This window comes from Argopecten irradians, chromosome 4 (genome assembly GCF_041381155.1).
Source record: "Argopecten irradians isolate NY chromosome 4, Ai_NY, whole genome shotgun sequence".
Classification (NCBI taxonomy): Eukaryota; Metazoa; Mollusca; class Bivalvia; order Pectinida; family Pectinidae; genus Argopecten; species Argopecten irradians.
Genome location: NC_091137.1, coordinates 28,890,720 through 29,034,898, shown reverse-complemented (window position 1 = coordinate 29,034,898; position 144,179 = coordinate 28,890,720). Strand labels below are relative to the sequence as shown.

At 35.0% G+C, this 144,179-nt stretch overlaps 7 protein-coding genes across 18 annotated transcripts in view; 4 read left to right on the top strand and 3 right to left on the bottom strand.

The window, feature by feature from the left end:
* The window catches only part of LOC138321207 (kinesin-associated protein 3-like), a 24,936-nt gene extending 10,610 nt beyond the window's left edge, over positions 1–14,326 (bottom strand). Inside the window, exons 1-12 of one of the 2 annotated variants that reach the window (XM_069264717.1) lie at positions 14,182–14,326; positions 13,011–13,142; positions 12,504–12,658; positions 11,981–12,181; positions 10,417–10,641; positions 9,832–9,927; positions 8,248–8,426; positions 7,800–7,962; positions 6,211–6,311; positions 5,120–5,338; positions 4,581–4,746; positions 4,293–4,301 (exon numbers count right to left, since the gene is read on the bottom strand). In XM_069264717.1, coding sequence (XP_069120818.1) covers positions 4,293–4,301; positions 4,581–4,746; positions 5,120–5,338; positions 6,211–6,311; positions 7,800–7,962; positions 8,248–8,426; positions 9,832–9,927; positions 10,417–10,641; positions 11,981–12,181; positions 12,504–12,658; positions 13,011–13,142; positions 14,182–14,213 — 1,678 coding nt within the window. In that variant the 5' untranslated portion in view covers positions 14,214–14,326. The remainder of the gene's footprint in view (positions 1–4,292; positions 4,302–4,580; positions 4,747–5,119; positions 5,339–6,210; positions 6,312–7,799; positions 7,963–8,247; positions 8,427–9,831; positions 9,928–10,416; positions 10,642–11,980; positions 12,182–12,503; positions 12,659–13,010; positions 13,143–14,181) is intronic. The other variant, XM_069264718.1, reaches the window with a different exon arrangement.
* A 1,785-nt stretch (positions 14,327–16,111) lies between these two features.
* LOC138321208 (N-terminal Xaa-Pro-Lys N-methyltransferase 1-like) lies at positions 16,112–19,851 on the top strand. Its single transcript, XM_069264719.1, has 2 exons — positions 16,112–16,332; positions 19,075–19,851. The coding sequence occupies exons 1-2, from the start codon at positions 16,174–16,176 to the stop codon at positions 19,579–19,581; spliced, it is 666 nt and encodes a 221-aa protein (XP_069120820.1). The 5' UTR covers positions 16,112–16,173; the 3' UTR covers positions 19,582–19,851.
* Positions 19,852–26,543: 6,692 nt separating this feature from the next.
* On the top strand, positions 26,544–41,056 carry LOC138321206 (uncharacterized). Of its 3 annotated transcripts, none has more exons than XM_069264716.1 (7): positions 26,544–26,725; positions 35,977–36,097; positions 36,800–36,973; positions 37,783–37,875; positions 38,609–38,734; positions 39,686–39,817; positions 40,894–41,056. In XM_069264716.1, exons 1-7 carry the CDS (start codon positions 26,640–26,642, stop codon positions 40,936–40,938), a joined length of 777 nt encoding a protein of 258 aa, XP_069120817.1. In that variant the 5' UTR covers positions 26,544–26,639; the 3' UTR covers positions 40,939–41,056. The 3 variants fall into 3 exon arrangements, with proteins under 3 accessions (XP_069120817.1, XP_069120816.1, XP_069120815.1); XM_069264715.1 differs by lacking the exon at positions 26,544–26,725 and adding an exon at positions 31,155–31,549 and having other exon boundaries at positions 37,786–37,875; XM_069264714.1 differs by lacking the exon at positions 26,544–26,725 and adding an exon at positions 31,158–31,549.
* Positions 41,057–65,328: 24,272 nt separating this feature from the next.
* On the bottom strand, positions 65,329–65,925 carry LOC138322215 (uncharacterized). The gene has a single exon (XM_069266262.1). The coding sequence runs from the start codon at positions 65,923–65,925 to the stop codon at positions 65,329–65,331; it is 597 nt and encodes a 198-aa protein (XP_069122363.1).
* Positions 65,926–72,047: 6,122 nt separating this feature from the next.
* On the top strand, positions 72,048–98,632 carry LOC138321204 (U4/U6 small nuclear ribonucleoprotein Prp4-like). The gene is made up of 16 exons (XM_069264711.1): positions 72,048–72,183; positions 73,488–73,747; positions 82,554–82,624; positions 83,162–83,234; positions 88,679–88,803; positions 89,163–89,242; positions 89,872–89,965; positions 90,160–90,254; positions 90,642–90,700; positions 92,175–92,298; positions 92,976–93,068; positions 93,981–94,103; positions 94,302–94,409; positions 96,977–97,095; positions 97,562–97,611; positions 97,862–98,632. The coding sequence occupies exons 2-16, from the start codon at positions 73,573–73,575 to the stop codon at positions 98,018–98,020; spliced, it is 1,548 nt and encodes a 515-aa protein (XP_069120812.1). The 5' UTR covers positions 72,048–72,183; positions 73,488–73,572; the 3' UTR covers positions 98,021–98,632.
* Positions 98,633–99,213: 581 nt separating this feature from the next.
* On the bottom strand, positions 99,214–116,340 carry LOC138321205 (ciliary microtubule inner protein 2B-like). The gene is made up of 7 exons (XM_069264712.1): positions 116,138–116,340; positions 115,406–115,481; positions 104,387–104,507; positions 103,723–103,950; positions 102,243–102,432; positions 101,869–101,966; positions 99,214–101,554 (listed from the first exon to the last, which is right to left on the bottom strand). Exons 1-7 carry the CDS (start codon positions 116,221–116,223, stop codon positions 101,442–101,444), a joined length of 912 nt encoding a protein of 303 aa, XP_069120813.1. The 5' UTR covers positions 116,224–116,340; the 3' UTR covers positions 99,214–101,441.
* A 263-nt stretch (positions 116,341–116,603) lies between these two features.
* Positions 116,604–143,810, top strand: LOC138321202 (transient receptor potential cation channel subfamily V member 5-like). Of its 9 annotated transcripts, none has more exons than XM_069264708.1 (18): positions 116,615–117,133; positions 118,764–118,781; positions 119,882–120,055; positions 120,487–120,676; positions 121,161–121,314; positions 123,730–123,768; positions 127,600–127,614; positions 130,906–131,007; positions 131,254–131,403; positions 132,207–132,289; positions 132,821–133,001; positions 133,517–133,624; positions 133,880–134,031; positions 134,439–134,548; positions 134,818–134,963; positions 139,548–139,664; positions 140,007–140,129; positions 141,012–143,810. In XM_069264708.1, exons 1-18 carry the CDS (start codon positions 116,770–116,772, stop codon positions 141,168–141,170), a joined length of 2,385 nt encoding a protein of 794 aa, XP_069120809.1. In that variant the 5' UTR covers positions 116,615–116,769; the 3' UTR covers positions 141,171–143,810. The 9 variants fall into 9 exon arrangements, 8 of the variants coding, with proteins under 8 accessions (XP_069120809.1, XP_069120808.1, XP_069120805.1 ...); XM_069264704.1 differs by lacking the exons at positions 123,730–123,768; positions 134,818–134,963 and adding exons at positions 124,373–124,405; positions 137,604–137,767 and having other exon boundaries at positions 116,623–117,133; XM_069264703.1 differs by lacking the exon at positions 134,818–134,963 and adding an exon at positions 137,604–137,767 and having other exon boundaries at positions 116,623–117,133.
* The last annotated feature ends 369 nt before the right edge of the window (positions 143,811–144,179 follow it).

Sequence of the window (144,179 nt, the reverse complement as noted above, 5' to 3'; positions counted from 1 at the left end):
TAGTAGGATGTTAAGTCCAACTAACATAGTAGGATGTTAAGTCCAACTAACATAGTAGGATGTTAAGTCCAACTAACATAGTAGGATGTTAAGTCCAACTAACATAGTAGGATGTTAAGTCCAACTAACATAGTAGGATGTTAAGTCCAACTAACATAGTAGGATGTTAAGTCCAACTAACATAGTAGGATGTTAAGTCCAACTAACATAGTAGGATGTTAAGTCCAACTAACATAGTAGGATGTTAAGTCCAACTAACATAGTAGGATGTTAAGTCCAACTAACAGTCCAACTAACATAGTAGGATGTTAAGTCCAACTAACACAGTAGGATGTTAAGTCCAACTAACATAGTAGGATGTTAAGTCCAACTAACATAGTAGGATGTTAAGTCCAACTAACATAGTAGGATGTTAAGTCCAACTAACATAGTAGGATGTTAAGTCCAACTAACACAGTAGGATGTTAAGTCCAACTAACATAGTAGGATGTTAAGTCCAACTAACATAGTAGGATGTTAAGTCCAACTAACATAGTAGGATGTTAAAGTCCAACTAACATAGTAGGATGTTAAGTCCAACTAACATAGTAGGATGTTAAGTCCAACTAACATAGTAGGATGTTAAGTCCAACTAACACAGTAGGATGTTAAGTCCAACTAACATAGTAGGATGTTAAGTCCAACTAACATAGTAGGATGTTAAGTCCAACTAACATAGTAGGATGTTAAGTCCAACTAACAAAGTAGGATGTTAAGTCCAACTAACACAGTAGGATGTTAAGTCCAACTAACATAGTAGGATGTTAAGTCCAACTAACATAGTAGGATGTTAAGTCCAACTAACACAGTAGGATGTTAAGTCCAACTAACACAGTAGGATGTTAAGTCCAACTAACATAGTAGGATGTTAAGTCCAACTAACATAGTAGGATGTTAAGTCCAACTAACAAGTAGGATGTTAAGTCCAACTAACACAGTAGGATGTTAAGTCCAACTAACATAGTAGGATGTTAAGTCCAACTAACATAGTAGGATGTTAAGTCCAACTAACAGTCCAACTAACATAGTAGGATGTTAAGTCCAACTAACATAGTAGGATGTTAAGTCCAACTAACATAGTAGGATGTTAAGTCCAACTAACATAGTAGGATGTTAAGTCCAACTAACATAGTAGGATGTTAAGTCCAACTAACAGTCCAACTAACATAGTAGGATGTTAAGTCCAACTAACATAGTAGGATGTTAAGTCCAACTAACATAGTAGGATGTTAAGTCCAACTAACATAGTAGGATGTTAAGTCCAACTAACACAGTAGGATGTTAAGTCCAACTAACACAGTAGGATGTTAAGTCCAACTAACATAGTAGGATGTTAAGTCCAACTAACATAGTAGGATGTTAAGTCCAACTAACACAGTAGGATGTTAAGTCCAACTAACACAGTAGGATGTTAAGTCCAACTAACATAGTAGGATGTTAAGTCCAACTAACATAGTAGGATGTTAAGTCCAACTAACACAGTAGGATGTTAAGTCCAACTAACAAGTAGGATGTTAAGTCCAACTAACAAGTAGGATGTTAAGTCCAACTAACACAGTAGGATGTTAAGTCCAACTAACACAGTAGGATGTTAAGTCCAACTAACACAGTAGGATGTTAAGTCCAACTAACACAGTAGGATGTTAAGTCCAACTAACATAGTAGGATGTTAAGTCCAACTAACAAGTAGGATGTTAAGTCCAACTAACAAGTAGGATGTTAAGTCCAACTAACATAGTAGGATGTTAAGTCCAACTAACATAGTAGGATGTTAAGTCCAACTAACATAGTAGGATGTTAAGTCCAACTAACATAGTAGGATGTTAAGTCCAACTAACATAGTAGGATGTTAAGTCCAACTAACATAGTAGGATGTTAAGTCCAACTAACATAGTAGGATGTTAAGTCCAACTAACACAGTAGGATGTTATGTCCAACTAACATAGTAGGATGTTAAGTCCAACTAACATAGTAGGATGTTAAGTCCAACTAACATAGTGGGAGCTTAGAAAGCTTTTAACCTTTTACTGCATCTGATTTCTTATCTTTAATTTTTTATTTTTTTTCCCTGTAATAGGAGATGAGAAAATGAAGCGACTAGACTGAGATTTAAACCTGTGACCTCCAAACACTAGCTGGATGCTCTACCGAATGAGCTACCTGGTCACCGATTATTGACCCAGTCCAATTCCGCTACATTTCTATCTTTTTTTTTCTGTTTTGAAATTCAATTATATAACTCTAAAGAAAAAAGAAAATCCAAGGGAATTTTAATTTGTTTAGAAAGTAAACTGTAAAAATCACTTTTTTTTTATTAATGACCTAAATTATAAACAAGAGGCCCATGGGCCTTAGCGGTCACCTGAATTCAGACACAGAATGAAACAAAGACATGCATATAAACACTATAAATATATATTGGCCCATCAGGCCCTTGAAGTCAGTCAGTGATTTTATAAATTTTTAATCTATGAAGATTATTTGGTTCCATCAAATCAGTGAATTCAGGAGAAAGATTTTTGAAATGTTATCCATTTTGACCCCTTTTGGCCCCACCCCTCTTGCCACTGGGGGTCGGCCAGGACCAATATGGATATGATGTTAAATGCTATCTCAGGTTCTACCAGTTCCAGAATTTCAGAAGAAGATTTTTGAAGTTTTAGCCTATTTGACCGGTTTTGGGACCGCCCCTAAGGCCCCTGGGGATCAGTCATGGAAAATTTGGTAATAAGATTCAATGGCCATCACATAGAGATAATTCTGACTACAATTGACGAATTTCCTATTATAATGACTAAATAATGCTCAAAAATGTGTTTTCCATATAAAAACTTATATGTAGTAAACTTAACCCCCTCCCTAGGGGGAAACCTGAGACCCAAGGGTCATATAATTCACAATTTTCATAAAACACCTTAAGACCTGTCCATCTATGAAGAGTATTTGATTCTACCATTTCCAGTATTTAAGAAGAAGATTTTTAAAGTTTTAGCCTATTTGCCCCTTTCGGCCCCGCCCCTCTGCCCCGAGGGGGTTGACCAGGATATTAAAATGTTATCTCATGCTTATAATTCTAAACAAGTTTGACTCATTTCGTATTAAAATTGAGCAAAAAATGCTCATAAATGTGTTTTCACTATATAAACTATAGTAAACTTGACCCCTTCCCCAGGGGGAAACGTGAGACCCCAGGGTCATATAATTCACAATTTTGGTAAAGGACCTCAAGACCTTTTAATCTATGAAGAGTATGTGATTCTACCATTTCCAGAATTTCAGAAGAAGATTTTTGAAGATATAGCCTATTTGACCCCTTTTGACCCCGCCCCTAAGGCCCCTGGGGGTCAGTCATGGAAAATTGGTTAATAGGATTCAATGGCAATCTCATACTGATAATTCTGACAATATTTGACTCATTTCCTATTACAAATGATCAAATAATACTCAAAAATGTGTTTTCCCTATATAAACTATAGTAAACTTAACCCCCTCCCCAGGGGGAAACCCGAGACCCCAGGGTCATATAATTCACAATTTTTGTAAATGACCTTATGACCTTTCTTTCTATGAAGAGTATTTAATTCCATCACATCTGTGAGTGGAGAAGAAGATTTTTGAAATTATAGTCAATTTAACCTCTTTTGGCCCCTCCCATAGCTCCCTGGGGGGTGGGGACCGTATAATTCACAATTTTGATTGGCCTTATGCCTTAGAAGGTTTGTGCAAAATTTCATTGAAATTGCTTCAACAGTTTTTGAGAAGAAGTCGAAAATGTAAATTGTTTACGGACATACGACGCACGACGGACGACGCACGACGCACGACGACGCACGACGGACGACGGACGACGACGGACAAAAGGCGATTAGAATAGGTCACTTGAGACTTCGTCTCAGGTGACCTAAAAAGCAGAAAATGCTAATTACGAAATGGAATAAGTATTGGATATACTCTACATGACATAATATATACATTGTATATCAAAGCATAGCAGAAATTATTACATGCTGACAAGTTATTTTACAGGTATGAAAACTAGTCCAACTTTTAAATATAATCAATCTCTAACCCTCAGATAGATACTGAAACGTGTGGTAGAGAGATTTCCACAGGATATATGTATTAGATAAATACTAAATCTACCATGATAGATATATACATATATATTTAACTAAGATAGGATAGAATAGTAGCTTTCATAACTAACAGAAAATCTACCAGTACTAGTAAACTAAGTTTAGAAATTGACCTACTTGAGCTATCTGTAAGACAAAAATAATTGACATTTTTAATACATCAGTTGCAGTGAAGATCTTGTTCAACATTATTAAAATTATATTGAATTAAAATATCCTTTCTGTTGAAACACTTTTATTTTTATTTAAGAATTGTACTTGATACTTTTAATCAACATTACAAATAACGTTTATACTTCCATCATAAAATCCTACATTTTGTTGAGATATAGATTTCAAATATTTCTATTAGTAACTACAATGCATTCATTATTAAAACAAAACTTGTACAGTTACTAGTTTTACCTGGCATGAGTTTTTCTTTGATCCATGGAACAAGGTTATATTCACGCAGAATTAACTCGTAATCCAGGTCAGGGATGGTCAAGTTCCCCAAGATTCCGAGAGCTTCCAGAGCAAAATCATCATCATCACTGTTCAGGGTAGCTTCAGCAAGATCGCTGATATAGTCCTGTAAATCATGTACAGAAACTTCTTCAACCATTTAAAATCATGACAAGAGGCATGAAATTAATGATGTATTTCCATGTAAATTCTCCTCAGACTACCAAAATAAATCACTTTTATCTATGGTTGGATTTGATTCCTACCAGTATTTATAACTCCTACATAATAGAAGTATGAATGAGTATGAATGTTACCCTCAAACAAGCATCAAGTCTACTTACATCTGATAGGACACTAAGAGGATAGCTTTAATTAAGAACACCAATAGTAGTATCAGACTAATGGTTGACGCCATCGACAGCGAGTTAGCAGTGAATTTATGTTTACTCAAACATCATTTTCTTTGGTAAGTGTGGATAATGTATCAATAAACTTACAATAAATAAATTTTTTGTTGGTCCATCATGCTGGGATATATTCCTGATCATTTTCATTAACAATGGGTCTTTAAACTTGAAAGCTCGTTTCATTAGCATCTTTAGGCCATGGCCCTCACAGATGATCTGGGCAGTACGCTTGTTGGCGGCCAGGTTTATACACAGTGCTAATAACTCCAGATCAGGGTTCTCTGGACTCTCAAGGAACATCTTCATAACCTGTAACATATACAATCCTAATCACGGCCAACTCAATACTCTCACCGAATACAAAAATATCTTCATGATCAATATCAATATATGCATCACCAAGAACCATTATGATTAAAATCATTTGTTTAGGTTTATATTTCTTCTTTGCTAGGTACATCCAGCCTATCGAAAGTGATTTGTATAAGCTAATATAACATATTTTGCAACTGATGTAAAATAAATTTTACAGGTTATAGGTACCGCATGTAATTAGAGTTATGTCAGATCATCCCAAAAATCATGAACAATCTTTTGATAGTGACCAATTAGCAGTGGGCTTCTGGAGAGAAAGGGGGGGAAATTTAGCAGAAAAAAGCCACATATATCAAGAGCAAAAATTTTCTGTAGTCTCGTTCAACTATATGCTTGATACTGCGCACTCAAGAATCAATAGTTACACTAGATGATGTATTCTACTTTGTTTTGCATCATTTACCTGCCTGGGAGACCGAATAAATTTCATCCAACCAAAAGATGTCTGGTTTAATATACTTTCTTAGCTTCATTAGATCATTTTTAAACCAAAAGAAAAGTTGAAGCATAGCAACAGAGGCTGTATGGGAGCAGTCGTATTGAAAAGGCTGTATGCACCGTTTACAAATCAAATGCTCTACCAGAATCTCAGTTAGCTTCATTCTGGCTTTACAAAACAAAATGAAGAGTATGGCTGGACTCTAACTGGCATAGCATGCGTAGTCAACAAGAGTCCGGTTGAACAAAAGTACAGCAACTGTCTCATGTTTGATTACCGGTCAGATCGCTCCAGTTAAAATACCTTTATTTTATATCTTGTGCATATATCAACAATAAATCTTGATGACTAGACATTTCTTACTTACCATGGGTATACAGTCAGTGAAAGTAAACATAGATTTTGACTTGTCATCCATACTGATGTGGTACAGGATACAAAGCACTATCAGACGATGATTCTCATTGTCTGTAACACAAAATTTATATCAAGTGATATTTACATTACCACTGCACAGTATCTATATGGTGCTACTAAGCCCAATGTATGTTATTTCCCAATATTAACATTGGCAGTTAGACGCAGGCGTACTAACAATATAATCAGAGTTGAAGAGGTAACGAAAAACGCTGGGTTTAAATCAGTGTAAGAATTCACTGCAAAAAAATGTTGAAATACTCTTTCAAATTGATCGATATGGAAATATATTCAAATTAAAATATTTGAAATGGATTGAGGTGTTGTATTTATCTTTGTATATCTGGTTTATCAATACTATTTCATCTAAAGCTATTGTTTAGTCGGTTGTCCACAACAACATAGCGGAAGGGCATTGTCACACAGTATTTCCCACCAAATCATAGGCTGTTCTATCGACTGATATTTTTCTCTATGCAGACGTATAAGTTTTATTTTCATGCTTTATTTTTTACCTATTTTCTTTTTTAAACCGATAATGACTACTTTAAATGTAAATATAAGCATTGGTTGTCATATTTTTGAGATGCATTGGTGTGTAATATACATAAGGTGTTCTAGAATATCTACGATAGATATGTTAGAACATCCAATGTATGTTACACACCAATGCATGTCAAAAATATGACAACCAATGCTTAAATGGTTCTCATTTTCTCTACCTTCTTGTGTCATATTGACATGTCCATGTCATTACAGTTAACTGTAAATCACTTCATTTTTGCATGTGAATCTGTAATATTTCACATCTTTGTTATTTTCAAAATGTTCATAATACATAAATTCACCATCAAGGGTTTTTATCGACTGTTAGGCGTGCATATATCTTATAATTTCTTTTGCAAAATATTTTAATTTGCTTTGCTTACAAAATATCTCACGAAAATGAAGTGGTTTACAGTAAACCAGTGCATTAAAGGATTTATATGCTGTGTATGAAGAACAGGGATACTGTTAACTTGAAATCACTAGGCTAAGTAAGATCAATTTTAATACTCTTTGGGAGGAATATCCCTATCCTTCCTACTATCGCAAAAAATGGTCTTATGATATGTGACAGAGAATTTTTACAATAGTTGAATCCTATGTATAATGTTTTAGTTACTTTTACCAACACAATGTGTAGATTATCCATTTAACTTCACTTTAGAAATCCTATGCATAGAAAGATTAAATCAGTATTAACCACAAGTAACAATACAATACATTACAAAAGATGTTCAATTATGTAAATACTGTTAGTACATTCTACAGATATGCCCCAGTGGACCAGTATTAAATTAAGACAAGGGGGCACATAGACTCATGCTAAATATGACCAGGTTGTGTACCAATATCATTACATTAACCATATACTTGTCACCCTGAAGAAATTGGAAAATGTTTATAAACATTCTTCAGAGCTGATGGTTTTTCATGTTGATTATCAATGTGTTTATAAGGCAAAGTCACCAGATCAGAAATCCTGGTTCTACTTACTTAGTAGGCCTACAAGTTTAGGGAGAAGCCCAAACTTGATCATTTTGCTGCGTAGATCGGCATCAAAGGAAAGATTAAGGAGCAGGCGGAGTGTGATGTTGAGTAGATCTTCATGTTCACAAGGAACTATTTTTACAAACTTCTCAATGATGTTCATCTGGGCCTACAACAGGTTATACATCATAAAGTCATGTATATCCAGTTCTATGACAGGTCACAACATTAGATACATAAATTATACAAACTCAAACTAATAGGCTTACAACAAGTACTGGGTGATGGTATTATCATTGATATATACTTAGAGCACTAGTTCTGTTAACAGAACATCATGACTGTCAGACATCAACATTAATAATGCTTTTATGCATATAAATAAAAATTAGCTAAATTTTCTGGAAAGGCTTCCGATATTGTTTGTTTGCTAAATATAAAAAGAAATAAGTACCATTTCTTGTTTGTTCTCTATGAAGATGCTAAGTTTCTTGAGGAAGGATACCACAAGGATAAGAAGTTCAAAGTTGTCACGCTCCATTGATCTCACCAGCATCTTCACAATATTTTTGTTTCTCATCTTCATTTCCACCTTCAAGTCCTCAGACAGATTCAGCAACAGATAAAATGCCACTAAAACATTTCAAGGATGTTGTTTACAATTATAAATTAAGATAATCACATAGACTATTAGCATCCTAGGCTTGTCCCAATTATTACTCTTAAGTTATGCATTCTTGAATAAACCTTGTAATGATTTACTGAAATAAGTTTAGTTTTTGGGTACCAAGTATTTACTTAATAAATTCATAGAAGAAACAAGCAAATTCGTGGGAATTCCATCCCCCGCTTTCAGGACATATTGTAGGTAAACATTATTGAGGTTAGGTTTAACCTTGGTTGAAACATGAAAAAATATACTGAAGTCTTTTTAAGAAGTAAGTTGTGTAAAATGATATCCGCTGAAAGTGACTATTAAACTTGGCTGAGCTCTTAAGGCACTTCGAGACTAACTTTTCAGAAAATTGGTTTAAATTTGTTCGATACTAACTTTTAAGAAAATTGGTTTACATTTGTTACAATTATTGCACAGGGAATGGCAGAAAATGACGTTGTTAGTACATCAAAGGGCCATAACTCTACTACATAATGTTGACCAAAAGTGGCAATCGAACTTGGCCAAGCCCTTAAGGCATTTGACCTTGTAACCAAGTTTGAAGAAAATCAGTTAATATTTATTAGAATTATTGAGAAATGGCAGAAAATGACTTTTTTTTATTAAATCAAAGGGCAATAACTCTGTTTATTAAGATCTGCCAAAAGTGGCAATCAAACTTGGCTAAGTCCTGAAGGCATTTAACTTTGCTACCAAGTCTTAACAATATTAGTTTTAACATTTGTTAGTTATTACACAGAAACTGCAGAAAAATGACATTTGTAGTAAATTAAAGGACCATAACTCTGATAAATAACATCTGCTGAAAGAGTTGATCAAACCTGGCCAGACACTTAAGGCATTCAACTTTGTTACCAAGTTCAAAGGAAATTGGTTAATATTTGTTACAGTTATTGTACGGATGTGGAACAAACTGACTTTTTTAATTTAAGCAAAGGGCCATAACTCCGCTAAATCAGATCCGTTGAAAGTTGCAATTGAACTTGGCCTAGTCCTTAAGTCATTTAACCTTGTTACTAAGTTTGAAGAAAATCAGTTTACATTTGTTACACTTATTGCACGGTAATGGCAAAAAATGATGTTTTTAGTAATTCAAAGGGCCAGAACTCCGCTAAATAAGGTCCATCGACAGTCGCGATCGAACATGGCCGAGCCCATAAAGCATTTAAGCTTGTCACAAAGTTTGAAGAAAAACATTTTACATTTTTTACAGTTATTGCACGGAAACAAAGTGTTACAGACAGACAGACTAGTCTAGCATAAAAAGAGTTTGTCTAGGACGTGTAATATCATAAAATCGTCCTAGCTACAAAATAGCTTCACAGTAACTTCATGTACATATAATAATAAAAATTTCCTCACCTCGAAGGAGCTGTTCTTGTTTCTTCACTAATCCATCATATTTTTGTAAACTCTTTTCAAAGTCCTCCTTTGTCTTTTTATCCTTCTCTCCCTCAGGTACAAATAGTTAAAGATCAATTTCATGAAAGCAAACAAAACTTTTACATCAAGAATTATCTAGCTAAAAAATAAATATGATATTAAAGTGGCTTCATCTATCAAAATGAAATAAAATCTAAAGCCTTCAGATTGATCTGTCATCTCTATGCAGTAGTTGATGTATGCAAAACTTATTTATTGGATATGGTAATTTATTGTTATTATTTATAATTGATCCTCCCTCAAGATTCTGTCAGAATTGACCCTTACAATACTTCTGTCTATCTGATTTCCCATCATAACATAATCCTTGTAAATTATTAACAGAGAGTTCTAAAATCTCAGCCAAAAAAAAAATCACAAATATCTGTACAACATTAATGCCCCTATCTTTAGATATCAAAGACCAAGATGGAACAGGGCAGAGTGGAATGGGACAGGATGGATGTAAATTACACTATATGTCCCCATTTCATGGTGGGGACAAAGAAAACAGTTAAAGGATATCAGCTTTCCTTTTTCTCTGTAGCTCCTCATTCCACATATCATATTTTTTTAGCTCGTGCTCCACAACATTCATACATAAGGCTCCGATTTTGAAGTGCAGAATGACGCCATGGAATTGTGTAAAACTTGAGAAGCAGAAGAAAATGTAAACAATATTTGTAGCCAGTTCTGTGTTTTTCTTCCAGTCTTCTCTAAGCACTCGAGCTAATGCCCCAACAACAGTTTCTGAAATGGACATTGACATGAAATGTACGTGTGGCTACAACCTAAATTGAGGAAACTACTGATTGGAAATTGTCATCATTGACATAATAAGTTAAAATTAAATGACATAGATATTTTGTTGTTTTATACATGCCAGTTGCTATGAAACCATGAAAACCGTAAAAACTTGTATCATTTATGCACCAGTGTAATTTGTGCAGGTACTTTTTGTATCTGCTACAATGTATCTACTATCAGTATATTTTGCACATCATTTTTTTTTATCCAGGGAGTCCCAAAATTTATGTATAAAAGTGACAATTTCAATAGAAAATATTCCAAATAAATGATTGACAACTTGCACAATGAAGTGTTGTATTTTAAGAACTAATATATTAAAGTGGTATATAAAAACAAATTGAATTTACAAGTCATTGAAATGAAATAAAAACTCCAAACCACGAAAGAAGGTACCTAAGAATATATCTTTTTATACAGCTGCGCAGTAAGTGAAACTAGAAACTACAAGGATGAAAAACTGGATTATTTATAATCATTTACAGAAAGAAATCTGAAAAATAAATCTATTTTCATTTTTTCCCTTTTTAATAGAGAAACTCAACTTCGCTAGCAAAGGGTATTTAGTCTGATGCTCTCCATTATACCCTTGGCAGATTTTGCTTCAAAACTAACGTTTTTGCTTTCAAATTCTGATTGGATGCAGCTAGGTTTAGGCGACCAATGATAATGCGGATTCAATATGTCTACAAAACTGAACTGAAGCGATATTAATGACCTACATTTGTATATTGAGGCATGTCATGTCTACCAACATCAGCTTCTGTCGAAGTCATATGACTGACTATTTAATCAATTATTAAATGTTTAAGACCAGCTAAATAAACTTTTTGGATACGTTGCTCTCCAAACAGATTGGAAAGTAAATATGTGCATGATTCTGTTTCACACAGTTTAAACAATTCAAAGATATACGGTGATCTTGTGACAAAATTGGACACTGAAGCATGAAACACAAAAACTGGTGTCCGAACTTACTTATAAACAAATGACTCACAAACATGTTAATCTGTGGTATTTTGAATCTGTCGCAAACAATATGCATGTTTCAAAGAGCGCAGCGATTTTTTCACCCATACAACAATAATATGAGCTTTTCGATTGGTTGTTTACTGCAGTGATCCAGCAGGTGGCGCAGTGCCAGAACTTAAATTTTGAAGCAAAATCACCCCAAGGGTTGTAGGGAGAGTACCGAACTAAATACCTTTGGATAGCGAAATTGAGAGAAACCATGCAATACGGTTATTATAATGGCCATTATATGATTTATCAAGTATCTTACCATTCTGGAATAATTCCTCTAAATTATCTGGGTTCCTTGCTAACTGTAAAATAAGAGCAGAGCCTCTGATTTTTTCTGGGACATCTTCATACAGAAGTTCCATGTAATCATCAACATCATTAATATTTGCCACTTCATCTATTTCTGTTGCATCGTAGGTTGGGACTTCTGGCATTTCCTGTAGCTGAGTTTTTCCTGAAGCTGTAAGAAAAACATATATATATATATAAAAAATTGCTTTAATTTTTGTCAAAACATAATTGATAATTAAGATATAGAAACATAATGATAATGGCAACTACTGCAGCAATGGATGCCACTTCCTCGCCTTATTCCTTATACTTACATATTATATTTGTTGACAATTATCACAAATGAGGAAGTTGTAACAAATACATGTGACTGATAGTTTACCTTTTGAAGTTTGTTGGGTAGGACAAATGGAGACATTTTATCTTGGTGTGAAAAATACAGATATTTCATGGGTGATAAGGTAAGACAAATATAATTAAAGAACACTTACCTTTCGTTGGTGCACTTTCCTTGCGGTTTTGTAGGTAATAGAGCAGTTGCTCCACTTCAGGCAGCTTACTGGGATGGATGAGTTTACATTTGTCAATAATCTCTTTGGCCAGTGATGACAGATCACTGTTAGGATTCAGGCTCTTCACTCTAATACTGTTTGGGAGGAAGAAAAAAAATGCTAAACATCATAGCTTCTTCAATTTTTGGGATATGTCATACAAGGTCAATATGTTTCTTTCAGAGTAAATTTATGATTCTTTCAAAGAATTTCAGCATTTGTCAATTCAAAACGTTTCAGTAGCAGATTTTCAGGAAATATTCTTACCTTTATTGCAGATGAATAAAACAAATACACTTGATGTTGGTTGCAAAATAAAACATCTGTAACATTACCCATGAATTATGAACATTACATCAATAAATTGCCATCCTTTCTTAAATTGTGTTTCTTTGACATATATACTAAAAGAACTTTATAGATAATTGAGTATAAACTAGTGTTTACATTTTCTGACATTCTTTCCGTTCTCCCAGCATTGGATCCCCAAGCTCTCCCAGGATAGTGGCCTCCAGTTCATAGTTAACAACTAGAGCTTTCTCTGTAGGGTGGATGTCTATGGTACCACCTTTAACTTTCCTGAGTTTGAAAAGAAGAAAAATAAGAATTAGTTAGAATCAAGGAAAATCAACAAGTTATTATGTAGAAAATCATTATGATATCACAACCAATATTGTGGTTAGATCAAGCCAAAAACCATTAAATGTATCATCAATGATTCATTCAATTCATACAACCCTTTCATAAAATAATTTAGTTACCCAAATGCAGGATTGTGAAATGAAAATGCATAAAGTTGTTTTAAACATTTTTATCAAAAAATGGTGTCATAATTTTTACATGGCACCATCACTAATACAAATTTCTATAATATTACTCAAATCGGGACAAATTTCATTGTCTTGCACTGAATGCTCCTGGTGGCTATACACTGTAGTCAATGGATCAAGAGCACCTTAATTGTCATTTTATGACAAAGTGAGACTATATAATTCAATACTTCATGCATAAATACAGTCTTAAATTAATTATGGCAATCAGAAATTTTTGACGCCCTTTTATTTGATAAAAATAAATAAAACGATTTTATTCATTTTCCTTTCGCAGAATCCTGCATTTGGGTAACTAAATGATAACTCAAATGGCTTTAAGCAGGGCTTTTACTCAGAGGACTCAAGAGTGTGTCCAATTTGGTAAATAAGCAATTACAAACAATTCACAAAATAAATAAAAATTGTGGTCTATTTTACTAAGTTTTATATTTTAAAAAATCCTAATTTCAAGTGCTGAAGTATTCAGAACAACTGGTTCGACCGTTTGTTAAAATTATTATTTCTGAAAAGTATTAATCCTGACATATCTAGATCTGCAGTTTTTATTACAGTCTGTATTACAGGCCTGTGAGCGCTTTGTCAAGGCAATATAAAACAATATAAAAGCACCAGATCCGTCTTTAATTCATAAACGAACAACGAGGTCCAATCAGGCAAAGGCCTAATCGAAAACGGCCATAACATCGTTAACTCTTCGCCAACTCTGACATTAGGTGTTCAAATTTTCAAGGAACCGATTGAATACACATCAATTTCAATTAGATTTTCGTCTACTGATCAACAACCTTTTCAAGTATCGTGCATCTTCGGCCTGCATTTTGCTTGATTGTCTATGTAATTAGATGTAACATTAAGATGTCTTCAAGTCCTGCATTTGTTTATAGACGAAACTTCCATTACTAAAATATTTTAGAGCCTCTAAACCAAAACATCACATGGGAAATTAGGGTTTATATACGAGATATATCGGTAAATATTGAATACAATGTAAATATATATATATAATACTGTCTGATACACATATGATAATGAGAACTTTTGGATAAATAAAGAAATAACTTTGATAAAGCAAATATTTATACTCTCTAAATAATACATTCGTGTTTCTTCGTTTCAATAGTAACGCCCGAAGAACTCCGAAAAGATTATTAATCGCGCAAAAATCAGTATCCTGTCCTAAGCCCGATTTGAACCCAATATCATTAAATTGACAAATAAATTTGGTTTCAGTTACGAATATGCAACTGCAGCAATTAAGTCAGAAATCACTATCCTATCTGGTGCTATGTAATTGACAATATAAATAAGCCATGTACACTAAGTACTTTGTGCCCCCCCCCCCCCAAAAAAAAAAAATAATAGAAAATGAATTATAAAAGAAGATGTAAGTAGTGACTGGAGGGGTCGGTAATTACGGGAAGAGCACTAGTCTAGGGCCGTTTTCGATTATGCGGTTTGACTGGTCGGACCTAGTTGTTCGTTTATGAATTAAAGACGGACCTGGTGATATTATATCGTTTTCAGACGAGCTTTGACAAAACCCTCACAGGCCTGTATCAGAAACTGCAGGTCCGTCAGGATTTATACCTGAAATAATGACTTTTACAAACGGTCGAACCGGTTGTTCCGAATAAACGAAAACGGCCTTGATTTGTATTTGGTTTTTTTTCTCATTTCCTGGCAATGATTTGAAAGAGATTTGTAAAAGACTAAATCATGGGCTACATGTATGTCATCCTCGATACTCCAGGGGTTCCGATCACTTACGATCTCTACACCCCTGGACTATCTCATCGTAAAACTGGAGGCAACAGAACAGAACAGGTAATTTAGTCCTTTGATGTACATCAAAAGAACCGTATAACGGTACACTGTGGTTGACTATGTGGCTTTGAAGTTGGGCGTCGCTCTCTCTGTAGTCTTCAAAGGAATTTTTTGCTGGTCTGTGATTGGTCAAATATTTTCAGCTGAGCTGCCTTCAATTTCACTATGAGATAGTCCAGGGGTGTAGAGATCGTAAGTATCGAGGATGCATGTATGTATGATTTTGACCCCTCCCCCCCCCCCCAAAAAAAAAAAGAGAGAAAAAAAGAAAAAGAAAAACATTTTAAAGTAGTAGGTCTTAATCTAAAAAAAAGGGTTTCAAAGGATTTATTAGTGGATAGTACTAGGATATACCTGGTATGGTATTCATCTACGTCCTTGGTTTTTCCCAACAAGTACATCTCATATCAAGTCAAATGAGACACCAATTTTAAAGTTAACTAACACGATGTCGAATCCTAGTTTTAAAATTATTTCGAAGAACTGTCGAAATATTTCATTAGAAATGAATCATGACAGCGGGTCACTTAAAACATCGTTCTTTGAAACATCTCATCTACGTCCTTGGCAAAATCTATGAAATACGATGAGAAAATGATTTACAAAATATTTTATCAATGCATTTTAGAAATTAGTATTTTTTAAAGCATCATATGTATAAGTCGATCGAGCAAAAACATATGTTTCTGGGTCTAGTAACAAAGAAAATGATAAATATTTATTTTGAAACAAAATTGTTCTGTAAGAAAGTATTCTTATTGTTCTGAAGAAGAAAAACAATAGTTTAGTCGGACAGGTCTATTGTAGTAACATATTATATCGAGAGAAAAAAATCCTTAGCATAGATGGGTCAAACCCAGATACGGACATGTCTCCAATTTCCCTAGCAGTATTAACTTCCGGCGCGAAATTCTCATCCTCTCTCAACCACGAGAAAGAAAATATTCGATAGCATGGCAGAAGAAGAGAGAGACGAGAAGAAATTTTATGACGATGCAAAGAAGTACTGGAAAGACATTCCTTTGACAATTAACGGAATGTTAGGAGGTTTTGGACAAATATCTGTCACTGACATAAATGGATCAAGGGCATTTCTTCGACCGTTTCTAACGGTACGTTACACACTTACATGTTATACGATTTTAATCACAGAAACGGATGGAATTGGAACCTAAACAGTGCCAAATGGGATAGGATATAAGAAATATAAGGGCATTTATATAATCTGTATATAACAAAAGTGAAATTTATGAAAAAAAACCAAGATAATTGTCCGAAAAAAACAAAGATACCATATTTGACACAATAAGCGATATGTCCCTTTAGCGCCCTTCTCCCTTTTTGAGGCCAAAACTACATAAAACGGTATAGATTTGCGATGATTTTTACTTAATAGCACCTTTTCATTTTTATCATTTTTTAAGCGCCCTGGGCGCTTATTGGTCGAATACGCAGTATACGGTAATTATCAGAAATTGAAGAATGAAAATTGCAATTTTCCTCATTTCAAAATAAAGTAAAAACAGTAAAAGTTGTCCGTCCATCCGTCCGACATTTCCTTTAAATCGCTACTAGTCATAGAGTTCTGCATGGATTGTAACCAAATTTGGCCACAAACATCCTTGGGGGAAGGGGAACAGAACTTGTTTAAATTTTGGCTCTGAGCCCCCGGGGGCAGGAGGGGTGGGGCCAAATAGGGGAAATATAGGTAAATCCTATAAATCGCTACTTGTCCTAGAGTTCTGCATGAATTGTAACCAAATTTGGCCACAAACATCCATGGGGGAAGGGGAACAGAACGTATGTAAGTTTTGGCTCTGAGCCCCCGGGGGCAGGAGGGGCGGAGCCAAATAGGGGAAATAGAGGTAAATCCTATAAATCGCTACTTGTCCTAGAGTTCTGCATGGATTGTAACCAAATTTGGTCACAAACATCCTTTGGGGAAGGGGAACAGAACTTGTTTAAATTTTAGCTCTGACCCCCTGGGGCAGGAGGGGTGGGGCCCAATAGGGAAAATAGAGGTAAATCCTATCAATCACGACTTATCCTAGAGTTCTGCATGAATTGTAACCAAATTAGGCCACAAAAATTCATGAGGGAAAGGGAACAGAACTTATATAAATTTTGGCTCTGACCCCTCAGGGGCAGGAGGGGTGGGGCCCAATAGGGGAAATAGAAGTAAGTCCTATAAATTGCTACTTGTCCTAGAGTTCTGCATGGATTGTAACCGAATTTGGATACAAATATCCATGGGGGAAGGGGAACAGAACTTGTATAAATTTTGGCTCTGATCCTCTGGGGACGGGACAGGAGGGTCGGGCCCAATAGGGGAAATTGAGGTAAATCCTATAAATCGCTACTTGTCCTAGAGTTCTGCATGGATTGTGACCAATTTTGGCCACAAACATGCATGGGGCAAGGGGAACAGAACTTGTATAAATTTTGGATCTGACCCACCGGGGAGCAGGAGGGGTGGGACCCAATGGGGGAATTAGAGGTAAATATTTGAATTCCTTCAGAAAAGAAACAATGAACCTGTATTTAGAACATTACTTGGCATTACAAACCAGGTGAGTGATACAGGCCCTCTAGGCCTCTTGTTGATTTAGTTTAATGCCAATACATGTATTTATTCGGCAATCAATTTAAAAAGTACATAACCCAACAACCAAAGCATGTCAACCTCATCAAAAACAAGGGAGTTCATCCCACACTATTGGCAAGCATCACCCACCTGTATGTTTTAATGGTGTTAACTCATCACAGTTTCAATAATAGCACAGAGTAAAACGCTTTGAGAATAAAATATGTTAATAATAATATTAATAATAAACTTTATTTAGTCAAGTAAACATGTACAATATATACAATATTTACAATTATAGGACACATGTAGTGACTGCTGACTCCTAAAGACAGTTACACACACACATTCAAACAATTGTCTGCTACTAAACCACTTTTGACTCTGTTTGAGAGGAACACTATGCAGGCACAAACCAACCACAGTTCTTGAAAGGCCCACTACCTTTCCGAAACGGCTTATGATTATTAAAATGGGAATGTAAAACGAGACCGATAATTTTGTAGAGTCACAAAAGTTATTAACTTACCGTTGATACTGCACGTACCATCTCCTTCTTAACAATTTTATAAAAATAAATGAAATGTTTAATTTTCATAACGCGGGTCGTTTTATGTTTCCTGCAGTCGTCCTAAATACCGCGCGGTAGTTGACTATCACTGCGCCAGACGGCAAAACAGCGAAATGAATCTCCTCTGTTTTCATATATTATGGGAGAAACCATGCATATGTTTGGAGTTGTTACCTCATCTTATGCCATCGATATATCTTTTCTGATGTATAAAATGTTTTAACAAAACCTTTATGTTTTACTACAGAAAGGTAGTGGGCCTTTGAAGCATTCACTAAAAAGATATTTATTGTCACATTAAAATTCCTCACTAAATAAGTCCAAAACTTAATGTCTTAAATAGCCATTATTCCAGAAGAAATGAGTCTAGTAACAACAACACAAATTTCTGCTTTCCAGATTCGTCCTGATGGTGCAGTTTCAGTGATTCATGACACATTCCTGTTTCATTAGCAAAGTCTTTTTAACAACTGTGTACATGAAGAGTAAAGCATAACTGCCATGACATAAAAGCAAATCAGTCTCATTTGTAACACAATGTATGTGGTGATGTATTATATGTATGTGTTAAACTGTATAAATATATGGTATATTTGCACTAGATTATTTGGAATGCCTGCAATAAATGAAATTATTAAAAATATAAATTACAATGTCTCTGTGGTTAGATGTAATAATGGTTGTTTTTCTGTGTTAAAGATTGGAGGTGGTAGTACTGGTACAAAGAAGGCGATCGATTGTGGATCAGGCATTGGGCGAATCACAAAACGGCTTCTGCTTCCGACATTTGACTCTGTGGACATGGTGGAATTGACACAAGACTTCCTTGATGGAGCTGAACAACACATAGGGGAAGATTTCAAGCGTGTAGACAAGCAATTCTGTTGTGGCCTTCAGGATTTTACACCAGAAAAAGGAAAATATGACGTGATTTGGATACAGTGGGTGATTGGTCATCTGACTGATGACCATTTTGTACAGTTTCTACAGAGATGTCGGGATGGACTCAGTGAAAATGGCATCATTGTTCTCAAAGATAACTGCAGTCCCGAAAAGGTGTTTGATGACACAGACAGTAGTTATATGAGGACACGAGAACACACACTAGAACTGATAGTAAAGTCAGGACTCAAATTACTTAACTCTCAAAAACAGAAGGGCTTCCCTAAAGCTATTTATGATGTTATAATGTTTGCTTTACAATAGCTCATTCAGTATTATAATTTTTGCTGTCAATGATTGAAACCTGTTAGATATTTACAGACTTGGATGAAACAGCTGGTTTGTTCATCCTTATCAATACATTTAGGTCACTGAAAACAGAGTTGCCTCCCTTCTGTTAATTCTGATAATTGGGATACAATAATGTCTATTATTTTGTGTAATAAATTTGGAGGACAAATGATGCTAACTTTCTCAAATTGGTGAATGTTTATTATTTTATTTTTAAGCTAGTAAAATTTTAATCAATGACAATTATAATTTTTTATTACATGTAGTTTGTGAATTCTCTATTAAATGTACATGTATTTTAAGCCTGTCAATATTAACCTTTCTTTAGGATACATAATGTCCTTTCTTAAGGATATATAATGTCCTTTCTTTAGGATATACATTATTTCCTTTCTTTAAGGTATATTAATATGTCGATCCTTTCTTTAGGATACATATACATGATGTCCTTTCTTTAGGATATATAATATCCTTTCTTTAGGATATACATAATGTCCTTTCTTTAGGATACACATGATGTCCTTTCTTTAGGATACACATGATGTCCTTTCTTTAGGATACACATGATGTCCTTTCTTTAGGATACACATGATGTCCTTTCTTTAGGATACACATGATGTCCTTTCTTTAGGATACACATGATGTCCTTTCTTTAGGGTACACATGATGTCCTTTCTTTAGGATATACATATATAATGTTCCTCTCTAGGATACACATGATGTCCTTTCTTTAGGATACACTTAATGTCCTTTCTTTAGGATACACATGATGTCCTTTCTTTAGGGTACACATGATGTCCTTTCTTTAGGATACACATGATGTCCTTTCTTTAGGATACACATGATGTCCTTTCTTTAGGGTACACATGATGTCCTTTCTTTAGGATATACATGATGTCCTTTCTTTAGGATACACATGATGTCCTTTCTTTAGGATACACATGATGTCCTTTCTTTAGGATATACATGATGTCCTTTCTTTAGGATACACATGATGTCCTTTCTTTAGGATACACATGATGTCCTTTCTTTAGGATACACATGATGTCCTTTCTTTAGGATACACATGATGTCCTTTCTTTAGGATACACATGGTGTCCTTTCTTTAGGATACACATGATGTCCTTTCTTTAGGATACACATGGTGTCCTTTCTTTAGGATACACATGATGTCCTTTCTTTAGGATACACATGGTGTCCTTTCTTTAGGATATACATAATGTAGCATGGTTCAACAGTAAGATTCTTGGCTAGAAATTTATGTTCAAAATTGTTCACAGTGGAACTGATAAAGGTTGTGAACAGTGGAACTGATAAAGGTTGTGAATCAGTTATATACCGGGTACATACAATCTGTGAAAGTTATATTGAATGATATGTCGCTGGGTATAAGTAATATTTTTAAAGGGCTGTAATGCTGAAAATCAAATATACAGTAAATATTCCGCTAGTTTGAACAAAACTGAATAAATATTGAGTGGCCAGTTCAAATTATCGGAGTTGAAATCAGTAAATGTCAGTTTTGTGTACAGACATACCTGGCATAACTTGCCATAAGCAATGTAAGACAGAAAATCTACTGTATATGAAAAGCATATATTTTGCTAGTTTACCTGAAAGATGATATTTATAATCAATTCATTATAAATGTGAGCATGGGAATTCAATCATGTCGTTTTGCATATATATAATATGAAACTTAAAAATATTTACATTCAGTTCGTAAATAAGGTCACAATAATTGAACTGTTAAACCCCTGATTGCATATATTGCCTAAATCAAACATTCGGTCTTGGTGTTTTTTGCAAGATATTTCAGCTTAATTCATTTTATTTAGGACATAAACTATTCGTGTTAATTCATATCTATTGTATATTGACATTATAATGATCAGTAATACAATCTTTGTTCCAAACATATTTTTAGCTCACCTGGCCCGAAGGGCCGGTGAGCTTATGTCATGGCGCGGCGTCCGTCGTCCGTCCGTCCGTCCGTCCGTCGTCCGTCCGTCCGTCCGTCCGTCAACATTTCCTTTAAATCGCTACTAGTCATAGAGTTCTGTATGGATTGTAACCAAATTTGGCCACAAACATCCTTGGGGGAGGGGAAACAGAACTTGTATAAATTTTGGCTCTGTCCCCCCCGGGGCAGGAGGGGCGGGGCCCAATAGGGGAAATAGAGGTAAATCCTATAAATCGCTACTTGTCCTAGAGTTCTGCATGGATTGTAACCAAATTTGACCACAAACATCCTTGGGGGAGGGGGAACAGAACTTGTATAAATTTTGGCTCTGGTCCCCCAGGGGCAGGAGGGGCGGGGCCCAATAGGGGTGATAGAGGTAAATCCTTTAAATCGCTACTTGTCCTAGAGTTCTGAATGGAATGTAACTAAATTTGGCCACAAACATCCTTGGGGGAAGGGGAACAGAACTTGTATAAATTTTGGCTCTGACCCCCAGGGGGCAGGAGGGGCGGGGCCTAATAGGGGAAATAGAGGTAAATCCTTTAAATCGCTACTAGTCATAGAGTTCTGAATGGAATTTAACCAAATTTGACCACAAACATCCTTGGGGGAAGGGGAACAGACCTTGTATAAATTTTGGCTCTGGTCCCCCGGGGGCAGGAGGGGCGGAGCCCAATAGGGGTAATAGAAGTAAATCTTTTAAATCACTACTAGTCATAGAGTTCTGAATGGAATGTAACTAAATTTGGCCACAAACATCCTTGCGGGAGGGGGAACAGAACTTGTATAAATTTTGGCTCTGATCCCCGGGGGCAGGAGGGACAGGGCCCAATAGGGGAAATAGAGGTAAATCCTTTAAATCGCTACTAGTCATAGAGTTCTGAATGGAATGCAACCAAATTTGGCCACAAACATCCTTGGGGGAGGGGGAACAGACCTTGTATAAATTTTGGCTCTGACCCCCTGGGGGCGGGAGGGGTGGGGCCCAATAGGGGATTTAGAGGTTAATATTAAAATTCCTTCAGAAAAGAAACAATGAACCTGTATTCAGAACATTACTTGGCATTACAAACCAGGTGAGCGATACAGGCCCTCTGGGCCTCTTGTTTGCAATATATCATCATTTGTTTTGGATCTCATTGAACTCTCATTGATCTTATTTTTAGCCCACCATCATCAGATGGTGGGCTATTCAAATCACCTTTCGTCCGTGGTCCGTCGTCCGTCCGTCCGTCCTTCCGTCCATCCGTCCGTCCGTCTGTTAACAATTCTTGTTACCGCTATTTCTCTAAAAGTACTGAAGGGATCTTTCTCAAATTTCATATGTAGGTTCCCCTAGGACCCTAGTTGTGCATATTGCATTTTGGGACTGATCGGTCAACAAGATGGCCGCCAGGCAGCCATCTTGGATTTTGATAGTTAAAGTTTGTTACCGCTATTTCTCAGAAAGTACTGAAGGGATCTTTCTCAAATTTCATATGTAGGTTCCCCTAGGACCCTAGTTGTGCATATTGCATTTTAGGACTGATCGGTCAACAAGATGGCCGACCAGCCGCCATCTTGGATTTTGATAGTTAAAGTTTGTTACTGCTAATTCTCAGAAAGTACTGAAGGGATCTTTCTCAAATTTCATATGTAGGTTCCCCTAGGACCCTAGTAGTGCATATTGCATTTTGGGACTGATCGGTCAACAAGATGGCCGCCAGGTAGCCATCTTGGATTTTGATAGTTAAAGTTTGTTACCGCTATTTCTCAGAAAGTATTGAAGGGATTGTTCTCAAATATCATATGTAGGTTCCTCTAGGACCCTAGTTCTGCCTATTGCATTTTGCGACCACCATCTTGGATTTTGATAGTTTAAAGTTTGAAAAGCAGGAAAAAGAAGTGTAAGTTTGAAAAGCAGAGAAAAGATCCCTCTTTCATTTCTCAGACATAGATCAATCTTTGGTGGGCGCCAAGATCCCTCTGGGATCTCTTGTTGATTTAATCATCTGATGTATTCGAACTATCCAAAATTAAAAGTCAGTTTTTGAACTTCAAACTCTCACTAGCTAAAAAGAATTACTGTTTTTTTTCTGGGGGAAATGCATTTTCGAACTATCCACTGGCATGGGCTTAGAATGATAGTGTGATTGTAAATGTTACTTTTGTCAGAATTAGGTAAGCTTCTGTAAAAATGTGACAATCAGAAAGCTTCTGCTTTTTTAATGCCAAAATGTTCTGTATAAAAGTGAGCAGTAACTGAGAATGATTATAAAAAATCTGACTTGTTTTGTAACCTTTGTAAGGGTGTGTCTTATATCACGTCGTTATACTGAATTGATAATCACAACGTCAGTGTGGTTCAGTTCATACAACGATCACATATAACACAGTTCATGATATCCTAACATACAGTGGGAGTGTTTAATTCACTCTTGTGTGAAAGTTGCATATAAGGTATATGTGATCACTGTATAAAGGCCATACTACTGAAGGATATTGGCATTAAAGCATAGTACCATCATGTGTCACCATTATACCTCATGATCACTGATGAACTAGGTCAAGGTCATAGAACACAGTTTACACTTTGTTGTAAGTGAGTGGCAAGGTACCCAGGTAACATGGTTTGTTCTCACGGCAGCTTTGTAAAAAATATTCCTGTATTCTCATAAAATATACTTATATCCTAGGATGCTTTTAATATAAATAGCTTATTTACCTTTTGGTTGTCAAGACACAACTGGCTTATTTCCATTATGATAATTTAGATCCAATTATTGTATACCCACACTTAATTTAGCAGCAACTTAATTTCATGTTTTCATACCAAGACTTTTTCATTATTGTTTAATATCACAATTTTTTACGTATCTGATTGTACTGAGATATGATTACCTTTCTTAAATGTTCGTTTACCAAAAAAAAAAAATTAACAAAAAAAAAGTAAAGTGGTTTTTTATCACCCATCCTGTTAGCGGTTTTGAAGAGCGCTGTCCTATATTCATTCCATACATGCCTGGGTCTACACTTTTGTGATAGTTTAATTTCTTTTTAGTTAAGGATTCCAGCTCTTTTTTGATCAGGCCAGTTCTTCTTCCTAGTCCTATGAATCAGGTCGTTTCAAATTTATGGTACCTGCTTCCTTGTCACTACATTTTGACTAGTTACTTCCCTTCATATTCATCGTTTCACCCATCAGTACTGACAGAGTTAAACAGGGGGACGTAACTCTGATAGAGTTAAACAGGGGGAAGTAACTCTGACAGAGTTAAACAGGGGGAAGTAACTCTGACAGAGTTAAACAGGGGGAAGTAACTCTGATAGAGTTAAACAGGGGGAAGTAACTCTGATAGAGTTAAACAGGGGGAAGTATTTCTGATAGATCAGAATAAATTCTTATTAACTGTGATATACGAAATGTAGCTGTCACATATGGAATGTTTACTTGTTTAGTGAAAACTTTTATTTTTGTATCAGAACGTTTGTTCTCTTTTCAGAACACTTGTTTTTGTATGCTGATATTTTGTTGTTGATAATGCACTGTTCAACTTCACACCAATGCTGGTTCAGTATCTGAAAACTATTCAAAATATATCACAGCTTGAAGCTTTTTTTGTGACAATTTTGAAAGTAGAATAAAATGTTACAAATTTTCTTTTGTTTTACACCTGATTGTGACTCGGTCAAAATCTACACACATTTGTTATTGAATTGACCTTTACATTTGACCCATCGACCTTGAACATATGACTTGGACCAATTGACAGATCGCCAAACTCCGCCCACATTCTTTATTGGCCAATCAAATAATTTGAATATCGCCATCCGCGCCTAGAATAATATCTGCTGTTGCTATGTCTGCCAAGCACGCTGTTGCTACGTATAGTATTGCTATTTCTCTTATACCTATATACATGTGTAATACTGGCTGGTTTAGGGCAATATATGCTGATGTCGTCTGAGGCTGTATTGCATGGCTACCCATGCAATAGCGCCTCGTGACGTCACAGCGTCAACAAAATTACTATTTTATAGGTACAATTTTAACATTTTTTTTCTTCAGAAACTGATTAACTTTAAAAGATGCAAACAACGAAATATCATGCGATTTTCATGTATGAAGCACAGGGATCTGAGAATTAGTTACAGATTGTATAATCATGGACCCACCAGATTGCCCTAAGACTATTTTTAGATGTTTTAGAGGTCTAGATAAAATCATACTCTACATGGTACTATATACGAGAAGGGTGGAAATCCTAAGACTCTGAATTTCTAACCCGCCTACCTAATTAGCCGCTATAAAAACACATTTCTGGTACAGTGTCATAAAAACTGTTACTACCGATGGAAAGAGCAAGGACGTATATCTCACTTATAAATCCTTGGAAAGAGCGATAATTTTCCTTTCGATATCATCCTACACATCTATACATATGTATGAAGTCATGTCATTAAGACGATAAAAGCCCCATTATGACAAACGCCTTGAAAATAATCTAATAAAAAATTCATGCTGGCTTCGTGGCCGATATAATATGCATGAGGAAGGCTTCGGCTGCAATCTCATTGGCCGGCTTTAAAAAGTCCATAGATGTATATATTTGAATAGTAACGACGAAATCCATATATTGATGTACAACATCAAGCCTCGCTCATGCATATTATATCGGCCACGAAGCCAACATGAATTTTTAATTAGATGGCTTCAAGATGTGTGTCAAAATGGGGATTATATCGTCTTAATGACGGCACTTTGTATAGATGTATAGTATGATTTTGAAAGGAAACTTATCGCTTTTTCCAACGATAGTAACCGTTTTTATAACGATGTACTAGAAATGTGTTAATAGCCGTTAAAGGTAGGCGGGTTACAAATTTGGAGTCTAAGGCTTTCCATCCTTCTCGTATATAGTACCATGTAGAGTATGATTTAGTAGGCTTATCACGACAATGGTGTGACGTTACAGTGAAGATGACGTCATAGTACCGATGACGTCATCAATGCACTTCAATCACAAAACACGTCTTCGTCCCTAGTAACTGTGACAGATGCATCAATGGTTGTATCGATGATAGTGTGATGGGGACGATGGAAAGGTTCATTAGCCGCCTGAGAAGAAGAAATGCTGTAATTCTGAACTGGGAGGATCGCCATGAGAAAGCCAAGTTAGTCCCATGCATGCTTTATAATATTGTACTGTCATTTGTCATTGAACAGTGTTTTCGGCTCAAATGTAATACCAAACACTAAATACTCACTGCTCTCTTATTCCATATATATATACATCGTCTATGCCATGTTGACGACCAATTCATATTCGATATTATCAATTTAAACCAAAACGTGAAATAGGTATATTTTATAATATAGAAGTAAATTGGACGAGAACTATGACTCTAAGCTACATGGATTACTTGATGACACGGGACAAAAGTACATGTAAGTACTGAAAATCATTAAAATCATAGTCGGTGTTATTTAACTAGTCCTCTAAAAGGCAGGGACGTGTACAGCCAAAGATATTGATCTGGTTCATAAAATTGGATTGTGCTTTCACCTATCGTTTTTCAATTTCAAACCAATTAATGAAATTAGCCGACTAAGGCATGATACACATACAGGGATGCTGATAAGCTTATCGAGCTTATTGGACGTGGTCGGCCGATTATTTGGACACAACAACGGCTGGGAACGGAACCATGGTCACAGAGATTGGCTAATAAAGCATTTATAACGTATTGAAATCCTTGACCGCGGATCCCATTACAAACTGGAAGAGATCCATGGCTTTGGGTCGCTCGTTAGGTAATTCTAACTCGCGAATTCATAGAACATGCAAGTGTTTCGGAATGAGATTCTGATAGCATCGTTATAACTTGCACCAGCACTTTGTACCATGGCCAATGTCCGATATGTCGTGGCCATCATGCCGTTAATGCTTTGCAATGTCCGAGAATGATTTTTTTTTAATTTTTGAAGGGTTCTGATGCAATCTGATTAAATTACATATCGTTATTATGACCCTGTTTCTTAACAAAACGTGTTGATAATAATGATCTTTATTTTTTATCAAATTAGTTCTGATGTTAAAGGGACAATTTAGTGAGATTAATTCTGTTACATAACCACGAAGCAAAATATGACATAAATGTATTGTTCTGCATTCCTTATGAAAGGTATAACAAGAAATTTTCGACAAATTTCACGGCGTTGTTAATTATTTTGATTGATACTGTTGAGATTCCAAATTGTGTAGCAATTCCATTCAGCAGTTACAACATGCACGCTTTACACATACCCGAGCCAAAGTCACGCACGTTAAACAAATGCAATACATAACCACTGAGGAGTTGATGAAATTATTTTTAAACAAGAACATGCATCTAAGAAGGTATTACTACACTAGCAAGGGCCAGGGTTCGGCATACAAGACATCCGACCACTATGCGTAATGAGGACAGTAAGCGAGTTTGAACATTTCACATACATTTCACTACAGTGGGCTTTTCTGGCATAAAACAGTAAAACCATTTAATCTTATTAATATTAGAACTGGGCTGTTTCCGAAATATGAGCAAATTTTCATGTACTCTTAGACTGAATTGTCCCTTTAATTATGAATACAAGCGGTATAACTTTGTCGATATCATCAGAAAATCGTCAGAAAATTCGAACTATACATTCAACTGTGATGTAGCCAATCTTTTCTTACCGCATATGTAATAGCCAAAATATACTCCATTCTTTGTTCTTTGTGTGTTTCTTTGTGCCCATACCGCTTTAGCATTATGCCAATGTCGTTGCGTTTTCTCAATTTCAATTTTTAACAACTTGCCCTCAAATCATGAACATCTTAATTTATTTCCTGACTCAATCATATCTATCTTGATCTATTTGTATTTTATGTGTCATATTTTGCGAGGGAAAACTAAACTTTCATTTCCGTGTACATGTTTATTCATTTTAGAAAATTGCTTGTATTTCGCAAAGAAAAGAACATGTACGAACTTCGAATTGAAAACTTATTATTAAGAATCCTGTGTATTCCTCGACTTAATGACATTGTCCTTCGCTTCACTCCATCGAATTGACACCATCAGAGATCTTTACTTGGCTAGCAAAGACTTGGCTGTAACACGTTTTACTTAGTTATGAGTATATGAACACTTTAGGTGTGCAGTAAAATGTTATATATGAAGATTCTTGTGTACTGTTGAAATCCATCATATCAAAACAGATTGATTTGCTTCCATAACACTATCAGGGGTGTCTAAAATGCACATTTTTAAGTATACTTATCTGTGATGATTTTCACGTACATGTACATGTATCTTACTGAGAAGAACATCGCGCGTGATACACATACAAAATGTAAGTAAACAAATATTCGTATGACAACATAATTTATATCCCGTTAGTCTTTTAAGTAAACAAGTCTTCTATAATGAGATTATACTTAAGTGTTTACACGATTCTATTTTACGACAAGTTAATTGTTTTACTGGAGTAATAAAGAACTTGACCTGGATAAAATGGCACTCTGGAGTAATATAGTGATGAAATGTGTATTTTATATTTAGGGACATTTTAAATTTGTCTTTGCTATCATGATGTATCGACACTGCGTGTAGACTGATGTAAACACGGGTAAATATTGGTAGACGGAGTTAGGATGTTACCGTGTCGTAAATGTGACTAAAATAGAATTTTGACAGCAAAGTGGGTTTTTTTGTGGACGCTCTTACATTAATCTCACCCATTTACATATACCTATATATCTATATGAGGTTGTGTCTGGTAACAGGTATTGTATGTGGATTGAATGGAGTTAAATTATTATACATTATATAATATAGTATTTTGACTAGATAATTTCTTAAGTTGTACAATTCTAATTAAAACCTTTGATGTCTTTACTGCAATTGACATAACCCTTTGACCTAGTTAACGAAAGGTTTGTACTGTATATGTAATTTGTATATAAATATGTATATGTATTTTGTTTATAAATCTGTATATGTATTTTGTATATAAATCTGTATATGTATTTTCTTTTCTAATCGGCAAAACAATTTTCGCCAAAATGCTGTTTTATCATATAAAATCCTAAAAGTTTTATTATACTGACCGCGAGAAGAACTAAAGTAAAGTTCATTGAACGACATCGTGTACCATTAGTTTTTGTCAAACCTCTGATGGCAAGAATCCCTTGTATTCCTCGACTGATTGACATTGTCCTGATGTCCTCAACGATTCCTGACAGAGGTGCGTTTGACCATGAAGGAGGTGATATTCGGTGAGGTTTGTAACCTTAGTCTTTTATTGTCGTCATTAAGTGAACTTCGTGTGGAACTCAATAGGTGTAAGGCAGTTTCCAAAGAGTTTATTACTCGCTGGAAATTACATCTTTACTGAACCCCTTTCATTAAATTTTTGAAACTAATTCAATTCAAACTTTAAAAACAATGGCCCAACAAACGTCCCGAGCTGATACAATTTCATAGAAATAGAGTCTCGAAACTGATTAGAGCTTATAAATGCTTACAAATAATGTGATATTGTACTTGAATCAGTTACAAATACTGAAGCATCTTGAAAGACAAGGCACGGTTTGTGGTAATTCATCTCGGTTTGGATAATTTGATTTCAATCATAGAGATTATGTGATTGGCATAATACATAATGTAAGACCTTTCCAGAAGAAAGCATACGCAATAGCAAAGTCGGTAACAACTGATTAAATGATTGGTTTGGGGTTTTCAGCAAGTACGCCGAAAAACTGACTGAAGTCATGTATTTAGGAGACACTATCTTAGCCCTTTAAGGTTGGTCATGGCACGACATTAAACCACTTTGAGAGCTTCTTTTCATTTACTTTTCGAAACTGATTCGTCGTAAACTTAAAAAAAATCTATATTTGCTATAGTCGTGTATAATAGAACAATTTTTGGGGAAAAAACCCAAAACATTGCGATGACTCAATCCGATAGGTGGTTTTATTCCCAGGTCCTTTCTTGAAGATTCAATCTTGCGATTCACAGCCATAAAAAGTCAGAAAAGGTCAACTCGACCTAAAATAAGGTAATTTTGTGGCGATCAATGTTCGCAAACTTTAATCGCACGCCAAAACTAGATTGTTTACAGTAAACGCCAGGCTAATTGCTTTATATAGTTAGCAAAACAACATTGTATTGGATTTCGTATTGAGTAAGGCATCGATACTAGTTTTACAGAAAACGACGATCTCGTGTCTAAAATAACGATCACTACCTCGAATGCTTCACCAAGATCCGCCTCCGTCTTTATTGTCGCCGGGTATTCCTGCTATCTGCTGCGGTCTCCTTCTCCCAGTGACGCCTGGAGCTGTCCCAATTCCACCGCCTCATTAATTATAGCTGTATCATGATAAACAAAACACGCAAATTGGAGGCATGACTGTAGCCGAGTTTCCCTGATGCAATAAATCAGTCTTCTGATAACGGGCGGGTATTTATGGTTGCAGATCATGTTTACAACATCGTTAGGCTATGTCTAGTTGTGATGTTTACTTAAACATTGACGAGCCTGTCAATAAACAGTTACACGCTCTCTGGCCCTACATCTATACACACCGTTACCCCTGTCATATCCATCGGACCGCTACAGCTAATCGCATGCTTCATAGGATAGCGAACGTTCAACTTATGAAAAATTGAAATGGTCCCACATTGTAATAAGCATCATCCGTTTTTCTGATACGTGTCTTTAGTTCGGTCCCACACATCCATAATGGAACAGGATAGGTCGGAAAGGGCTGGCTCTCCGGATTCCTTCTGCTCGGATAAAGGAACGTACAACGTCAGCCCTCACTGCGATTTACAGAAACAGAGAAACAGGGCTATTGTGAGACAATTACTCGATGAGTTTGATATGGAAGAGACTGTTGCTCGTTATAGAAACCAGGAGTCACAGGACTTTGTCCTAGACGAGGGCGATTTTAGTGTGGACTCGTAAGTTTTATGATAATAGACTGGTTCTTTTAAAAGATGCGCTAATTGGATTGATTAGTTACTTTCTGTTGTGTTTTCATACAATTCATATTGTATTTCTCTTTAACATTTATCTTAAATCTTTAAATATATATTGTTTATAACCTTTCAAAACAAGTTTCTAGACATTTTATCAATACTTATTGCGTTATTTTCGTGAAATCGTTTTTTTCAGCTGAAACCATTCAACATGTTGAAACTGAGAGGTTTAAACTATATCTGTAGAAAACCTCCATACTGTGTCGGGTATTTGAGGCCTCGTTTAGATCCTTACCACTTTCTTGCCATGGGCGTTGTCTTTTTCTCCGGAAATTTCGTTAATTCGTTGAATTACCGTACTTGTTGATATGACATTAACTTTAATTATCAATAACCGTCATAATATGATCAAACATGACACATCAAAAACTCGTTTGCTGCTAAAATGTTGTTATTGATCATTTAGGACAAGCAGTGGGTGTAGTATTGTTGCATGCGGAGTATAATACATACATCTAATTAATTTATTGTCACGGTCGAATGACGAACTCCACCCTAGTTATTTCATGGTCATTAAGTACAAAATGTACACTGAATTCTTCCACAGAGAGTATCGTATAGCATATCACCGCTTCAATAACTATCAATACATAGGATAATGAGTAATTATGTATTTATGCAATGTCAGGTTTTTATAGCCGGAATTATTGATTGCGTTCAGAAAGCATTAATTGGCAATATGAGACATAGTACTTGAAACTGAACGAAATCAGCATTATCGTCCCATAAACACCGTTGATGATCTGAGGCAATAAATGTGACTGGATTTATAGGCATATTGCATACATTGACACACAAAAAAACTATAACGACGTTACAGGAACGTAATCCAAAAAAAAAAAAAAAAAAAAAAAAAAAAAAAAAAACAATTGATCGACGCCATTTAATTCCAATGCTGTTTTGTACGAAAACTTAATAAAACACAAAGGAACTTGAACCAGGAACTCCGAGAGTGTAAGCGTTTTTGGCATAGTTGACTACTGGAGAATTATGGCGAGAATTACATTCAATGTCTGTTAATTAACAAAATAAGAAAAAAATGACCACCTTACATAAAAATGAGGTAAATGTTCGATTTAATTACAATCTTTAACGTAACAGGAACATCAATTTCACAGTTTTAAAACTACCACTATATTATATTTTTATTTGCGTTGGTGATTGAAATTATGCACATATTTCATGACAATATTGAACCGAACAAGAGAATATTGAATCAGTATGTAAACGCGATGTAAGAGATGGATGCACGACTGTTGCTATTCAAGATGAATGATTAAAAATTATTATCATAACTGAAGCGTTTGATAGATTAGATGAAGCATCTTTAATACGCATACGAAGTCAAAAAGTCGTGTAAGTTGACTTGCATAAGGTCAATTATTTGAGGGTTCAGAGCACAATTTCTAGGATTTTCTCTGATTTTTTCCTCCGTTTTAATGCAGATGAGCCATTGTCGTATGTTTAAAAAAATATGTCGTATAGTTCACAAAGTGTTTAAAATATGTCTTTTTTTTTTCTTTTCAAAAAACAAAAATGTTTGTACCTTAACTTTGGAGTGAGTCTAAAGGTGATATAAAATGATGCCAAATAGTCCAAGTTGGTAAAATTTTAGACAATGTCTTAATTTGCTTACAATGTAGCTTCTTACGTAAACAGTATTCTGTGCCCATGAGGACTATACGCGAAGGATCTTCGCTGGCAAAGGCTTCTGATAGCGTTACCAAAGTTAGTTGTAAGATGTTAATTGGATCTGAGTTTACCAATACTTTAGGTCAGTAGTAAAATGTTATGTAAGACCACTCTAATGAACTATTGGAATCCAGAACAATTTGCTCCATCACACTATCGGGGATGTAGAAATAAGAATTGCTAGCATTTCGTTTCTAGACAATCTTTTTATGTGTAGGTTAACAGATTAATGCTAGGCTGATATGTCGCTGGTACATTGTTATAACTGTGATATACTATTTGGCTAATTTGTTAACCTGAGTAGGTAGATACTATTCTAAACGGTTGTTAACCCGTGAATGTAACTAATACTTGACTGATGATTAGTTAATTAATTTGGTTTTAATGCGTGGGAGTATATGGTATTAGTCTGGTTTGATACTGTGGATACTAACAGACCTTTCTTAAAGATGCTCCACCGCTAACAAAGCATAAATGATATTCATCATTTGAACAATAGTTGGTATTTAATCTTGTATATTTATGTCTAATTAACACACACACAAAAATATAAAACAACTTATTTTGCCTTTGGTACATGCGCAATCAGTACCTCATTCCATATAGGATATAGTGTCACGGATTTTTTTCGGGATATAATTATTTTTTTTATATAATTTTAGCTTAAAGTAAAATTAGAAGTTCAAACTTTTCAAAGATCGTAATGGCGTAAAGTAAGTAATTTTTGAAACTGAGGAAAATATTAAATCGTCTGCTCCTGTTTTTGTTAGTGAAAAATTACCATTTGTCAGTGGTGGAGCTAATATTAGCTCATGAATATTCATCTTTGAACCAAATCGAGGATATTCGGTGAAAATGAGTTGTTGACCAGCGGAAAACATTGATGTATTTGGTTTGTCAGTACATGTATGTGAATTTATATATTTTTTGGCGTCAACGCCCAAAGAAAAGAGTTTGACACGTTACAAACATTCTGCTTTTCACCTGCCGTTGGCGGCAAACAATGTACTAACGTGTTTGAATATTAACACTATTAACGTGGTGGCAGTATCCAACTCTTTGACGCACATTGACTTTGAAACTCTATGTTTCAAAGGTCAAACATAAACCATAGAATTGGATTTCATCTCACTGTTTGCTATTACAATTAATTTAACTTATGCGATAACAGTTCTTAAGTGTTTGAACGACTGACTTCGCAATATGAGCAAAAATTAAATTCAATATCTATTGTAAAGATAATCTTGAAATAGCACGAGAAGAATGGAACCACACACGTCGCAAGGATAAGAGATTTCTGTATTATCCTTGCACCAATCCAACCTCTGCCATATCAGGCTGAAGTTAACCATTAGGTTGCGGAGCGTAACTATGTTCATTATGCTCTAGGAAATGATAGCGATAGTGATACTGATAGAATATATTAACATGAAATCATTGATAATCATACATAAAGCAATGAATGAATGTGATGTAATATTACTACCAGTCAAGCGAAGAGGAATACAATACCGTATTTAATAATACTTATATTATGTATGATATAGTTAGTAAAGAGTTGTCTCATCTTATAGTAAGTTGCCATGTGAAAATGTGTCAAATATAAGAAATGACCAACCAAGTATTTGGCAGCCATTATGAAAATGTGTGCTTCCTGTGCTTTGTTACTGCTTTGTTTAAGTTGCACTGTAATGAAAATGCTTTACATAAGTATACTTTTATAACCTTTTGCTATTTATTTCTACATTTTAGTGTAGTTAAAATAATTTTGAATTTTGAACAAGGGATGCTAAAACAACGAACAAAATTCCAATGAACTTAACATCAAGCACACTAATTCCCAATTTTATGTCGGTTTTCGAAAGAGCAAACTTTTACGCAGGAAGATACTAAAACATTGCCAACAGAACGTGTTATATCTGTAAAAATTATGGAAAATGGAGTATTTTTATCTTCAAAATTTAGGGGTGTTAGGTAACATATGCTGATATTCTGAGGAAAATAATGGGCTGACCGTGTGTTACAGTTATTTTGCTGGCTTTGCCGATTCTGCAATCATACAACCAATTGGAAAGATGTTGCTTCAGATTTTCTTGTTTATATGGTTAAAACAATGAAATTCCTGTTAAGTTACATTTGTCAAATAGCTATCTTTAATTGACAATGGTTCCAAATCTTTCGTTTTCATCTTTGGTATGGGCTCCTATGCCCAAAGATGTATCAATTTAGAAAACAAATGTAAGTCATATGAAAACTTTGAATTTTCAGCAAAGAAAACTTGGTTGTACATTATTTGAAATCATCACACTTTCACTGATATTGTAACTAACGAACTGACATTATTTTGTACAAGTTAGAATCCTGACTGTATATTACACACGCTATGGTATATCGGTATATTTACTGATCTATCTGCAGTGATCATGTGTAAACGACTTTTTAGGTTATTTTTACCTGTCATAAGTTAGATTAATTTTTGCAAAAAAAAAAAAAAAAAAAAAAAAACCCAGCAAGAAGGAAGTTCCCATCGGCATTCTCATAGTCTGCTAGAAGGCTTGGCGAGAACCAAATTCCAAGACTTTATATTGGTCTTATTTAACCCGAAGATAACAAAACTAAAGGTACCAGTAACAGTGACGATTTGTTTTATTCTGCAGTTCCTTGTCTGCGCTACGGATACGTCAGAAGTTACTTCGGCTTATGGGTACTGATGTCATCAGACTCAACGACAAGAGCTACACGGACACTTTGCTCGACAAACTCAAACAGGAGTATGAGGTATGTAATTAGATTATGGAGACGGATTAATATAAGTACATTGTACTTGTTTCTGAATATAAGTACATTGTACTTGTTTCTGAATCCAACCCTTTATGTCGTGTATGTTGTACTGTATCTTTATTGAATAAAATATTGTTTAAACCAACTAGGTCGAAGGCATTATTATGTCATAGAAGCGAAATTCACGCCAGACCGGTATTCTGATCCGGGACCCTCCGAACACTAGCCGGAGTAATCTACCAATTGAGTTTCTTGGTACCGTTACAATTACACAGAGGACTGACACAATTACTAAACGGCCACAGGCTGTGGTTGCGAGCATTAAAATCTCAAAAGTGGACAGAAAATAAGAAATATGTAACATGACATATGTTTTATCAATACGGTATTCAAATAAGATTTAAGGATTTATTTTAGCGGTAATCTTATTTTTGATCTTATTTAAGATATTCTGCGCTATAATATGATTGCGTTCATTTTTTATGTATATATAGTTAATATAGCAAGTATGGTGATTGCCCGAGGGCTTTCAAGATCGCCTTTGCGCTAATTTTTGACTGTGCCAAAATTTTCCATTTACAGTATATATGTAATGTCAGGATGTCAAGTTATGTCATGTTCCCACAGTATTCTATAGTTATGTTGTTTCTGTAAGAGTAATACTGGAGTCATACTGATATAAACTTTATCTAACAACAGTCAAACGTGGAAAAGAAGGAAAAAGCGTTACAAGAAGCAGAAAAGAAGAGACTGCGGAAATTAATGCTAGAAGGTGTAATATCCGCTCAAGTGATGAAAAATCCAGACGGCAAACAACGCCGCTCAAAGAGAATAAAACAGAACAGGAAGAATAATTCACACACCAACATTAAGGTAAGGCATGGAGAACTTTCTTCTCGTTGTAGTTTGATCGAAAACAGGGACAGTCAGACCGGAGTACGAACCCTGGACGTGATACGGTGATAGTCTGGTTGCAACAGCTACATTGATCTTCTCTCCATTTTCAATTTATGACCGAAGGCTTAGTTGCCATCCCAGCTTCTAGTACACGCTTGTTGAGTCCTTAGGCCTGGTCACACTTGCGGTTTTGCCGTAGTAGGCCGTAGTTCAAAAATACCGTAGTAAACCATATAGTAAACCACAGTGTAAGGTAGGCTAACTGCGGCTAACTGTGGCTAACTGCGGCTAACTGATCAGGTATTAGGGCCTACTGCGGTCTATTATGGCCTACTACGGCATACCGTACGGTCAAAGTACGGTCTACTGCGGCCTACTACGGTCTACTACTGTTAAGTATGGTATACTCAAGGTCTCTCAGGGTTAAAATACCGTAGCCAAATTGTGAGCATGTTCAAAATTTCTGACCTTCCCTATGGCTTTTCTAATGTAAATCAAAGGTTAACCCCAAGATCAGAAGTACGGAATAGTTGAATGAATTTAATCGTTTTTATTACAGTTGATTCTAGTATAAACTGGTGACGTGGCTAGTGGTTTTTGAATAATTGAATTATTTCCTACTCTACTGTTATCTTTTAAAATTGAAAAAAAGATAATCGCTAAATCTCATGACTTCTGGTACTTTTCTAAGAGATAACTTACTCTTAAAAAAGTTATACTTACTCATTGTTTACCACTATTTATTGCTGTTTTTTTTTCCTTTTTGTATCTAATGCCCACATAAGAAGGCAGGTCCGCCCTCAATCATGCACGAGGACAGTCCATACTATCAACACGAAAGACCCGCGTCACCTACACAGCCAATGGACCTAGAACAGGTCAGTTGTCAACACATATACATACATTGTATTTAATTTTGATGAACATATATATACAGAATAAAATTACATTTCGTTCTCTATGACCGTAATTTGAAACCCGTTCAAAAATAATCAAAAAACAAATTATCCTACATAAGACACATTCTTGTTTCTTCAAACTTAAATACACCAGCAACAAAAGTTATGGATTATACTGGACTCGAATTGTCTGTCCGTCCGTACGACTGAGGGATTTTTACGATGTTGGACGTGCAGATAGTTGTAAGAGTTATGCCCCTTTGTTACAATACGATTAAACGGCTACTCCTCCTTAACTACGGTGGAATTTGAAAATGAAATTTTAGAGCAATTATCCTTATACAGTGACAATGTGTGTCAATTACATTAGAACGAGTTACACCACCCTTTTCAGAGTTAATACCCTTTGTTTCAAAATGATCGACAGGCATTTTGATGCTGATTTGCAATATAAATCTGAATTTATTGGCCTGTTTGTGGGCTCGGGGACAGGAGGTTTTGGCGTAAGGGTATAAATCGACCTTCTGGACGACGGTTCTAGTTTAAAATTGTCCCAGTACAACGATCTCAGGTCTGTTTTATACCAGAAAAGTATGACATTGTCTTTACTCGCTCGATACATTTGACAATCTAAATTCTAATAGAAACTGAATCTAGGAAACAAGATCAAAAAAGTAAATATTGTAAAAACATATCCATTCTCCATTGACAGAATGTAGTTTCGCAAATGGAACACATTGAAAACGAAGAATCAGAAGAAAATGAAAATATCGAGAAAATGTCTCAAGATCACAAGTCAGACGACAGTAGCAAAGGAGGACAGAAAGAAAAGAAACAGGTAAGGTTGTGGAGCACAATGGAAGGACTGCAAATACCATAGTAACTCTCGAAATTATCTCAGATTTACCAATATAACAGACTTGTGGTACCGATTGTACCAAAACAATAAACAAATTTTACCATGCGAACAAAAACGAAATAGCAATTACACCTTGTTTACCTGAGCAACAATGACAATTATAAAGGGATTACTGTAAACCCACTTCCTTTCGCGGCCACTAACTTTCGCGATTTTCGTTTTTAAAAAAAAGTTCGCGAATATTAACATTCGTAGATTCGAAAATTGGATGGAAATTACTTTCAATATATATATATATTGTTTGTATTTGTTCGCGATAATTAACTTTCACAAATTTACTGTGATCGCGAAATTCGTGAAAGTAAACAACACGCGAAAGAAAGTTGGTTTACAGTACACACACACACACACACACACAAAAAAAAAAAAAAAAAAAAATAGTCGAAATATCTTAAGGTTTATAGACATGATCGAATGCGTATTAAATTCAATATCGGTTGCATGTATTACCCGAAGCATTCGAGACGTCATCTACATACTGAGCACGTGGATATTTTCTTGTGTCGATATTTTCGCTAAATCAAGTTCCAAACAGACTAAAGTCATATCACTCCCTGGGATACAGCAAGAAAAAATAAACAGCTCACATCAACGTTAATGGGGAAGTGATAGATGTGATTTATTTAGGAGTAGATTTAATCCAAAGGACTTACTCATTTCTTGTTAAATCTTAAAACAATCATAAGTTATAAATAGTCTCATTTCAATATCATTTAAATCATTTTATGTCAGAAACAAAAATATAGGATGAAAGTTTTATTAGTACTATCTATTGTGCTTGTGCATATCAAGCTCCCAAGAGCTTTCCTATAAATACATATACATATTTTTAATTTACTTTCGTTCTCATTTATCGTTCTGCTTCTTTAGGTTCAGTGGTCTCAGCCTAAAAGGCAAATGAACTGCGGCGATGCACCTGTAACAGGTCCTAAACGAGTCTATCCGACGGGAAAGTACGCCGTCAAAGAGTCAGCGCTCCTACGTGATTTCAGAGATGAAGAGGTAACGTGAAGCTTGTTACTCTTCTTCTTCCTCTTCAAAATTTCATGATATTCCGAAACCGACGTAATAGATAGGCCGCATCTAATACTCATTATTGTACATATAAATGTATAATTTAATTCTTTATCCTCTGCTAGCCCTGCAAATTGGGTATCTTGCTGTCTCTGGTAATTGCAAAAAGACAACTACGTTTGAGATACAGTATTCTGTATTTTTTTTTCAAAAATGTCTTTCTTCTTCATATCTTATCCCTTCGTACCGTCTTTGCTTTTGGTCTTGAGTTGAGTATTTGTCTTGTGATGTTCTCCTCTTTGTAAATATCTTGTAAATCACACATGCACTCAACACACGACACATAAAGCTACAACGACATCAGAACACAAAAAAAAACACATTTTATTTTCCAAGTATCTACACCTCAAATATATTTGGTTTTTGGCACATGGACAACCAATTCATAACTCCATATAAGAATGTGTTCAAGACGAAATTAATTATTTCCAAAATTTCATGTTTCGCCTGTTCCTATTTGTAACTGATGGACGCACTATATGTTGGTGAAGACGTTGCAGTTACAAGCGTCAATAGGGTAACATAGATGCGACCAGATGTGACGGAAGGATCTACGTCATTAGGGTAACATAGGTGCGACAAGATGTGACGGAAGGATCTACGTCAATAGGGTAACATAGGTGCGACAAGATGTGACGGAAGGATCTACGTCATTAGGGTAACATAGGTGCGACAAGATGTGACGGAAGGATCTACGTCATTAGGGTAACATAGGTGCGACAAGATGTGACGGAAGGATCTACGTCATTAGGGTAACATAGGTGCGACAAGATGTGACGGAAGGATCTACGTCATTAGGGTAACATAGGTGCGACAAGATGTGACGGAAGGATCTACGTCATTAGGGTAACATAGGTGCGACAAGATGTGACGGAAGGATCTACGTCATTAGGGTAACATAGGTGCGACAAGATGTGACGGAAGGATCTACGTTATATGTATTAGTGTATCATTACAGTGTACTATTATGTATACACTAACTTTTCAATACATTCTCGTTTCAGACGGTTGCTGGTTTGTACCGTTTGGCTGAGAAACTTGTTCTGTGATTCACATCAACAACTTTCATTCATGAATCCTACCCACACTAAGAAGAACCAGTCACATTATTATTCTACATGATTTACTGTAGTCATGTTCTAAAAATAAAACAATTTATTTTCGTCACCATGCGTTTCATTCTTGATATTAGATACTAGTAGTTAATTGATAGCAATCATGAATCATCATAGGCCGTAACACAAGTCAATAAAAATCATATTGCATGTGAAATATCGAGTGACAGGAATTCGAGGTTAGGTAAGTGTATTCATGCAGATTACGTATTTGTTTGATATGAACTTGCGGGGGCACTGATTTTATAACTCAGTTTGTCGCAACTTCCCAGTTACATTACATCAAATATCTGTGTGTATGTTTTACGATACTTAGGAGAATGCGGCATGCGTAATGTATATTATAACGTAATTTGTCTTACGTTTCTGCATTGTAGTTGACTTTTTACAACTACCATTGAAGTTTGCCTACGATTTGTGTTTAAAACAGTCAAATGGTCCCAGGGTTATGGGATATGGATATTTTACTGTTGCATCATGGTTCATCTGCCAAAAGCTACATACAGATGTGTACTGTAGATATTTTGAATTAAATCTTCTATAATCTCAAATATATATTTCACTGCATCTTTTGTATGGAAATAAGTAACTTTCAAATTAAGATGTTTTTATAGTCTTGAAACAAAAATGCGTGGTCAAATTGGAAGTCTATTTTCAACAATGCCTTTTTTACGGAATATTCACTTCCGATTCTAGTGCACCAATGATACTTTACATAGACGCTATTTATAAGACTGGTGTTTTAAGTTATCCTATGGCGTACGTGACATAGATAGGGATATTCCTGAAACCTAAGATCACAAAACAAAGACAAACGTACGTGTTCGTGATCCAAAACGCGAATACGTACGTCAACTCTGTAAACCTTTTTGAAGCATCGATAACTGTGCACAACAATCGAAAAAATATGAATACTGATGACTGTATTGCAGGCCAAGGTAAGCTACTGACCTATTTCGAAGAACACTGACCGTGACAACAGACTTGGACATATCCAAGTATGAAACGGGGTGGAGGACAGCGTGTACAAGATGTGTCACAGCATTACAGAGAAAGAAGAGTTATTTATCACAAGAAAAACGCTACCGGAAATGGAAATCCAATTATTCCAGTAGACAATATAAAAAACAAATATAGTGTATACAATATCATAGAAAACCGGTCATTATGCAATAGAATTGATCATGGCGATGCTAATTCGTTATCACGCATATATCAAATACACTCAATAAATGATAATCACCCGACGAAACTAAAAAAAAAAAAAAAAACAATTGCCTTTTCTACATCTATAATACTGGATACAGATTTTTGTTTTCCGGTGATGAACGGTTGCTTGTATGGTTAATCGTAAATAATAGGTTACTGTACACGAGAACATCATAACTCTAAATTGCGGAATTAAATCGTCGCAAAAGAGTAGAGCCCTCCTGTGTGAGACAATTTTGTTCGGGGAGTTGACCCCAGGATGCTCCAACCCCGGTAACTCCTATCAAGACACAGATGTACATATGTTGCAATGCTATACATATATGTACTCACCGTTTTCAGCTGGGAAATTAAAAAAAAATAGCTAGGCATGAAAACAAATCACCGCGAAAAAGCTTTTATTTACAGTAATCAATACATCCTAATTATGCAAAATTATTTGATATTTTTTGTTAAAATTCATGGAGTACTTGTTAGGTCCAAATGTAACTAAATTCACATGAACTAGATTAAAATTATTTAGTATTTCATATGAATATGACAGAAATGTTCTATAAACATACCGCGATCAGATACTGATTGCATTCTTGAAGGTAACTGGTTTTTTATTGAGTGTCGTATATATAACTATCAATCTTAAATGCTTTATTTTGTGTATTGGGTAAATGGAATGACCACTCCACATGATGTTAATGTGCAAAAGGACAGAAGAGGTCAGCAAAATAACCGCTAAAGTTCAAACTAATAAGAAGAATTTCATAAAAATATCATGACGAGATAATTATATACTGGTGATAAACGTTCTGCAGCTGAGATCTTATAATACATGTATTTGATTCCCTAGGTTGAAAACAAAATGAAGCATATTATATGCAATGAAAATTTTCTAATGCAGCTATAGATGACGTTTTGAATTGTCAAAGATGAAGAATGATATTTCTTCTACTATTTATGAATATATGTTAGTTTTAAACGTTGTCCTTTGTCACCGTGCTTTTCTTAACTTCTGAAACTTTCATTATTTTCTGATAATTCTTTCCTATGGGAAATTATAAGTTAAGGAATATATTTAAGCTCAGGAATATTCGTTAAATTAGGTACTGTTCCTTTATCGATGAGATTCTTCTTTGAGATCCGTCTATTCTTTTATATTTCACATTGTCAACATGATGGATGAACTGTTCTTGTCAACATGATTGATGAACTGCTGTTGTAAATATGATGGATGAACTGCTCTTGTCAACATGATTGATGAACTGCTCTTGTCAACATGATGGATGAACTGCTCTTGTAAATATGATGGATGAACTGCTCTTGTCAACATGATGGATGAACTGCTCTTGTCAACGTGATGGATGAACTGCTCTTGTAACCGTGATGGATGAACTGCTCTTGTAACCGTGATGGATGAACTGCTCTTGTCAACGTGATGGATGAACTGCTCTTGTCAACGTGATGGATGAACTGCTCTTGTAACCGTGATGGATGAACTGCTCTTGTAAACGTGATGGTTGAACTGCTCTCTTGTCAACGTGATGGATGAACTGCTCTTGTAACCGTGATGGATGAACTGCTCTTGTAACCGTGATGGGTGAACTGCTCTTGTCAATATGATGGATGAACTGCTCTTGTAACCGTGATGGGTGAACTGCTCTTGGTCAACATGATGGATGAACTGCTATTGTCAACATGATGGATGAACTGCTCTTGTCAACATGATGGATGAACTGCTCTTGTCAATATGATGGATGAACAGCTCTTGTAACCGTGATGGGTGAACTGCTCTTGTCAACATGATGGGTGAACTGTTCTTGTCAACATGATGGATGAACTGCTCTTGTCAATATGATGGATGAACTGCTCTTGTAACCGTGATGGGTGAACTGCTCTTGGTCAACATGATGGATGAACTGCTCTTGTCAACATGATGGATGAACTGCTCTTGTCAACATGATGGATGAACTGCTCTTGTCAATATGATGGATGAACTGCTCTTGTAACCGTGATGGGTGAACTGCTCTTGTCAACATGATGGATGAACTGCTCTTGTCAACATGATGGATGAACTGCTCTTGTCAACATGATGGATGAACTGCTCTTGTAACCGATGATGGGTGAACTGCTCTTGGTCAACATGATGGATGAACTGCTCTTGTCAACATGATGGATGAACTGCTCTTGTCAACGTGATGGATGAACTGCTCTTGTCAATATGATGGATTGAACTGCTCTTGTCAACCGTGATGGATGAACTGCTCTTGGTCAACGTGATGGATGAACTGCTACTTGTCAACGTGATGGATGAACTGCTCTTGTCAACATGATGGATGAACTGCTCTTGATGGATGAACAGGCTCATTGATGGATGAACTGCTTTGTCAATGATGGATGAACTGCTCTTGTCAAACGTGATGGATGAACTGCTCTTGTCAACATGATGGCATGAAAACTGCTCTTGTCAACATGATGGATGAACTGCTCTTGTCAATGGATGAACTGCTCTTGTCAACATGATGGATGAACTGCTTTTGTCAACATGGGCTCTTGTCAATATGAAACTGCTCTTGTCAACATGATGGGATGAACTGCTCTTGTCGAACATGATGGGAATGAAATCATGATGGATGAACTGCTCTTGTCAACATGATGGATGAACTGCTCTTGTCAACATGATGGATGAACTGCTCCTGTCAACATGATGGAACTGCTCTTGTCAACAATGATGGATGAACTGCTCTTGTCAACATGATGGATGAACTGCTCTTGTCAACATGATGGATGAACTGCTCTTGTCAACATGATGGATGAACTGCTCTTGTCAACATGATGGATGAAAATGGGTGACTGCTCTTGTAACTCAACATGATGAAGGATGAACTGCTTCTTGTCCAACATGATGGATGAACTGCTCTTGTCAACATGATGGATGAACTGCTCTTGTCAACATGATGGATGAACTGCTTTTGTCAACATGATGGATGAACTGCTCTTGTCAACATGATGGATGAAACTGCTCTTGTCAACATGATGGATGAACTGCTCTTTGTCAACATGATGGGATGAACTGCTCTTTGTCAACATGATGGATGAACTGCTCTTGTAAACCGTGATGGATGAACTGCTCTTGTCAACATGATGGATGAACTGCTCTTGTCAAACATGATGGATGAACTGCTCTTGTCAACATGATGGATGAACTGCTCTTGTCAACATGATGGATGAACTGCTCTTGTCAACATGATGGATGAACTGCTCTTGTCAACATGATGGATGAACTGCTCTTATCAACGTGATGGACGAACTGCTCTTGTAAACGTGATGGGTGAACTGTTCTTGTCAACATGATGGATGAACTGCTCTTGTCAACGTGATGATGGATGAACTGCTCTTGTCAAACGTGATGGATGAACTGCTCTTGTCAATGATTGATGATGACTGCTTTTGTCAACATGATGGATGAACTGCTCTTGTCAACATGATGGATGAACTGCTCTTGTCAACGTGATGGATGAAACTGCTCTTGATACAACATGCTGATGGATGAACTGCTCTTGTCAACATGGATGAACTGCTCTTGTCAACATGATGGACTGCTCTTGTCAACATGATTGCTCTTGTCAACTATGATGGAAACTGCTGTTTTGTCAACATGATGGACAAACTGCTCTTGTCAACATGATGGACGAACTGCTCTTGTCAACATGATGACAAACTGGTCATGAACTGCTTTTGTCAACATGGCTGGTCAACATGAACGGATGCTGCTTTGTCAATATGATGGATGAACTGCTCTTGGAACATGATGGATGAACTGCTCTTGTCAACGTGATGGATGAACTGCTCTTGTCAACGTTGGATGAACTGCTCTGTCAACGTGTCATGGATGAACTGCTCTTGTCAACATGATGGATGAACTGCTCTTGTAACCGTGATGGATGAACTGCTCTTGTAACCGTGATGGTTGAACTGCTCTTGGTCAACGTGATGGGTGAACTGCTCTTATCAACGTGATGGATGAACTGCTCTTGTAAACGTGATGGGTGAACTGCTCTTGTCAACATGATGGATGAACTGCTCTTGTCAATATGATGGATGAACTGCTCTTGTAACCGTGATGGGTGAACTGCTCTTGGTCAACGTGATGGGTGAACTGCTCCTGTCAACATGATAGATGAACTGCTCTTGTCAACATGATTGATGGGTGAACTGCTCTTGTCAACATGATGGATGAACTGCTGTCTTGTCAATGTGATGGTGAACTGCTCTTGTCAAAGATGGATGAACTGCTCTTGTCAACATGATGGATGAACTGCTCTTGTAAACCGTGATGGGTGAACTGCTCTTGGTCAACATGATGGATGAACTGCTATTGTGTCAACATGATGGATGAACTGCTCTTGTCAACATGATGGATGAACTGCTCTTGTCAATATGATGGATGAACAGCTCTTGTAACCGTGATGGGTGAACTGCTCTTGGTCAACGTGATGGATGAACTGCTCTGTCAACATGATAGATGAACTGCTCTTGTCAACATGATGATGAACTGCTTTTGTTTTTCTACTTTTCCAGATAGAGCTTGTTTATGTAGTTTTAGCACCATCAGATATTTGACGTCCTAAGCCAACAGGTCAATGGATGTACATTTTGATGCAAGAAGGTATATAATGATGCATTTCATTGTTGACATATACATGTATATATATTTTCAAGCATTTTCTCAATATTTTGTGATTCAAATTTTCGCTATCATACCCCAACAATGTTCCGCAAATTCTTGAACACATAATCGCCGTGAAAGTAACCGACTATATTGTACGATCTTTCTCCTTTTTAGTTTGTATTGTTGGTTGTCCAGGGAAGATTACCGCCTCATTCTTTACACTAGTACTTCTTTTCACGTCCTTTGAAAAGTGTCAGTTATATTTTACTGTAAATTACAGGAATATTTATGCTAATGTATTAATCGGACTATCTAAGGATAATAAAATCCAATGAATGTATCACGACATATTACAAGCTTAATCCGTACCTGTTATGATCAAGACTGAGCAGATTAACATCTCCGTTAAATTCACACGTATATAGATCTCTGATGCAGCTAAACATAATTAACCTGACACGAAACAGGTTGTGTTTCAGGCAAATAAGTAGAGACATTTCCACCATTTGTTTGACCGGCAAAAAACCTACTTGTGAGAACTATGGTTTGCAATGATGCATACATTTATGTGATCCTTTGGTCAATGTAGTTCTGTGCACTCTAAAAGTCAAATATAGGCATTCAAATTGTCATTAGGATATTGTCGATGAAGCAAAGAACAAGTTTTCTTAATTTATTATTTGGTCATATTTAATCGTTCCTCATGCATACTAAAACAAAATAGTTTTCTGTAAAATAAGTATTACTGGTTGTATTTGTCAGAGTGCAGCTATTTCACCTCATAGGCTTGCGATAATCCATCCATATAACCTGTTTTCCTGATATGTCGTATAGCAGATATAATTCTGAATATGTCAAAGGTGTATCGCGACCTCTCTCCGCTCTTAATCGTTTATCTTTTTAATGGTTTGCAAATTATTACTTTAAAAACATGACATGCCAATCGCATAATTCCTAACAGAGCAGACTACGAATTTATTTCAGTGCGATTGGGTTTAAGATTAGGCCCCTGTGTACTAATATACGCTCGCGTATACATGTACATCATTTCATGTCTTTGGTATTTTCAACATAGGACGTTAATTAATTAATTAATCAAACAAACAAAAATTTTCAACATATCCGCTAATACATGAATTCGTGATCAGGGTTTCTTATTGGCAATCGTGCATTCATATACATGTTTTATATAATTATACGTGAAACATTTGGATACGCGTTAGAACTGTCACAGAAAGGTACGCGACATGTTTTGTCTCGCGACAATAAAGATCTTCACATTTATATAACATCAAGAAACCGAAAATCTAAATCAGACTGAAAACGGTAAAATTGGAAATTAAGCCTTGTATTTTATCCATCCTCACTCGTGTTTGCCGCTGACCTGATCTACACCTTAATATCCTGTCATAATACATGTATTGTTTACTAACATCAAGGTGACTATAAGCAAAAATAAAACATACGTTACCGTTAGTTCCATTTGCAGATTTGTACCAGATGTTCTTAATTGATACGGCACCGCGAAATGGAACGCGATTGGATTTTTCCATGATGGCGGCACCCACATGAAAGATACGCTTTGAATATAAAAGCCAAGCACTTTCGGTGTTGACAATAAAATGGATATAAAAGTAATACTAAAATAGTTTCGACATATATTGAAATAAACAATCCGTGTAATTTCATTGGATAGTAATACTCTCTGTCTTGTTTTTAAAAAAGACAACATTCCGATGAAAAATCTCGGGTCCGCCATCTTGGATACAAGTGGTAAGCTTCTGAAAACGAATTGGTAAGAATCTGCAAATAGAACGCACGGATATATGCATGTCAACTTGAATGCATCAAAAAAGGGAATGTCCATTATTTCTAAATTGTCATGTCTCTGATTTCCCTTTTGACATACCCGATGCAGGTGGTGAAATCAAATCTTCAGAGTTTATAAGGAACCACTTCTCATATACAGAAGTACAATGTATTTTATTAATACAGTTTCATTCCTCTCTTAAGATTAAAAAAAATTATAGACATACATGATGGAAAAAAAATTATTTTTATTTTAATCGCCATTTAAAAATTTTCATAGTTTGAGTTTGTGTTTGATATAAACTTAGACACAAACTTTTCGGAGCTTTTTTACAACCTCAACTAAGATAAATGATATTTTATTACCTCATTCTATTTTAGTTTAGATTAAAGTCATGGCATTTCGGGGTTTTTCTTCCTCTTCTGAAAAAGTTGAAGAAAAAATTATTATCGTACGTCCAGTTACACAATACATCGAGCTACACAGCACATGAAGGATTTTGGCAAGTGCCTGCATGCAGTTCTGCCACCACCTCTTGATCAGAATCCAGACTGTGCGAAGCATTGGAATAACTTACTTACGGGTGATAAACCTAATCATGTATGGTTTGCAAAGACTGTGTGATGAAATACTGGTATGGACCAGTTTACAGAAGTGTACAATCACAACTCAACAGCTCATTGCTTCTGAATAAATGTTTTATAGTGTGTACATGATGGAAGGAAGTGGACAGTTCTTGCGCTATACTCAAAATGAACGTACATTGTACACCAATGATTAACAGTTCTATTTCGTTTGTATGCAAAACCGGTATCTCAAAAAGGTAAAGCCATGGTAGTCAACGAAATAAAGTAAACGCTTCATTTAGGACAGTGGCATATCTTATCCTTGTAGTTTATGTAAGTATTACATATCAATGTCTATGTTAGTAATATCACTTCCCCAAACCGAAGCGCACGCCTGCCACTTGGAATCCACATATTCTGCCAGTGTTTATATACTCTATAATGGTCTGTAGCGTGAGACGAGTCGTATCACACGCATAATTCCGCATGCCTGTATTCAACATAGGTGCTCGTTTCATGAATCGCGAAAAATTCTCTGTATCTTCATATGAGGATCTATGCATTGGAGGTAATCCACGCATGCTCATCCGAAGAGATGGTGTTTTTTCACAGGGTAAGATATGTGCGATAGAAGCTGCAGTCTATTCCTCCTCCCAGATATGCTGCAACCATCTAAAGGTGGAAAGAAAAAAAAATATAAAAATATAAACTTTATTTATTTTACATTGATTGCGAAACAAGTTATACAACTTATACAAATCACTTTCGATGGTCCGGATGAAAGTGCACTAGGAGGAAACCGGAGTACACGGAGAAAACCCACGTGATCGGGAAGGTGACACCTGACCTTTTTACGTCCGGCCGGGATCGAACCCCACCCGGCTAGGTGAAAGACTTTACCACTACATCACCCGATTACCGACATGGAAAATGTGATATGAGCCGCGATAAAAAAAATACTACAGCTGCAGTATATGCTCACTGGTTATCCCGTTTGAAACATAAGATAAACCTTAAAATGTACGTACTAGGTAAAGAGTCCTTAACTTGCTTCAGAAGCTAATTAATTATAAGTTTCTCCAATGGACAAAATTAGAAGTATCAACAGATTTAAGTAAGGGAGGTAACGTATCCTCGACAAAAATTGTAGAGGTATAGAATTCCTTACACACAATATATATTGTGCTTATGTCGTAACGGTGAGCCGAGCAAACGTCTGTAGAAAGCATTGGTCGATGTTGGATAATTCAGGATGATACAGCTGGACTGCTCAACTGTCAGCAGGTACAGAAGAAATGCAAACAGAAGGAGCCGCACCATTACAGGAATCTGTGGAGAAGGAATATTAACGATAGGAATAGTAATACATTTACTAGGAAAGGCAATACTATGTGGTTCTAATCATCTATCATTACTGTTCTTCACTCTTTTACTGGACAGTATATATGAATCAAATCAACCAAACATAAAATAAAAACAATTCGACAGTAAATCAAGCTTAAGAAACAAGACTGAATAAAAGTTTTTTTTCGGAATAAAGAAAGACCTCTTCTACAAATAAAAATGAATTATATGTCAACAGTAGCGCGATAAAATAACATGCAATATGATTGGTACATCCAGCCATTCAATAAGGCACTATTCACTGGCAATGTAGATATGTCTAAAAATGATAATGGTGAGGCAGAAAAGGACAGAGATTAAAGACTTGAAAATTCCCCATTTTAAAACATCCAGTTATTCCTCTTTAGACTTTGTATTGGCCGGGCAGTGAAATGACCTAGAGTTCAAGGAAACACAGATCATGACGTGCTTCTCTGTCTATATAATTATGTGTACACGTAAATCTATCACACACATGTGGTATATTTCACACAATTGCCATCACAAAAGGGTTCTGGCTTCATTGGTCATTTCTCTATATACAATTAAGCTGTCTTTACCGTGTGGGATTTTCTTTATAAAACCACTTGTTCTATATCAGGACTTGATCTAAAGTGATCCCACCTTTGTAGTTTATAATTGACATGTATAAATGTTGTAATACTTCCCTATAGAAATCTTATATAAGAGAATATGGGGATACTGTAATTACTGTTATGCGGGTATAAAACATTGCAATGTGAAGCATCAACGGGTTTCAGCTTATCATTTATTTCTGCAAACCTTCGATTTAATATCTGTTGGATTTAGAAGAAATCACAAAACAATTCATGATAAGGTACCACAGTGTATATTGATGACGGTTTGTAAACTGATCAACAAAAAACACTATTACGATTGACCAAAGAATCAATATCACCTGGAGGGGTACTAAATATAAATCCGTATATAAGACTAATACAACACTCCCGATTTACTTAATGCTTTATTTAGTGATGTTCGGACGTTTGTTTGGGGGGTGGTATCTATAATCATTACTTTTACCACGGACCTCGTTATAGTAAATGGACGAACCTCTTACTGTTTTACCGGTCTGTACCTACGTAAGATGTCGTAAGCTTCTTGCCTGTCCTAGTGCCTATTCTAATCTCTACTTTCTTTATATTGACTTAGTAGACATTCCTTTAAGATCGATTACTGTTTGTTCTCTATTTTCCTCACATTTCATTATTTTCCTATGTTATATAAATGATGAATTTTTCTTCAATGCCAAATTTATCAAATACCCCAAATTATAAGTTTTTTTTTAAAGATATGAATCTTTGTCAGAAATTTTGAAACCAAAATTAAACACAAATTAATTAATATATTGATCCAATAGTTATGTCTTTTAATTACTTAAATTGTACATTTCTTGACATTGATTACAAAGCTTATACCTTATTCAAAATATGAAAATAGCAAAATATGAAACAGATTCGATGAGAAGTGACTATAGAGAATCAATCTCTAAGAATATGACTGACCCTAACAGTGTGTTAAAGGATGACACGAACGGTAGCACTTCTGAGACTTTCACTCACTATGAACTAAAAGTGATAATTGTAGGCGTCTTGAAAACAGAAACTTTGAAATATATGTAACTACACTATAATCATATGAAACACATCAGTTATAGTTATAGTTATTTTTAGACATATATAAGAGTACCTTTTGATCGGGGTCACATAACTAATAAGTTTATGACAAGCCGTCATGTATTTACGAACAACGAAGCCCTGTTTCAGTCTGACGTGAGAAGAAAACTAAGGAATGGTGAAAATGTGTGATAAACACACTCTAATTTGGGTTTATTACCATTCCCGGGGGGTTATATATCACGTGTGATCGTTCAGATGTGCTAATATATTACTTTTGTCATTATTTCATAGTCATAATGCCATGCATATTAATGTTTCTCCTTTTAGTCAAAACATTTCTCCCTTCTCTGATAAACTATAAAGTTTTATGTAAAAAAAGACTTTAATTGAATTGATGTCTCCCTCGACGCTGCATTTTGGTCTGTCCGTTGCGAGTATAATGTAATCAGGCGATATGTGCTGCTGTTTGTCTATGTCACTTTGTTTCAGTGACGATATGTGCTGCTGTGTTTATGTCACTATGTGTCAGTGACGATATGTGCTGCTGTGTGTCTATGTCACCATGTTTCAGTGACGATATGTGCTGCTGTGTGTCTATGTCACTATGTTTCAGTGACGATATGTGCTGCTGTGTGTCTATGTCACTATGTGTCAGTGACGATATGTGCTGCTGTGTGTCTGTCACCATGTTTCAGTCACGATATGTGCTGCTGTGTGTCTGTCACCATGTTTCAGTCACGATATGTGCTGCTGTGTGTCTATGTCACTATGTTTCAGTGACGATATGTGCTGCTGTGTGTCTGTCACTATGTGTCAGTGACGATATGTGCTGCTGTGTGTCTATGTCATCATGTTTCAGTGACGATATGTGCTGCTGTGTGTCTGTCACTATGTGTCAGTGACGATATGTGCTGCTGTGTGTCTGTCACCATGTTTCAGTGACGATATGTGCTGCTGTGTGTCTATGTCACTATGTTTCAGTGACGATATGTGCTGCTGTGTGTCTGTCACTATGTGTCAGTGACGATATGTGCTGCTGTGTGTCTGTCACCATGTTTCAGTGACGATATGTGCTGCTGTGTGTCTATGTCACCATGTTTCAGTGACGATATGTGCTGCTGTGTGTCTATGTCACTATGTTTCAGTGACGATATGTGCTGCTGTGTGTCTGTGTGACTATGTTTCAGTGACGATATGTGCTGCTGTGTGTCTGTCACTATGTGTCAGTGACGATATGTGCTGCTGTGTGTATATCACTATGTGTCAGTGACGATATGTGCTGCTGTGTGTCTATGTCACCATGTTTCAGTGACGATATGTGCTGCTGTGTGTCTATGTCACTATGTTTCAGTGACGATATGTGCTGCTGTGTGTCTATGTCACTATGTTTCAGTGACGATATGTACTGCTGTGTGTCTATGTCATCATGTTTCAGTGACGATATGTACTGCTGTGTGTCTATGTCACTATGTTTCAGTGACGATATGTGCTGCTGTGTGTCTGTGTGACTATGTTTCAGTGACGATATGTGCTGCTGTGTGTCTGCTGTGTGTCTGTGTGACTATGTTTCAGTGACGATATGTGCTGCTGTGTCTATGTCACTATGTTTCAGTGACGATATGTGCTGCTGTGTGTCTGTCACTATGTGTCAGTGACGATATGTGCTGCTGTGTGTCTGTCACTATGTTTCAGTGACGATATGTGCTGCTGTGTGTCTATGTCACTATGTTTCAGTGACGATATGTGCTGCTGTGTGTCTGTTACCATGTTTCAGTGACGATATGTGCTGCTGTGTGTCTGTCACCATGTTTAAGTGACGATATGTGCCGCTGTGTATCTATGTCACCATGTTTCAGTGACGATATGTACTGCTGTGTGTCTATGTCATCATGTTTCAGTGACGATATGTACTGCTGTGTGTCTATGTCACTATGTTTCAGTGACGATATGTGCTGCTGTGTGTCTGTGTGACTATGTTTCAGTGACGATATGTACTGCTGTGTGTCTATGTCACTATGTGTCAGTGACGATATGTGCTGCTGTGTGTCTGTCACCATGTTTCAGTCACGATATGTGCTGCTGTGTGTCTATGTCATCATGTTTCAGTGACGATATGTACTGCTGTGTGTCTATGTCACTATGTTTCAGTGACGATATGTGCTGCTGTGTGTCTGTGTGCTGTGTGTCTGTGTGACTATGTTTCAGGGACGACATGTGACACATTCGACGTGTGAAAACCGGTTTACTGATTTAGACGGAAGTTCACTACTTTCCAGAACAGTCTCCCTGCCCACTGTTTTGGTGTCAATATTTTGCCTTCTACCATATCTTCACATCTCTTTTACAAGGTTGTGTGGAGCAATGATTGTCTTACAACACGTCATTTCACACCCTAATAAGGCGTTTAGGATTGATTTGATAATGAGTAAGCAAAGATTAGCATTCTTGTGTTTATGTTTCTATATAACTTTCTCGATCCTTTCTCAACCAATTGGATCATTCATGGGCAATGAGATCACAAAACAGAGATGCCCATATTACTACTTAATATTGCGTGATCACAACACAAATATGTTCATGTTACCATTTGATATTGTGTGATCACAACACAGATATGTTCATGTTACCATTTAATATTGTGTGATCACAACACAAATATGTTCATGTTACCATTTAAATATTGTGTGATCACAACACAGATATGTTCATGTTACCATTTAATATTGTGTGATCACAACACAGATATGTTCATGTTACCATTTAATATTGTGTGATCACAACACAAATATGTTCATGTTACCATTTGATATTGTGTGATCACAACACAGATATGTTCATATTACCATTTGATATTGTGTGATCACAACACAAATATGTTCATATTACCATTTGATATTGTGTGATCACAACACAATATTCAATATATTTATAAGTTCATATGTCAATTACCATTTAATATTGTGTGATCACAACACAAATATGTTCATGTTACCATTTGATATTGTGTGATCACAACACAAATATGTTCATATTACCATTTGATATTGTGTGATCACAACACAAATATGTTCATATTACCATTTGATATTGTGTGATCACAACACAGATATGTTCATGTTACCATTTAATATTGTGTGATCACAACACAGATATGTTCATGTTACCATTTAATATTGTGTGATCACAACACAATATGTTCATTTACCATTTGATTTGTGTGATCATATGTTCATATTACTATTTAATATTGTGTGATCACAACACAATATGTTCATTTACATTTATATTGTGTGATCACAACACACAGATATGTTCATGTTACCATTTGATATTGTGTGATCACAACACAAATATGTTCATATTACCATTTGATATTGTGTGATCACAACACAAATATGTTCATTTACCATTTGATATTGTGTGATCACAACACAAATATGTTCATGTTACCATTTAATATTGTGTGATCACAACACAAATATGTTCATCAACACAAATATGTTCATGTTACCATTTGATATTGTGTGATCACAACACAAATATGTTCATATTACCATTTGATATTGTGTGATCACAACACAAATATGTTCATATTACCATTTGATATTGTGTGATCACAACACAAATATGTTCATGTTACCATTTAATATTGTGTGATCACAACACAGATATGTTCATGTTACCATTTGATATTGTGTGATCACAACACAAATATGTTCATATTACCATTTGATATTGTGTGATCACAACACAAATATGTTCATATTACCATTTAATATTGTGTGATCACAACACAGATATGTTCATATTACCATTTGATATTGTGTGATCACAACACAAATATTTCATTTTACTTCATGTTACCATTTAATATTGTGTGATCACAACACAAATATGTTCATATTACCATTTGAATATTGTTGTGATCACAACACAAATATGTTCATATTGCCATTTAATATTGTGTGATCACAACACAGATATGTTCATATTACCATTTAATATTGTAAATATAAGTCTATATTTGTATAGTTTGGAATTTATTTCGTCAAAATGTTTATGATTTTTTTGACAATTAATGGTTATATCAATATTTGACACAATTAATATGCATTGTGCATTGTATGTCAGTTTATGTGCCTAATGAATTTCAGTACTGTTTATGGTTGGTTTTTTTTTGGTTGCGGTGAAAATATTAAGCATTTAATCACGAAACTAAAACACATTGGCATGTTAGTTTTTATATTGCATTTTAATTACTAAAGTAAAATATATTGACTTCTCAATAATAAATGCTGAAATATAACAAATTAAGAGGTCAAGAAAAGTTCGTACATGTTAATATTTAATCATAGGCTTTTGACTCTATAGATATTTCTTTTTGTGTAAGTGTGATACTTTTTATGCTAACTTACTTGTATATCTATAGAGTCAAAGGTTTGTGATTTAATTAAAGTATTTGGACGATTTCATAAGTTCAGTTAAATAATATTTCAATTTCCAACTGTTTACATATTTTCTTTTGTGCCCCTAAATATTGCATGATATATGTTTAGTAAAATACCATGATTTAAACCAAAATATCGGACTTCCAATAGTTATTGTCTTCTAAATATTTTAGGAAAGAAAACAAAACTTACCTTTGCTTTTTTTACTTCAAAATGTAGAAATGTCTGCGAATATTTGCTATGCACCAATTGGTAGTAGTAAACTGAACGTAATTTCACACGTTCTCCTTATATACTTTGCTGCTAATGTGCGTAGGAAAATAGCTCGTGTTAGAGGTCAAATCTCCCAGGTTCATCCAAGGTTCATCCAGAGCATCCGAATAAAAGATACCATGACACTAACGAGAGACTATCTCTTATATCGACATATTACGTATGTCAAAGAATTATATAATGTTATTGATATTCTGATTACAATCACAATCAATTGCAATAACACGAGAGTTGTCGTGACTGTCCGTATGTGATAGACCATGACTTAAAATTAAGTTGAATAAAGCTTTTTTTTTCTTTTTTTTTCTTTGTTTTGGTACTTTGATTGCTTTGTTTTGGATGGCTTTTTTGTTTTCCTTGCTTGTGAGGGTTTTTTTTTTTTTTTTGTATTATCTTTGTTTTGATTGTTATGTGTTGGTAATTTGTTTTATTTATTTTGAATTGGGTTTTTTTTGTTTGCTAGCATTTGTTTTCGCTTTTCGTTTTGTTTTGATTGTTATATTTTGTTTTTGGCAATTTGTTTTATTTGTTTTGGTTGGATGTGTGTTTGTTTGTAATGTTTTCGCATTACGTTTTGTTTTGATTTGTGATGTTTAAATTTTATTCATTCATTGAAAGTAAACTTTTGAGTACTACTTACAATGTCAATACAATAATTCAATGAATATTGATTTGGTAACAATGTAATAGCTTGCGTAAACAATGTCCTAGTTATGTTTTTGTAATTTGTTTTATTTGTTTTTGGGAAGTTTGTTTGCTAGTTTGCAATGTTTTTTGCATTACATTTTGTTTTGGTTTGTTATGCTTTGTTGTCTTTTCTTATTTCATTTGCTTTGTGTGTTTTTTTAATTTGTTTATCTATTTTCTTATTTTTATGTATTTGCTTGATTTTTAAAGTCATTAAGCTGCATAACCTTTCAAAACTCTTTTATATCGTATGTGCATGTATCGGAATACATGTATATGAATTAATAGAACCTTTCCCTACCTAGAGGATGTGACAACGAAATCACAACCCGAAGGGTAATTCATGAACGTCTAACCCGAGGCTTGCCGAGGGTTGGACATTCAAGAATTCCCCCGAGGGTTGTGATTTTGTTGTCACATCCTCATAGGTGGAGAATGATTCTTTTTCTCCCATTTGCCTAAAAAAGAAGAGATAATAGCTTAAAAAGAAGTATTTTCACCGCAATATGAACATGGTCCCGTCGTCTTCTGCACGCCAATATTGACACGTCATCGACAATGCACGCCACGGTTACACCGCATGAAGTCATGACGTCACGTAATTGTCATCAGGTTCAAAAGGTTAGCACGCGCAATCTGCCATACACTATGGGTTGACAGAGAAATCTCCCACGGCTAAAACCGGGGACAAATCAGTGAATGGTGGGATAAATGCTCTCATTTGGTCTCTCTCTTGGTATATATATACAAGTGGTCGTTTCTGCTCCTGCTCAGAGCTCAGAAGGGAGTGAGACGACCGGTTCGCTCGATGTCAGTATAATGTGACCGGATGGGGTGTTTTGCTTGGTGTCTTCGACGGCATGCTTTAGTGATATAGCACTTTAATTAATTTTTCTTTGTTTTCATACCAAATCTGGCTTTCTGATTGGCCAATATTTTTTTTGCATACCACTATGAAAAAAAAAATCCGAGAATGGCGCGAAACCCGACGTTAACGTGACGTCACAATAGAGACATTGACGTTGCGTATTGATTCGGAAAAAAAGAATCCCTTGAAAAACCACTATAATGTTACATTTAAACATACTTCATTTTATCAAATAGATTATAAAATTAATTATAAGTATTGATGTCACTATTTTTTAATTTTATCGGGTTATGAAAAAAAAATTGTTTGCAAACTTTTGTGAGAATCCGCTACGCGGATTCACACAGTTTGCAAACAATTTTTTTTTCATACCCCGATAAAATTAAAAAATAGTGACATCAATGCTTAAATGAAATGGCAAAGTTCCACTATACAAGAAGACACAACACGGAGATACCACTTTCTCCCAGAATACATATAAGGCACAGTTTGGTTGCCCCTGGCTGTTAACCAAATCGTCCCTATTGTAAATAAAACAAACAAGATTACAGAGCTCTGATAACTGAAATGGCAAACGCATTCGAGGTAAACAGACTTTTCTTATGATTACCTAATATTCAGCTCAAAAAATGCAAGATGAGAAAATGAGGGAGAAATTTATTAACATTTCATTATCAATTGGGGGAGATAGCCTGATATACGAAAATGTAATCACAGGTTTACTTGTTTTAATTGCCGATAATGTTTAAAGGGTCACACTGTTTTATTACAACTTTGAAAGTGAGAGCAGAGTAAAATAAATAATAATTTGTAAATCGCACATCCAATCCATTTGAACATATCATTTCGGATTTTCCCCGACTAGTGTTAAACTTTATTCATGCCAGGTGGTCGGCCAACGTTGTTACTAAACTAACAATTTGATGTTTCCAACTCCAAATTTTATTACTAGGCTTTGCCAGTCATGTTGTCTCGTTGTCTGTATAAGAGGATCAATCATCGATTTTATAAAATTATGACATATTTTACAATTCGTTACATAATATCACGTACTTCACGTTTCATAATGGTATTATACTAATATGAGATTATCAACGCCGTGTGTATGTAGGCGCTGTAAATGAAACCACTACTAAATACTATTCTGACACATTTTAGCACTCTAGAAACCGTAGTCAGAACAGAGATTTTGTGAAAATAACATAATGTATATACCTAACTACGTATAATACTATTTTCATGCGCAGTATACTACATGTACTATTCTTAGATATCATTGATTTTATTTATGTCACATATTTACACAAAGGCGCTCTAAACTTAACACATCTATGAACACTATGGAACCAGGTGCCAGATCAGAGATGTACACGCGAGGGACTTATGTGTATAGTTTCAGTGCTAAAATATTCACTTGACCCTTTCTAGTACGGTTTATATTTACATTATATTATCACTATCTCCCATTTCGAGTTAGGTTTTGAGTTCTCGTCCCACTTGGGGCATGTAGATGTCAGGTACTGACTGTAGGTCGGTGATTTTTCTCTGTGTTCTGGTTTTATTCCACACCATGAACATTTGATAGGGTGACGTCAGACCAAGATTAGAACCAGATGCTAATACCATCGCTATTATTTATTTCACACCATGAACATGGATTACAGGGTGACTTCAGACCAAGATTAGAACCAGACTATTATTTATTTAGCTCATATTCAGAGTCTTGAAACTGACGATTTATATGATAAGCAAAAAAACATTATGTTGTACTTAAAACGTCTAAATGTGCCAGTTATATCGAATAACTAATTTTTTTCACATCGATTAAGAAACAAGTTATAATACTTATAAATACAAATCACTTTCGATGGCCCGGACAAAAACGCGCCCTCAGAAGACCCACGTGATAATGAATGATTGTTACATAACATGATAGAAAAAGGAAAATAAATTTAATGAGTCTACTTTAAATAAACATGATTTTTTTTACAACATTTTCAAATTTAAGCAAACACCGAACGTAAAGAAAACGATGACGTGAAAGAATTTATGAGTAATTATGATGCCAATATGCAATCTAATATGTTTCATGGGCTGGATGGTGATATAAATATTACCATATATCTATATAAGCCAAATGATGTTGGACTGATGAGATACTGATGAGATTTCTGAAGAAGTTGACAGTGTTAATAAAATATCAAAGTACTGAAAGTACTGCATTTGTAAAACTTCTGGGTGATAAGAGTTGATTCGAGTGTTATAGCACTGTTACAATAAGCGTACATTTGACGGCCAGTCTAGTAGGTGGCTCCGTTGAATTGTAGCTAGTCAGTTTGCATGGTAGCTAGTCAGTTTGCCAACGACATTCAATAATTGTGTAAGCGCGGGTCTCATTGGCTGTCGCTTCAATGTAGGGGCGGAGCTAAACAGTCGGAAACGCCTGTCGTCGATACCAAGATCAGAAACGTGTACTATACCAGTAGGCAGTATATATATACATAAGATGATCGGTATCGTAATAGGACCTATTCGGATCGAGGAGTCGTCTTCCAAATTGATAGAGATATGAGTATAGCAGACGACTCATCCCACTCTGTACTTCCTCTTCATAATTTGCTCTTCCTACTCCATTTCCTATCTTTTCGCGTACCCAGAAACGATTAAGTGATGGTAAACTCTTCAATTCAATCGGCATCGTAAGCTTCATAATGTAAAAAGATTACACAAACACATTATTTCAACCTCATGTACAGACTCTGAATCAGCGCTACTCAGTGAAATACGTATGAAAACAGCTGCTTGTTGTATCAGTCAATAGTTGTACGTAAAATACATTGCTTGCTTCTGACTAATTATAACTTTACCGCAAGGTGTTGGAGACCAAATCGAGTACAATGTACGACTGACCATCGTGTCTTGTCAAAATATATTCCGATAAAACACGGCTTTGGCACATACCTGGTAGGGGATGCTATTCCAGCTGTAGGCGTAGATTTTTTTTAACTTTGTCACCAGTATTTAATGAGATAGATGTATTTGAATCTAGTGTTGACAAATTCACTTCTTCGTAATGCAGAAAATTACACACTTCCTAATAATAGACTTGAATCTTCAAATATATCTTTTTTTCCCGTCTACCGTTCGTTTATGGAACCAGTTGCCTATAAACACCAGACATAGCGAGTCATTCTCTAATTTTAAACATGCTATCCAGAACCAAGACGTGCCTGTAATACCCGACTTTAAGACCGTAAATTAAACATTATACATACAAACTTAAGAAATCGTTCAGGTTCATTACGTAGCCATTTATTCAGAGCCAATATTGTAACAGATCAAAAATGTCATTGCGGTTTCCCAGTTGAAGTAATTCATATAATGACCAAAAATCATTCTATTTCGACAGCTAAACTCATTTATTCCGCTCTCTGTCAATTTATTACTTTTTGGAAATATGAACTTAAGTACACAAGAAAATGAATTAATCTTCATGCACACTCAGCAATATATCAAAGATACTCATAGATTTTAACTTCGTCCTTCTATTATTATCAAATATTTCCATATCTGCTTTACTCCCAACACATCTTACTGGTTTTGTATTTACACTTAAATTATATTTGTATAACCCTCCGGATACTGACGACAAAAGAGAAACGAATATTCAAAGAAAGCCCAGAGTGACCAGGAGAAAGACAAACCGAAGACAGGATGATATGAACATCGAGAAGTCGAAAGTTAAGAAAAGTGGTTTAGATTTTCTGTCGTCTTTATCGGAGGGGTAGATTTTAGATTTTAAAATAATAGTACATTATGAGTTGAAACTAACACCTTGAGGAGCACACTGGTTATAAAATAGCTCTCTCCCTCCCCCACCTCTCTCTTTCTCGTTCTTCCCTCACTCTCTCCCTCTCTCTCTGTCTCAAATACAACTTTATATATTTATGTATATCTTCTCTTGTAAATGCCATCTTGTCCATGTAATTTGAATGTTTTATTATTTTTGAGAACGGGCTTTATATAAGTTGTATAACTTGTGCCAAATCCCATTGCACACTTTGCAATAAAATATGTTTAAATCAAAAAACAAATTCACGCCTAAAATCAACATTTTGTAAACTACCGCCGCGCATGCGCCAACCTCCGAGAACATTACCTGTGAGGGTCGCGCAAATATGAATCAAATCAAATTATAAGAGTTTAGGCAATGCATTCAAACTCAACGTCTACAACTAGAATAATATCCCCTGCTAACATCGAGGTATGTATCAAAACCGTGATTGATCGGAATTTATTCTGATAAGACATAATGTATTGTCAGCCGTACCTGATTTGTTTTTCCACACCAAACGGACCTCGCAGCGGAAAATTCAGTCAGAAGGTACAACAGTAGCTAGATTCGACTGTGACATGTAACATGGATACAATAGATCTAAACCCAACACATTAACAAACACGATGAAAAAAATGACCCATTAAAACGTTGGTAGATATATATGCTACATATACATAAACTCAAGTCGAGAGAAATGGCCAATAATTTATGAACATAACATCCTCAAAACATTTGCTTCATAAGTGAAACAAAACAATAATGAATTTAAAATACAGCGATTGAATGTATGTTCATTGTAAGCAATTAAATAGTACAGAACGTGATCAAACACATTGTACAACAGAGTCGGGTTTGAACATTCAAGATCCGCTGGCACCGCCTACTTCTTAATGTTGTCGGCGATCTTGTCAGTCGGGGGGCAATCAGTCGGGCTGCCGATGCTTCAGCCAACCAGTGCCTTCGTTAAATGCCAATTAAAAACTAACCTACTGCATCAGTTACCAGCCTACTACATTAGTTGCCAGCTAGCGCAGCTATCGAGTGAATGAAGGTAAACAGGAACACTTGTTGTAACGGCGCTATAAAGATTGATAAGTCAATGGTTATAGTATCAGTATAACTGCAAATTAGAAAACGATCCAAAGAAGACAGTTGTTGTTCATGGAATTTTCCTTCAGTATATGGAGCACCCCTAATTAAAGGGTGGGTCTATTCTTCCGGTATATCTGGTATCGTAAAAGTCCTTGGGTGAGTTGAAAGTCATACAGTAGACTATACACAAGAATGCATCATATACACTGCTAGTATAGTTCTTGAGTGTTAAATATGTGTTAAAAGCGTTCATGGATATATCAAGTTAAAAACACAGCACCAGTTCATGGATATAACAAGTTAAAAACACAGCACCAATTCATGGACATATCAAGTTAAAAACACAGCACCACACGGTGATCTCACTTTTTACGGCGTTGTATGCTGTTGACAGGTTGTATTACAAGAATCTGGTTTCTAGCAAAATTAAGGGCTGTGACCATTCTCCGAGTAAGAGATTCACAGTTGTCCGCACGAGTCCAATTTCTGCCGAATCTTGACTGTGCGTACAGTATACACCGTGTACATATCTCGGTCATGTTGAAATATGTGTGGAGTGTCTGGAGAAATGGGCGTCTGACCTCAGAGAGTGATGGACAGTCCAGTAGGAAGTGTTTCCTGTTTTCTGGTGCGCTCTTACAGAGAAGGCATGTTGGGTCGATTTGATTCTGTTTGAAATTTTTCCTAACTGGTAACCTGGCGATGTCTCGGCTATCGGACGTAACAGACCTGAGGCTGGGGTGTAGACAGCCTACTCGAAAACTTTCGGCACATAGGTACTCCAGTGAGGGATTGAGTTTAGCTCTATTTGTTTGGATGTGTTTCCAGTGCTGACTGACAGCCTTTCCCACAATGTGTTTCCAGCGATGTTTCCCCAAAAAGATTGGAGACTGCGTGTGGGTCGTAGAGTGCAGCTATCATTGACACTTCTCTGAACCAGCTTTTTGGGTTGTTGCACACCATTTGTCGAGCCGCTATGTCCCGTTCCAAACAGTCTGTTTCCGTTTTTGTCCTCATCAAACCCAGTGCTGTCTTGTGAACAAGGGCCTTCAGTGGGATAGAGCCTGTACGTATATATATCGCTGTCTCCGCCACTCTATCTGGAAGAGAAAAGACCTGTTTCAATATGTTGCGGAATAGCAGCTCCATCGGCTCCATAGCATTATCTGATGGTAGAAGAATTTCCAATTCATAAGAGAGCGTAGGGAAAACGAAAGTGTTTATGATATGCATGCTGGCCTGCAGGTTCAGGCCGTTCTTGCCGTGCAAGTCAGTTCCCATAAGTCCGTTTACCTTTGCCAATGTTGTTTTCAATGCTGAGTTTGGCCGATTTAGATGGTCGGATTGATGTATAAGCCCCAGGTGCGTCGCTCCTCTACCACTGGAATTGCATTATCACCAATTATCCATGGGAAGGGAGTGTAATGGTACATCTTTCGCTGATGAACGGGAAGAACTGAGCATTTTGCAGGCTGCAGCGTGTATTGGTGTTCCAAGCTGTAATCGTATACAATATTGATGAGCGCTTGTAGATCTGCCTCGCTGTTAGCTATCAGAGATAGTCATCGGTGCAAGTGGGTGCCAAGCATACTAGATGACCTATTCTTGCCCCCGTTCCACACGATTCTAGTCGTTCCAAGAGATTGTTTATGTAAAGCATGTACTGGACGGTGCTCATAATCCCTCCTTGTCTGACGCCTTCAGTGATTGAAAATGGGGTAGAGTCAGGTCCCTCCCACTTGACTACCGACGACGCAGAGATGTTGAGGTCTTGGTTTATTTCCCATGTCCTTCCATTCACTCCCTGGAGATACAGTTTCCTGTTTAGAATATGATGATTCACTGTGTCAAAGGCTGCCTAGTCTTTCCACAAGCAGAGATTTTAGCACTTTGAGTATAATTGGGAGCACAGTTATCCCTCTGTAATTCTTCGCATCCATCTTTGATCCTTTTTTCTTGAATATTGGTAAAAGGTGACCGGTTTTCAGCATGTCAGGCACCTTGCCTTCCGATATGAGTATGTTGAAGACAGTTACTGGGGTTTTCCTGAGTTTCCAACCTCTGTACTTCAGGTGTTCTGCTGCGGTTCTGTAGATGTCTGTGGATTTCCAAGAGTTAAGCTTAGAAATGGATTTATCTACCTGTGTAGGGGTTACTGGTTCATCCAGTACCACTGATCTCTCCATGCTGTTTGCTGATCTCTCCATGCTGTTTGCTTTGATAAAGTCAATCTCAAGTTCCAAGTTTCGCGCTGTCTCTGCGTCAAGTTTAGGGGCATGGTGGTTCAGCTGCTGAAAGTGACACTTCCATCCTTCCATAATTTCATCTGGCGTATTATAGGTGGGCGAGTTTACCGTAAGCTCGGTGAGCGTATACCCAGTAGATGGTTTCCCTTTGTTGGTCAGCTTAAAGGGAGTGCGACAGTCACCTCGGGGGATAGACATTAGTTGCTTGAGGTAGTTGTCTCATCTCGCCCTACCTCCATCCTTCGCTGTGTTCTTTGGATTTTCTTCATATCAATCCGAGATATTTAGCTAATGATCCGTCCTTCGACTTTCCAGCTTTTTCCATTCGTTCAAGGCTCTTTTATTTTCTTTACTTTTTTTGGTCGCATTTTTGATGTTATCATTCTAAAAGTGCTGTTTCTCTCTCTTTACCATGCTTGGCTTGGGTGCTACAGAGCAAAAGCAGAGACTATCGTGTCAATCAGAAAACGGATTGCGAGTTCTTTAGATGGCTCAGTGAGATCGATGTTTCTCAGTTCTTCTCCAAAAATGTCCTGATATTTGGGTATGTCGACTTTTTCACAGTTGATACGATGTGTAACAGACTTGGAAATAGCGATAATCTTTCGTCCAAAATTGAGCGAGATGCATGTTTGTATCGGTATGTGGTCCGAGGTGTTACCGTGAGTTTCGTCAAGTTTCCGCACTGTGGGTAAGCCATGGGCGTTCGCGTAAGATGTGTAAGCGGCGATGTAGTCTATGGTTGATTTGTCCGTTCCATTCGCGGATGTTCAAGTGTTTGACTTGTCATCTCCAATCGATATCCGCACTTATTGAGAAAATGAGAAAGTTTCTGATGGCGGGTCGATTTCACACCGAGATCGCAGTTCCAATCACTTGCGATGAATATGTCATGAGTGTCATGGTATTTCCTCGAATTGAAAGGCAGTCATCGAAATTCTCATCACCTCCCTCTGAGTTTAAGTACGGCATATAGAGTGACAAAATGATAGTCGGTCTCGGAGAACTGCCTACGCTGACGCCACATATACGCTCATTATCTTCGTCCAAGATGGTTACTTTATGGTCTATGCTTCGGTCCCATATGATTATCGTACCCCCAAAGCCACGGGGCCTCTGGACTGGCCATGGGGTTATGGTATTCTTGTCGTCCACAGATTTTCCGGTCCAACATTTATCCTTCAGCATATCTCCAATTTCGCCGATCTCATGGTTGAACAACCAATGTTCCTGGAGACAAATAAAATCACTCACACTTGATAAAAGTTGAATAAAATAACACGAGTTCCTGAAGTTTTTACAGTGAAAAGAAGTAATTGACACATTCCCCTTCTTGTCGGTGTGTTTGTTATCGCTATATCGGTGAGCGGATTATCGGGCTCAGTTCTAAAAAAAGACTGCATGGTGGGTGAATATGCAGAACCTCCTTTACCGTGGTGTTTCGTTAGAGTTGTGTTCATTAAAGAGGGGTTATCTCTCCGGGTAGGTGTTTCCGACTGGCCATCTTTTGTGATAGCAGGTTCCTGTATTTTAGGTCTATCAGAAGTGGTCGATGTTTTATTGGACAATCCATGAGCTTGGTTCATGACGAGCGGGATTCCTGTGACATACTCTCTGAGACTCAATGGATATTGTTTGCTTGAGAGTGTTACCTGACTGTAAGCTAAGGCATTTGAAGGCGGGTCTGATCCTTGTTAGAAGTCAGTTCTTTATTGAAGTTCTCGATGGCCTTCATTCTTGTGGTTATTTATGTTCAAACTCCGGCGAGTGTAGTTTTTGCGTAAGAGCACGTCGTTCCTCCATGGACGAGAGTTGTTCCTGGATTTGGTTGATCTTGCTCGTCATTAGTGACCTTGAATGGTGGTCAGGGTCATCTATTTGAACCAACATGTTAGCACTTCCTTCTAGCATGACACAGGCCCAATATCAAGTCTCTAGTTCTCTTAGTTATTCAGAAGAAGTCTCTTTAAAAAATTAGCCTATTTGACATTTATGACCTGGAATGAAGGTTGATTAATTTGCACAAACATGGTAGCCCTTCATCCCAGCATGTCACACTTCAAATATCAGGTGTCTATGGCTCTTAGTTATTCACAAGAAGTTGTTTAAAGATTTTAGCCTATTTAACCCCTGTGACCTTGAATGGTGGTCAGGGTTATCCATTTGAACCAACTTATGAGTACTTTGTTCTAGCATGTCACAGGCCTAATTTCAGGTCTTTAATTATTCACAAGAACTTGTTTAAAGATTTTAGCCATTTTGACCAGTGACCTTGAACGTACGTCAAGGTAATTCATTTGAACTTAATATAACTTGGTAGCCCTTCATCCTAGCATGCTGCAGGTCAAATATCACCAGCCTGGGCCTTTCTGTAATTGAGGAGTTGTTTGAATGAAATGTTTACGCATGGTGGACTGCACATGACGACAGACGATGCATGATGATAATACTATTGGCATGGGGTAATCGTAATCGTGTAATCGTAATCGATTGTAATTAGTTACATTTTCTCAAGTAATCGACAGTAATCAGTAATCGAAGGCTATTTCGATTACTTGTAATCGTAATTGATTACAGTAAAATTTTACTGTGTAATCGTAATTACATTTCGATTCCATAAGGTAATTTTATGGAAAGTAGTAGCATAATTGACCTTTTTGACCTCAGCATCTATTGCTTGCCGTCATAAGGCCCCGGTGGTCAGCCCTATCATTTGTATCAATTTCAAATCCCATCCCTTTAAGGATGCTTACCATTGCAATTAAAAGTGCTCTTTCCTATTATTGTTGCAGAGAAGAAGTCCCATATTAGAAATACATGTAGCTAAAATTAGCCCCTTTTGACCCATCCCTTCTGGCCCACGGGGGGTTATGCCAGCATCATTTGCAAAATTTTTGAATCCTAACCCTATAAGGATGTAACCTTTGCATTATGAGCGCGCTAAGTAATCCCATGTTAAGCCTGTTAGAGTAAAAAGTCAATTTCATATGGAATATTGACCACTTTTGACCCCACCCACTCAGGCCCCCAGGGGGTCAAGCCCTATCCATTTGCCTACAATTTGCAAATCCCCACCACTGATAAGGATGCTACACATTGCCATTATGGGTGCTCTATTACCATGCTTAGTTGCAGAGAAGAAGTCATTTCATATAGGAAATAGCCATAATTGACCCCCTTTTAAACCCGGCCCCTCAGTCCCCTGGGGGGTCAGCACTATCATTTGCACCAATTTGGAATACCCCACACTATAAAGGATGCTTACCATTGTATTATGGCTGCTATTACCATGCCTTAGTTTCAGAAAAGAAGTTGTTTATATGGAAATAGCCAAATTGGGCCCCTCTTTGACCCCGCCCATCAGGCCCCTGGGGGGTCAGGCCATATCATTTGCACAATTTGGAATCCCCCACCAATATAAAGGATGCTACCATAGCATTATGGGTGCTGTACCACGCTTAGTTGCAGAGAAGAAGTCATTTATATGGAAATAAGCCAAATTGACCCGTTTGAGCCCCGCCCCTCAAGCCCCCGGAGGGGTCAGCCCTTTCTTTTGCACAATTTTGAATCCCCACCCTATAAGGATGCTACCATTGCATTATGGGTGCTATACCATGCTTAGTTTCAGAGAAGAAGTTCGTTTATATAGAAATAGCCAAATTGACCCCATTTTGACCCCTACCCCTCAGGCCCCCCGGGGGGTCAGCCCCATCATTTGTACAATTTTGAATCCCCATCCTATAAGGGATGCTACCATTGCATTATGGGTGCTATCCCATGCTTGGTTTCAGAGAAGAAGTCGTTTTATATGGAAATAGCAAAATTGACCCCCATTTGGCCCCCGCCCCTCAGGCCCCCAGGGGATCAGCCCCATTCATTTGTACAATTTTCAGTTCAGTAGCCACATAAGGATGACTACCAGTCAAATTTTGTTGAAAATGCCGACCTGCGGTTATGGAGAAGACAGTCGATTGTTGACGGACGCCGGACGACCGGAACGGCCGGACGCCGGGGACGCTGCTGGCGGTTCTCCCATCAAGCTCACCTCGGTCCTTCGGACCCAGGTGAGCTAATAAAAATGGGATTGAAGGAGGTTTATGGTGATCAGGTATTATATGCTTATTACTAGCTGCAATATTGTAGCTCAAAAGACTTTTATACAGATAATGGTGTCGTCTTTAAAGCTACAATTGGTGCCGTAAACTGCCTATTACTGGCTAATGGAGCAAAGAAATGGTTTGTGCAAACCATTATTAAAAACGGCCTGTATGCATTTTTATCTTACTTGTTTGATATCACTTACCTACTAATAGGTAGTGATGTTGTCCGATTAATTGAAATTAATCGATTAATCATCGATTATATGTTCAACTGATCTGGATGATCGATTGCAATTTCTCATAATCGATTATCGGGATGAGAAAAATAAAATTCTCTTCAATTATTTGTTTTCCTTAAAGAAAATAGTTTAAATGATTTCATAAACCTTACATCAAGTTTGAGTCACTTGAAATATGATGATTTAATTCTTGTGTTTATGTTATGCATTTATTACATGTTGGGTTTCTTGACATCTAAATCCACCATGTGGGTCGTCGATCAAGAAAATTTTAATTCATTGAAAGTTATTAATATTTGTTGCTCAAATATAACCATTTACATCACAAAAAATACTTTAGGGACATCTCAAAAAGACCTTTTCATCCAATGAATAAAAAAGAAATAATGCTCAAAAAAAAATTTGGTTAAAAAATCCAATTAATAATCAATACCATCGCATCGAAAGTACAAACCGATTCCGATCATCGATCAATTAGAATTTGCAAGTGATGTTCCACCACTACTACTAGGCAATAAAACTGAACCATATAAAATATCAAATTCACAGCAAGACATTATTTTTTCACATATATGTATGATGGTCTTTTCGAAGGAAAATTATACGACAAGTCTAGATATTATGAATTTGACATTTGACATCTTACGAGTGCACATGGTAAAGTAGATATTAAGAATGGTCGTTATGTTTCTTTTGGACAAAAATCATGTATACCCTTGAAATAATCGGAAACCTACAACAAAGTATAGAAAACTATGTCTGAGTGATTTTCTGAGGCAGTGCTCCACTACGACATATAAGGACCATTTTGTACCCGGCCGAAAGGTATAGTAGGCCGGGTACGTATATTCGTTCAAAATTAGTACACCCCCCCACCCTATTTCTGAAACCTGCGGATGATCAACTACTCACTGTAATACGAAGCCTTTATATGCATGATCAATCACCAGTATTTCATTAATTGAATCCAAAGAAGGTGAAGCAATACAATGACAGTTAATAAATTAAGTATTTATTAATTTAATAATCAATTAATTATTATACATAGTCATGTGTCCAATATTGCACTGTAGGGAATGTCCATTAGTTTTAAAGAGTCAAAGTGGTTAAACACATATCCATCCCCCCATATGCCAGATGTCATCCTCAGTTACAGCTATGAAAGGTCATTTGGTGCATGTTTTCCATTGATAAACATGTGTAACTTTCTTCGTCAGTTCACCATTTATAACACCATTGATCCTTTTCTGGTCACTATATTGACAGTAAACGTATCAAAACTTATAGTGACACAAATTCATATAGGTTCATTTTAGCTAGGTTTTTCACTGTCCTGACTTCATAACGCTCAACACATCTGTGAAACTGAACTGTGTATGTGTGATCTCCTTGGATTGGACATACCCGCACAGATCACATGTATGTGCCACCAATCTAGGATATCAATATTTCCATACCAATATATGAGTCGATAGCAAGCGTTCCCTTCATCATTTTCAGTCCATTCTAATCCATACAGTGGGTGTCAATGGATGGGCAAACGCGATGGCTGTGGTAAGGGTTTGGGATCATAGCCTATCCTTTCGTGAACAATTTCAGTCCGAGTTCGAGTATCCATGCTTCCTGAGTGTGGCTGGATTTGTTCGAGAAGTTGCTTTTGTTTGTTTTGTTCTTCCTTTTCTCTCTTCATTTCCGTATATTCTTGAAAATCATCGAGTTTTAACTCAATCCTTGTTGGATTCCTTCTCATCATTTTGAAAGAATTAACCGGAAACTGAATGGTACGTATAACTGCAAACCAGAAACTATTGTTAAATCCGGAATTTGGAATATATCTCTAATAGTTTCAAATGCATTCCTATGATAATAGGGCATCGGTATTCGCCTCTCAACGAAAATAACTTCATGTAATAGAAAAAAATAATAATGAAAATTCCAATAATAAAATACACAGAAAGGTTTTTTAGTCTATATCCGTAAAAATATTACAAACCGTTTTGCTTATTATTTAGAACAAAAATGGCGCCTTCCTTGAAGCGTGGAGTTCACGCACAAAACAAAAAACCCAAACAAGTTTGATACCAAAAACGTTAACTTTGGAAGGTAGTAACAAAGATGTGAGTATTTTGTTATTTATATCTTTTATCCCAAAGAGTTATCTAAACTGTTATGCAAGAATTGTCTACAAGACGAACCTACATCTTGTCGTTACCGTTATAGTCAAAACGACCCACAAAATTCATCCACATTAACGTCATTGTACCCAAATTGATACTGTACCCAAATTGATACCCTAATTGAAAAAAATACCTAAAACATTTGTGTTGTTAAAGTTTACCTCATTTCTCAGTGGTGATACCAAAGATGCATCATTTATTGATAATTACACTTCGTTTCATGTAACTATTTCTGTTATTTTCTATGAAATATAGGCTAACTTTGAAATTGATAACTCTGTCTGAAACATGTTAATCCCTAGAAATGTGGCCGTGCGACAATTACTATTTGTATTATAATAGTGGGATTTTTTTCAAAGTGTAAGGCCTCCTCAAGGAAAATTTTATCAAATAATGAAATTTAAGATATAAACACTTAATAGAAATAGATAAAATATAGTTGCCACACATTATATTTTTTATCTAATCACGTGCAAATTGCTCTTTTTATAGCATTATTTCTCCATCTTGATTTTCACTAAAACTGTTACTAGATTCAACTATCTTGTAACTTGATTGATGCATAATCATGTTTGTAGTTTTTTTTTTACATTGAATATTTTTACAATCATTAAAAATAATTGAAAGTGGTCTTTTGACATATAGATTCTACACCACATTGGAACTATATAGGTTTAGGTGAATGCTACAGAAAACTGAATTTAAATCATTGAAATATCATACAAGTCATAACGTGGTGTTACAGGTACTGAAGTAGTGCAGGAACTGTTGTGAAAAAACTTGCACAATTTTTACAGTAAAATGTATATAACTGTATTCAGTATAACTCAGTACAATAAATGCAACTACACCCCCTTTATAAAGTAAAATCACAAAAATCTATGTTTATTGATTTTTCTTAATTTTATACATTTTTTCTTGCTGAGTATCAATTTGGGTTCACATCATGTGACAAAACTAGAAATTTCGACACTTGATATTAATTGTTCTAACAGTAAAAATAAGCACGGTAATAACAAAAACAAAACATCAAAGTAAAGTTTGTATGCTCTTTTTGAAAACAAAACAGAAAAAAAGTGAAGCACACCAAGCAACAAATGTCATATAAGAGAAATATATGAGTATTGGTATCAATTTGGGTACAATGACGTTAACTGTTAGATGCCTACTGGTATAATATGCATCCTTTCGTTAGTAATTGTACTAAAAAGATGATAATGACATTTAATTTTGATATGTTCAAGGTATTTCACAAGTTAAAACTTAAAAGACAAGCAGCTGGTGGTTTATTGAAGAAGTAGCACATTTAAAAGTCAAGGGGAGATAACCATGTCAGATGATGAGGAAGAACCCGGTCTTCACTTTCGACCAAACAAACCTGTTGTTTACGGAAGTTTGGAAGAAAAAGAAAGGCAGAGATTGGCTAACATCAAGACTTCCGGATCATTGGCCAGTGATGCTATTGAAGCTGGAAAAGCAGCTGGAAATATTGTTATTAATGATGGTATAAAAGATTTTTTTTGTTCAGCTCCATCTGTAGCATGTTTGCCAACTTTCCCGATTTTGTCAGGAAATTCCTGATTTCAGACTCCCTATCCCGTTTCCCAATTGTATTATTCAAAATTCAGTAATCTCCCGAAATAAATTGGACCATGGACCATCATTACAACTGATTCTTTAATAAAATGATAAAGTTTTAGCATGATGGAGGGAAGGGCTGCCGCGATACGGCAGAAGCGTACCACGATATATTGGGATACACAATAACTGTATTGTGATATATATTGCAATACTTTGACCTTAACATATGTGGTGTTTATTTTGTATATATTCCATAATAAAAACACCCTTTACATTATACAAACATACAGTCTATCTTATGTAGTTTTACATCGATTTCAACCATGTTGTTGAGTAACAAAAATGTTCAAATGTGAGGTTTTTGAAAAAATTACGAGTCTGTGAAAAAGCTAGACTACAGACGATCGTAACCTAATAATACAATATCTAAACATGATAGTGTCTGCAAATATTTACACTTTTGAACCTAAATAATGAACAATTTATATAATAATTACGTACAATTGTCCTGGCAAAATACGCTTACAATCGTGATTAAACTTCAAAGGGCTGATCGGCTTGCAGTGTTGTTTTGACACGTGTAGGAATTCGAAAATGGCGGCGGACGATGAAGCCTGAAATAGCTGGCAAAATCCCTGCAGCCAATGTATTCACCGGACCTTAAATGTGTTAAGAGAATTATATATTCCGGTATTGTTGATTGATGGAGCGAATCAACTTGATAATATTTCAGAAACTAGCCTAATGTCATATTGTTTATATTCAACGTCATGCAAATGTTTGAATCATTTGAACATTATACACGTTAGTTACAAACGTTTGACCGACATCGGAATCGAATGAAAACGAAAGGGATACCCACATGACTTCATATTATCGGAAAGGAAAACAAATACAACTTGCTGGTTTTGTTTTAATGACAGGACATGCAAATGTTTGAATCATTTGAACATTATACACGTTAGTTACAAACGTTTGACCGACATCGGAATCGAATGAAAACGAAAGGGATACCCACATGGCTTCATATTATCGGAAAGGAAAACAAATACAACTTGCTGGTTTTGTTTTAATGACAGGACATTTTAATTATATCAAATTAATGAAATTATGATACTAAGAAAATATATCGTAAAAAACCGGTACAGGTAAACTGTATCGCGGTACAATATTTTTTGGTGGTGTATTGCAATACCCCAATATACCGGTTAACTGCGGCAGCCCTAATGGAGGGTAGGTCCATCTTAGCTTATAGCATGACTCCTAGTTTTGAAAATCACTTTGTGAACAGGATATCTCAAGTTACACATCATTAACAGCAATGAAATTTGGCAGAGAGATGTAGTTATAGATAAGGACAGAACTATTAAAACTTGGCGACAAACAGACATAAATTGTATTTTTGAGGAATTAAAATATATTTCATTCCTTCTTTGCCTATAGTATTATTTAAATGAGAAACACAATGCATTATGGGAAATTATATGGCCACTGGTACCACTTTATACAAAAGAAATATAATTTAAGAAAAGATTAAGGCAATTAAGAGATATTCATTATTTTTTTATTCTTAAATACAATGTATGTTACTCAAAGTGTCATAACATCATAATTATCTGTGTTGGATAATCTATATTCCCTGGAAAGTGTCACAAGTCAGGTGCCCTAGTTTCATCTAGATGCTGTTTATAGGCCTATATGTGTGTGTAAATGTGTTACATATACCCTTTACTGTTAAAGGAGAAAACAATGGTTGAGAGTTAATTAATGTATTTTGTTATCAAGGCCCTGGGAAAGGCTCGTCTGTAGCTGCCAATATCAATTTGTAAATCCATAGTACACATTTGGTTGTGGGAGATGCAGTCAATATATAACTTGTGCATTGTTATCTTAATTTGAAATTTATATTGTGTTGAAGAAAATGAGATAAAAGATAAGTAATTAATTTCAACGTATTGAAGCTAATTCGGTTTACCTCTTATAACCAGGACAGCCAATTTTTTGTCATCTATAAGGAATCAAGCCCTCCTCCAGCAGGTATCTTTTTAAAAGTCTATAGTCAACACTTTTATTATACATAGTTGTACATGTGTGATACTGATAAGCAATCATACAGTAAAAAGTTTCCCCAATTATTTTTCATCATACAAATGTATTACAATATTCTGATAAATTTAAATTAACAGCATTGTTAAATGTCTGAATTTTATTAAATTTTCTAATATTAAGGTTAAGTTGATAGTACATGAATTGATCCCAACAATATTCACACTAAGAAGATGCTGCTTCTGCATACGCTCACACTAAAATCCTGCTCAGAAAAAAAAAACTGTTCTGCACAAATCATTTTTTTTTATAAAACTGTTGATCTATATATAAATTAACTTTTGATAAATGACATCTGTCTTGAAAGAATTGTATGATTGTTTTAAAAGCAACATTAATAACAAATACTAGTGGTCATTTGAATTGTCCTAATTAATTATTAGTTTAAACAGTGCATATAAGTGATAATCAAGAAAATTAGTCAAAACTAATCATTGAACATTAAATAATTGAACCATCGTGCTACGAGGCCATTGGCCTCTTGTTAATTCAGTTATGATATTATTTATTCTGTCTAAGTTTTTGCCTGCTTAATTTCTAACTTATATTTGGCAGACTTCTATTTTTGACATCAAAACAGAATATGTGTTCGAGCATAGTAATAAACAACAAAATAAATTGCTGGTCGGGACCACAATCAGGGGCTTTTCCCAAAAATCTTGGGATTCTATATATAGATTATATCAGTATGGTCAGTCGACTCGCCCCAATATACAGGACATCTGAACATATTTTTTGCCCACCATCATCAGAAGATGGGTTATTCAAATCGTCTTTCTTCTGTGGTCCATCATCATCTGTCCATCCGTCTGTCTGTTAACAATTCTTGTTACCGATGTTTCTCAGAGAGTACTGAAGGGATCTGTCTCAAATTTCACATGCAGGTTTCCCTAGAGTCCTAGTTGTGCATATTGCATTTTGGGACCGATCGGTGAACTTAGATTTTGACAATTGAAGTTTGTTACCGCTATTTCTCAGAAAGTACTGAAGGGATCTGTCATAAATTTCATGCAGGTTCCCCTAGGGGTCTAGATATGCATATTGCATTTTTGGACTGATCGGTGAACTAGATGGTCGACAGGCCGCCATCTTGAATTACCGTATTCGACCAGATAATTGCCCATGTCCCTATAAGGGCCTCTCCCCCTTTTTAAGGCCTCGATTTCAATTGTCCACGCATAAATAAAGACCAAAACTACACAAAACTTTTTTATTATTTGCAATAATTTCGTCACGTTTTATTAGCACCTTTTCATTTTTCAATTTTTCAAACGCCCTGGGCGCTTATTGGGTCGAATACGTTATTTGATAATTGAAGTTTGTTGCTGCTATTTTTCACAAAGTACTGAAGGGATAGGTCTCAAATTTTATGTGCAGTTTTCCCTTGGTGGCTAATTGTGCATAATATATTTTCAGACCAATCGATGAACAAGATGGCCGTTAGGCTGCCATCTTGGATTTTGATAATAGAAGTTTGTTATGGCCTATTTCTCAGAAAATACTGAAGGGATATACTGTATATTGCATTTTTAGACCGATCGGACAGGTGGACAAGATGGCTGACAGGCCGCCATCTTGGATTTTGATAATTGAAGTTTGTTGCCGCTATTTCTCAAAAGAACTGAAGCGATCTGTCTCAAATTTCATATTAAGGTTCCCCTAGGACCTTAGTTGTGCATATTGCATTATGGGACCAATGGGTCAACAAGATGGCTGACAAGTGGATTTTGATAATTGAAGTTTGTTGCTGCTATTACTCAAAAAGTACTGAAGCGATCCGTCTCAAATTTCATATTTAGGTTCCCCTAGGACCTTAGTTGTGCATATTGCATTTTGGGACCAATGGGTCAACAAGATGGCTGACAAGTGGATTTTGATAATTGAAGTTTGTTACTACGATATATCTTAGAAAGTAATGAAAGGATCCTCCTCAAATTTTATATTTAGTATGTAGTAAAAATTTGAAAAACAGAGAAAAGATCCATCTTTCCATTGTCAGAGGTAGATCATTTTTTGGTGGGCGTGCCGCCAAGATCCCTCTTGGATCTCTTGTTCAGATCTACATCACTAGACCAATACAGCCATGACATACATTCAGCAACTTAGGGGTGATTTCAAACCCTGTTATCAATGGCCATACCATAAATATCATATACTAACTTTCCCCAGTTGAAAATCAGATACAGTGGCTCGCTCCTCTTTAGACCGCATCACTGCTTTTACAGCGATGCTTAGGTTTAGTCGTTTCGATTGCAAAAAAGTAATATAATTTTTAGGCATACTGCCCACCAGCACATTTACACTGAAGTACATGTAACTAAGTTCTGGCCATGGGCTTCAGGTTAATGCAAGATATAAAAAAAAGTCGCATAAACATTTCAAATGATTTATTAACACCGAGCTAAAATAAAATATAGTGCGTTACAATTGTGACACATGTCATGTCATTCCTTACCTAGGCCACTACTGGAACAGACACAGATAATGGACATTAGCGTTCTTTCCAACACTTTAAAAAGACTACACACAACTTTAGAAGCTTAAGCATTGCTTTTTATTCCCTTCCTTACTGGGAGGGGGGAGTGTTTTGCATTAAGTCTCCCTGTCTATTATCAATGTTATTTCTCTCATACTATAAAAGTTTTTTGGAACTTCATACTTGGTATTTGGGTATACCTTGCTATGTAGAATGATGTGTCACATACCAAAACCAAGTCACTGTGATCCATATACCTACAATACTTTAACCTCGGTCAAAGAAAAAGCTTGTCCAGGCTTTACTTCTTATACTTATCTCTTAGGGTTTGGAACTTCATACTTGGTTTGTGTGTTCTCCAAGGTAAAACAGTGTGTCACATACCCAAATTTGGTCACTGTGACCTTTACTTCAACCTGAAGTAAAGAATACACTTCTTCAAGCTCTATTTCCTATACTCCATGGCCATAGAACTTCATTCTTGATAATGTATATGGGTCCATTGAGGTAAGATGGTGTGTAGCTATAGCTTACTTAAACAATGTTACTGTGACCTATACTTTGACCTTTGATCTTATTAAAAAACCCTTTTGTAAATCTATGAGACACACGGCAGGGAACATAGAATTAGCTTGTTTCAAAGAAATTCTCTATCATTCCCAAATAATGTACATGTATTACATACTCGATTGATATTGCATATGGATGTATTAGTCTTGTATATGTTATGTTGCAAATGTTACTGTAGCAATTGCAACTTCAAGCTGGTTTTGTTGGAGGGGAACATGGTTTTCAACTTTAAATGAAAACACATTAATAAATTCATAGAAAGCAAAATACCTGGTATGTTTAAAAAGGTATTATATATATAATGTTATCAATAATGTTTTATCTTGGTATTAACCACACCTCTCCATACGTTTAGAGTGTTTGTTACATTTACTGTACAGTAATGTTTTATCTTGGTATTAACCACACCTCTCCATATGTTTAGAGTGTTTGTTACATTTACTGTACAGTAATGTTTTATTTTGGTATTAACCACACCTCTCCATACGTTTAGAGTGTTTGTTACATTTACTGTACAGTAATGTTTTATCTTGGTATTAACCACACCTCTCCATACGTTTAGAGTGTATGTTACATTTACTGTACAGTAATGTTTTATTTTGGTATTAACCACACCTCTCCATACGTTTAGAGTGTATGTTACATTTACTGTACAATAATGTTTTATTTTGGTATTAACCACACCTCTCCATACGTTTAGAGTGTATGTTACATTTACTGTACAATAATGTTTTATCTTGGTATTAACCACACCTCTCCATACGTTTAGAGTGTTTGTTACATTTACTGTACAATAATGTTTTATTTTGGTATTAACCACACCTCTCCATACGTTTAGAGTGTTTGTTACATTTACTGTACAGTAATGTTTTATTTTGGTATTAACCACACCTCTCCATATGTTTAGAGTGTATGTTACATTTACTGTACAATAATGTTTTATCTTGGTATTAACCACACCTCTCCATACGTTTAGAGTGTATGTTACATTTACTGTACAGTAATGTTTTATCTTGGTATTAACCACACCTCTCCATACGTTTAGAGTGTATGTTACATTTACTGTACAATAATGTTTTATTTTGGTATTAGCCACACCTCTCCATACGTTTAGAGTGTATGTTACATTTACTGTACAGTAATGTTTTATCTTGGTATTAACCACACCTCTCCATACGTTTAGAGTGTATGTTACATTTACTGTACAATAATGTTTTATCTTGGTATTAACCACACCTCTCCATATGTTTAGAGTGTATGTTACATTTACTGTACAATAATGTTTTATTTTGGTATTAACCACACCTCTCCATACGTTTAGAGTGTTTGTTACATTTACTGTACAATAATGTTTTATTTTGGTATTAACCACACCTCTCCATACGTTTAGAGTGTATGTTACATTTACTGTACAGTAATGTTTTATTTTGGTATTAACCACACCTCTCCATACGTTTAGAGTAGAGTGTATGTTACATTTACTGTACAGTAATGTTTTATTTTGGTATTAACCACACCTCTCCATACGTTTAGAGTGTATGTTACATTTACTGTACAGTAATGTTTTATCTTGGTATTAACCACACCTCTCCATATGTTTAGAGTGTATGTTACATTTACTGTACAATAATGTTTTATCTTGGTATTAACCACACCTCTCCATACGTTTAGAGTGTTTGTTACATTTACTGTACAATAATGTTTTATTTTGGTATTAACCACACCTCTCCATATGTTTAGAGTGTATGTTACATTTACTGTACAGTAATGTTTTATTTTGGTATTAACCACACCACTCCATACGTTTAGAGTGTATGTTACATTTACTGTACAGTAATGTTTTATCTTGGTATTAACCACACCTCTCCATACGTTTAGAGTGTATGTTACATTTACTGTACAATAATGTTTTATCTTGGTATTAACCACACCTCTCCATACGTTTAGAGTGTATGTTACATTTACTGTACAATAATGTTTTATTTTGGTATTAACCACACCTCTCCATATGTTTAGAGTGTTTGTTACATTTACTGTACAATAATGTTTTATCTTGGTATTAACCACACCTCTCCATATGTTTAGAGTGTATGTTACATTTACTGTACAATAATGTTTTATTTTGGTATTAACCACACCTCTCCATATGTTTAGAGTGTGTTTGTTACATTTACTGTACATTTTAGTATTAACCACACCACTCCATACGTTTAGAGTGTTTGTTACATTTAGTGTACAATAATGTTTTATCTTGGTATTAACCACACCTCTCCATACGTTTAGAGTGTTTGTTACATTTACTGTACAGTAATGTTTTATTTTGGTATTAACCACACCTCTCCATATGTTTAGAGTGTATGTTACATTTACTGTACAATAATGTTTTTATCTTGGTATTAACCACACCACTCCATATGTTTAGAGTGTATGTTACATTTACTGTACAGTAATGTTTTATCTTGGTATTAACCACACCACACTCCATATGTTTAGAGTGTATGTTACATTTACTGTACAATAATGTTTTATTTTGGTATTAACCACACCTCTCCATACGTTTAGAGTGTATGTTACATTTACTGTACAGTAATGTTTTATCTTGGTATTAACCACACCTCTCCATACGTTTAGAGTGTTTGTTACATTTACTGTACAGTAATGTTTTATCTTGGTATTAACCACACCTCTCCATATGTTTAGAGTGTATGTTACATTTACTGTACAATAATGTTTTATTTTGGTATTAACCACACCTCTCCATACGTTTAGAGTGTATGTTACATTTACTGAACAGTAATGTTTTATCTTGGTATTAACCACACCTCTCCATATGTTTAGAGTGTATGTTACATTTACTGTACAATAATGTTTTATTTTGGTATTAACCACACCTCTCCATACGTTTAGAGTGTATGTTACATTTACTGTACAGTAATGTTTTATCTTGGTATTAACCACACCACTCCATATGTTTAGAGTGTATGTTACATTTACTGTACAATAATGTTTTTATTTTGGTATTAACCACACCTCTCCATACGTTTAGAGTGTATGTTACATTTACTGTACAGTAATGTTTTATCTTGGTATTAACCACACCACTCCATACGTTTAGAGTGTATGTTACATTTACTGTACAGTAATGTTTTATCTTGGTATTAACTACACCTCTCCATACGTTTAGAGTGTATGTTACATTTACTGTACAGTAATGTTTTATCTTGGTATTAACCACACCTCTCCATATGTTTAGAGTGTTTGTTACATTTACTGTACAATAATGTTTTATTTTGGTATTAACCACACCACTCCATACGTTTAGAGTGTATGTTACATTTACTGTACAGTAATGTTTTATCTTGGTATTAACCACACCTCTCCATACGTTTAGAGTGTATGTTACATTTACTGTAAAATAATGTTTTATCTTGGTATTAACTACCGGTACACTACTCTATACGTTTAGAGACTCTATGAGTGTATGTTACTTTTACAATTATATTTTTTTCTTGGTATTAACTGCACTTCTCCATATGTTTAGATTGTTACATTTACAATGACGTTTTATGTATTACAGGATCCAGATATGAGATCAGTGAACATGTAGACCAGTCAGAACTGTTGGCAGAGCTGGAGAGGAGGAAGAAGGTAATAATTAATGTGTGAAATCCAGCTGCTTTGTTTTCGCACTTTCTATTTGTACTTTGGGCTATTGAAGTCATATGTGTAGGAACAGAGTTGTTGTATTTTATTTTCATACTTTTTCATGGCCGATTTTGGAGTTGTCATATTGACAAATGAGCTATCTTCTGCAAAATTCAATGCCTTTTTACATTAACAATTTCCATTTAAAACTCATCATATAAATTCCCAATCTTGATCTAATAAAAAGTTTATTACCGGACATCTTATACCTTCAGAAAATTTTCTTGCTAAAATGATAGTCATTGCAGGGTTGTAGTACTTCAGTACATGTGTGTATCATAAGAGTTATAAATGTTAATTTTATAATCTACTTATGTCATCTTTCATCTTAGTGTAAGCTGTTACAGTAAATACATGATCTGAAGAAAGTAATGTTAAAAAAAAAAAAAAAAAAAACCAGAAAAAAATTCAATGATAAACATAGATCCATTGATAATTACGAATACAGTATTATGATAAGTATATATTGATCTTTTGCAGGCTCGTCATATCCAGGTATCCACTGACGACTCTGAAGTCAAGGCCAGTCTACGACAACTAGGAGAGCCCATCTGTAAATACACAACAATTTTTCTTCATTTTAGCTTCTATTGTTTTCACCCAAATAGTAAACATCCAGGAGGCTTAGGTTAAAGACATTTAGAGGGTACTTAATGGGACCAAATTTAGACTTTATAATATGCTGTAACACAAAGTAAGCTATCAATCAGTTTAAAAAAGAAACGAAGAAACAACATAGAATCAATATTTTCAAAGCTTGAGGCCCTGAACAGGGGAAGTGGGAACTAAGACCTGATCACATGAGTGCTTTTTGGATTGAATATGGTTCCTCAGCATTGCATCATGATTTGTTGCTTCACACAGGTTTTAACTGCAAATCAGACTCAATATTAATTAAATGTTATGGATAATACTGTATCACTAGATTTTTAGGTCATCTGACCCAAAGGGTCAGGATGACCTATAGTCGCAGGGCATCCATTAACCCGAGACCTTGGGTCATTGACGCAGCAAAATTTATTTTGACGCACGATCTTTTCTAATACCTATTGTGATTCCTCCTATAGACTCTTTTATATTCAGACATTTGATAGATGTCTCTCGTCGGAATCCCTTCTCGAGCCTTCTAAACTTCATTCTGGAAAATCAAGTCAGGTTGACCTACCTCTTGTAAGGGTCTATTACAGAAATAATCCAACTGCAGTGGTTCCCATACTGGCACACATCGATAGTGGAGATATTTTTCTCTCAAAACGCACATATATTATGAAGTGACATGTATTGAAAACAAAGAACCATCTCATTTTGAAAACGATGTCTTGTTCGATCGCTACTTTGAGTAGCCATTTTGAAAGTCACTCGCTGTCACATGACCTCTATAGTGCGTTCCAGATAATGCCTATTACACTGAATGGAATAAGGTTATAGATGTAATGAATTTTTAGGTCATCTGACCCGAAGGGTCAGGATGACCTATTGTCATCATGCACCGTCCGTCGTCGTGCGCCGTGCGCCGTTCGCCGTGCGCCGTGCGTAAACTTTTTATTCAAACGACTTCTTCTCAATAACCGGAAGGCCCAGGGTACTCATATTTGGCCTGTAGGTTGCTGGGATGGAGGGCTTGCAAGTTTGTTCAAATGAATGACCTTGACCTTCATTCAAGGTCACAGGGGTCAAAAAGGCTAAAATCTTTAAACAACTTCTTCTCAAGAACCAGAAGGCCCAGGGTACTGATATTTGCCCTGTAGGATGTTGGGATGAAGGGCTACCAAGTTTGTTCAAATAAATGACCTTGACCTTCATTCAAGGTCACAGGGGTCAAATAGGCTAAAATCCTTTAAACAACTTCTTGTGAATAACTAAGAGGCCTAAAGACCTGATATTAGGCCTGTGGCATGCTGGGATGAAGGGCTACCAAGTTTGTTCAAATAAATGACCTTGACCTTCATTCAAGGTCACGAGGGTCAAAAAGGCTAAAATCTTTAAACAACTTCTTCTCAAGAACCAGAAGGCCCAGGGTACTGATATTTGGCCTGTATGATGCTGGGATGACGGGCTACAATTTGTTCAAATAAATGACCTTGACCCTCATCCAAGGTCACAGGGGTCAAATAGACTAAAATCCTTTTAACAACTTCTTGTGAATAACTAAGATGTCTAGAGACCTGATATTAGGCCTGTGGCATGCTGGGATGAAGGGCTACCAAGTTTGTTCAAATAAATGACCTTGACCTTCATTCAAGGTCACGAGGGTCAAAAAGGCTAAAATCTTTAAACAACTTCTTCTCAAGAACCAGAAGGCCCAGGGTACTGATATTTGGCCTGTAGGATGCTGGGATGAAGGGCTACCAAGTTTGTTCAAATAAATGACCTTGACCTTCATTCAAGGTCACAGGGGTCAAATAGGCTAAAATCCTTTAAACAACTTCTTGTGAATAACTAAGAGGCCTAGAGACCTGAAATTAGGCCTGTGGCATGCTGGGATGAAGGGCTACCAAGTTTGTTCAAATAAATGACCTTGACCTTCATTCAAGGTCACGAGGGTCAAAAGGGCTAAAATATTTAAACAAATTCTTCTCAAGAAGCAGAAGGCCCAGGGTACTGATATTTGGCCTGTAGGATGCTGGGATGAAGGGCTACCAAGTTTGTTCAAATAAATGACCTTGACCTTCATTCAAGGTCACAGGGGTCAAATAGGCTAAAATCCTTAAAACAACTTCTTGTGAATAACTAAGAGGCCTAGAGACCTGATATTAGGCCTGTGGCATGCTAGGATGAAGGGCTACCAAGTTTGTTCAAATAAATGACCTTGACCTTCATTCAAGGTCACGAGGGTCAGATAGGCTAAAATCTTTAAACGACTTCTTCTCAAGAACCAGAAGGCCCAGGGTACTGATATTGGGCCTGTGACATGCTTGGATGAAGGGCTACCAAGTTTGTTCAAATGAATGACCTTAACCTTCATTCAAGGTCACGGGGGTCAAAAAGGCTAAAATATTTAAATGACTTCTTCTCAAGAACCAGAAGGCCCAGGGTACTGATATTGAGCATGTGGCATGCTGGTAGCATGCTGGGATGAAGGGCTACCAAGTTTGTTCAAATGAATTACCTTGACCTTCAATCAAGGTCACAGAGGTCAAATAGGCTAAAATCTTTAAAGGACTATGTTGTATTGTACTAATAGTCAGATGACCGTTAAGGCCCATGGGCCTCTTGTATTGAAACAGACTATAGTCAAACAAAAAATAGCAGTCGTAACTATGATTTATAAAACAGACTATTTTTTTTGGTCACAAACATCCTTGGGGGAAGGGGAACAGAACTTGTATAAATTTTGGCTCTGACCCCCCGGGGGCAGGAGGGGCGGGGCACAATAGGGAAAATAAAGGTAAATCCTATAAAACGCTACTTGTCCTAGAGTTCTGCATGAATTGTAACCAAATTTGGCCACAAACATCCTTGAGGGAAGGGGAACAGAACTTTTATAAATTTTGGCTCTGACCCCCCGGGGGCAGGAGGGGCGGGGCCCAATAGGGGAAATAGAGGTAAATCCTATAAATCGCTACTTGTCCTAGAGTTCTGCATGGATTGTAACCAAATTTGGCCACAAACATCCTTGGGGGAAGGGGAACAGAACTTGTATAAATTTTGGCTCTGACCCCCCGGGGGCAGGAGAGGCGGGGCCCAATAGGGGAAATAGAGGTAAATCCTATAAATCGCTACTTGTCCTAGAGTTCTGCATGGATTGTAACCAAATTTGGCCACAAACATCCTTGGGGGAAGGGGGAAAGAACTTGTATAAATTTTGGCTCTGACCCCCTGGGGGCAGGAGGGGCGGGGCCCAATAGGGGAAATAGAGGTAAATCCTATAAATTGCTACTTGTCCTAGAGTTCTGCATGGATTGTAACCAAATTTGGCCACAAACATCCTTGGGGGAAGAGGAACAGAACTTGTATAAATTTTGGCTCTGACCCCCCGGGGGCAGGAGGGGCGGGGCCCAATAGGGGAAATAGAGGTAAATCCTATAAATTGCTACTAGTCCTAGAGTTCTGCATGGATTGTAACCAAATTTGGCCACAAACATCCTTGGGGGAAGGGGAACAGAACTTGTATAAATTTTGGCTCTGACCCCCCGGGGGCAGGAGGGGCGGGGCCCAATAGGGGAAATAGAGGTAAATCCTATAAATCGCTACCTGTCCTAGAGTTCTGCATGGATTGTAACCAAATTTGGCCACAAACATCCTTGGGGGAAGGGGAACAGAACTTGTATAAATTTTGGCTCTGACCCCCCGGGGGCAGGAGGGGCGGGGTCCAATAGGGGAAATAGAGGTAAATCCTATAAATCGCTACTTGTCCTAGAGTTCTGCATGGATTGTAACCAAATTTGGCCACAAACATCCTTGGGGGAAGGGGGAAAGAACTTGTATAAATTTTGGCTCTGACCCCCTGGGGGCAGAGGGGGGCGGGGCCCAATAGGGGAAATAGAGGTAAATCCTATAAATTGCTACTTGTCCTAGAGTTCTGCATGGATTGTAACCAAATTTGGCCACAAACATCCTTGGGGGAAGGGGAACAGAACTTGTATAAATTTTGGCTCTGACCCCCCGGGGGCAGGAGGGGCGGGGTCCAATAGGGGAAATAGAGGTAAATCCTATAAATCGCTACTTGTCCTAGAGTTCTGCATGGATTGTAACCAAATTTGGCCACAAACATCCTTGGGGGAAGGGGGAAAGAACTTGTATAAATTTTGGCTCTGACCCCCTGGGGGGAGGAGGGGCGGGGCCCAATAGGGGAAATAGAGGTAAATCCTATAAATTGCTACTTGTCCTAGAGTTCTGCATGGATTGTAACCAAATTTGGCCACAAACATCCTTGGGGGAAGAGGAACAGAACTTGTATAAATTTTGGCTCTGACCCCCCCGGGGGCAGGAGGGGCGGGGCCCAATAGGGGAAATAGAGGTAAATCCTATAAATTGCTACTAGTCCTAGAGTTCTGCATGGATTGTAACCAAATTTGGCCACAAACATCCTTGGGGGAAGAGGAACAGAACTTGTATAAATTTTGGCTCTGACCCCCCCCCCCCCCCCCCAATTCAAATTCCTTCAGAAAAGAACATGACTTGACATTACAAACCAGGTGAGCGATACAGGCCCTCTGGGCCTCTTGGTTTTTTTTTACTTATTATATAGAAACATAGCAAGTCATATTAACTTTTTTAACCATTATCGATGTTATTGGTTATAAAATTTAATATTTAAATATAACTGAATTTTAACGCGATTAAATTTTGACCCTCAGGAATTTGATTCGACCCTCAGGATTTTACAGCCAAGGGTCGCTGACTCTTGAGATTTTGATCCTACTGGATGCCCTGAGTCGTCATATTTCGTCTGTCATCATCTGCCGTGCGTTAACTTTATACATTTTGAACTTCTTCTCAAGTTCTACCTGTGCAATTCAGTTGAAACTTACATGAAATGAACCTGACATGGTCCTGACAAAGTGTTGTTATTTTTCGGCAAAATCCAAGATGGCCGCCGTAGCGGCTGTCTTGAAAACACATTTTGAACTTCTTCTCAAGTTCAACCAATTCGATTTGGCTGAAATTTGTATTAAGTGATACTGACATGGTCCAGACAAAGTGTTCATATTTTTCGTGTCGATCCGAAATCCAAGATGGCAATCATACCTGCCATCTCGAAAACACATTTTGAACTTCTTTTCAAGTTTTACCGGTACTTTTTTTTTGAAACTTGCATGAAATGGTCCTGACATAGTCCCAACAAAGTGTTGTTACATTTCTGATTGATCCCAAATCAAAGATGGCTACCATGACACTATATCTAATTAACTTCCTATATGATTATTGCCAAGGTAGTCAGATGACCGTTAAGGTCCTTGGGTTGGTATATATAAGCACTATCTCTCCTTGTTTTAGCTCCTCTAATCCAAATGATCATGGTAACATGTCATTTGTAAATGTTTGTGGTTTCAGGTCTATTTGGGGAAGGACCAGCTGACAGGAGAGAAAGACTTAAAAAGATTTTATCACAGATTGGAGAGGATGCTCTTAAGCAAAGGAAAGCAGAAGAAATTGAACTCAAGAAGAAAAAAGCTGAAGTATGTATTATCTTCTGTAAAGAAACATTTACATTATAGGTCTCTTTTTGATTAGCAGACACGGTCTCATCTATTTTACTCTTGACATCTAGAAATATTGGATTTATAAATTGCCTTAAATTATTCAAATGCAAACATTTATCAAATTTTATATGGATTCAGCCTTTTTCATCAAAGGTTTAGAAATTTTTCTTTGATATACCAGGTAGATTCATGCTTGAATGAAGGTGACAGTCTTCACATTGTGCTACATGTATTCATAGAAATATCGCAAATAATCAGGTATTTTTGTTGAAAAACAAACACTTGTTGTTAGGTTAGGAAAATTGATTTTAATATAAATTTCTCTCACTTTACAGGAGAATATTACTTGGTACCATGAAGGCTCTGAGAGTTTGAAGGAGGCACGCTTCTGGATAGCAGAGTATTCCATACCAAGGTAACGACAGATATTTAGTCATACTATAAAGGAAGGATGAACTGGATATAAAAGTATTGTAATATTCTATGTAGTAAAGGGGAGGTTATCCTTATTTGAAAAAAAAAATGATATAAGTGGAATACATGTTTTCCCAATTTGTTGCAGTATATTGTTTGCCTTGATTTTCCTCATTACTTGTAACAATAATCGGAAGCAGTGGCAGATTAGTTAATGTGTCCCATATTTCTACCACAAGCCTTCAATATCTCAGTAGTGAGTTTTTCACGTACTTACGTTAGGTTAACAAGCTTTTGTTGAGTATTCCCAACTTTCTTTCACTTCTAAAACCTGGCACAACGTTAAATGTCCCAGACTGTTGGTAGGATGCTAAACAAAATAATCCAAACATAACAAAACATTCCAATGACCTTACATGGCAGTATATACACTATACAATGGTAGCATACAGTACTGTCAGGTTTATACTGTTAGATAAACCAGCATTACACCAAATATAGATAGGTTTTCATCCATTAAGATAACCAGTTGTGAAGTATAAGCTTTCCTTAGTTGAGAAGTATCCCAATTCCCTGATGGTAATTTTCATATCTTTCAGTACATGATTGATTTGTTTGTCTGGATTTCAGGGCCAAGAATAGATTAGCAGCCCAGAAACAAACAAAATTCATTCCTACCACACAGAAAAATGCCAAGACACAAGATATTCAGAAACGTATTGGGGTAAGTATTCAAGGACTGGAGACGATATGGCTTACTTATTCCATCAAGCTAAAAATCAACATTTTTATATTCATTTGCCAAAATATAGCAAAATACACAAATTGATTAAATACCTTGTAGATACAAAGCATTAATTTTATTAACAATATTGTGATATTACATTGTATTTTCATTATAAATTTTACATATTGTAGGCCATATCTAATGAATGCAGTCAGATTGGTGATAATCGTCCACTATCGTTCTGCAACTTCAGTCCTGATGGGAAAATGTTGGCGGTGTCGTCATGGTATGTACAGCTTACACATTATCGTAGTAGGTTTTCTGATCTCGTTATAAATATAAGCTAAATCTCACCCAAATTCTATCAGTCTTATCAGGAAATCAGAAGGAAATCTGGTCTACTAAGGCTACTTACGTTTTTGGTGATCTCACTTAGTTTAAAGAAATGCAAAGATATAAAGAGTCTAACAGCTTTAGCATCAACATTAAAATGAGATGTCTCAAATGTTGACGCTGCGAAGGAATATTCATAATTTGGTGTTACATTATTTAATGTATAATCTCCACTTGGTGTTAAAAAGTCCATTGAAGTGAACATTACAATCATGGTAAATATACAGATTATATTTAATTTATGAAACTATAGAAATACAGAAAAACAATTGTTTTACAGGTCAGGGCTTTGTAAGCTGTGGTCTATACCTGACTGTGGATTGATTAGACAACTCAGAGGTAAGCATATGTGTTGATGTTTATGTATATTTCATAATAAAGAAGCTTCTGCATCCTACATGTCCAAGCAACCTTCGTAGCCATAGCCAGGAACTGGTTAATGCATCTGACATTCTACTACAAGATATTCAAATCCTGGCATCAAGTTCATTCAGCAGTTGCCGGGTACAAATTAGGTCAGACTTGGTAATGTTTTCTCTGGGAACTCAGACCTTTTGCACAACAGAAGCCAGACTTCCTTAAATGACCTTGGCTACTGTATAACATGAAATATTGGTGTGTAGTTTCTTTCGTGATTTGGAGCAGTTACCGGTAAGTAATTCTGTGGGTAGAAATCTTCATGGTTGTTGATGGAGCAATAGTGAAAATGATATAAAAATAAAAGTCATTGTCGATACAATGTCGATAGGTATAAAACACCAACATAATATACCTGCATGTAACTATATTTTTAGTTCACCATCATCAGATGGTGGGCTATTCAAATCGCCTTTCGTCCGTGGTCCTTCCGTCCGTCCATCCTTCCGTCCATTTACAATTTTTGTTACCGCTATTTTTTAGAAAGTAAATAAGGGATATTTTAGGGTCCGCTTGGGCCCTACATTTAGATGGCTGCAGCCATCTTGGATTTTGATAGTTAAATTTGTTAATGCTATTTTTCAGAAAGTACTGAATGTATCTCTCAAATTTCATATGTAGGTTTTCCTAGAGCCTAAGTTGTGCATATTGTAATTTTGACCAATCTGGTAACAAGATGGCCGACCGGCCTCCATCTTATATTTTGATGGTTGAAAGTTGTTACCGCTATTTCTCAGAAAGTTCTAAAAGGATCTGTCTCAAATGTCATATGTAGGTTCCCCTAAGACCCTTGTTATGCATATTGCATTTTCGGGACTGATCGGTCAACAAGATGGCCAACCAGCAACCATCTTGGATTTTTATAGTTGAAGGTTGCTGTTTCTCAGAAAGTGCTTAAGGTCTCATTCTCAAATTTCATATTTATAGGGTCCACATAGGCTCTAGATTTGTATCATAAATTTTTGGAGTGATTGGTCAACAAAAGGGCTGACAGACCACCATGTTGGATTTGGATAGTTGATCCCTCTTTCAATTGTCATACATAGATCATTCTTTGTTGGGTGCCAAGATCCCTCTGGGATTTCTTGTTATGCACTTTTAGAGGTATATACAAGGGTCATAATGTACTTATATTGATAACACATTTAAGAGACATGTAGAAGGGTATGTAAACTAGAATGAAAGTGATATATAAAATGTGAACCAAGTCTTTTATGTTGATAATGTCAAAGGTGTCAAATGTTGAACTTAAGATGGAATGGAAAAGTTAAAATATGTCTGAATGTGGATCAGAGGGTACAATAGCTCATAAATACAATTAGTATCATTATGATTGGTTTATTACAATTAATTTCTTGCCCGATAATAAAACGTCTATATATGATTTTCCTCACAGGACATGGTGGCAATGTAGGAGCTATAGTTTTCCACCCACAAGCCACACTCTCACTGGATGATAAGGCCTGCTGTATGGCTTCATGTGGTCAAGACGGCTCAGTAAAACTTTGGAATCTTGTCAGGTAACTTATATATAGATATTTTATTGTTCTTTTCACGCACTCGTGTCTAGTTCTTTTTTTTTTTTTTTTGTTTGATGAAAATAAGTGTACTGTATGCAGTTCTATGTAATTACTCATTTTACAGAATTATCTGCCCTTTCAGAATATTATTGATTGTGATGTCATAATGGGACTAATTCCCGTATCAAGTGATACTCGATAACGTTTGTGCGGGACTGCTTTCTCCAGTGGTGATGGAACATAACTCTTTGCAATCTTCCCGCTGAAATGATGTTATCCTGCAATTACGTCATTTGAAGTCATTCCATCACCAACAGAAACAATAGTCCCGCACAAACATCGGGTATCACGTGGTACGTGAATGAGTCCCATTTGATGCGCAAATCTCACAATTTGATGAACAAAACTGACATTGTTTTCTCTGAAAAATATTACATTGTGCCTGTAAACACATAGGTCACAGTCAATACCTACCACAAAGGCAGATAACTCTGTAATATACATGTACAGAATACTCTTCTACCATACAGCAAGCATGTTGTCCAGTTCCAATTTTGGAGGGATAATAACAGTTGACTGTATACTAAAGGATGAACATAAAACCATGTCCGCATAACTTGTGTCCAGAGTACCTGGTATGCTATAAACTTTTGTCAGCTTGTCATCCTATGTTGTAGCGAGGAGCCTATGGCAGACATTGAAGGTCACGCCCCCTACAGAGTGTCCCGTCTGGCCTATCATCCCTCAGGGCGCTTTCTAGGAACATGCTGGTAACGTGTTCAGCAATAGTACTTATTTTCTGTTCTTTTTTATATCATTTTGAAAGCAATTGGAATATTGATTTGGATTTTATCCTTCTCTATTGCTTTTATGGAAAGTTATATTATGAAACTGTTAGAATAGTTCAGACTACAGGAGTTAAGGCCCTTCCTTTGCTTGCTTGTTAAAGGGCCACTACCTTTCCGAAACGGCTTTTGATTTTTAAAATAGAAATGTAAAACGAGATCAATAATTTTGTAGAGTCGCAGAAGTTATTAACTATACGTTTACTAGCACACTTATCATCACCTTCAGAACTGTTTAATTAGAATAAATAAAATGTCGTTTTATGTTTCCCGCCGTCGTCCTAAATTCCGCGCGGTAGTTGACTATCACTGCGCCAGACGGCAAAACAGCGAAATGAATCTCCACTTTTATCGTACATTAGACAGGAAATTTTGCATATGTTTGGTGTTGTAACCTCATCTTAAGCCATCGATATATATTTTCTTTTGTTATTAATGTTTTTAAGAAACCTTTAAATTTTCCTCCGGAAAGGTAGTGGGCCTTTAAATGAAACTAAACCAGTTTAAACATGTTTTAGTGACCTGTGTATTAAGACCACATTCATAAGAAAACCCCAAATCATCAATTTTGATACATTTCAACCTATGTATAAAGACCACCTGGATATAAAGAACGTTTTCTTTCTGTCCCTTGTGTGTTCGTTATAGACAGGTTTGACTCTATATGTTTTTAGTATTAAAACAAATTCTTTATCCTTGAAATGATAAGGTGTAAAAATCAAGTTTGCAATATTTCATAAAACACCTACGGTATAACTAGATGCATGCATATATATAAGAAAAATATGATTTAAGTCCAGTCTATTGAATATAAGAAATTTGGTGTTTTGGTTACAGTTTTGACAACTCCTGGAGACTTTGGGACTTGGAGGCCCAGGAGGAGATCCTCCATCAAGAGGGACACAGTAAGGCCGTATATGACATAGCCTTCCAAAACGATGGAGCTCTGTCTGTCACTGGGTAAGTTTGTCACTACTTAGGCCAGTATACGACGTAGCCTTCCAGAACGATGGAGATCTGTCTGTCACTGGGTAAGTTTGTCACTACTTAGGCCAGTATACGACAGCCTTCCAAAACAATGGAGCTCTGTCTGTCACTGTTAAGAATTGTAGTGATGTGTATTAGATTCCTTCATTACCTAGACAACCTTCATTACAGGGGTATGGATGGGTTTGGGCGAGTCTGGGATCTCCGTACTGGCCGCTGTATCATGTTCATGGAGGGTCATCAACAAAGTGTGCTGGGTGTCGACTTCTCCCCGGACGGGTAGGTCACCAAATAAGACTAGTTATTGCAAATGTGGAATAAATTTTCATTGTATTTGACTTTAGTATTTCCGGTATACTCAGTATCTATAGCTTTAAACAATGTATAAGCTAAGAGAGATGAAGTAAGAAATAGCTGATTATAAATTAGTTTTAAATTAGTTAATTCAATCAAACCTCTCACATTGAGGAGATTATAAATTCCTTGATTGTTGTACAGATTTCACATTGAGGAGATTATAAATTCCTTGATTGATGTACAGATATCAAATTGAGGAGATTATAAATTCCTTGTTTGATGTACAGATATCACAATGAGGAGATTATAAATTCCTTGATTAATGTACAGATATCACATTGAGGATATCATAAATTCCTTGTTTGATGTACAGATATCACATTGAGAAGATTATAAATTCCTTGTTTGATGTACAGATATCACATTGAGGATATCATAAATTCCTTGTTTGATGTACAGATATCACATTGAGGAGATTATAAATTCCTTGATTGATGGTATAGATATCACATTGAGGATATCATAAATTCCTCGTTTGATATACAGATATCACATTGAGGAGATTATAAATTCCTTGATTGATGTACAGATATCACATTGAGGAGATTATAAATTCCTTGTTTGTTGTACAGATATCACATTGAGGAGAATTTAAATTCCTTGATTGATGTACAGATATCACATTGAGGATATCATAAATTCTGGATTCCCAGTCATGTGGGTATAAAGGGGAATGAACAGGCTGATAAAGCAGCTAAGACTGCTCTTCGCCTAGCACAAACACATTTGAAACTACCATACACCGATATCAAACCTTCAATTCAGTCAGCCATCAAACACCATTGGCAACAAAGGTGGTCTACCGAAACAAACAATAAACTGTTTAAAATTTAACCTACACTTAATCCTAAACTGTCCAGTCGGAGAGACCGCAGAGAGGAAGTTGTTCTCTCTCGGCTCCAAACTGGACACACATATTTTACACATTCCTATCTATTGAGAGGGGAGGATCCTCCCACATGCCATGCATGTGATTCTCCTCTCACAGTGGAACATATTTTAGTGCACTTTATTGATTTTAAGCACATACGAGATAAGTACTACGATGTCTTCGACATGTACTTTTTGTTTCATGCCGTGAGACATAATCGTATTTTTAATTATCTCAAAGAAATTGGTATTTTAAACAAAATATGAACGTTTTCTCATCATATCATATCATCGTATCAACTCAACATTTCATTGTTTCATCAACTTTGTGCATGAGTTTTCTCATGTGTTTTAGCCAAAACTATTTTATCCCATGCAAACCTTTTTTTCATCAAATAAACGTTTACAATCTGTGTTTTAGTCCTTACCTGCCTTTTCTTACCCTGATCTTTTATCCTTTTATCACATTGAGGAGATTACAAATTCCTTGTTTGATATACAGATATCACATTGTGGAGATTATAAATTCCTTGTTTGATGTACAGATATCACATTGAGGATATCATAAATTCCTTGTTTGATGTACAGATATCACATTGAGGAGATTACAAATTCCTTGTTTGATGTACAGATATCACATTGTGGAGATTATAAATTCCTTGTTTGATGTACAGATATCACATTGAGGAGATTATAAATTCCTTGTTTGATGTACAGATATCACATTGAGGAGATTATAAATTCTTTGATTGATATACAGATATCACATTGAGGAGATTATAAATTCCTTGTTTGATGTACAGATATCACATTGAGGATATTATAAATTCCTTGTTTGATGTACAGATATCACATTGAGGAGATTATAAATTCTTTGATTGATATACAGATATCACATTGAGGAGATTATAAATTCTTTGATTGATATACAGATATCACATTGAGGAGATTATGAATTCCTTGATTGATGTACAGATATCACATTGAGGATATTATAAATTCCTTGATTGATGTACAGATATCACATTGAGGAGATTATAAATTCTTTGATTGATATACAGATATCACATTGAGGAGATTATAAATTCTTTGATTGATATACAGATATCACATTGAGGAGATTATAAATTCCTTGTTTGATGTACAGATATCACATTGAGGAGATTATAAATTCTTTGTTTGATATACAGATATCACATTGAGGAGATTATAATTCCTTGTTTGATATACAGATATCACATTGAGGATATCATAAATACCTTGATTGTTGTACAGATATCACATTGAGGAGATTATAAATTCCTTGTTTGATGTACAGATATCACATTGAGGATATCATAAATTCCTTGTTTGATGTACAGATATCACATTGAGGATATCATAAATACCTTGATTGTTGTACAGATATCACATTGAGGAGATTATAAATTCCTTGTTTGATGTACAGATATCACATTGAGGATATCATAAATTCCTTGTTTGATGTACAGATATCACATTGAGGATATCATGAATTCCTTGTTTGATGTACAGATATCACATTGAGGAGATTATAAATACCTTGTTTGATGTACAGATATCACATTAAGGATATTATATATTCTTTGTTTGTTATACAGATATCACATTGCCACTGGAAGTGAAGATAACACTGCTAAAATCTGGGATCTCCGACAACACAAGTGTGTCTATACCATTCCAGCTCACACTAACCTCATCTCAAAGGTCAAGTTCCAACGTAAGTGTTGAACATATTACAGTAATTTGTCATAACCAGCCTTGTCTAATCCAGATTTCTCTCTATTTTTACCCAATTTTATGGCATTTTACTTCTAATTACAAAGCAATTACAACATTATAATTCCTGAAACCTGGACAAGTAATATTATAATGTATCAGCAACACTTTCTAAGTGAGACATGTCTGATGAACCTCTATTATAACAAACTATTTTTGTCTGAGCTAGCGTGATCACCTTAGCAATAGGTAAATCACAGACACTTGTGGATATAACCGATTTACATCATGCCCAGGTTGATTACATTTGTCATGTCATTTTTTTGTCATAACTAAATTTCTGAAGAATCCATGTACAGGGGCATACACCTGATATGGGAAGGTTTCCCCACAGTACCTGATTGATCCTTCTGTTGCATGTTATTCACAACAGGTGAGCTAATAAGACTGATATTGATTTGTTGTAGCGGACCATTCTAATTACCTGGTAACATCTTCATATGACTGTACATCTAAGGTAAGTGCCATTGAGTTATATACTAAATGTAAAAATTAGTATTTGCTTAGCAAGGGAAGATACCTGGGTCACTGTACATAACAAAATAACTCAATATACAGTTACTGGCTTTACTCCAAAGTTTTTGTTGCATAACTTTCTCCCTGATTTATTATCTTCATGGCAACGATTATCCATCTTACTAACATTCCAGAATTGTTTGAGCTTTCTGTGGATGTATGATAACAGTTCTCACACCTTTATTTCTCAGATCTGGGCCCACCCTACCTGGGCACCACTGAAGACCCTGGCCGGCCACGAGGGTAAGGTCATGGCGATAGACATCTCACCTGACCGCAAATACATCGCATCAGTATCCTACGACAGAACATTCAAATTGTGGGCCACAGATATCCAGGGTGGCCTTTAACAACTACTCAATCATTGTATGCAAGGAATTGTGTGTATGGAGAATATTTTATACTGCCACAAAAACACCAAGACTGAGTGTTCTCTACACTGGGACCTGTATGTTAAAGCTAAAGCTAGTCCAGCATATTACGTGGCCTTCAGATATCAATAATGTGCGTCACAAAGGATCACATTATACCGAAAGCAAATAATCTAAGGCTGCTATGACATGAGTTTTTGGCCTTTCATCATCAATTTTTAGTTACAGTATCTTAACCCCAGAAATTTCACTATGAACTTTTTTTGCGCTTAGAGAACTGGTTTGCTTTAATAGAAAATTTGGAGGAGTTCATTTCTCTTTAGGGATGGATAAATGGAATTTCGGTCCAATGGCCTTTTTATCACGATGACATATCCGTAAACTGAATGACACTTGCTTCCTGTGTTTAAGGAAAGATTAGTGTGAATGACTTAATGTTTTAAATAGAATTACCAAACAATCATTTTGTGGAATTCTGTGGTTTGGTGAAGAGAATATGAATGGACAAATGTTTTCATATCATAACAAAAATGACTGTGTTGTAAGTATCATGTTATGCATCTGAAGACATTAATAAATCACATCATTATACATATGAAATTTTGTATCACTTATATCAAATTTAGAACTGCATAATCATGTTGACAACTAAGCACAAGTCCTCCAATTCTAGGTTGTGAGTTTGAGGTTTTAACGGACAATTGCCTGCTAACGGTTGTAGGTGCGATGGTTCATCTCAAGTTACTCCAGGTTTCCTTCACATAGAAGCCTTTCATACATTGAGATGCCTATAGCTGTCGATTAATTAAGCATTAAACAATCTTCCTATGGCATCTACGGTCTATATTGATGACAGAGCTTTGCAGACAATCTTCATAATGCGCGCTAGCATTAACATTGTTTAAGGTAGACCAGGAAAACCTTTTACGTTGATTTAATCCACAAGGTGAAACAGGCTATTTTGACAGTGATCAGTTGACGTCACAACGTCAACATTAGTGACGTCATAATAGTCACGTTTTGGGTGTCAGTTATACCGTCATATACTTCAATTTGCCTTGGTTAGTTTATATAGCAGGAAATGTAAATATTTACATATAGACCCACCAAAATGTATTAAAAGACATTTCTGCATACATTTCTATTAAATAACAAAAAACAGAACAAATGTGGATTTTACATTGATATTTTAATTTTAAAGAAATATCATAAATAATCTTGATGAAAATATTGTATAAGAATCAAAACAATGTTCCATGCACTTCTTTTATGGTAGATAATTTAGAGTATTACAACTATGTTGTGATGTAAGAGTTACTTCCCTTATGTCCCATTGTGTTGATTTATCATATTTTATATCTTCTTAGGCTTTAAATTACCATATGTAACAGGTATTTCTGATAAATATGGTGCACAGCGCTTAGCTGTGCTACTCCATTCCAGATCCAAGGAAACAATGATTTTCTACAATCTTATACATGTATAAAAGGTATTATACAATTTAGATTCAACTCCTTTCAACTTTAATTAAAAACAAACACTACAAGATATAAACTAAATAAATACTTATCTATTTTTGCTGAAATATATACTTGAAACAATTTTCTTTTCTTTAAATGTCAGCTTTTTAATGTTTCGATAAAGAAACATCTAGGTTGGCACCACACAATAAAATAAAAAGAATATATTCAATAAATTAACACCGATTTGAGCCAATTGTTATTATATTATACAGTGTACACTGTTATAGTTTCTAAAACTAATATAAAATACTTAAAACGAAACATCAAAGCAAAACAACAATATGGTATATCTGTCTTTATTCATTTTCAATTTTGTAAGTTGTACTAAAATTATTTTGATTTCAGAATCATAATTACTCCGTTTGCGAGACTAAGTGCAAATTTAATATTGTGCTGTCTGATATAATAAATTGTGACAGTAGTACAGTGATTCTGGTTACCTAAGCGATATGAAATTCTTTTACAAAGCCACTTAATAATACTCAAGTGTGTAGCTGGTTATTTTTGGGGGTCGAAAAAATGTCCGTCGAAATTTGCGAAAATATCCACCAAAAACTCAACAGCTATATGGTACATGTATTAATGAAAACATTTTGATCTACCTGGTAAATATAATTTGATATAAAAGCTTGTTAAAACCATTACTGTAGTGTTTCATCATTATATCAAAATAACTTTCAAATGCCTTAATTTCAAGGTATGAAATGAAGGAAAACTCTTCAGGGTGTTGAAATTTCAAATGTTTTGTGTAGGATGTGGTTTATTGCCGGAGACCATGGGTGATTTTACTTCTCTATGCTGAAGGATAGCGTAGCATAGTGTTATCAACAGCGTGTCTCAGACAATGGATGTGGTGATGAGAGGGAGGATAAATAGAGGCACATTTATTTATCAATGATATATGAGATAATACTGAAATGATTTTTATTTAACATTTATTAAAAAATACAATAAATTCTACATGATCTATATACAGCAACATTAGTAAATATACATGGTTCTATGTGAAATATAATTAAGAAATAATATAAAGTGTTTATCAGTCCGGTATCCTACACCACATTTATGGTTTTATGGGAAAAAAATGTAGTCTTAAAATCAATATCGATACAATATGTAATTAAACTATATGAAGTTTTGTCCTATTCTTTTATCAATTTCATTTTATAGATGGCCTTAAACTAGAAATAATATGTCATACACATTGAACTAATAGTACAACATCCGGACTTCACGTATCCAACAAATATTTCCTCCGTATCCCCAGACATAAGAACATTTATATAAAGGCAGTGGACGTAACAATTACATGCATTCACAGAAACAATGTTCTAGGCCACATAACAAAGCAATAGGCCAATTACAGTAAATACTTTTTACAGTTCTCGATAGGCCAATCTTTAATATATGTTTATCAATAAACCAATAACTAATATTTCACTTTTTAAAATCTGGGTATTCAAAATTCACATGTTTATATCTAAAATATGAAATAACACATTTTTTCACGACAATAACTTGTTGATAGTTGGCCTATATATCATCGTTCCCATTGTTTCACTTAGACCTGTGTCAGTAAAAGGCCTATCATTCAATTATAGAAGACAATACTTGCTGGGGTTTACAAAAAACTGTTGACAACAACATATTTAGCTGCTATATGTTCAGCAGTTGACAATGTCATTGGTTTGTAGTGTAAAGTAAGTTGTCGTTCTCTGGGAATCTGACGAAGGCACGGAGCGTTACGACATAAACTCGGCTACTCCTCAGAGAAATGTCTCACTGAGTATGGTCTGTATCACAGTTAGAGGTCAAAGGTCATGTTATTTTTAAAATGTTTTTCTCTTCTTGGCAATAATCTGATGACATTGTGACAGTTACAGCGTGGTTTTTGAGCGGAGGAAGTCCCCGTATGACTGACTTGGGTGGGCACACACATTTAAAGATCGTGTTGTGTCGCCATATGTATTTCCAAACACGAATCTCCGGTCTGAAATGTAAGAGGTACAAGATTTTTAAGAAGCCTTCAAGACCATTCAGTTATTAACTGTTACATCAAAGACATATCTTAAAATGATACAGCAACTAAAACTCCATTGATCTCTCATAAATGGCAGAATATAATTATCTGAAATGCATTTATTTGTATATGCTGTTTTACAGTTTATATTCACAAAATTTAAACAAAATAACAATACAATTTGATAAAGAAAGAGGAAAAATTCAATAAATATGATGATTTGACTAGATGCTTAATTTTCCTATTTGTAAGGTCCCTTTGAAGGACAAATAATGACTACTTACGAGGTATATATCCTGTGTATTTAGGGATCATTCCATCGTTGACGTATAGTCGTCGGTTATAGCTGGGAGGGGCACTCTTCAATGTCTGATGGGAAACCCTTAAATAACCAATCAACATATGAATATATTGAACTACATCGAATGTCAGAATCAAAAGCATTTTTCTCCAATAAACAATAACTTAACAAAGTCTGACATGGAAAAATCATTCATATTCTGTTAATTGTTTGTCATTAAGACTTCTTTTAGATTTCTTACATGCAGGGATAGAGATCTCAGAGCTGTAAATTTGACTGGTTGAAATTTGAGTTTTTTATAATTTTACAAGTCTTCAATCATATTTGAATTAAAAGTAAAATTGAAAGTATAATTACGTTGATAGTGATTGCGGCATTTTGCCAGTGCTTCGTGCTGCATTGGCTGCCGTTTCTTGTACAAACAGTTCTAATCCTCTCTTTGTTGTTTGGTTGTATCGACTGCCCAGACCCATTTCTGTGGCTTTGATTCTGGGGATGTAACCACGGTAACCAGGAATGGGAGGCTCTGTAAGTCCTCTCTTGTCCTCTGTAACAACAAGTCAGAGACACAATGGGCTGTCATCCTTATAGTCCATCTACATTGTGTACATCATTACATTATACCATAATGACTGTGATGTTTTCTAGCAGGAGATTTTATACACCATCAGGTGAATTTATCGTTGTTGGTTTTCTAGCAGGAGATTTTATACACCATCAGGTGAATTTATCGATGTTGGTTGGATTGTTTTATTAACTATAGTTGTAACTTATGTTGCTTAAGACCTGTTATAAGCTTATCACTGAGTTCTGTTAATTCAAATTTTCATTCATCTGGTTATCACTGTTACCCTTTTTTTTAAATCAAAGAGTTTAATATCAATAAATCAGAATGCATAGTTTTCCTGTAAGACTCTTGTTAGTGTACTAGATGATGCTGTTATGTTTATGATGAATCTAATCTCAAAATTAGGATACATGCATATCGCCTACCAATTACCGGTAGGATGGATTGTACTAGATACAGTGAGATGATTTCCCTTCTTGATGACCTATCATCTAAGATCAATTTGGCTGAATCCCATTGTAACTGTGGCAAGGTGGATTCTGTTGACAATGTTACCAACTAGGATAGATACTTATGACCTACCAGACTAGAAATGATTTCCAGGAGGCCATCACCAAACATTCTTAGAATACAGACGTAAAAGAAATGATGTGATCGAAGTCTATAAAATTCTGAACGGAATAGATAAACTAGATAAAGATAAGTTATTTACAATGTCTTCAGATAGTACTAGAGGTAATAGTTTAAAACTCTTTAAGAAACAGAGCAGGACTAAAGTCACACAAAGTATATTTAGTCGGCGAGTGGTAGATTTGTGGAACTCCCTTCCAAACTTCGCAGTAGAAGCCCCTACTCTAAACTCGTTTAAAAACCTACTGAACACTCACTGGAATTCAGCACCTTGTAAGTTTTACCCCAATTTTTATATGGCACAACCGGACAACAATATAGTAAATGAACTAAACCGCCACAACTAGCTGGAACCAGCTAACTACGGTGTCTAAGAAGAGGTAACAGGTAACAAAGGTACATAAAACTGAAAATGGTGGTGGTATCTTGTTCCTATATAAATTATACACATCTACACTGTATAAGGATCATTGTCATTAAAATTTGTTGAAATCCGTTCTAAGGTTAAGAATAGTTGTCAATATATGTCTACTGTCAAACAGACAAATGGACTTTGTTGCGGGAGGTAGGGGGACGGGTATCATAAGATTAAGATCCATGATTTAGACTTTATAGACCATGATGTAGAACTGGTCATACCGACTAAGATGGTTTGTGTTGGATGCGTATCCCTGTACATATTGAGCTTCTCCTTTACAGCAGGGTCTTGTGATATTGCAGTAAGCCTCGGATGGCCATTAATTTGCTGTCGAAGGTCGGCCTGTTTTTGATCATAATGGTTCCTATTTGTCAAATGTTCGTCTATGCAGTAATCACAGTCTTCTTTGTATGTGTTACCAAACTTAAATGGAATTCTTGGTATATAGCCTGCAATGTTAATAAAGTAGGTCATTAGTACAAGCTTCAATGTATTAAAACCTACAGACATACTTTAACAATTAGATGTTACATTTGTTAAGTATTATATTACATTGCATTAAATCTGGAAACAGTAAATCTGTAAACAGTTATACTTTAAGTGGCCTCAGCCCATGCTTATTGAAAAGAAAGAACTTCGAAAGTCTGTTGTCTGTAAGTTATGACAGTGGATTTTACTGAAATTGAGCAAGGTCACAAATTGCTGTTCTGTAAAATTGCTAGCTTAAAAAAACCTGCAATCGTAGATACTTAGTATCCTGCCATAAGCTTATCACTTTATTAGTTATAAGTTGGAATTGGCTTAACCATATACCATTTGACTTTTGTCGTGAAAAAATATTGATAACAGTTTCTAGTCTTGGTCAATAGTGTTGGGTGACTCTACCTGTATAGCCAGGGACCATATTCTTGGTGTATTTGTTGTCTCCTGTTGCGTCTGGGAGTTGTTTGGGAGGGACTGGAACTGTTGCTGCCAGCACTGAAGCTGGATGTCTGTGTTGGACTTCCTGTAGATAAAGATCTCAAAATTAATATGACTTTAGAATTACAGAATTATTAGAGTTATGTTCACTTGAAACAATCAGTATGTAAAATGCCTTTAATTAAGACAAATTCCCTATCTAGTGGGAGTGAGGAAGGGAGTAAAGATGGAAGGCTTGTTTGATTTGATGTCAGGACTTTTTATTTTTTTTCCCCAAAAATATTGCCGGACCATTGACAACACTGCTAAGTGGCAGTTGACTTTTAAAATTGCCAAGTACGTGATGGTCTGTCCCTGGTTACCAGAATTCACTGGCCCAGATACTTAATTAATTGAGAAATAGTAAACTTTAGAGTGTAGTGATCTCTTTAAGCCTTATTATCTACACAAGTCATGCACAAATGTATTAGTGAACAGGGAAGTAAGTAGCACTCTTTGGTATTTTTTTCCATATTATTTATAGAACAAAAGAGAATTACAGATTTCAAGGTATGGTAATATGCTTTAATCCTATACAGAACATGCTATTAAGTGTATGGTACAACAAGTACATTGATAAATGTAGAAGATTAACTGTGGCCCACACTGGGGCCAATATGGCACCTATTATATCAGATTACCACACACAGATTAAACACTTATTACTGGTATCCCATGTCGGCAGGTTAATTGGTTTCCACTGCCCTATATGCAACATTAGAACCAAATAGCTCTAATTGCATTATGATGATTGTCACATACTGGTACATGTGCAGTCAAAGATTGATAACTCAGGATTGATTAGACTATATATAGCTAGTATGGAAACTCTTTGAGTTGCTAGTATCAATGCATGTATTATGGTAAAATTAAATTTACTGGTACTTGAACTATAAGTGGAAGTTTTTGTAGCTTAATCTTATTCAATTGTTTTATACTTAATAATTTGTAAACTCCTGAATTACGGTGTATGTACATTCATGAATAATTATTAGCCAGTTTAAGCTAACAGTGATGAAATTTGATGAATGTATTGTCTATAATTGATGATTGGTGCTATACAAATTTCAACATTTTGAATAATGTCTACCATAATTCTATTAAATGCAATAAAGCCATAGACATATTGGATAATATATAGTTTAGATCCTTCCTTCTACCAAAGATATTACTATTGATAAAGCTTTAGCCTGGATAAAAACTATAATATCTATGTGTATGCATAAACTGCTAAGGTTAATAGCTTTTTTAATATTCGATCAGGACATGACTTTAATCTTTATTAGATGGTACAATAACACTGGGCTTTAACTCTATTGAGATAAAGACATATCTGAAAGATAAGACTCAACATGTTGATTCTGATTACTGGATTATCTCCCCTGATTGTGTTTTACAGATTTAGTGTTTTACCCTTATTGACTTGCGTCTAATCATTGACCTAAGTTAAGTCTATTATTAAAGTGTACAAGGGAGCTAATTATCCTTAAAGAAACTTCTGTGTTGTTTATTTTCAAAAGAGATATGATAATCTATTTATCATAATGTAATTAGGAAGTCATTGATAGTTATTGGTACTAATACTTTAAGTTGTTGAAGGTTACATTGATCTTTAAAGTAATTTAAATAATCTTTTGATAAATGTTTAAATTGGTGAGAAGATTTTTAAGAGAGTATAATGTCAGCAGAGGAATGTAGAATATCACAAGTATTAATCATTTTAAATACTTTACAGGTTTATCCTCCCAAGGACAACCTGTTACATGTCCTTGAAAGGTCACAGCGGTTACGTCATAATACATGTATAGGCATAAGAGTGTTTACCTGTGACAGATTAACTAGTTCTTTTGAAATTAGTACCTCAAGATTTAGGTAAAAGAGAATAGCTTTTGTGATATTACCTCATAATTTAGGTTGTTAGGAATGCATGTTAGGTAATATATCACAATGATTTAGGCGTTACGGCAACATGCACCCTTTGACACATGAATACTTGTGTTAGCATCTCTTTAATCCTGTAATCCTATGTCCAAAATCAAAGTCAGCACATGAGATATAGCTTGGCCTGCTCTGGTGTAATTCAGTAAAATGTCATATTGTGCTGCTCATTCCTATTTTGAAGGATGTACTCCCCATTTAAAAGTTCAGTAGGTATTTGCTCAATATTTCGAGTTACATACTTATACATGTGTATTTTTGTGTTTTTATTTAACAAACTTTCAACATCCAGGGTCATTTGGGCCAAATTCATACTAGCATTAGTGCAGCTTTAAGCCGAAATCGTATGTTCTAAATTACTTTCTATGTTTTAATAGGTGTTTAAGTATAGGTAGAAAAATGGTCTTAATTAGGGTATTCTTATAGGAAAATTTTCTATCCTTAGGTAAAATTTGTATAATATCAGAGATAATTCTCGTTAAGAAAACTATTTAAGGCGAAGCGATGAGCAAGATCGAGGCTGAAACTTTATTTGATTTTTAACCTGAATTATTAGATACAAGGAAACATATCCCCATATAACTGGTACAGATGTGTGCAGGTGTAACTATGATACCTGAACTTTGAAGACTTACTCCAAAGTAAATACAAAATAGTTATTAGGTTAACTTTAACGCCTTATGAAATTATTTTGATTACAGTAATGTACTGTATGTCAAGGATCACTGTTAAAGAAAAGTCTTCTATTACATACAGGTACTATCATGGTATCTCATAACTAAATACCTGTCTGTATTATCCTATATCATGTACCAGGTAGTAAAATTCTCATATCTCAAACAATCACAAAACACTTAGGATTTTTAAGTGGATTGTGATAGGACTGTGCCCTATCATTTATAAGGTAAAGCTTTGACCTCTAACCTCTTCGATCGTAATAGGTCCCTACCATACTTGTGTATCTATACAAGGTGGGCAGTTGTAATCCTAATTCATTCTCAATCAAAGCTTAAGGTATCGATCGATCCATAAAAAAGTATTGGAGGTATGAAATGAACCGCTGGGCTTTGTTGTCAAGTCGTCCTCATGTATACAGGTAAACGATCAAGACAAGACTCAAACAGAACAGGGTGTAAAACTATAAATGAACACCAAACATTGTTTTTTTACATAAATGTCCTAAGTTTAATCATCTGGAAGCTAAATTACACCTTAACAAGTAGTCGAGTAATAGTTAAAGGTTTTATATCACCATCATACATATATGTATAGTTTTTGCAGTTGATTACTGCTACTCTTAACATTTTATTCAGTTTTACAATTTTCTTGTTAAGCAAAAAGCTACTTCCCATTAAAGATACTGTATAAGCATGACATTATATTGTTTTTTTTTTTTTCTTTAGAGTCAGGTGAAAGCACGGTGAGAATGTTCGATCCAGTAAAGGGAGCAATACACTATACATGTACATTAATCAACACAGCGTCAGTTTATTCTGTATACATGTTTAACCTAGGATAAAGCATTAGCAAATGCATTCATATACTGGCTATGCGTTTCTCTATGTATTCTAAATACAGATATATATGTACTTTAAGCTTAGGTGTATTTACACTTAATATTCAAAGTCCCTTTAGAATTGGCTGTGAAATGTTTACGTCTTATAACTGTGATGTATGCTTCTCTGAGTCCTTGCACAACTTCTATATAGCCCATGATCACTGCTAAATGTGTTACACAATTAGAACCATGCATATACCATTATTACTCAATACTCAGACACTGTTTGATTTAAAGTGATTTGTTGTTCCAAACAAAATTCAAGTACTTTAAACTCAAATACTTGGATAACTTGAAGTTCTATCCTGGTCCTGTCATGTCAACTAATAGAGGGAACATATAGGGTTGACAATATAAGAAGTTGGTTCATTCTCTTATAATCATAGTATTAGTAAAGGAATATCAAAAGCCCTTACAATGGATATCACTATGATATTTAAGAGTTACTTCACTTTATTTCAGCTTTAGAAACCAATGTTGCTGTTTGAGAAACAATCTAAAAAGAAACCTATCAGTATTCCTTTACCAAAGCAGTAAGCAGACAATGCTAGGCATGGGTTGTTCCCCTGAGACCAACACCTGAGTATCTGTCTATAAAGGAAACTATCAATATTGATGTAAGTTGTGCGGAGACAATATAAGTAGATATTGACAATAGATACCGCCTTCTCTGACGCTTTACCGTAATCAGTGTGTATTTACATAACAAATACCCGATACCCTGCCTATACTGAAGGTATATACAATCACTCCAAGGTGTATTTGTACTTGTATATCTCCTTGTCGCGCTGGTAAACACTTCACAATTCCTTAAACATACATTTCCCTGACCCACACAACCCCGACTCAATCATGATTACCGTCACCAATAATTTACCTGTACCGGTAGATGTTTTTTAAGGTTAAACAACTGAAATCACATACACTTAATATATTTCATGCAACTATATTGGGTAAATCTTTGCATGTTAAAAATTATATCTAATTTACAAAATTAAGTTTCTATATATTTCATAATTTGAGAATAATTAATCTACCATGAAATTATGGTGGAGATCCAAGGTGTTCAAATACCTGTATATTTTTAGTTTAATGTTACCGGGGGGTAAGTCATACAATGCTTGAATATTGATTACCCAACTAACTACTGCATTTCTCTATAAATAAAGTGAAGCACACACGTCAACCTTCTTTCTTTTTTATCCAAACCATTTTTAACAGCAAAAAATCACCATCCTGGCCCAAATTTCTCAAAACAAAGTGAAGTTAAACATTTTCACATAAGTAACCTAAGGAGAAAAACTGGAGTTTTGACTTAATTAAGTCAGTCTTTTTATTTCAAGAAACCGAAGCCTGGTCTTGACTAATCCTGCGTACAGTATGATTATGTCTGTAATAGATCATGGTAATGGGCTGTAGATTAGCATCTTATTTACCAGCCAGACATTACCATAAACATGTTTCTTATATTGATTATTTGTAATCTCCAAGTTGATATCTGTATATTGCATTTAATGGTTGTTTTTCTTATCAGCCTGGTTTTGTTTTATGTCCCATAAACCATCAGGGAAATCTATGGATACTCCTGTCTATTTAGGAGATGAGGAAAAGCCAGAGATCCTGAAGTAAAAACACCAACCTTTTACGAGTACCTAAAGTTTATAATACAACCCCTTTACCACATGTGTGTGTTTTACAAATATATCTGAGCTTATGGACATTTTATTGAAGATCTGAGATGAAGAGTAGGAAAAGATATAACACGACTTGATGTTAATTAATAAATTGAACATAAATTTCATCAAGACAATATTGGTAACTTGATTGATTCCAATATGCTCTAATTCTAGTTGCAACATGAACATTTCTGAGTGTTCTCATCTCATGATATCGAGCTAAAGACTACCAACTTTCATGATCTCTATACTGCAGTTGGAAGGGAGAAAATCTTCAAGAAAACCCTGTACTTGCTTTATTTTTATTGTTTTGTTTAATATCCATCAACAGCCAGAGTCATTTAGGGACATAGCCAGCTCAGATTATAAGGAGATGGAGAAAAGCTGGAATGCATGGAGAAAAACCATCAATCAGCTAGTACATGTACCTGGCAACTGCCACACATGGGTTTCGAACTCCCCACCTAGAGGAGGAGGTCTAATGGTAATGTATTTGGAAACTTTTACCACTAGGCCACCACGGCCTTACAATTAAGGCAATTAAAATAGCCTTGATACCTTTTTATCATACAAAGGCACACAGAACCATTTATGCATATATAGTACTAGCATATTAGGATGTATAAAAGTACCTTTTCCTTCTTCAAAATAACCAATATCAAGATAGATTTCATGTCTAAAACTCCAAGATCCTTTATTAAAGCATTGGGTATACATCTATTATTCAACTATAACTCCACCATTTGAAATTGCTTTCACAACACCTATACATTGAGAACGCCTTCTTTCAGAGTGCTGGCACACAATGACAACAATCATGCTTGAGTTTCACATCTCATGGCACATTTAAATCTCATCACAGAAGAATTAAAGGATTGTAAATACACAATATCCAGCCCACTTGATACCTCCAATTATACACTTGCCATTAATTATACATGAAATAGTTTTTCTGTTGTCATTGTTGTCAGGATAAATACACCTTCACACTGAACAAATAAGCCAGTAGTTATTTTCAAATCAGAATCAAAATCATGCCAAAAATTGAGAATAATTTGAATTGGTATTTACTTAATAAAGCCCAATTGCAATTAATCTGTTTTGGTAGATTTGTGGTTGCCTTCTCTAACAAAAGGACTTCTGTAAAGAACTGCTTTGAACGACCTGTATTACATATGTTGGAGAACTTTTATTGTCCCAATATAAATAACTTTTATCCTTACTGTATTGTGGATATAATCTTAGCCCCATTGACCCACAGCCAATGTGGTAAAAGTTCCAATTTGTTTGTGGTTACAATGTAGTTTTTAAGTCATAGATAGTCCTTAGTTTGCACTAATGACCAATTAATGATGATATATATACTGGTAATTTTGATTGGTTATAGGCAAAACCAGATTACTTCATTATCCTGAAGCTGGGATATTAATTAACCCAGATTAATTATTGAAGTTCAGTCTTAAGTCGTGGAAATAATAGTAATTTCTATCCTTTACCACAAAAATACTGGGAGTTAAATTGTAGATTTCAGGGTCCTTCAAACTGATTAAATTTTGTGAAAATTCATAAGATCTTATACATGTACAGTGTATATGTATTGATGAAATTAAAAAATAAGTCTGAATTCTGCTGAAATTGCTCATAGTTTTAAATAGATCATAATTAGAGTTATTTTATTCACATGTTATTTAAATCATATCTGGTATGCATATGCAATTTAATCCACAACCTGTGTAAAAAGCTAACCATTATCATAACCATCTGTATGTAAATTTATCATCAATTGAATACAAGACAATCAATTTTGTTGTCTGTGCTGTGAATTTCATAATATTTATCATCACTCGTGTGAGGATATTTGAATCAATATTGGATTTTATCAGTTTTGAAATCCTATATTATATATATGTTAAGCTAACAGGGAGAATGTATAGGACAGAGTGAGGAATATGTGTTAATTGTGTGTATACACCTATACATGGCAAGTGTCTATTCATAGATCTATAAATGATTGTTATCACCTATACCTATAAAACAAATTAAAAACGTGTGATAGCAACGCCTGGTTATTCTATAGTGGCACTTGATCGGCAGTCGACACACCGGTGAGCGCCATATAAACCATATCAAGCCTTAACTAACGTAAAATATTGGGGTGACCAGAAGAAATGTCTTGGTGATACCCAACATGCATGAAACTTTATCACAAGCAACTTTTGTAAAATACCAATACCACCAGAAGAAAATTGTGGTGTCACTTGAAAACACCCACCATGAATAATATAGAACGTTATACACCATAGAGCGTAGGTATGATCCTGGTAACACTATAACCACAATATAAACCATATATTACAACAATTGATTTCTTATTAATACGTCCAGTAAGTAACCAATGTAAGAAAAGTCCTGGGGACCAGCGCTAATACTCCCACCATAATTTAGATGTACAAGTTGACAAATAATACTCCCACCATAATTTAGATGTACAAGTTGACAAATAACTCATTTTTTTGCAAATTACCAGTTACCCTATAAGAAAAGTACTGTAGACACTTGATCTGATGACAAACCCACGTAAATTAAAACCATGACATGTACATAACTACAGCAGTATAAAATACCAGTATGTACAACCATAAGAAAAGTCATGACATTGTGTATGAACGTGTCAATCATCACATGCACCATAAAACCATAAAAGAAAAGGGGAGATAAGTTTGTTGTCAAAAGTCAGAGGGAACATTTTGACTGGTTGTGGCTCTAAAATAAAATAAAGAATTTAAGCTACCTATACCTATATGATAATATCTGCTATTTAAGTTTGATTAAACTGTTGATTAAAGTTCTACAGAGAATCCTTCATTAACTGATAGTCAATTGGTGGAACGCACGCTAGCAGTGTGACAGACACAATTAAGAAGTCATGATAAACATTGATTGAGACATGAAACCACACAAACACCAATATCAATGGCTGGGTGTACTTAATTTTAATTTATAAATACCTATAAACCTGCTATCAGTTAAATGGTCAATTCAGTACAACAGTGGTATGGATTTCAATTATTCAGTCAATTAGAGAAGAGGCATCGATTTTTATCTAACAGCTACAAAAACGTTTGATTTTGGGATTGATACAATGTTTATTTTTCCATGCACTAAAATCTTAATTGCAGTACAGTATTTTCCTTCTTATATGGATCTAAAAGAAGAACTATCATTAATGATGTAATACATGCATGTGATTAATTGATTAAATTAAGAAATTGATACATTCACATATGTATTTGGAAATCTCGACCATCTAAGTGTAAACCTATGCTGAAATCAATAGTTACGTAATTAAAGTTTCTGATGAGAATACTACACACCGATATACTAGGCTTTCCAGGTAATGATATAAATTACAACTCCTGTATCAGTATAACGTGATGGGAAATGTTACTGTATTAGGTGTTGTATGTGACTTCCTGTACGATTACACTGTAATAGTCCTATCCTCGTTAACCAAACAATAATACCATAGTAATTACCTGTACTGGTACATCTATTGTATTGACTGTGGCGGCGAGAACAAACACGTCACGTCTGACACACGACCATTATTGACAATAGATTTACCACTTAATCTGGATCGATGTATAAACACCACAGAGAATCTCACTGTTACTTTCTCCTGTCCTGGATCGATGTATAGACACCACAAAGAATCTCAGTTACTTTCTACTGTCATCTGGTACATACTGATACACTAAAGTGCTGTCAAATTGATCTACACTTAATTTCAATACATGACATAGTGAATAACTATGATGTATAAAACAATTTTTTCAATTAGATGACAAATCTAAAAACTTACTAGTACATCATATGCATGCAATTGAATTTTCCTCATTAGATATTTGAACACATAGAATAATATAATGGGTGGATGATATATAACAATGATGTTCTTGTATCCTAGAAATGGCAAACGTCCCAGAGTTAATGTTAATTGATGACACTTAGTACCGGGTCAATAATGTAAATATTCATGTGCCTGTAAATTGATACTATATTATAAAAGGTTTCATAAATATGGTGTTCAGAAGATCCCTATGTAGTATATAATGAGAATGTCACAGAACAAATAGTTTGTAATATGATGCTGTGAAATTAACATTCAAGATTGGCCAGCATTAAGTAGTTTTACACATAAAACATGACATACAACAAAGTCTGTTTCATTTTGATTATACTTTATATGACTTATTAACTTTCAGAGTTGACGGAAGTTCTCAAAATACAATAATTCATATTTTGATTTTAGTAAGTTTACATGTAGGCAGTACAGTCTAAATAACTATGAAGTACCAGGTGCAGATAGAAAGATTTTAATTATAGTATGTAGGTACCGGCCGGGTATATTTTATTAAATACTCATCTTAATTAATGTGTAACAATATCCCAGTAATTTAAGTGACCATGAATACATGAATTTCTGTACAAATCGATAGGCATTATAATACTTTTATTCCAAAATTGAAGATATTTTCAAACCTTAGTTTAGTTCTCCATTACCATTTGGAAATGAAATTTCTAAAAAGTTTATTTAAAATTTTTATTTCCAGTGTTCTATTTCCAGTGTTCTACTGATAACATAAATACACACATTGACTGAAAGTTTTACTCAAATTCACATTATAAAACCTATACTGAGACCCTATGGGACCCGACACATGTCAAACTAATGCAATGTTTAAATAGGTATGTTTGATATTGACAGAGTGAATTTAAATGAAATAGTGGTTTGAATGCTATGTTTATTGACCTAGTGTCAGGGCTACTTTCACGGTATTCAGACTTTACTGATAGACATATTTATATTAAATAAATGCATTTACACAATCTATTGGCAATCAGTCTCTACATTAATTTATTGCTTTACCTTTAAGTTAGATTTTCAATATGTACTTTCTTAATTTAATAAGCAAGTGGCAACACCGATGAATTATTATATGGTATATATTATGTAGATTAGGAGAAGTGGTATTAAAATGTTCATGTAGCTAAAGGTTTACATAAAATGGGTGTATTTTTAAACATGTTCTTTTGATGATTTGGATATTCAAGTACATGTACCTGTAAATCATGATGCATGTATCATATATTATAATATATACATACTTTTAATTCTGAATATATTTGATAAATAGGATGTCTGGTAATACATGCTAAGCAGGTTATTTGCATGTACATGTAGATACCTATTCAAAAAGTTTCAAGTTTGTTAGCTACATTTATATAGGCAATGGATTACTACAGAATAAAATTGTGTTCATCCTTTTTGTACTTCAATACATGGTAATAATAATGTGCACTGCAGAATTCATGTCTTACAGAGCCTATATCCAAAAGTAAAATTATGATAAAGCATGATCCGGCACTTAGGGAATAATTATGAGAGGTTATAGATGAAAAGTTGATAGCTATAAAGCAATGTGAAACATGTACATTGAATGTTTCATTTTTCTTTTTTTGACAGGGGAAGGGATGGGGGAACAGGAGGTGGGGTTCAATGAATGGGAGAACATATATAGAAATATGGCACCAATTAACTCACTGAGGTCGAGGTTCTGAGATATATTTATAGTGTTGCAGAACAAAATAAAATTGACACACATAATATTGAAGAAAATGTTTAAGTTTAAATTAACAAAAATTCATTAATGTAAATTAATACAATATTATAAAATCTTATATAATTAATGTACTAATTAAGGTACTTACCCCTGCTAAAATATGGGTATCTGTTCCATACGTTTTGCCCACCCTGTATTTGATTTGTGGACAATATCCCCGGTATCTGTAACCAATATTGTCAGACATTAACTAAAATGTCAAGATGACAAATTTACTATTGATAAAATGCACATTCTAAATTCTAATTAGCGCATGTAGTGCATTCCAAACATTTCCTATATATTGCGAGAATTGATGGGCATCCTCATAAAACGAATAAACTACAACAGCGTTCTCTAAAATAATGTCCTGAAGTAATAAAGTAAAATGTACCAGGTATGCATGATTTTATTATGTAGATTTAATAAAAATATGTAAATAAATATTAATTAAATAGATAAATAATACACATACACGTATACATACACACACTATTTGCACAAATGATACTGGGATGATTTTTCCCCTCATATTTGTTTTTATCATTTAAGAAGTTTACATATATGTGTTCATAAATTCATAATCTAATATTTATTGTTTACATGAAGTCTTACTATACAAACTGATGTACATTAAACTGTGATATACAATGTTATATTAAATGTCATCATGATATTTACTATAGTTTAGATCTCGCTCATTGTTTGTTTATTCCATAAGCACGGATACCTTTAATAGATAGCCTTATCATAGCCAGTAGCCGTTCTCATGTCTGCCGTGACAAACATGTAAGTGTTATATACAGGTGTTAAGAAAAGGATAGGACAAATCATCACTTACCCAGGTACATGTGTCCCGTCCCTGAGGGCGGCGAAGGCTCGCCTCTGCTCCAGGGTGGGTCCCCCTCCACACGCTATGGTTGTCATATTACTGCTGTGGCTGAGATGAGTATCCCAGTTCGATATCCTATCTATACACGTATAACGACACTTGTTTGGATACGGCCCTCGGTCGTCTAGGGCGCCTCGAGTTGCTAAGGTGTTACACACTCCGCTGAGCAGCCAATGAAAGGTAGATTAAATGTCCAACTCGGCACTGGTATCACGAGAGGGCACGCGAGCGTGTATTTACCTGTATTGGAGTACATGTGACTTTTACCTGGGATTATTGTAACTACGTTTATACTTGTTAGCTTTATCGTAACGACATAATTGTGTCACGTTAATATCAAAACACAAAATAAGGGTCAAATTGATAAACAACTATGAAAGATTTATAATTTTAAAGCTGTTTATGTTCAATAGAGATGTGTTACTCGTCAACAGAAATGTGATGACAGTGTCACCTCATACTAGTCGAGGACACAGGAAGCTCTGCAATACACATGCGTAATTTACTATTTACCTGTGACATAAAAATCCAATATGGCCGTGCAGTTTGACAGGTGAGACAAGCAGATCTGAGATACAGAGATGGGGAATACCACAGTTGTCGCCTCCAATGTGAAGGCACAGGGGGACAGCGATGTGAAAAAACTATATCAACTCGTCGACCTGAAGGGCGGGGGCGAGTTGGTGGAGCTGATGAAGATAGCAAGGTGGAGAAAAAACTATAAAGTGATTGATGAAAAAATACAAACAGACGTTAAAAAATTTCTCTATAATGATGGAGACGGGAAGAAAGTTCCGATCGTGGATCTGATAATGACGAGGAGTAAGGAAAGGAGTAGCAACAAGCCGAAAATTAACAAACAGAAACAGGAGAAAGATAAAGAGTTAGCGATGATTGACATGCGTTTCCCTGACGGCCAGGAGAACTACCTACAGAACAAACCAGGTAAGTCTCAGCCGCTGGACCCGAGGCCCGCTTCAGTGGCTGGTCACGGGACAGAGCAAGCGGACTATGGCCAGTGTCATCACATTTAGTGAAGCATGTCAAAAATGCACAACATATATATAGCCTAGTGTTATTTAATCTTAACAGTATTTTTGAGATTGATCGTCTACATTATGTTCATTGTTTACCGACGTCTGCATCTAATTAGTGTATTTTAAAGATAGCAATCTACTATTATGGTTATTGGCCGGGATTATAAAATGAACATTTCTCTATTTCTGATCTGTTTGTATTTAAAATCACTAATTATTTTTATAATGTCCTTTAAAGGCCCATTACCTTTCCGGAGCAAAGTATAAAAGTTTCTTAAAAACATTAATAACATCAGAAAATATATACTGATGACTTAAAATAAGGTTACGACACCAAACATATGCAAAATTTCCTGCGAAATATATGAAAACAGTGGAGAGTCAAGTCACTGTTTTGCCGTCTGGCGCAGTGATAGTCAACTACCGCGCGGTATTTAGGACGAAGGCGGGAAACATCACTTCGTTATGAAAATAAACATTTTATTTATTTTAATCAAATCGTTCAGAAGCTGATGATAAATGTAGTATTAACGGTAAGTTAATAATTTTTAAGTCTCTACAAAAATATTGATCTTGTTTTACATTCCCATTTTAAAAATTAAAAGCCGTTTCGGAAAGGTAGTGGGCCTTTAATATGTATGCAAGGTTATATTTAAAGTTAATCAGTCAGATTTATACTATATCAGTTTTACTTTAACAATATATTTGTAACTGTTACATTGTAACTAATATCAATGCATAGCAGGAGAGAAGCTTAATTATTTTTTTTAATGTAACAATTTGGCCATATAATATGCACCAGTGGAAAAGCAATATTGGATATGTGAACAATTTGCAGAAAAGACTTTTTAAACATTACACTGACTACATTAAGAAATTAATTTAATGTCTACATTATTGAAATGAACAAAAAGAGTAGAATCGTTTTAATGAATCAAAGCTAGAATCCAGCAACCATGTTTTTAATGTATATATTTTCAATAAAAAGAGAATTTAAGAGATTCAATAATACAAAAAAAAGAAAATTATTTTAAAGAAACAACTTAATTTGTTTAAAATCTGTATAAAGTTTAAAGGCATATTATATGTCAGAATTATTTAAGCAATAAGTTTGTAACTACCATAATTTCATATGATGTACATGTATCAGAAATATATGTTTTTAATGCGAACAACCTTTTTCCCACAATGTGACAGTGAAATTTAAGCTAATATTTGAATAACACAAACTAAGTTCTCACTTGAAAAACAAGTACTTCTTTATCATAAATTAATATGATTAAATGACCGAGATTAAAATTTCTATTCTTCCGAAATGTTACACTGGTAGTTGATGTGGTATATATACACCTTCTTGACACTGCATGTACCTGTAATTAAGTTTTGAAGTATAGGATTCTAAATTAGAATGTTTTAGTTTAACTTTATTAACATTTCCTCATCTTGGCATGATAGAAATTGCAGTTAACTTCTAACTTATGATAGAAATTGCAGTTAAACTTCTAACTTATTCACTGTTATCAATAAAACAATTTCAGACGGCACTGCTCTGCCAGGTATGTATGGAGATGGCTGGTTGTAATTGTAATTATGTAGTACACACCTCTGTGAATATTGTACCTTAATTAATTTCCATTTTACATGTATATTTCTGCTTCTGTGGGTTGAAAAAAATGTGTTTGCTAACCACTGCTTAAAAATCTGCATTTATTCCATATTCTTCCTTTTTGGATATAATGAAATTAACCCCTATATATTTTTTTATTATATGGTATATGTATTTATAGACAAATAAAATCTTCTTTGGTAAATACCAGCTGGTTGGTATTTTAAAGGCGCAAAAAATTGTACAGGAGTGGATAAGATTTTAAGTAGTCAACCATTTTTTGTGATTATAAAAGTTGTGAGCTCGAAATTTATGTAAGGTAGTTACCGAATACTGATTATACATGTATATATTTATTTCCTTCACCCTATAAAACTTAAAGAGACATGCTTATAAATTAATTGTTGATCAGACAGAAGTATAAGTCAATAATTAAATAATTTAATATATTTTGTTTATAATCCTACTGTAGTCTATAAAGTTAATCTTTTTAAATGTTATTGCTATAATTGTTTAATTACTATTATCATCTTGAGTTGTGAATTCATAATTAATTATTAGAGGTAGGCACAGTGCTTCAGGGGAGATAACTGGATTTAATTTTCTTCAGTTGTAAAACTACAATTGTAAAACTTTTTATGTATTTTGTGATTGTGGTTTTTTTACTTCGTGTTTGATTTGTTATTTAACCTGATCATGCAGTTTGTTTGAAACATTAACAGAAATGTTGAGCCTTCAAAAGACGACAAGTATATTTTTCTTTCATTTATCTTAGGTTAGAAAGTAACCGGTTTAAAATGTATGAAACTGTATGCATTTAGCATACATTGAATATACATTTATTTTTAATTAATTTTGAAAATAAAAGCAAAATCTTATTAGCAGTTTAAATGATCTACTCAAGGATTTCTTTTTGGTTATGTTTGTTTCTTTGTTTTTAAATCTTTAAAAAAAAAGTCTGATAGTATCTATATAAACTTTGATACTGATCCAATCATTTTAAACTTCAAATGCAATCTAAATTAATTGTGAATGGATTGTTGATTTTAGATCGTAAGTTCCGAGAGACTTGCTGGGACCTCAATGAGAGGGGGACTGTAGGGGAGACAATCCTTCATCTGTGTCTACTCAATGCCTCGGCTATCCACGCTGACCTGGCCAAAAGGCTTCTACAGGCGTTCCCCAAACTCATCCTAGACATATACACCAGCGAGGAGTATTATGGTAAGCTCAGAAAGTTCTGTAGGATTTTGTAGGTGAATCCACACTTTACTTGTCTTAAAATTTAGAAACGGTTAACTGCTAAAAGGTATTAAAGGTTAAATTCTAAAAAATTTTGATGTGATTCATAGGAAGTGTATGAACCCCGGACTCATATAATCATACTGTTTGGCGGCACTCAATGCTATTGTCACAGCTAGCAAAATTTCATTGATTGGTGTAGAATGTATCTATGGGGAGATAATTGATTATCAAAATTGACTCCTCTAAAAACTACCCATTTGTCAAAATTTTAATAAGTTGAATTCTGTTGATTTTTCTATTTATTCTATAATGGTCTAGTCAATATTAAATCAATCTGAATGTATCTCAGGGGAGATAATCTGTGGTTAGTTTCAGATAATTATATCACACTATTTCCTTGATGTTTGAAGGGGAGAATGTGTTACACATGGCGGTTGTAAATGAAGATCCAGCAATGGTGAAGTTTTTGTTGGACAAGGGGGCGGATGTCCACGCTCGGTGTTGTGGTCGATTCATGTGTCCGGACGATCAGAAAGATTCACGGTCGGACAGTCTGGACCATGAATGGGTTGATGTTTGTGAGACCACAAACTATGATGGGTAAGATAGTCTTGGCTCAAATGCTCTAATCATTTTATATGATAATTGCATTTCTATCTAATATATATATATACTGCTATGTGATTATTTTCTGCATTTCTGCCTAACTATCATATTTCAAAGCAGAACTTTCCATGTACCAGTATGCAAATTTGTATACCATATGCCCTTATATTTAAGATTCAATGGTATTTATTTTTATACAACAATGGTATATCAGTGATTACCACTAGAAAAAATTGGTTTAATAATCAAAAGATCCAAATATGTTGACTAAATGTTTTTAGAAATTAGACAGGAACATCATTTTTTCAAAACTAGATAAATATAAATTTTATTTGTATTTTCCCTTTTCATCGGAATGCAAAATTATTGTTCAATTTTAACAAAATATTCATTTGTAAATGAGTTGTCTCTTGTGTTTTCCTTAGTAACACTCTAAAGAAGATTATAAATGTGAGTGTTGATATTTTAAATTCACCAGGCATGTGTACTTTGGAGAGTATCCCCTGAGTTTTGCTGCTTGCCTTGGACAAGAGGAATGTGTTCGTCTCCTCGTAGCAAAGGGAGCTAACCCAAATCTACAGGACAACAACGGGAATACTGTCATGCATATGCTGGTGATTCATGATAAGAAGGTAGGAAATGTTTTATATCACAGTTCTCCGGAGAATTAACTATATACAATATATAATCCGTCAAGTATCAGTCATATTGTTTAGTTAAATTTGTGAGTCGATGTTACGTTTTGTTTAATTGGTGTAAATCGCTTTTAACAACACATTTTTTGTATGTAAGGTTTCAGTTTCAAGATCTTCACAGATCCTAATTTTATGATTTTGTGTATCTATATGTTCAATCCCACACTTACTATGTCATCGTCCCACTAACACATATTAACGATGTACATCTTGCATGTTTAAATGCCATAGTAGTACATTGTGATATATAATTGATTTTATTTCAGCATCAATTAATATGAGATTAATTTGTTTATAAATCTTACAAGTAATTTGTTTGTGTTGCTCCAGGGAAAGGAATTAGATGGAGAGGTTTGAGATCTTGACACATTTTGTTCCTTATTTTTTAATAAGATTACTTTGTATTTGATTTTGAATGTAGTGATGGATTTGATGTCCTATTTTAGTATTATATTTCATTTAATCAGAAACTTCCATTGTTTGTAGATTTTAAACTCTTTAATCCAAGACTTTTGATTATTTTCCTTTGTCCGTGGTTCATAATTCAATTAAGCATTCTTCGATCAGTGCACATATTTTTAATTTGAATATAGCAATCCTTATCCAAACCATTAAACAGAATATTAATTATTACTGTCTTCATAATACAATACCAAATGCATGTAGTTGGAGTTTAGTTATAGGGAGCAGATTATGGAATAGGTATTATATCCTTGATATACCGGTGTAGCAGTGAGAATCCCCAGTACCATGTAAATTAGATAGTCTAGGTATATCTCACTATAATTATGTTCACAATTGTTGATAAATTCAAATAAATGCGCCCTGATCATGTATACCCAATGCATAAAGACTACACTATTGCAACATAATATGAATCTGTGCTATATTGCAAAGTATCATCAAAACGCCATTAATATTTTCAATGTTGATGTTTTTGTGTTTGTCAGTGTCTTTTGATATGTATGTCTTTCCTGTAGAACTGTTACGTTTTCTATGTTTGGAATATGGAATATAGAGACTCTCCTGTAGACAGAGTTATCTGCTTTTGGGATAGTGTTGATTGTTATATGTCATTACCCACCCACCCCTCCAAAACCCCCCCCCCCCCCCAAAAAAAAAAAAAAAAAAAATTGAAAGATTGACTCCTCAAAAACCACAAACTCCAAAAAGTATTAGTAATTAAAACAAAAGGAAACAATAAGACACAAATTGGCATGTCTCCATATTGATAGTGATTTTTTGTTTTAATGGAAGTGTTTTATATAGTACCTCTGTGTTTACTGCCCAATGTCTGGCGTGTACCTGTGTGTCTATTGTTTTCCTGTGTGTTAAATGGTGTCCTGTTACTATTTTCTATTTCCCCAGATTTACTTTTCTATTATCAATTAAATCTTACCCATGTAACCTCTAAATATCTTTAATACCTTATAAGTTTTTATGTAGACTTTTTTTGCCTAATGCGTTGAAAACTACTTATATTGTAAACTAAAGCCTTTGCAATCATAATACAATTGTCATTTAATCAATTTTAATCAATAAAAATAAGAAATTAAAAAAGAAAAAAAACACGTCCAGGTATTCACCTGTGATGATTTTGTAAGCAATTAATGAATAGTAGATGTATATATATAAGGTAAGACTGGCCACCAGACTGAAGTTATTGATAAGATTTTCTTAACAAAGAAGATAATCTCCCCGTTAGGATCAGACATGTATATAGTAGAGACAAAAATTAATTAAGTGATTTTTTTAATATTCTAGAGACTGTTGGCCAGTCTAGTTTAAAGTACCTTTATTAAATGAGAAATATAATGTAAAAAAAAGTGTAGAAAAAAGGGTAAAAATTGTTAGAATATTTGTGTGAACTAATAATGAAAGCATTAAGGTTTGATAAATTACATAAATCTATGTTCAGTTATAAACACTTCTTGTACTAGGCTAAGTATTACCTCCTACGTCAATGCCTACCAACGAAAACTCACTGAACTGAATCATGAAACATTCTTTTTTAAAACTTTGAATTTTCATACAGTTTATTCTTTTGTTTTATCTGATATCTCTTTTCCTCAGCAACATTGTTTTTAATTCATTCCTTTCATTGGAAAAAATCTGCTAACCAAGGCTTGCATTTACTTTACACTCAAATATATTTGAAGTAAAATCATGGTTGACAAGTGATGTACATATATGAGCATGGCAGATAATTACTACAGTAGATAACTTGAAAAAAAGTGAAAATTGATTTTCGGTGTAATAGGTACTTGTTTTAGTGACATTGATTAATTAATTTGCCTTTGAATCACAAACAAACTACACATAGTTGTTATGGAAAATTCTTGTTTATTTTAGACAGCAGGTGAACATCAAAAAAGCTTAAGCCTTATGACTGTAAGATATGATTCATGATAGTTGTTACAGAAGTAATAATATAACTAATAGTATGTTGTTTGAGTTCTACATCACAAGTTAATTACCTCCCCTAACTCCCATAATCTACTGACACCCACAAAGGGAGACAATTTATTATTGAAGGGTATTGATAAGAAGAAAAAAGTTTGGGATAAGTAAAGATTCATAATTATTTGTTTAAAAAGAGTTTGGGGGTGGAGGGTGTACTGTTCATACAATTTCAAATCCTTAACCTTTGATATTTCATTAATTTAAGTTTGTGAATGAGTTTGTGACAGAAATATTTGTTTGTTCACTAAGCTAAAAAAACAATTAAGAGAAATACTTAATTGCAGTATCATAAATCACTTTGTTTAATTAGAGAGTAACATTTAATACCATGCAATGAATGATGCAATTTGATCAAAGATTGTTGTATTATTGTCTAATAATTCTACATAGCTGAATTTTCAAAGATAACATTATTACAATGATTTAATCATGATTTGCTTTCAATTGTATAACAGATGTACATTATAGATTTAGACAATATTTATACGAGTAGATTTCTAGCAGAAAATATTAAATTGGTTGTGATTTGCAGGAAAAGTTCTTGGAATCAGATAAGCAGTTTCATGTGAGATTGGTTTATTTCATTGCTCAGCTAAATATGTCGAATTAAACGTCTAGTTCGTTTATAATTACATATCATATAGCAGTACATGCCTTCCTGCTGTCACTACTGGCTTTACTGGGATATATCAGACAACCTTTCACAGAAAACATTTTATGCCATGAATTTTTGTCATAAAATGTTTCATTGACAAGATACATGCTGATGTGATTCCCAATATAAAAGTCAGTTAAAGTATTAAATCACAGTTAATTGCACACATCTAGATCATCCACTGCAGCCTTTAAGTTACCATAGCTTTAAAACCCTGCTATAACACCAAACAAGATAATTTCTTTAAAGAAGCCAGTTGAATTTCCCAATAATCTGTCCTTAGTGACTAGCCTAATGTTCCCTTGCTGACTTCCATCACCGGCCTTCCTAAGACCTTTCCCTTTCCACCCTACAACCCTATGAAACCATGCAATCTCCCATTTGCTATCAAAATTGACACCATTACCTAATGACAAATTAATCAAGAAGTTATACTCTTATAAAGATTAATTACCAAAAACACAACAAATCTGTGTAAGATTACGGTTATAACAGAAGATTTCCTTGTAAGATATCATGACAAAACTCAGAAAATTTCCTGAGATTAAATTCTTCATTACTGGTATAGAAACCAATTTTTAGCCCACCATCATTTTTTTCAATCGTTTCGTCGTGTCGTCCGTTGAATTGAACTGCCTAGCTTTCAGTAAAAGATAATAAAGGTAGATATCTATTCATGGAGATGAAATGTTTGCAAACATACTTTGACCACTAAATTATGATTCTTAAAACTAAAGTCAAATGCAAAATAATTTGGTCTACAACTTGTTTATTGATTTATTTTTTAACTTTAATACATTGTCATATCTAAACATAATCCTATATGCTGTATATTTTTGACGTGATTAAATCTTGTTTTCTATTACTGATACATCTGATTTATAAATCTATAAAACTTTCTTTGCACCCAATTTATTATCTGCATTTGCACCCTTTAAAATTCTGTCATTTTGAAATCTAAAGTTTGTTTTCTTCTCTATGATGATCATGCAGATGTTGATTGTTACACCATATGCATGGGAGTGGAAATTTGTAAGTGAAAATTGCAATTTTATTTGACATCAAGCCAAGAGGAAACAATTCTGTGTAATCAAAAAGAATATTGTATTGATAAGCTATATGACACCACAAAAACAATTTATATAGGCTATACACAATGTATCATAGCACAACAGCATATGTTTTTTAAACTATTGTACTGGTACTGCATGGATAAATCAGAAATGTGCTCAATATTGGAGTATATTTCTAGTTTGGTTCATAATTATAATTACACAAATTAAATGAAATGTATTGCTCTTATCTTCATGCATTTTGCATTAATTGTCATCTTGAAACACTAAATCATGATTATGAAATTAATTTATAAGAAAATGTATAGTAGACCAATTACTTTGCTAAGCTGAAGAAACTTCACACAATGCTAGGCAACTTGCAATTGATTGTGTCAAAATATCCCAATTAACACACATTTAATGTACTTTTCATTATTTTAAAATGAGTCAAACGCACAAATATACATATACACATTCACTGCTTTAGACATCACTGCAGGCCAGAAATAAATCATCTTCACATTCAATCATTGATTGGTGCATTTTAGATTCATTTTAATTGTAATTTTTAACAATGAGTTCATGGTTTCAGATAGCCTTGTAACTGATATTCACATATCTCATTGACCCACAGCTTTTAATTATATATTAGGTATAAATGTGGTTGGTCTAATATACACTACAAACACATGTATACCTCATCTTAACCACAGTCCAGCAAACTTTGAGAATATTTTGTACTGCAAGGTAATGTTAAAATATCTCTTTCGTAAACTGGTTACTTTTAAGTCAGTTAGGAGAGATGATGAGTTCAAGGTCATTCACACATGATCATGGAGTTCATTTTATTCAATAAACTTTAGATAAAAAAAATCACAAGATGTATAGGTATCTAATGATGAATGAAAGTATCCTATAGTTATTAACAGAAGATGGAGGTGATCAATGTCTCTCAGCACTATAGTATTACAGTGTATCATATTAATTTCATGCTTAATTTAGGGGTGCAGTTTTTAGTTCAGCTAGAGAGATTTTCTGATGTCCAATACTGAGAAGCTGACTCAGTGAAGTAAATGCTTTTGTGCCATTTTCAATTTTCATTATGATAAAGTGTTTAAAAGTACATGTAGACATTATATATTGATGTATTTAAATCAATTGATTTTCCAACATTAATTATGTGAAAAATCCAAATAACATAAAATCAATAATTATCTACAGTATATGAATGTTGTTTTATGTCTTTGTGTGTTAATGGATAGAAAATGTTTTAATTTATTTAAATAATGATAAATGATTCTTTCTCTTAATGTTCTACATCTTCTGGTGTTCTTGATAAATAAATTGACTTCCTCTTTATTAATAACATGTATTTGTTGAATTGTGACCTGGTCGTTAATTATTAATGTGTTGAACTGTGACCTACTCGTTAACTAATATCTGAGGTGTTACAGTGACATGTGATCTCCCAATGATGATTTAACTATAACATGTATATATACCTTACACTTGTCCATACAACAGTTTGCATTAAATCATCCAGTAAATTATATCTTGTTAGTCTGAAACTTACTTTTATATCTCTCTTTGCAAATATCAAATGATATGAAATCAACATGCATGATCAAAATCTTACCTGGTTGAGTGATCTGAGGGCTAATATTCTGCCTTTGAATAATGCAGAGTTATCTGCCCTCCTGGTTAGGTATTGATTGTGATGTCATGTGTTTGTGAGGGTCATTCTTTTCAGAGAAAACGATATGAGTTTCGCTTACAAAACAATGACTTCACAATGGATACCTACCCGCAAGGGAGATAACGCTGTAATATGCAAAGGCAGAATAATGTTATACTCACTGTGTAAGGACATCCCAACCACATGGCCACCTTATCTCTTGACGCACTGAAAACAAAAAACTTGAGAAGACAGAGTATGGACAGGTGTGAGTATAGACAACTAACATGATGATGTTGTATTAATAATTTCTGTCCAATGTTGTATTTCATGTTCCTTTCATGCTGCGTTCTGTTAAAATCACGACCCAACAGTACGCCTCGAAAAAGGTTTGCACCACCTTAAACATTTCTTGATTGTAGTATTTTGTGAATCTATTAACATTGTGTATGTGTAATCTGTTGTGCACGCTTCCTGGGGTTGTGAAATCCTCATTAACACATGCACCTTGTCACCTGTTTTATGTAATTAGAATTGTAATAACTATAGTATCTTTAGCATTTATTAAAGCAAGAAATGTTTTTTTTTATTGATTTCCAATTGACAGAACGGTAGCTGTCAATCAATCCACATGTGACTTTGCATTTTGTATTGTGTAAAGTTATGCCACAATGTCTGCTTTGACATCGAATAGGTACATGTGCGTTTCTGGACATGAGGCGTGGCTAATAACATCTGACCATCAGTCCATTAGTTGTAGATCTGTAATGAGAAATAAGGATTGTTCTTAATTTTTTCATTTCCGTTTTGTTTTTTTAATCATTTTTGATATGTTTATTTTTCATTCATCTATGTTTATGTACTTGGATGCAAACACAACTGTAAGGATTAATATATTAAAATTAAACAAAGGGAGACAACTTTCATATTCATCACAGGATACAGATGCTAGCTTTTATTATCAGATACATCTCTAGTTTTTTGTATTTCATTGATATATATTTCATTGATATATATTGAGCCGGAAGGACGTTTTTGAATTTTCCATACTATAAATTAATTTCTTGTCGTACGCAGACAGATTGTTTTTATTTTTCCATTTCAAAAAAATTAACTGATGTTTTGACCGACTTTAGCCATCCTCTACTGATAATAGTTACTGGTTTTCTTCTATAATACATATGATAGCGAAACTGATCAAGTGACTCGTTAATGTTTCTAACACTATTCAAGGACACGTCCTTGGCCTAGTTTATGAATGATATTACAATGGCCCCTCGCCAGATACATTAACACTAATTATATAAGATTATTATTAAAGTAAATGTAAATGTGCACCTGTTGATAACAAATCATAAAGCTTTAATATTTTAATTGACTGATATGCCTGAAATGAGCCTATGTGTTTTTTGTTATATACCATGGAATATCAAAGTTACACATTTACTGTCATTCTATTGAAAAGACTTTTTCTTTGATTAATGATGCACTGCTTTTGAATGATACAATTAGAAAATGCATAATTATAGCTTTTATCAAATAAATATATATTATTATTAAAGCACCTGTTCAAGCACTTGCAATATATGTGACTTCAGCATTTGTATATAAGCACATTATATTCATGTTTTGAATTTTAGTGTCTTTTCAATTATAGAGCCCTAAGGAGTAATATGACATAGCTTAACTTTATATAAAAGCAACTAATGAAAGAAGTATAGCATCCATTTGTTAGCTTTTGAAGCATATATATATACTATAATTATATCCCCCACAACAAAGTTAGTGGGAGGGAGGAACACAATGGATTCAGGTTGGTTCCTTAAATTTTGCCTGTGTGTCTGTAGACACAGTGATCGACTGACTACTCCTAAGCTATTAAACTGGAGAGATTTCAATGTAACATGGCGCCAATAATCCTCATACTGTAAATTATACCTCAACCTTTTTCAGAGTTATGCCCCTTTGTTACAAAAAATGTAAAAACGGCTATTCCACCTTAACTACTGGAGGGGTTTCAATAAAACTTGATGGTAATATTTGTATCGGAACAAGATATCTCCACCTATGTCAGAGTTGAGGGGGAGGGGTGTTTGATGGGTATAAGTTGACCTATTCTGGACAACATTTTTAGTTATGTATTTATGTTTTATAACAATGCTTCCTCTGCAGTGATTAAGTTAGATAAATTTTGAGAGCAAAAGGAGTACTTTCAAATATGTCCAATTTACACTTTTAGCTTTAGATCCAGAAATTTAAAGTTATTTACTGATATTCTAATCACAATTATTCAGTAACAAATATACAAATATAAATTAGAAGTGACCTCACAATATGGACATAATCTACCTTTACAATTTTGCTCTCAAGTAATTGATGAAATTTAGCGCAAACAATTAGGGCCAAAGGCAGTATATCTATGTAGTGATTTGCTTAAAATAATCTTCTATTTAATTACATGTAGATGTTTTTAGCCCAGCATCATCAGATGGTGGGGTATTCAAATTGCTTTTCGTCTGTTGTCGCGTTACGTCTGTCTGTCCTTCCGTCTCTTAACAATTCTTGTTACCACTATTTCTCTGAACGTACTGAAATTAAATTACTTAAACTATTTAAATTTCATATTAGGTTTCCATAGGACATGCCTGGATATTGCATTTTCAGACCAATCAGTCAGCAAGATGGCCGACTGGCAGCCATCTTGGATTTTGATAGTTGAAGTTAGTGTTACAGCTATTTCTCAGAAAGTACAAAGGATCTTTTTACATATATATATAAGTACATAGTCTCCACATATAGGTTGCAGTTGTGCATATAACATTTTGGGACCGATCTGTCTACAAGAATCCTACTGGCAGCCATCTTGGATTTTGATAGTTGAAAACATCCCTCTTTCCATTGTCAGATATAATAGATTATTCTTTGGTTGTGCCAAGGTCCCTCTGGGATCTTTTGGTATTATTCATTAATTGTAGTGTTAGTTTGTGTGGTTTTGTTTTTGCAATTTTACAATTTCAACATTTTAGCGGTTACCTGTGTCAAATTTATTTTACTTTTACTTTAAATTTATGAAAAAACTTACCTGTAGGGTAGTTAGGATTAAAGCTTAACTAAAATAACTAATATGTTAATTAATAAACTCATTCATCCCTGAATTTTTATAATGGAATGGTCTAGACTTTGATTTATAAGAGCCTAAATGTGTCTCCAGGGGTCAATGAGTTTAATTTTATATTGATATCTTGCAAATTCATTGCACGCTTACAAAGCTATCTGAACACTGCATGACATTTCAAATACCCATGTTATGCATTGTTATGTATGTCAGAGTTGTAAACTATATGCTTGGTAAATTGTTATGGTTCTAACTGCTTAGTAAATTACAGCAATTTCTTGCAGAAGTGAAGAAACAATAAAAGAAAAGAATTATACATATATATACACACTTAAGTGATATATCTTTTAACTTAGAGCTTCATATTTTAGAGAGATTAAGGTAGACTGCATTAATGATTTGCTTTAATAGTCAAAAACGGTAAAGAAAAAAAACTGACCCACAAAGCAAACAGCTTGATATATATCTGCTGCTTTATTCTATAATCCCGGTATTCCATGGCATTATCACAGTCTACCCATCCATAATTTTGTCTATCTTTAACACAGTCTGTTCACCTTGACAGGAAATGTTTGATTTGTTGAGAGATCTGGGAGCTGAACTGGACATAAAGAACAGGCAAGGGTTAACTCCCCTTACTCTGGCTGCAAAGTTAGCTCGTAAAGATGTGAGTAAATTCCTTTTAAATAATGCTGTCTGTTAAATTTAGTCTCTCTTCAGGAATGATAGTGTCTACACTTAAAAAAAAATTTCATGTTTGAAATTTGAACAATAAAATTGTTTGAGAATAAATGCAAAAAACAAATAGATATCTCTGCTTAATTATCGGTAAATCTTTTCAAGGTATCACCGCTGTTCTCAAAGGAAATGAGCTCTCATATAATAAATATCATGTATAAGTAATTTCTTATAGATGTACGAGCATATTTTGGAAAAGATGCGAGAGGTGTGCTGGATTTATGGAAATGTGACATGCGCTGGATATCCGCTTCGTGATATAGACACCATATCTAGCACGGGAGAAATCAATGAAAAGTCTGCTCTCAATCTGGTGGTGTATGGGGTAAGTTGTGTAATGCATCTGCAATCTTCTGATGTATGGAATCTTGTTGAAAATATGGGTGTAAGTTTGGCAATTAGTCTTTGGATATATGGAGTCAGAAATGTTTCCTGTCAATCTGGTGGTGTGAGCGCTGGCAAATCAGAAATGTTCACCTTCAGCATGGTGATGGTAGATTCAGCTACTGGTAACACCTAACGTAACTAAAGGACAATCTCTCATGTATGAAGCATACTGCAATCTCACCCAATAATCACATGATACTGACAATGATCAAAATATGTGTCCCACTCTCTTCATGTACCACTTTTATATACTGTGCCAGGGGAGATAACCCAATTTCCTGCAGATGTGAGTGCTTATTTAATTGTCAAAATGGAAGGTTGTGTCATGGAATAGAAAAGTCAGTAAAAAGAACACAAAAATATCATCCCAATTTAACCTCTGTTTTCATTCATGTAATGGAAGTAACGGGTACATACAGTAACCAGGGTTCTCACTAAGATTTTTAATAAATGGTTGAAAATTAATAATAGGTGGTTGAGAGCCACAAGCCCCCATGGGTGCCAATACTTATTTCTGACAAAAATAGCCGGTTGTAAACAAGGAAATACACAGCTGTTTTTGCCGGCAACTGGCTTTTAACGAGAACCCTTTATACTTATTAAGAAGCTGGAACTTATCATATTGTGATGTTTCTTTATGCATCGTTGATTGTCAGGCCTTTTGCTCTGAGAATCTTTTTCCAGATCAGTGTTATAACCACGTTTCTAATCTGATATATAAATATTGTGTTCTGTTTACAGGAAGTAGAAGGCCATTTAGACATGATGGATGGAGTTGTAGTTAACCTACTGAAGGAGAAATGGAAGACATTCGTTAGGTTTAGGTAAGGAAAGAATTACCTTCAATTATAGCAAATAAGAAAGATAAAATGTATACCGGTTGCAAATAGGAACTTTAGATACAACTTTGTGTTTGTTCTTTGTCAATGCAATGTTATATAATAATCATTGATAAGATTACTTTAAAATTGGTCTGATTATCATATATTATGTAATGGAAGTGTATGTAAATGATAAATATAAAAATGTTTTCTTACATGCTTTTAGTCTGGAATTTATTCAATATTAGAACAATATACATGTACCCCAACTTTGATCTCGGGCATAATTAGATAATTTATGGAAAGATTCAATAAGTAGATTAACCACCACTTTCAATGTCTATAGACTATGATGTGTGTTACCCTTTGTAATCTGTAAAGTAGAAGCTGATCACACCAAATTATAATATTTGAAAGGAGATCTTATAATACATGTTCAGAATGGTAGGGAATTTATTTTTCAATATATGTATATAACTACACGTAAAAATCTGTTATCATACTTCTGTGACCATACCTTACTGTGTTTACCAGGTTCTACAGGAGATTTGCTATTTTTGCTGTCTACTTCATCCTTTTCCTGGTGGTGTTCCTCCTCCGACCCGGCGATGACATGTGTCCATCGAGGACAGTTAATGTTACAGGGTCAGAAAACATCACTACCGTGGAGAAGGACCCATGCTATCTGTTGAAAGTCTGTTCCACAGAGGATGTGGTGAGTTGTGTGGAATACTTTAAATTTCTACATTTCAGGCACTGGTCATGAAATCCTCAATCGAAGAGTTAAAGATACATAGTGTTGCCCAATGTTGGCTCCACGTGCCATACCTATATATGGTGTAGGAACATTTATGTCTTTGAAACATTCGTGGTCATTAAGTAAAGATTAAAATCATAAGCTACTTTTAATTAATGTCATATTTGTCATTGATTGGTATATAGATCTAAGTCTGCCTCTGTGACACTGTTTTTGGGATAATGTTGCAATTAATGGAAATGTATGTTATAAATGTTTTCATTCAAAGCTTTCATGTACGTTATCTACCCAGGTAACTTCTATTTAGAGGTCATTGTCTTAATATGAACTTAAAGATAGATAAATGATAGTGATTTGTTAGCTGTGCAATGTAGTAGTTTTATCTTGTCTTATCTTATCATTTGAAAAAAAAATTGAATTATCAAAAATAGAAAATTCTAAAAATGACATGTATAATCTGTGTTTTCCATCAGGTACGGTTCACCTTGGAAGCTCTGGTCCTGGTTGGATCCATCTGGTACTTACTGATCGCAATGAAGGAGATATACCATCAAGGCTTCCGGCTCTTCTTCACAACACTGGTTTGTCTTTTATAGTGTTGATATTATAGATTAATAAAAATGTGTCCATCTTAACATTCAATGGATCAATTACAAACTTTTCTAATGAATGTAGTGTACTTATTTTGACTTTAATGAGTTTGGAAAAAGTTTGCTAAATGACAAATTAATTTTATAATGATTGGAAAAAGTTTGCTCAATAACAAATTAATTTTATAATGATCCCTTGGTAAACCATGTACAATAATGCTTTCTGTTTTGTCCTTTAACCTACAGAAAGGAGCACCAACCAAAGCCATGTTTCTGATGTCCTGTGTGTTTGTCATCATGATGTTACCAGGACGTGCCGCGTGTGCCTATATCTATGAGGATGTGGTGGGCGTGATGGCTATCCTCTTCACAGCACCATACTTCCTCTTCTTCTGCAGGTATGTTATCATACAAAGCACATGTTTCTCTATGTAATGTTAATATTTGTTTTATATTCATGAGGAAAGATGGGAACCAAGTTTGAACGCATGAAGAGTCAAACCTCGTAACACAAAGCCATGGCAAACATAGAATAATTTGAGCATAGGAGATACCAATGTGACAATTTTAAATAGTACATACAAATGTTGTTATGATTACGGTGGGGACCAACAAAAAACTTCAATTTAACGCTGTTTTCGAGTAAAATTTGTGTTCCAGTCAACAAAATTGAACTGTGTGTAGAATATTCACTCATTTTAAGACTGGTCTGAATGAGAAAACCTAAGTGATATTCTTCTATTGAATGATCAATATTGGGTCCATGGGTTTCATTACATTTACCCATTCCATTGCATAATTTCAGAGGTTTTCCAATATTTGGACCCTTTGTGGTGATGATCTACAAGATGATCAAAGGAGATCTGTTCCGATTTTTCATCATTTATGCCGTCTTCATCATCGGCTTCTCACAATGTAAGTCTTTAGACCAAATATGTATACCAAATAGAATTTAACAGAACAAATGCAAACACCAAGAGCATTGAATATGATGGAAATTTGTATTTTCAATTACCAGTACACAAATATTAATTATTGCAAAATTAATGATTACCCAATTTGAAATGCTTTCAAATATCGTTGAACAAAGATGTAAATATTTGTTTTGTCCTGTTTGTAATTTACTACTGTAAAGTGGAATATTTGACTTTTAATCCAATGGATGACATTGCCCTTTTTTCCAGCAATGTATATTGTGTTCCGTGGTATAGCAGACACTCCGTTCAGTGACCCAACTGAGGCTGTTATGGGCATGTTCATGATGTCCCTTGGAGAATTTGGCGATTATTATGAATCGTTTGATAACACAAACTACGCCACCCTGGGAAAAGTGAGAACCGGAGCTTTCTATCTGCTCGCTCTCATTTCTTTTAACCTTCTTTTTTAGCCCCTGTTGATGGCACCCACCTGTTTTAATTGTTGTTACCTAATTGTCAAGACTGTAATTTGCATGTGTTCTTTGGTATGTTAATAGAGTTTTGTCTTCTGTATTGGAAAGTCATCATCTAGCTGAAACCATCATGGTCTATTATTTAAAACATGAATCATTGTCAGAAGCTTACAAAGTTATGTTATATCATTGAGTGACTTAGACAATAGACCAAGGTCATTTGGGTTTCTGATGATCGATTCAATGCCTTTGCTGCTTTAACTAAAGATAATTAACTGAAATGTTTTTATTGAATTGCTGGTTCAGAAATAAAACAAAAGTGAAAAAAAAAATACCAAAAGCCCTGTTAAAAGCCATCAATAATATTGTTATTAGCAAACATATTGTTATATCCTTATATATCAATAAGAGACTTTGTTCTGATTGGGGATTTCCATTGAGTAATCATCTACCTAATCCCAGGACACAATATTCCTCATCTATGATTAGTTTGATTTCCTTCATGGTAATTCATTGGTGTTAACTTCTAAACAAGAGCTGTAGTTCACGGTAGATATCACATAATGAAAGGTGGTACAACTTACGAAGGATAGCACATGATTATCAAGTTCTAATCAAGTTGTTTGTTGCATCATCATTATCATCATCTTTATATATTTACAATTATAGACTTTGCCATTGTACGTGAAGACAAAACTTTGCTAACTTCACTGTTGAAGTGTTACTGTCACTTGATGTTGTATAATGTGTCTGATGTATGGTAATATATGGGACGTGGAATCAAATGATGACCCTTTTACCTAACTGATATTCCCACATTACAATAATCCATTCCCTAATCTCTAACGATAATGTTCCTCTTAACAGAAACAAATTACGAGAAATTGTAATTTTTCCGGACAACTTAATTTTGCTATAAATTATGCAAAGACATAATGGTACAAGTATTTTTCACTCACTTTTTTTCAAGAATTAACATGAGGGTATTTTGTTTATACATATGCTATTTAATTAAGCAAGCCTGAAACACATCGTCTGTAAAAGCATAATTAATATATTATACAACTGTTACTACTACAACTGTACAAAAAATATACTACTACAGGACTTGGGTGCTATTGCCATGCTTTAAAGCTTATTGTTTGGATTTGTAAAGAAATAATATTATTTTTTTCTGATAGAAAACACATATTCAAGAGATATTGCTGATTTCTCAAGACGTATTGCAGGTTTCCTTTGCTTCAGAAGTTTCTGTTGTTCTTTGGATATTTTACACAATAAGAAGTAAAGGAGAAATGAAATGGTGAAAAAAAAATAATTCCCTGACAGTCATATAAATAGAAATTAATGTATTTAATTGGTGACAGAAATGAGTTCAGTCATTCAGGACATCTTAAATTAAAATGAATTAAATGCCAAACTATATAAAGGTCAAACAGTGCAAAACCATACCATATTTTACCTACATTATATGTGAGTGTTCTGTTCGTAATAACGCTGTAGTATATGACTGTATTAATAAAATATGTTACCTGTAAGTGATCGAGATCAGGCCGGATTATCTCAGGCGAGGGCTAAGATTTTGAAACATAATCCCAACCGGATGAGGTAGAAAAATCTAGCACATCATGTGGGATTTCCCTGTCCGAGATGCGAGAAAAAATTATCTTATCTGTTGTTGTATGTTGGATGTTTAGAAGATTATAAAGCAAATTAGACTATCTAACACACACTTTAATTAATTTAGCTGAAATAAGGCTCATTTTCATTTAGTAAGCAGTAGAAGTGATTATTTATTTTGTTCAATAATTTTTTTTTCTTTGTTCGATGTGCTTTATCATTTGGCTTAGATTTAATTTCAATTTATTTTACTAGAAATTTGGTACTGTGTTTTTAAGTTATTGTTTAAATGTTGTTATTCATTTTAATTTGCACGTTTGTTTCAGCCGTAGACTACACTATAACATTGTGTGTATTGTATAAGAGAGGAATCACCATGTTATGTAGTAATCCCATTTCAGAACAGAACACTTGTGAAACACAATATATAAGTATTATAATAACTGTTCTAATGTCTTCTGCACTGATACAATGTAGCTCACAAACCTGAGGCAGAGAATTTGAATGTCTACTTATAAAGAGATAGTACACCAGTTAATAATTAGTCTTAGACAGAAGAATTTCAAACTGAGGGGAAAATATTTCTCTGTCAAATATGAATTACAGTACAGTGCTGGTCTTTATTTAAAAAATATGCTATGAAGGTTAAGAAGCTAAAACTAATGTATTTTTAACCAGCAGTGCATAATACAGTTATTGATATATAGAATCAGTGAAGATATGAAAAGGACGTTTAGACAAATGATTGAAGCAGACAATGTGTCCGCCCACTATGTATGAAGCAGAAATCCTGAATACAAAGTTAGAGACATCTGTCAAACACAAGGGAAGAAAAGCAAAGGTGTGACAGAAATCCTAAAAGGACAAGGGATCAATATATGAAATAAAGAAAACAGATTGTTTACCTGTAAAAAAAACATGGTGATTCCTTAGTCCCTTAAATCCTTGTTCTATTCACAGCCTTCTACATCGCATTTAACGATAACAAATGTGATCCTAGTCAAAATGCATGTGTGTTCAATCACCCTATCGAGTCCATGCTAGGTCTCTTTACCATCACCGTTGGAGACTTTGACGATGTGTATGACACGTTCGCTTCTTCCAAATATCCAGACATGCTCAAAGTAAGTCACAGTACAGAGATCCACAAAACATCACATATATTTATAATCTATTATACCGATCCACAAAAAACACGTCATATTTATGATATACTCTACAGAGTTATCTACCCTTGCGTGTAGATATTGATGGTTCATTTATTTGTTTTATGAGGGAAACAAAAATGTTTTTATTAAGCTATATTTACATTTACTTGTCACTTCTACTATATCAACTAATCATCTCATAATGTGCTAACACGCATTATGAAGATTGTCTGCAAAGCTCTTGCATCTATACAGACCATAGATGCCATAGGAAGATAGGTTAATGCTTAAATAAAATGAAAGGCATTGTGTGTTTTTTAAAGCCTGCCTTTTCAAGTAAAGTCCAATTATACCAATCAATGACATGATTATTTACAGCTTTTGTAGACTGATATCCATAGTCCTCTCATAAAAAAATGAAGTTCTGATCAATGCCTACTTGAAAGGGTAAATCAATGCATAACAAAAATACATCATATTATCCACCACGCTTTTATTCACATTATTTGCAAGAGAATAAATGCATTTTACTAAACACTGACAATGAGATAAAAGAGAATATAAATAAACAATTTTTGGATCTAAGCCACTTAAATCATGGTAAGTTTTAAAAAATCCTTTCAAATTTGTTTGTCGTTTTTTAATCGGTTTTATTGATAAAGCAAGTTTGGCTAGATACACAATGACTACTGAGGATTTAATATAGGTTGCTTGCCTGTTATGTTTTGTACATTTGTATATGTATCCATCATATAAATTACGCTTTTTATGTTGTTATCGATGTTTTATTTTTATATACTCATCAAACAACTTTTTGTATATGTCATAAATATGGTAATACATAGTGTATCATAACACATCACAATATACTCTCACAGTAGAAGTCTAGATGTGTTGTCACTTTTAATGTTGTTATAAGTGTCAGAGTAGATCTGTTCATGATGTTGAAACTTTTTTTTCTACTTAATACATTGCATGATGATTTACAGTTACTAGAGATACATATATAATATTGTTAAATTATTTCGATAGGATGCTCTCGATTTCATAAACATGCATTAGCATGAGTCTTTTATGGTTTGTATGATATATATAAATGTATCTAACCTTACAATGACCTTGTAACAATACCCTTAATGTGCCCCACCCTCACTAATTGATATTTCTGTTGTTTAATATTGATTACCTCAGTTCCATTGATTGTCAAATCCCAGATAATACAAACAGTCTAAAATTAACTTTCACCAAAGCCTATTTGGAAATATGGTTGCACATTAATACAAGCTTTTACACCGTATGTTGAACTGTTCCTCGTGTTGTATTCAGCACAATTAACATTCTGTTAATCCTGAGGCAAAGTATCTGCTTCGTTTCATGGGAAAAAAAAAATAGTAAGACATGTACTATGGACATTAAGAAAAGAGTGTCTGAGACTAAACTTGGAGACATTTAAGCACTTATTTGTCCTTTTCAGTATCTTGGTTATGTATAACATATAGACCAATTTTTTGCCTATATTCTACCTTCAAAACCATTGCTTTTATATCATCATAAATGTGACTGTAAGTATATAATAGATAATGTTTAAGAATAATCTTAATTTTGGTCTGGTAAATATGATATGTAATTTTTGAAAACAATATTGCCATTTCATAATGGTATATGCCTTCAATTGAAAACGTTGTTGCTAGCTATGGTTACATATTTTTATAAAGATATATGCTCTTATCTAATGACCTTGTGACTATGGTTACAGATTGTGTTCTTTGTGTACATGATCATGGTGACACTTCTCCTTGTGAACATGTTGATTGCTATGATGGGTAACACCTACCAGCTTGTCAATGAAACACAGAAGGAATGGTTCAGACAGGTAGGTTTCTGTGTTCTTATATCAGTAATGCACTGGTAGATGTTAAATGGTTTGGTAATCAAAAACAAAAAGTTGTTAAATTTTCACAACGGTACATTTTCGCAGGTATTTTGGGACTGAAAACAATTGAAGTGCATGGGTTCAAGATTCATTTTCGATATATCCCCTGAACATTGCCGTTATATATATAAAAGAATGAAATCTTCCATATCAGTTAAATTTACTGCATCCAAAAAGTGTCCAAATAACAAGAGTTTAACCGTTTCTTTGGCACCTCCAGCAGTGGCATAAAGATATTACTCACAGTTGTTCTAAAAAGTCTGAGTAACTCTTTATTTTCAGTGGGCAAAGATTCTGTTGGTGATAGAACAGAGTGTCACTACAGAGCAGAGGAAAATATTGCGAACTAAGTACTCCCAGCCGACCAAGAACGATAGAGCATTGGTCATACGCTGGCACCAGTCGGTAAGTAGTTTTATATCAAATTTTATTGGAATCCTACACGTTTTACATAATTATATTATGTGATCAGAAACTTAAACCCTCTTTCATAACTGCTTTAAAAAACTCAAACGGATAACGTTTGTTTATCCAAAAGAAATCATTTTTAGCTCACCTGGCCCGAAGGGCGCGTGAGCTTATGTCATGACGCGGCGTCCGTCCGGTCGTCAAAATTTCCTTTAAATCGCTACTTGTCATAGAGTTCTGGATGGATTGTAACCAAATTTGGCCAGTAACACCCTTTGGGGAAGGGGAACAGAACTTGTATAAATTTTGGCTCTGACCCCCGGGGGGCAGGAGGGACGGGGCACAATAGGGGATATAGAGGTAAATCCTATAAATCGCTACTTGTCCTAGACTTCTGCATGGATTGTAACCAAATTTGGCCAGAAACATCCTTGGGAGAAGGGGAACAGAACTTTATTAATTTTGGCTCTGACCCCCCGGGGGGGGGGGAAGGAGGGGCGGGGCCCAGAAACATCCAACAGAATTCGTATAAATTTTGGCTTTGACCCCCTGGAGCAGAAAAAGTGGGGCCCAATAGGGGAATTAGAGGTAAATATTCAAATTCCTTCAGAAAAGAAACAATGAACTTGTATTCAGAACATTACTTGGCATTACAAACCAGGTGAGCGATACAGGCCCTGTGGGCCTCTTGTTTCCTAAGGGTTCGGTTCACTGTTTGATAGATGGTTCATCCTGGTAGAATCCAGATGCAGTGTCATTTTAGAAACTGTAGAAAATGGAGAGGCATTTCCATAGGGATATATGCATGTACCTATTTGGTAGAATATGGTAGTTGTCCACAGTAAGCAGGTATTGACTTGTGTTATCTGGTGTCTACAGGAGAAAGAAAGAGAAGAGCTACAGAAACTGAGGGAAGCTCAGAAGATGAAGCAGAGGAAGAAGATTTTAGAGGAGAGAAACAGACGTATTCTGAAAAAGACACCTTCAAACAAAGCCATTGTAGCTGCAGATGCCAAAGAAGGCAAAGTCAACATTTAATTTTATCTGTTTGCTGATGGAAATTTAGTTGGTTCATTCTCAAAATGAGTTGCGACTTCAGAGATGAAAATTTTAGATGGTTAAAATTTTTGTTATCAGATACAAAATCCAAATATGCTAGATTGTGTGTTTTAGTATGTTTAGCATTGTGTATTATCATAGGCCAGATCGAATTATACGTTAACAGGTAGGATTAATATTTATATTTAATGTAAGTTATTGTTCTTTTATTGTGCAGTATTTGATTAAGTCATGTGCACGGATTATGTGTAATTCATCATCTAGTAAGTCGAAAACCTGTTAATTCAAACAATATTTGCATGGATCTCACTTTTTTAAACGTTGTTAAATTTAAAGATATTTTTTCAGAAATGTAGTAAAATACCAGTGTACCACTAAAACGCTCTTAGTTCAGATAGTGCCTGCCTTAAAAACTAGATTGTTCATTAGGTTGTAATATTTGGAAAACTTTGAAAAAAAGTTATTTACATGAATATTAACGACAAATTAACTCACAGGGTATGTAAAGTATGGTGTATTGTACCATAATCAGTTGGGTACTGCAGCTTGACATTACATTTAGTTACGTATAGTGATGTATTACAGTGTACAATGTTAACATTTTTATCTTCGTAGGAAACACTTTTAATGTGTTCATATTATTTGCATTTTAAGAATGCATAATAGTTGTACATTGTTTATTTAATAGTAATTACAATGTAACATTTAAATTTTGAAACTACTTCCTGATTAATAATGAACTGTGACAAACACAGTAGGTTAAGGCACTGTGTCAGGTGTTATATTCCAGTAAAAAATTACTGATGATCGTACAACTTGTCAATTACATAAATTTAAGCAAAAGGCAAGGGTTACGTGGTTAGAGGGTAACTAAATGCCGTAAGATAATCATTATGAGGAAACTCTAGGATATTTATACTGTACTACAACACTGGTAAAAGTATGACCTTATCATTCTAAATAAATGCTAGTTTTATTTTGACTACTATACTTTATCGGATATACTATTGATAAAGTGTGTTACATGTTTATGATGATGCCTACTTCCATTATAATGAATTTTCTTTGTAGTGTTCCAAATGTTATTGGTCATGGTGCCCATTTATGGTCACAAATTAGGTGTCAAGATTAAGTGATTTTAGTGAAGAAGTCATTGTTTAAGCTTTAATCTTACATTTATAGAAATGTATTTATAGAAGAGATAGTGTTATTGTTACCATAAAAAAAGAGAATTTATTTATACTCTTATTTTTAGTTTATGGATAAACTTATATTTTTATCTCCCATCCATAAATACAGTTAGTGCAATTTCAATCAAAACACGATTTTTTGTAATGATGCCATGGATTTACTTATATTGTTTTTTTATCACGAATCCTGTTTTTATCACGAATCCGTCCAGGGTAATACTTTGTCCTAATGGTTGTATAATAAATACTTTCTAGCTGCATAAGTCCCCTGTGATGGAACAAACTTACTATAAATTTTGGAATATATGTGTATATATATGTAAACTTTATATTGAAATACACACGTACTGCTGAATTGAAATGAAATATGTTTTCCTAACCAGATTGATGTCTGGGCAGTATTAAAATCTAGAACAATGAAATACTGCTTAATAAATGTAATATACAGTATACTTCGATTGTGATAAAAATGTATTATAATCTTTTATGTGATTTGTTTGATAGTTTGAACTACTGCTGATGAAGTTAGATTACCGTAATTTTATTACCGCTGATATGAATTTCTGTTGAATTGAATCGCTGAAGAAATGAATTTCTGTTGAATTGAGTCATTGCTGGATTGAATTCATGTTGGAAAGGACTTTTAGAAATATATACAAATATACAAAAAATAGTTGCTCTAATAACTAATAACTGCTGAAATAAATTGATGTCTAATCGAATAACTGTTGTGTTCAATTATTGGTAGAATAAATTACTGTATATTTGAAATTTTAATCAAATTGATTTTCAACCCAAAATGTTGTTTTTTTTAGAATATTACTGCTGAAATGAATTATATGTACTAAAAATAACTGCTGTTATAAAATCATATGAATATCTAGACTGAAATTATTTTTCTAATCAATTGCATTACTGCTGAAGTTAATGCTTAATCTTATTCATTTACATACTGTTATTTTTATGATTCATAATTACGTCATGTTTTTACATTAATTTGTTATTCTTGATAATAAAAAAACGGTGTTATTGTATGGCGATTGTATGTTTCATGGCTATACATTTATGTAAACATATTTATTTAAAAAAAGCCTTAAAAGCGCTTTAATTCATCTGGATTTAAAAAGAAAGAGTTGAGTCATCTCTGTGTAACTCTAATGATACAGCAAAATAAAATTAATAACATTAATTAGCATGAAGATGCAATCCAAATAATCGCAACTGATATGTGCATAAGACACATTTTGATTGTACAGTCAAGTTTCTGTCTCTATTCTATTTGCGATATTGCAAGCCAAATGTTCTGTATTATTTGGACGTGTTCTTCTGACAAACTACAGGTTTATTATAGTGCTGTTGATGTATGTGCCTTCTGATTGAATTATCATTTGGTTTTACATTTTATTAAAAATCTGTTAAAATTCTGAAACTTGTGTTTGCAGTGTTACTCTTTATTACATGAACTGTGTGTCATTGTTTGAGTTATTTGTGAGGGACATTGCTTGAATAGACATGGCAAACAAATCGTTTATATTTTGGAAACTAACGTCACCAAAACCCCCCAAAAACATTTTGTACTCTCCTAATAAAACAATCACTTGCAAACGCTACAAAAATGCTTTGTGTTGGAAACATTTCAATGACCTCACCTGCATGAGACTGTTTGAAGACCGAAATCTCCGCAAATATCGAACTCGCATATCTCTTGTTTTTAAGAGCTGTTGGTTAACTTAACATCCAATTAACAGATAAGATCAAATGAAGACGCACAAAAGGATATATTGCGTGTGTGAACGCC

Excerpts from the sequence above, each read along its gene's own strand:
- LOC138322215 (XM_069266262.1), bottom strand. The coding sequence starts at position 65,925 with ATGTCTATCCCCCGAGGTGACTGTCGCACTCCCTTTAAGCTGACCAAC.
- LOC138321208 (XM_069264719.1), top strand. The coding sequence starts at position 16,174 with ATGGCAGAAGAAGAGAGAGACGAGAAGAAATTTTATGACGATGCAAAG. Across the intron at positions 16,333-19,074 it reads TTCTTCGACCGTTTCTAACG|ATTGGAGGTGGTAGTACTGG; the intron begins GTACGTTACACA and ends TCTGTGTTAAAG.
- LOC138321206 (XM_069264714.1), top strand. The coding sequence starts at position 31,329 with ATGGAACAGGATAGGTCGGAAAGGGCTGGCTCTCCGGATTCCTTCTGC. Across the intron at positions 36,974-37,782 it reads ATTCACACACCAACATTAAG|AAGGCAGGTCCGCCCTCAAT; the intron begins GTAAGGCATGGA and ends TGCCCACATAAG. Across the intron at positions 39,818-40,893 it reads GTGATTTCAGAGATGAAGAG|ACGGTTGCTGGTTTGTACCG; the intron begins GTAACGTGAAGC and ends TTCTCGTTTCAG.
- LOC138321205 (XM_069264712.1), bottom strand. The coding sequence starts at position 116,223 with ATGACAACCATAGCGTGTGGAGGGGGACCCACCCTGGAGCAGAGGCGA. Across the intron at positions 102,433-103,722 it reads AACACAAACCATCTTAGTCG|AGGACAAGAGAGGACTTACA; the intron begins GTATGACCAGTT and ends TTGTTGTTACAG. Across the intron at positions 101,555-101,868 it reads ATACACAGGATATATACCTC|ACCGGAGATTCGTGTTTGGA; the intron begins GTAAGTAGTCAT and ends CTTACATTTCAG.
- LOC138321204 (XM_069264711.1), top strand. The coding sequence starts at position 73,573 with ATGTCAGATGATGAGGAAGAACCCGGTCTTCACTTTCGACCAAACAAA. Across the intron at positions 73,748-82,553 it reads AAATATTGTTATTAATGATG|GATCCAGATATGAGATCAGT; the intron begins GTATAAAAGATT and ends TATGTATTACAG. Across the intron at positions 92,299-92,975 it reads AAACTTTGGAATCTTGTCAG|CGAGGAGCCTATGGCAGACA; the intron begins GTAACTTATATA and ends CCTATGTTGTAG.
- LOC138321202 (XM_069264703.1), top strand. The coding sequence starts at position 116,770 with ATGGGGAATACCACAGTTGTCGCCTCCAATGTGAAGGCACAGGGGGAC. Across the intron at positions 139,665-140,006 it reads AGAAGGAATGGTTCAGACAG|TGGGCAAAGATTCTGTTGGT; the intron begins GTAGGTTTCTGT and ends CTTTATTTTCAG. Across the intron at positions 140,130-141,011 it reads TCATACGCTGGCACCAGTCG|GAGAAAGAAAGAGAAGAGCT; the intron begins GTAAGTAGTTTT and ends TGGTGTCTACAG.